Here is a 144179-nt window from a genome sequence, read left to right on the forward strand (position 1 = left end):
TCTCTCCCTCATGCATTATGGATTTCTTCTTCTTGCCCCCCCGGACCCCCTTCTCCTGGGGAATCTTCTATCCGGGTTTTTTTCTGTGGTGCATTTTTCCCGTCTGGTGGTTTTCCTAATCTCTGGGGAGATCCTAAAAAATCTTCTTCCTCACAAGACTCTTGTGAGGAAGAAGATAGAAGATTCCCCACTGGCATTCCCAACCTCGGTCCTCAAGGCACACTAACAGTGCAGGTTTTAGTGATATCCATGCTTGAGCACAGGTGACTCAATTAGTACCTCAGTTATTTGGATATAACCACCTGTGCTGACGTAACAGGTAAGTGGAATGTCTATGCAGATGCAGGTGTCGATAGACGTACCTGGATTCTTCACCCAGGATCACCTTTTGGAATGGATCTCACTGCTGGAACCTTAGGCAGAGGGACGAAGAAGCACAACCCCAGAGGACCCAACACACGAGTCACCACACGTTAGGACGGTGACATGAAGATTTATTATTCAGGAATAAACTGGTCACCGCTGTGGAATTAATGGGTTAAAAGGGAAATACAATTTCATGTAGGAGGAACAATCCGCACAAGGATATACAATAATGTGACAAGCATTAATATAAATACACAATGGACTAGGATAACACCTAATACCTGTTACACTGACTCTAATGTGCTTTTCAGTTACAGTACCATAATATGTCCACCTGGTGGCAGTGTAACTTTAACTGACCCTGCAAGCTATTGCTGACTAAAGCATATACTCAGTTCGTAGCTAACCTTAGGTAGCAAAAGGGTCCATTTAAGTTTTGGGCGTGTAAGCACCCTACAAGTTGCAGTCTCAAAGGTAGCAGGTGAAGCACCGTCAATAGCAGAAGTTAGCACAGCTCTGAAATGTTAAATAGCAGGCAGCAAATAAGCGGTATGGGCAAGTAGTTCAATGAAGAATAAAGGAGGGCATGCAGATTCCTAACATGGCTCGGTCAATATGAGGGCACGCAAAAGTTGGCAATCTAACAGAGAACCCTTGTATGCAAGACATCATTACCTGGCAATGGCTCTACCTTGAGTCTAACGTAGCGACGCTTTAGGGTGAAGCATTACAATGCACGTCAGGCACACTTCTGTAAACTGTCGTAGCAGATGTGAGTACTTGCAGACAGTATAACAGCCTATGCAATTGAAGTCTTGCAAATGCTTAATAGTAACAACATGCGAGTGACAGGTTTTAAGTATGGTGTTTTAAGTAGTCTTGGGTTCGACTGGCAACAAGTACAGGAAGTGAGTCCTGTATTACAGGACCTAATGCGCCTAATTCGTAGCAAGAGTCATCTTACCAAGTCCCAGAGAGCCGTTGCTGACCAGGAATTGATCAAACTGTTATGCCACCAAGACTGAATCCACCTACGACAGTGCCTTGTCGTCCGAACCAGCCTTAATCCCGGCAACCACCAGCCCACCATGTCGTACCTAGATAGCATGTTGCTTAACGCCTATCACAGTCATTGGGGCACTTCGGGACCCAGAAGACGAAGGCGGTACACCAACAGAGATTCTTTTGTGTCTGGATGAGATCTGATATCGACAAGTGGTGATTGCAGGATATGTAATCTGAAGAAATCGACTGACTTATCCCAAAAGGATTCTCTACATCCGATCCAGAGACCCGTTGGACATTTGAGTACCGTTCCCCGTGATCAGGTGAAGCTCTGCACTGTAGAAGTCCCGGCAGTAGAGAAAGAATCACCTTTGGCAGAAGGGCGGGGAACCCCAGGGGGCATTCCAATCCATGACCCCATAGAGCTCTTACTAATTATGGGTAGCACAACTCTGAGCTCAATGAAACCGGTAGCCCCAAGACCCAGGGAAGAGATATCTATTGAATGTGATGACACACTTTGCATTGTACCTGATATGGCCGAAGGAGTGCTAACCCCAGTTCCTAAGAGGCCATAACGCAGTACAAGAGGTACGCTACCTCTAAGGTACCGCAATTAAAATGTTATAATGCAGTATGCTTCTTTAACCACTGCTTCTGTATATACATATGTAACACTTCTCCCACTTCTTGAGTATCAGGGTCTATGCAATCTGGCGTGCCAGATGTTACGATATACCCTGGTTTGCTTGGGAGAACCTTACCCTGTAGGGGTTGGGGTATTGTATGTGTTGCAGGTTATAAATGCTGGAAATATCTCTAGGTAACTTTTAAAGATATGACCATATATATGTAGAAGATAAGGTAGTCAGCTCACCTTACTAATCCGGTAATGTTCTTTGGTTTCAGGTTTCGTATATATTACAATACTCTCTCAGATCAGGATTTCCCAGACACAGTGGACCCGCTAGATGAGGTAAGTAATTTTATTTTCTCCTTACACAGTTAAATATTCAGGTGGCCTTTTAAACTCGAATAAATATCAATTTAGCAAATATAACACTTGTACAATTCTATATTACAGACAGAATGCATGCAATATACAAAAAAAATATATATATCCCATAGTCTAACAGACTATGGACCCGGAATTTAAGCTTAAACTCTTAATCTTAACCCCTGCGCAGGTTGAACCTTTAAAAAATAATGTGATCACGGTGTCACTGACTGTAGTAGTTATATGATACTCTTATTCAGTTTTGGTATCCACCAATAATGAGTGGTATTCCTGCTAATTAACATATGTTATATCTATCAGTCACTTTTGTTAGTATCTGCTATTCTTAGATGTATCTTGTTTGCTATCACTCTTGCTAGAGACTGGATCCAGTATACATGGATGAGGACTAGTCTATAAAGGCTAAGCTGTTTATACTTTCAATACAGAACAACAGTTAGATGAATGCGAAGGATGCTTCTAGATAGTATTCATTAGTCTTGAATCCGGTAAGGGGGTCAACGCTATAATTCCTTTCGGCTATCCTTTACTGTTAAATTGTGGAATTAGAACAGAGTTCTCCGCTTTAGTGGACGAGAGTCTCTGAGGATCACAGCACTAAGGGTGTGTACACACGGTGAGATCTTTTCTTCCGATTCTGACTATATAGTCAGAATCGGAAGAAAAGATAGTGCAGATCGCAAGGTGACAGTCACCTTGCGATCCCGATCCGATGCCGATGCGCGGTCGGCATCGGCAGAAAAAATAGACTGTGCAGGCAAGTCAATCTTGACTATCTCTATAGAAGAGATAGTCAGGATTGACACTTAGCCAAAATCGCACAGAACCAGGATCGCAAGTACACTCATTATGTGCTTGCGATACCGGCTAAGTGCCGACCCGGCCCCCCGTCGCACAGTCAGAATCGGTTAAGTCCGAATCTCACCGTGTGTACACACCCTTACACTATGCTGGCACGGCAGGGCAAAGTCTGTATTTAATATCACTTTTCATTTACTGAACTGAATAGTTATATAGATACTTCTGATATAGCCAACAATATGATGGGTGACCATTACAAAGATGATATATAAACTATTTTAACATGCAGGCTGGTACATGAGAAACCATAATGCATTTCCGAGTATAACAGTCCATTTCTTTATAATGTGCCACTCTCACCACCGTACCCCTGAATATTCTAGTCTCCTCCACTTTATACGAAAGGGGTAGATAAAAAGCTCCTACGAGAGGATGCAGTAGAACTAAACCTTTAATAATATACAGTTAATTATAATGGTGTAGTAGTGAATAGAGAAATCTAATTTATTCTCGCTCGACTCCTCCTTCCCCAAAGTTACTGCGGAGTGTGGGCTTATTATAAACAGTACCAGTGTTGCTACCTGACTATGATAGCATTTTATCCAGGGATCTAACACTTTAGATTTTGACGCTTTAGGCTAGCAGTGTTTCTTTCCATAATACTACTAACGCTGATGACATTATGAAGCAGAAGTCCCCTTTACTATGACTTTCATTAATCTCCAGCTCCTGTGGTCAAGCTGTAAAATCTTATTCCCAGGATTATTACCCTGCAGCTAGCTGAATCCGGTTCAGTAAAAGTGATCCTCAGCCAATGATCAGTCTATGGAGCCTCCCCACAAGGTCCCTTCAGCACTGCACTCTGGGATTACGCTTCTCCCCTCTGTCACTTACAGTTAACATCAGTTGCCTCCACTATACTGGCAGCCTTGCAGGCTGGTGCATCATCCCCTCCTTGTCTACTATGGAGTAGGGAAAATGGGTGATTTAAGTGAGAGCCGTCTCTCTTTGGGCATCAGCGCTGTATTCTCCCGTACTTACAGGTTCGGCTCTCTTCAGGTGCTGGGGAGCTCCAGACAGCTATTTCAATCCATCTCTCCTCCCCCTGACTCACTAGCTGGAGCGGACCTTCTAGCGGCTATTCTCCGTCTCTCTCTATGAAATGCGCTAGCCGTAGCGGACCTTCCAGCGACGGTCTCCCCCGGCTATTTCACTTCCAGCTCCTCCGGTTACTGCGCACACCTCCGGCCACTTCTATCTCTCTCCGAACGGCTCCTCTCCTCTCTCGCTCCCGCTGCGTCACCCTCTCAACCGCTGCTTCACGAGCTCTCCATCTACTCGTGCTCTCACTCGTTCCAGACCTTTCTCCTTGCAGTCCCTCACCATGTCCACGAGAATACTCCCCTTGTAGTCAATTACAGCCATCATTCCTACCACCCACACAATATATATATATTACAATTGCACAGCTATTTTAGAACCTACCAAGCCTCTATATATTCCATTTTCACCAAAGGGGGTACACATACTTACCCGGCGTCATGAACAGGATGGGTAGTAATTGAAGCTCAGCAAGGGGAAAATTAGGGGACCTTACTCATGTCTTATCCAGTCCGACAGTTGCCTGCAATGCATATCCTTTGTAGTACAAATTAAGGGGGTCCAGTTCAGAGTGTCACACTGAGGCCTGGATATCACTAAAACCTGCACTGTTAGTGTGCCTTGAGGACCGAGATTGCCTGTTCTAGAAGAAAATAGCTACAATCTGATTCATTGCTATGGGCAACTTCTCCACTCCACTGTATAAACCTGTACTTTAGTAAATATTCCCCTTAAAGAAATAATGGTAAGAAAATCCCTACAAGCACCAGCAAGCTATAGCAGTCATAGGGAAGTATGATGCTGAAGACAGGCCAGAAGGCCTGATGGCCTGGTTGAGGAACTCTGCTCAGCCGCCAGGCACCAAGAATGATGAAGACGTGCTGCAAGGTTTGTGGCACGCCCATTTGAGACGCAACAATGCCCCCTTGTCACGAGTGTACAGTGCCAGGGCTGATTTAGAACCCCTCTACATCCCTGGTTGGCAGTGTGTACAAGAAATAGAGAAGTTAATTTGGTCAGCAGACAAGAGTGTGGTTTTGTGCTATGGGAGATGTACTGTATGGGGTTTAGATCAATGGACGTAGTAAGTGTACCATACTTGCCTATTCTCCTGGAAAGGCCGGGAGGCCCCCGAAAATCATGTGGTACTCCCGGCGCCCGGGGAAGTGGGCAAGTCTCCTGCATCCTGCTCGCCCCCCCCCGCTACACCCCCCACTGACTGCCACCCACACTACAGCGGCATCCTGTCACACAGGACAGGTGGGCGAGGCGACGACACGATTCACGCTAAATCATGTCATCGTAGCCCTGGCACCCGCTTTACAATGCCGGTAAAGTGGGCATTGTAAAGCAGGGAGCGGTACTACGATGAAGCAATCACATCACCACGCCCCCGACACGCCTCCTCCACGCCCCCTTGCTGGAGGGAGCAGCCAGAAAGAAGGCAACTATGATGTAAACAGGTATTTGACATTTAAATTAGATTTGCTGGACCCACATTTGTTTGATACCTTTGTGCAGAGTTTTGTGAGATTCACTTCAGCTTTTAATGCCAATTTTTAGCTTTAGTTTGTGCTTTATATCCCTTCTTCAGATACAGAAATCCATATGCAGGCTCATTTAAAGATATGGGGTGGGATGTACTGAGCGGAAAATGCGGTAAACCCCCTGTTTACCACATTTTCCTGATGTACCATCCCCCGGCCGGCAGGTCAGTGCCGCGGCGGGGTTCGCCAGCTTTAGCTGGAGATAGTCCATAGAAGCCTATGGGCTTCTCTCCGCGGCGCTGTGTGAGGGATCCGATCGGATCCCTCCCAGCATGCCTTGCGGCCACCCCCGTCACCCTGTGCATGCGCAGACTGACTCCTGGGGCCGAATCCCAGAAGTCAGGCTGCCGCTGTGCATCGCGGAGGACAGCTTTTATCGGAAGAGCTGTCCTCCGCAATGCTGATCGCATATGTAAGTACATATGCGATCAGCATCGTGGCGCAGGGCGGCGATGTACAGTAGTACATCCCGCCCATTGACTTGTAAAGCAGCAATAAAATCATAAGCCATATCAGCCATCCAGTTGTCTTCAACTTCAGCTACATTCTGCCAGGGGTGTAGCGAGGGTGGCTCCGGTGGAGCGCCAGCTCCGGGTGCCAGAAAAGTTAGTGGCCGCGCCACCATCTGCCCCCTTCCTCCACCCGCTATACTGCGACCCACTATACAGGCAGCCACAGGAGGAGGATAAGCAGAGGGACACACACTGACTCGAACTCAGAGACTACAGTAGGTAGGGAACAGGGCAGGCCAGAGACGACAGCAGGAGACACTGACAACCAGCAGATGCCAAAGCTCTGGTTGTCCTCTTTATATGTCTCACTGTCTGCTTATAGCTGTGCAGCAGGGTTACTTTTGTCCTGTTACACCACTCTCTGCCCCAGCTGCTGCAGTACCTCTTTCAGCCCCAGCTGCTGCAGCACCTCTCTCTGATCTGGCTGTTGCAGCACCCCTCTCTACATTGATGATGCAGCACATCTCTCTGCCCCAGCTGATGCTGCAGCACCTCTCTCTGCATATGAAGCTACAGAGTAACACGTATACGCGGCTCGACTGTGGTGTAATGTGTATAAGCGACTCTACTGTGTTGTGTAACGTGTACAAGGGGTTATACTGTGTGATGTAATGTGAATAACGGACACTACTGTGGTATAATGTGAATAACGGGCAATACTATGGTGTAATGTGAGTAACGGGCAATACTATGTGGTGTAATGTGAATAACGGACACTACTGTGGTGTAATGTGTATAAGCGATTCTACTGTGTTGTGTAACGTGTACAAGGGGTTCTACTGTGTGATGTAATGTGAATAACGGACACTACTGTGGTATAATGTGAATAACGGGCAATACTATGGTGTAATGTGAGTAACGGGCAATACTGTGTGGTGTAATGTGAATAACGGACACTACTGTGGTGTAATGTGAATAACGGGCAAAATACAGGAGAGGGGGCGCCGAAACATACCCTTGCTCCAGGCACCATGGCACCTTGCTACACCTCTGGCTGCATGAACCAGCGAGAGGTCTCACAGTCAGCAGAACTCTCCATTTCACTAACGGAATCTATGCAGCACTTGAAACGAGCACATGAACAATTCCCTTTGATAAATGCCAGTAAAGAGAAGGCATGCAAACAGATGAGCAAGGACACAAAGCTGTCTGACAAAGATGTATACACCAGTAAAGATGTACAGTATATATAATATATTATGGTATATATACTGTATATGATATAGAGAGTAATATCTACACACAACTCAGGACATGCATTAATCATACTTCCACTGGCTATGCATACAGAGAATGTGCTGGAGCAGTTTTTAAATACATATTCATTCCAGCTGTCTTGTCTGACAGATGAGGAAGCTCATGCGATTTGAGCAAACGTTGCTATAGAATCACATCTAATAAATCTGCATGTTATCAGTTAGTTAGATTATAGTTTTTCAGGCTATAGTTTGATAAAATACAGCATTTGTGGACTTTCCATGTGTAAAAGTCAATGGGGGTCATTCAGAGATGATCGTAGCTGTGCTAAATTTAGCACAGCTACGATCATTCACAGTGACACGCGGGGGGACGCCCAGCACAGGGCTAGTCCGCCCCGCTTGTCAGTGCCGGCCGCCCGCAGAAGTGCAAAGGCATCGCACAGCGGCGATGCCTTTGCACTTCAAGAGTAGCTTCTGAATAGCGCAGCTTTAGCGTGCTGGCCGGGAGCTACTCATCGCTCCCCGGGCCGTAGCGGCTGTGTGTGACGTCACTCAGGCGCTGCGGCACTCCCCCCGTTCGGTCCGGCCACGCCTGCATTGGCCGGACCGCACCCACGAAACGGCTGCAAAATGCCACCATTCCACTCCCCCCCCCCCCCCCTGCCCAGCGACTGCCTCTGCCTCAATCGGGCAGAGGCGATCGTAGCGGGCCGACGGCCTTGGCCATCTGGCATGCGCCGGCGCATGCGCAGTTCTGACCCGATCGCACCGCTGCGATAAACTACAGCGCGCGATCGGGTCAGAATGACCCCCAATGTGCGGTTTGGTTTTTACAAAATCGAACACAAAAACCTCTTAATCTTACCTGGTAAACCTGTGGGGACGGTACCGGGATCCCGACACCTGGATGATAAGTAGACTAACCCCCACCCACTTAGCCTTGCTTCCGGTAGCCTGACCCTAACCGCCCCCTGCCACCACCCCCACCCCGCAGCCTAACCCTAAACCTATACCATATAGGCTGGCTGATGTAATTAAAGTGCTGAATTTGAATCTGGCTGCATATTTAAACTCACTGCCAGCATAACACAGTGCCAGGTTCAGCGGCGAAACCTTTGAGTGGTGGGCCCAGGTGCAAAAATATACTCTGGGGCCCCCTCCTCTGACCCACCTCAAGTTCCTAATATGGCACACCAGTGGGTGACAGGTGACTGGTGTGTTCCTATATAACACTGCAATATCATACCTGTGCCCAAATCATTTCCAACAGTGGGAACACAGTGACCGCCGGCCTGCCTGTGCCAGGGGACCCCACCCCCTGTGCGCTCCTCAGTTCGGCACTTAGTCAAGCAGGCAATGACAGCTCCAATTACATTGGCTGTGAGCTGCCTTTAATTAACAGACAGCTGTGATTCAGGAAGAATTCCCATCTCTGTGAATTAGAGGCAATATGCGCCTGTGAACATCAGCGCTAACAGGCAGCAGTACTCCCCTATCAGTCTGGCACTGATGCGGCTGCACACAAGGTCAACCCTGCTGCCCTGAGGTAAGGGACAGTTTCCTCAAGCAGTGGGGACCATCCTGCTCCCTTCTATGAACCAGTTGTCTGACTTTGCTTAAAATGGTCCTGCGGTGACTCAGGGTAAAAATCATTGCTGGTCTGGGCAGCAGTGGGCCCCTTAGTCCCCAGAGGACCTGCTGCACCAATGGTATTTCCACCTCTGGCCAGATGATGAAGTCTACAGTTGCTACAGCTCCAGGTTTTTTTTTCAATAAACTTTAAAGTTCCAGTCCTTTGCCTGCCTTGCCATCTCTAGTCCTCACCTGTGCCCCTGACCTTTCAGTCTGTCCTTTGCCAAGGCCATCCTAACAGCATTGTAGGCCCGCAGGAAAACAAAGCACTGGGGCCCCTATCCATCCATTAACAGGAATAAAAGAAAAAAAGCATAACTTACCCTTCCTGAGGTCCTGTGCACCTATGCACGTGCTTCCATGCAGTGAATGGCTTGTAGCACTCTGGTTGAAAGCCATTAACTGTGTGGCTACAGACTGGGATGCAAGTGGAGAATGCTGCTAGGCTGCAATGAGGAATGCCCTTCTACTCTGTGGAATGTCCTACCATACACAATAAGACTCTCCCTTTGGGGGAGACGTACTAAGCCCTGAAAAGTGATACATTTCAAGGTGATAAAGTACCTGCCATTCAACACCTAACTGCCATGTCACAGGCTGGCTGGTACTTTATCACCGTGCAATCTATCACTTTTCAAGGCTTAGTGCAATTCGTCTCTAGTCTCCAAACCTTCAAGCGTTCACTGAAAACTCACCTCTTCAGGCAAGCTTATCACATTCCAGAATGGCTCACCCAACCTTCATAAGCATTCCTATCTAGTTACATCCCCTCTGTAAAGTCCACACATATGATACCCTCACATATTTCTCTTTCGTAACTTTCCCATCTTCCTGACCCCAGGCCAACATCACTGTGTGACCATATCATACAGCCCACCAAGAACCTTTGCAATCTGGTGGACAACAATGCAATAGATAGCACCTATTCTTGTGTATCAATGCCTATTTCCCCATAGATTGTAAGCTTGTGAGCAGGGCCTTCCGACCTCTGTTTTGTTTTATGATTGTTGTTTCCAATTGTAAAGCACAATGGAATATGGCTTTTTTTCTGGCAAGCTGATGTGCAATTAGGCAACTCTGTGCTTGATACATAGCACAAATTGTTTATTTACCTTGTGTCAAAATGGAATTGTAGATTCAGATTTTTGTAAGTAGTATCTCTTACAACCTGTACATAAATTCTGTTCTGTGGAAACCACGTTTTAGTTTGTATGTCCTCAAGTCTGCAGCATGTTCAGCCACCATATGTGGGGCAACAAAGGATAAGTTGATTTTTGAACAGTGTGGTATCCGTCTCTATCTTGGAATAAATGTAAATTATATTATAGTCCTCTTCCGGAAATAACATTTTTGGAGGTTTCACTGCTTTTCTCATATTCACCAAGCTCCAGAATGCAGTACATCCCGGAGCTTGGACACGGTGAGCAACACCATCTTTACATGGCGTTACCCTACAGAATCCTATGGGCTTCTTTCATGTTTTCCCTTGAGAGGTATCCAATCAGATCTCTCCTAGCACTCCCCATGTCATGTGCATCACTCGATGCATACACGAAAGGACTCCCGGGTCCTAAACCGGGAAGTCCTTCTATAGCAATGGACAGTTCTTACCGGGAGAGCTGTCCTTGTGATTTACTTCAAGCATACAGAATTAATAAACAACGTTATGCTTGCATGGCTGTGGGGGGGGGGGATCCATTGCCTGCAAAATATGATGCATCATGCATCCCACCTTTCTTTGTATGCTTTCTGGAATACCAGTAGCCAGGCTACAGATGTTTTTTATGTATAACAGATTATTTTCTCTTGGAAACAAATATTCACCAATAATCTGTTCCTCTAGAGTTAGTGGTGTTTTCAACTCAGGTTAAGAGTATTTCTAGATGCAGAAATAGGTAAAAAAATACCCAAGGGTATTCGGGCGCTGTGAGGCGAGCTGGTTGGCTAAGCAGCAGCCAATGATACCGGGAAGTCACTCCCTGGAAATGGATAACAAAAAAAGAGGAAGGCTGCGCTGGCAGAGGAAAGAACAATATAAACCACTAATGTGTAATTTAAAAAATTTATTATAAAACAGTATTCTTTAAAAAAACAGTACTTCTGTGCAAGATGATGTGCCAAATATATGCAGAAGAAATGGAATTCACCAATAATATGCAAAAATTGGAGTTTACCCAGAGATGGTTGTACAGGATTGGTGGATTGTATTCTCTAAAGTCCGTTCCGTATTTTGCCCATGAATATTATATCCAGTTATATTCCAATAAGGAAAGTCCCCTTTAGATGTTACTGAAGAGAGTCCATGGAAAGATTCCATATACCGCTAGAGGATTGATGCAATGTCCCATAAATAGTGAGTACCTCATGCAATGCGGAAGTAGGTTGGTGCCTCTCTCAGACTCCTCTGGATAACTGGTCAGCGGAATGGGCTGGTTCGGGTCCAATTCAGAGATATCCTGTTCCAACGGGTAAATACCTGACGCGTTTCGCTGCATAGACCTTGCAGCTTTTTCAAAGGTGTCTTTGAAAAAGCTGCCAGCCCATTCCGCTGACCAGTTATCCAGAGGAGTCTGAGAGAGGCACGAACCTACTTCCGCATTGCATGAGGTACTCACTATTTATGGGACATTGCATCAATCCTCTAGCGGTATATGGAATCTTTCCATGGACTCTCTTCAGTAACATCTAAAGGGGACTCTCCTTATTGGAATATAACTGGATATAATATTCATGGGAAAAATACGGAACGGACTTTAGAGAATACAATCCACCAATCCTGTACAACCATCTCTGGGTAAACTCCAATTTTTGCATATTATTGGTGAATTCCATTTCTTCTGCATATATTTGGCACATCATCTTGCACAGAACTACTGTTTTTTTAAAGAATACTGTTTTATAATAAAAAATGTTAAATTACACATTAGTGGTTTATATTGTTCTTTCCTCTGCCAGCGCAGCCTTCCTCTTTTTTTGTTAAGAGTATTTCTAAAAGGCATAGAAAAGCAAGGTAAAGCAATGCTAGAACAGAAATCTGATCAAGCTCCAAAGTAAAACACAGGCAGGAAAGATAAGATCTGGGCTGGTGCAGATCAACCAAACACAAAAAAAAAATGTCTATGCAGAGATGCGCACACCCAGGTAACAGCAATATAGCCAACAGTATAATGGACAATTAGTAAGTGTAGCAGCAAGAAAGGATATGTTAGAGAGCATCAACCCAACAACTTATGAAAATCAAATACAACATTCCAACCAAATTTCATACCAAACGAAGGAAAGGGTTCTTCACAGTAAGGGCAGTAAGGATTTGGAATTCCCTGCCTGAGAAGGTAGTAATAGTGGACTCAATCAATATATATGTTTAAAAATGGATTAAATTCCTAACTGAAAGAAAAATCCAAGGATATAGCATTTAAAGTGAGTGTATTTTAGAAAAAGCATGAATTATAGTTGTTAGTTAGACTTAATGACTTAACTTCACCTGGGTCACTATAGTTAAACTAGAGTTACATACAGATTAGTGTAAGAATTATAAAAATAAAAAAAAGGTTGAACTAGATAAACATTTTGTCTTTTTTCAACCTCAATAACTATGTTACTATGTTAACATTTTAATGTTCACCATTATATCCAGATTTTTTTCTTGTACAACTGCTGTTCTTCTTTACGCATGTAAAATGTGCTAAAAATTTACACCCAGTGTACTCTTTAAGTTAAGCAAGACATAAATGTACTCTGTTTTTATCTACCCACCTATATTTTTGTAAACACAATGAACTCTGCAAACGTTTTGTGACACCCTTCCATGTTCAGAATGTACCCCCTTCTTTAATATGGTGTAATGGACTTGTTTGTGGCCTTTATTAAACTTTTGTTGGGATTTTACATTTTTTTCATCTACTATCTGCACTGGACGGAGAAGAGTTTGTGAGTGGCGGAACAATGACATCACAAAGATACCATGATAGGATTGATGACACCCGTCATAGAGCGTGATTCAAATCTTAGTGACGCCGACAGCCACTAGATGGTGCCCAATGGAGCTAAAGCTCCATGGGGGCACAATCGGCTGCCGGCGGCTACATTTAAAATCGCACCCGCTGGGGGTGGCGAGCTGAAATGTATGAAAAGTGATCCATTTGGGCTCCCAAATGGCACTTTTGCCTATTGCAACTATTAGTTTAGTCAGGTATAGCCGTGATTAGCGCGATAGGGGGCATCAAATGAATATCGCCCCCGTGATCTCCTGTCACTTTAGACATCTTTCGGAGATCCGGGGCGATAACATTTGAATTCCCCCCATAGTGTTAGTTGGGGTACGCAGTTAGGTCCACATGCTGTAGTTATCTGGGAATACACATAATTACCATGTTGTGAGTTTTGGGATACACCCACGTCTGCATCTCATATAACACAGAGAAACCATTACGTGCCCATACTAATACCTCTGAGTGTAAGTTGGGTATGCCCACTGTCTTCCTTTTGACCCCTATTTTGGATTGAATCTTGATGATACCTTGATGTGTTTATTACTCTCACTAATTCTGTGAGTTGGGTACGCTGTTACAAACATCTAAGGATGTAATGCTTTCAGCTTGTGCATTGGATCTGGGGAAATGCACATACTACACATAGGGCCTAATTCAGACCTGATCGTAGCAGCAAATTTGTTAGCAGATGGGCATAACCATGTGCACTGCAGGGGGGGCAGATATAACATGTGCAGAGAGAGTTATATTTGGGTGGGGTGTGCTCAAACTGAAATCTAAATTGCAGTGAAAAAATAAAGCAGCCAGTATTTACCCTGCACAGAAACAAAATAACCCACCTAAATCTAACTCTCTTTGCAAATGTTATATCTGCCCTCCCTGCAGTGCACATGGTTTTGCCCATCTGCTAACAAATTTGCTGCTACGATCAGGTCTGAATTAGGCCCATTGTTTTTTTTATGCTTGTGTCTTTTATATCTATTGCGTGATTACCACGAACAAGATTCCAGCCAGAGGAGAACAACCAATTCATACGGCTTCTGGGTGATGAACGTTGGGCCTAATTCAAGGCTGATCGCAAAAGCAAAATCTTCCTCTAATGGGCAAAACCATGAGCACTGCAGCTGGAGCAGATATAACATGTGCAGAGAAAGTTAGATTTGGGTGGGGTGTGTTCAAACTGAAATCTAAATTGCAGTGTAAAAATAAAGCAGCCAGTATTTACCCTGCACAAAAACAATATAACCCACCCAAATTAGGCCCTTTGTCCACTAACCGGGATGTACTGTATAATTGCTGTAACTAACTTGTTCACTTTGGGGTCAGCACCATGGGTATTGCCTCTTTTCGCCTACCTGTTTTATATATATATATATATATATATATATATATATATATATATATATATATATATATATACTGTATATGGGCATATTTGCAGTTATAAAATGTGTGATACAGTTGCCAGGTTTTAATGTTTAAGACTCTGTGATAGTGTAGGACCTGCATGAAGGTGGTGTACCTTGGCGAGCGGTTAGCAGGCTTCCGTGCATTGGCCAATTCACTAACTAAACCCCCATCATTTATTTATTGATGTTGTGAGGATAAGTGATCTTGCTATCGTGAGTGCTGAATTTTCTGTTTGTATATATTTAAGTAGGTGGCTATGGGCTACATGCACCCCACCCTATGAGTGGTGAGTGCAGACATTGCACACCGCTTCTAGGGTGGCGAGTGCTGTGGTTTTATATTTGTTTATATATATATATATATATATATACATATATATATACATATATATATTTATATCAAACTAACTTCCAGTAGGGAAAGTTTAAATTCACAATATGCAATAGTAGTAAGACCCTTAGAGTGCCCTCAGAGTGGGGGTAGGTAACAATCTCGCTGACTCCGTGGCGCGCTATCAGCAATGTTTAGTCACTGCTGTGGCGGATATAGAGGAGTAAAAGTTGTCTACATTGACATGCCTATTCAACGCTTGGGGCTGATTTATAAAATGGAAGCCCCAATACTTAATTCCTTTTTTAGTTTTTATTTACAGCATGAAGCCAAATTAGGCAAAAAATCTGTTGAGTAAAATGACATTTTGAATACAGCTGCTTATATATATATATATATATATATATATATATCTCAGTACAGCTACCTCCCTGGGTGGGCACCATCACACTGCTCTAACATAATACTCCAGAGGTAAATATGTGTTCTTAAAACCTGTTTATTACACTTCCATAATGATATTTTGAAAAGTCTACCTGTGTGTACAGTTTGTAACATACTTGCCTACTCTCCAGGAAAGGCACTTCCGGCTACCCTGGGGAAGTGGGAAAGTGTCCTGTATTCCGCTGCCCCCGATTTGCGCTAAATTGCACCATCGTAGCCCCACTTCATCCAATGCTGGTAATGTGGCCATTCTAAAGCGGGGGGTGGGGTAACGATGACGTGATCATGTCACCATTCCCGCTCTGGAGGCGGAAGCAACTAGAAAGTAGGCAAGTATGGTTTGTGACAAGTTTGCTTTGCGTTGTGTCTGTTTAGGTGGATCATTCAGAAGGGTGAGCCCTCAATAAAATGGAATGGACTAACTGCATTGTATACCAGGGGTAGGCAACCTGTGGCACTCCAGCTGCTGTGGAACTACTAGAGCCGTAACTAGACTTTTGGTGCCCTGTGCCAGAAAGATAATTGGCAGCACCCTTCCCCTATTTTTCCAGTAGAGACATAAGTCGCATGCGCAGGCAATGGGTTCGAATCCCGGGTATGACAGCATCTTGAAATGCAATAAAGGATAGTGTGAATGAATAACAAAGAAATCTCAAGTTAAGTTTATGAATGTTGTATAGGTATAAGCAACAGAAGGGGTCAGGGTAGAGGAGGGGGGCAAGTTGTGAGTGAAAATAATTAAAACAAACAATTGGCAAGTGCCGCCAACAGCGCCCCCTATCCTGCAGCATTATGTGCAGTGCCCCCTCCACACACACCTAGTTACGGCCCTGGGAACTACATATCCCTGCATGCCCTGCCAGAGTTTTTAGCTAGCTTTAACAGCAAAACTGAGGCATGGCTTTCTGGGAAGTGTAGTTCCACAGCAGCAGGAGTGCCAAAAGGCATACTTGCCTACCATCATGCAAGTTTTGGGAGGAGAAGCCCGGAAATGAGACCATAGAAGTAAGTATGGCCCAAGCATACCTCTCTACTGGCCCATTTTTCTCAGGTCAGTTCTATTTTTCTGGAACTGTCCCGTTGTACCACCCTCGGGTTGCAGTGTGCCGTGCGGGGAATGATAAGTATTAGGTGGCAGAAAACAGCGAGATTTGGTGCAGTTGAAGACTATTAAAGTAAGAAAAAGATAAGCACATGAGGATAGAGGGCCCTACTCATGAGAGCTTACATTCCCGCAAAGACATGCCCCTTTTTGCTGATCTTAGAAGCCAAGCAGTGGAGGGCCGGGTTAGTACTTGGATGGGAGACCACCTTGGAACACCCTGGTACTGCAAGAAATTTGCTGCCTAATTGTGTATCACTTAAAAAATACATATTGACTCCTATAATCCAGTACCACCCTCGGGTTGCAGTGTCCCGTGCTGGGGAGGATAAGTATCAGGTGGCAGAAAACAGCGAGATTTGGTACAGTTGAAGACTATTAAAGTAAGAAAAAGATAAGCACATGAGGATAGAGGGCCCTGCTCATAAGAGCTTACATTCCCACAAAGACATGTCCCTTTTTGCTGAGGCCATGCCTCCTTTTTGGGAGGTATGGCCAAAGGTTGTCAACCTTTACTACACTGTGCTATAGGTAAGGTAAGATAATGTGCTCATAATACTCTGTTACAGTGAAGTACGAATAAGGTATAAGTTACACTTTTTACTAAGTTTGTTTTTCAGTACCTGTATGTACAAGACCTCAAGAAAACAAATTAACTTTTATGTTCTCTATTTTGAACAGTGGAAGAGTTCTGCTTGGAAAGACCTGCCAGGACTCCCACTTACATACTTTCAAGTGACCTGCCTTATTAAAGACATTCATTCTTTGATTGCATTATTAACAAGGAGATATAATCCTGGAGGAGGCTTCTTCAGAGGAAAGGGAAGTAGAGAGGAAATCTGGCAGCAGTGTATGATTTATAAAAGCCATTTACCTTGAGAAAGCATAATTATGTTCATCTTTATGGATTCACCAGGTGAGCGGAGAGATGGCTAATCAGTTGTATGACATTGAAAGGACAGAATAAAATCAGGGGCATCAGCCCACGCAGATGCAGTATAGAGACAAAGAAGAAAGAGAGGAAAAAAAGCTGTTTAAATAAAAAACAGAACTGTATAACTTTAGAGAAAAATAAAAGTATCAGGGAGAATACTGCTGGCAAATTGTCATTGTATATCCATTTTTATAGGCTGCTCAGTCTCAGATTTCCTTGAGTATTGGAAGTTGTGATAATGATAATAACTTTTAGAATTCGAGAATCAAAAATCATTGATGATTCAAAACAGAGACGTAGGGGTAAATTTACTAAGATGGGTGTTCTATTTAAGATGGGATGTTGCCCATAGCAACCAATCAGATTTCAGATTTCAAGTATTATCTTCTAGAAGGTGCCAGATAAATGAAAAGTAGAATCTGATTGGTTGCTATGGGCAACATCCCATCTTAAATAGAACTCCCATCTTAGTAAATTTACCCCGTGGTATTGTGTGTAAGATGCTTTCATCAAAGTTTTAAATGGACGGTTCCATTCTAAACTATAAATTTGAAAGGAATCAGGTGTGATCTCACTAATAACTGTTCTATAGCGCACCTCGGTCCTGGGATATTGCTGGGGCAACATGAGTCGTGTCAATGTAAAAGGGTCAACCGGAGTTGTGTGTCCCGGGTCCTTGATCCTGGCGGGCTGCAGTGTGAAAGATGCAACCAGGGTCACTCTACCAGTGTATTGTTAATGCTTGTGTAACTTTAACTCGGGTCAACCCTTTTCACACTGACACAAGGCCCAGGTTGCCCCAGCAATATCCTACCTGAATCCAGGCTCCTTGCCTCGGTGTGAAAGGCTTAGAAAGTAGAGATGTGCGGCGGGCACTTTTCGTGTTTTGTGTTTTGGTTTTGGTTCTGGATCCTTGCTCGTGTTTTGGATCTGGATAGGTTTTGCCAAAACCACCCTTTCGAGTTTTGGTTTTGGTTTTGGATCTAGATGATATTTGAAAAAAATAAATAAATAGCTAAATCACAGAATTTGGGGGTAATTTTGATCCTACGGTATTATTAACCTCAATAACATTCATTTCCACTCATTTCCAGTCTATTCTGAACACCTCACACCTCACAATATTGTTTTTAGGCCTAAATATTGCACCAAGGCAGAGGCGTCACTTAGGCCTTATACACCCGGTGCGGCACCGCCAGAAAAAAGGGGTGAAGCGTCGTGAGAGGGGCGGGGCTTAGCTTCCCAGCCCCCGTTTTTCGTCACTTGGGGGGTTCGGGAGGTGCGTGTTGCCTGCCACAGAGTGCTTTTTCTGCAGTGCCGGCTCCTACATAGTGACAGAAGCCTAGTGCTGCACATAATGTAACAGTGCAGCACTCGGCTCCTGTCACTGTGCAGGAGCCGGCATTTTGGTGTCACCCCTCGGCTGGTGACACCTGGTTGCGGGCCGCGCCTTCCTTGTAACGACACTGCACAAAGGTAGCTGTATGACTAAGCTAAGCGACACAGCACCACTGAACTTATATGGCAGCACCACTGGACTGGATGTATACGGCAGTACCACTGGACATATACAGCAGTACCACTGGACTGGATTTATATGGCAGTATCACTGGACTTATACAGCAGTACCACTGGACATATACGGCAGTATCATTGGACATATACAGCAGTACCACTGGACTGGATTTATACGGCAGTACCACTGGACATATACGGCAGTACCACTGGACTGGATTTATACGGCAGTACCACTGGACTTACTGTATACAGCAGTACCACTGGACTGGATTTATATGGCAGTATCGCTGGACTTATACGGCAGTACCACTGGACATATATGGCAGCATCACTAGATTTATACGGCAGTACCACTAGACTGGATTTATACTGCAGTATCACTGGACTTATACGGCAGTACCACTGGAATATACGGCAGTATCACTGGATTTATACGGCAGTACCACTGGACTGGATTTATACGGCAGTATCACTGGACTTATACAGCAGTACCACTGGACATATATGGCAGTATCAGTGGACTTATACAGCAGTACCACTGGACATATACGGCAGTACCACTGGACTGGATTTATACGGCAGTATCACTGGAATTATATGGCAGTACCACTGGACATATATGGCAGTATCACTGAACTTATACGGCAGTACCACTCGACATATACGGCAGTATCACTGGACATATACGGCAGTACCACTGGACTGGATTTATACGGCAGCACCACTGGACTGGATTTATATGGCAGTATCACTGGACTGCATTTATACGGCAGTACCACTGGACATATACGGCAGTATCACTGGACTTATACGGCAGTACCACTAGACATATATGGCAGTATCACTGGACATATACGGCAGTATCACTGGACTTATACGGCAATATCACTGGACTTATACGGCAATATCACTGGACTTATACGGCAGTACCACTGGACTGGATTTATACAGCAGTACCACTGGACTCATACGGTAGTACCAGTGGACATATATGGCAGTATCACTGGACTTATACAGCAGTACCACTGGACATATACGGCAGTATCACTGGACTTATATGGCAACACAGGGACACCAACACTGGACTGATGCAGCACAACCCAGCACCACTGGACTGGATTTATACAGCAGCACTAGACATATGGCAGCAGAAGACACCACCACTTTGACTGGACTGATGCAGCACAAGACACCACCACTGGACTGATGCAGCACAACACAGCACCACTGGACTGGACTTATACAGCAGCACTGGACAAATGGCAGCAGAGGACACCACCACTGTGACTGGACTGATGCAGCACAAGACACCACCACTGGTTTGACACTGGAATGACACATATAAGACAGAGCAGGTCGCCACCCCACTTTCCTACACAGACAGACACTGAGGAGAGAGACACGTCCTCTCGCTACACTCTCCAGGACTTGAGTTAAAATGGCGGCGATGCACTGCTCCTTATATGGAATCCAAAACCCGCGGGAATTCGACAACAGAATGATGATGTTTTGCCTCGTTCTGGTTTCCGAGTCTGACGGGAAGTTCCGAGCCGGGCTTGGATCCGGCCTCGTGACATGAAGTTCGGTGCGGGGAAGGGGGGGTCAGTTCTCAGGGAACCGAACCCGCTCATCTCTATCAGAAACTGGTATCAACATTGCTTAAAACTGTGTTGATGATCTTGGATGGAACCTTGGATGTAGATGTGAAAGTGGCATTACAGAGCTTTCCCAATCCTCTCAATCAGAGGGTCCTGTGATGACCCAAAACAGTTCTGAGCTGCAGACCCTCTGGGGTTGGCTTTTAATAAATTTCTAGGGGCAAGTCCTTAGCTAGAAATATCAAATGTCAAAGGCGCACTGCACCCCACACAATGGGTCTGAAGCTGGACGAGTTGGATGTTTTGATGAAAATAGACACATCTCCCCTTTTTCAAGTAGGTGAGCATGTGCCACATCTTGTGCGAATAGAAACCAGTGTAAAGCAGGTGTTACTGGGCTGCGTGTATGTAGATGCATGGAGTGTGATGAGAGTGTCATGAGAGTGTCATGGATGTGTATGTACATCTCTGTGCGAGTCGTGTGTATGGGCAAGGGATGCCTGCTTAAGACGGATGTATTGCACTTAGAATGGGGCTTGTACAAGTGCAGATACTAATAATGATGATTGCATCTGCAGATGCTACAGCAGTGGGCAGGACAGTCTAGCACTTTCAGATGCACAGATTTGCATCTTATGGGTCTGTTCATGAAGCAGTCAAAAGTGTGGAGAAGTGAGCCAGTGGACTCCTGCAGCTTGGTGCAGTCCCGATGTTCAGATGACACACTTAGTGGTGTCCTCCACTTTCATGCGCCTAGAGGGAGCGCAATACATGCCCCGGCACGGAAGCCACTTGGTATACAAGGGCTGATGGTCCCAATGTTCGTGGTGTTAGTAGCTTGTGGGCATACCTCCCAACACAAGCCGTTCTGGGAGGGACAAAATGCTCTGTTCCTGGACTTCATACTTAATATAAACTTGCAATCACCTGTGTTGAACTAGTTAAAGTATAAGAAAGGTGTTTCTACAGTACACAGGTGATGACAACAACAAAAGTGCTTCAACACAGGTGTTGGCAATCATACATTGAGAGAAGTCCAGAAACAAAGCATTTTGTCCCTCCTGGAATGGCTCATGTGTTAGTAGTGTACAAATAGACCATGCTTTCAGGGGAGATTATCAAATATGAAACAAACTTCCTTTAAGTGCAAGTGTAAGTCATCGAATGGGGCATATGTGTGTGTGTGGGGGGGGGGGGGGGGGATTTGTGTACAATAATGCAAGGGCTTTGTTTCATGCAGTGGCAAGACTCCTGATCTGGACATGCTAGAGTTTAGGACACCAGTGACTTCTAATTGATGGGGTTCTGACCAGTCCTCTAGGTGCATAACTGGAGACCTGGAGCATCATGTACTGTATCACCAGTAGGGGTATGCGCCGAAACATTTTTCCGGTTTTGTGTTTTGGTTTTGGATCTGTATCTCCTTCATGTTTTGGATCTATAATGGTTTTGCCAAAACCACCCTTGTGGGTTTTGGTTTTGGGTCTGTATATTTTTGGATAAAATCATAAAAACAGCTACAATATTATTAACCTCAATAACATTAATTTTCCCTCATTTCCAGATTATTCTGAACACCTCACAGCTCACAATATTGTTTGCATCCAGTTTAGTGCAAAAGGTTGCACCAAGGTAGCTGGATGGAGCAGTAGCAGCCCTTGGATGTATATACTGGGAGGACAAAATATTTTAAAAAATAGTGTATTTAAAAAAAAGTCGCATTAGGCAAGGCTCAATATTTCAGTTCACAAACAGATGATTAAGGCAAAGAAGAATAAAAAAATACAATATTTTAATTTTATTTGTTTAATTTCAATTATTTTAATTTCAATTTATTTTAATTTAATTTATTTAATTTCATTTATTTAGGGTCAAATTCTTCATTTCCTAAAAGATATCTTCGATATGCAGAAAGTTCAGTATATAAGTGTGGATAGTTTATTTATATTAATTTAATTTAAATTTTGCTCATTTATAAATATGGGCCCTCATTCCGAGTTGTTCGCTCGCAAGGCGAATGTAGCACAGTTACACACGCTAAGCCGCCGCCTACTGGGAGTGAATCTTAGCTTCTTAAAATTGCGACCGACGTACGCGCAATATTGCGATTACAAACGAGTTAGCAGTTTCAGAGTAGCTCCAGACTTACTCTGCCTGTGCGATCATTTCAGTGCTTGTCGTTCCTGGTTGACGTCACAAACACACCCAGCGTTCGCCCAGGCACTCCCACCGTTTCCCCGGCCACTCCTGCGTTTTTTCCGGAAACGGTAGCGTTTTCAGCCACACGCCCCTGAAACGCCGTGTATCCGCCCAGTAACACCCATTTCCTGTCAATCACATTACGATCGCCGGAGCGAAGAAAAAGCCGTGAGTAAAAATACTTTCTTCATAGTAAAGTTACTTGGCGCAGTCGCAGTGCGAACATTGCGCATGCGTACTAAGCGGATTTTCACTGCGATGCGATGAAAAATACCGAGCGAACAACTCGGAATGAGGGCCATTATTCATATTAATTTGAAGAATTTTGAAAATAGGACAATAAATGTATAAGAATATGAAAAGACAGAGCACGCCTAGATGTATTCTGGGAGGATACAGCACAAATTATAAAAAAAAGATGTCTTTTATTTTGGGTGGACTGACAGAACACTCCTAGATGGACGGAGCAGCTGCAGTCCCTGGATGTGTACTGGGATAACACAGAACAAAATATTAATTTAAATCAAAATATATATATATTATTTTTTAGATCACACACTGTGGTTACAGTGTCGCACAAATGAGTACAAAAATATATAGAAGTATTTTTTTACATCACACACCATCGGTTACAGTGTCGTACAAATGAATCAGAAATATATATCATAATTACACACTGCGGTTGACTACACTGACAGCATCGCACAATGCATTTATGAGCAGGAAATAATATACTGTGGTCTGTCCAGCAGTGTCACAGTACTTATTAAAATACAATTGTATAGTACACTGGGGTACAGCACAAACACTTGGTGAAACCGCTGCATTTTGCAGTACCTCATACAAAAGGACGAGGATAGCGATACTGAGCGTCAATTTGATTAAAGGTAATATCTGTTATCTCCTTCTTTAACCTTTTGATACTATATATAGCCCCATTATTTGGCTTGATTCTTTATAAGTAAATCAGATATACACTTGATAAATAGTACGCTCGGATGCAAGTCATAGAATACATAGAATCAGAAGCCAACACGTGTCATGCATGTTGCTGCAGTGGAAGATTATAAGATTTGCTCTATAATAAAAAAAAAACCTTTTATTTCAACACTTTGGAATTTCCCTGAATGCTACTGTATATGTACTTTTAAAAAAACAAATAGACAAAAAACTATAAAATCTTGCTAAATAATCCCATATCTCACTAGTAATTGGGAACGGTAAGTGGATTTTTTTGTGGTAATGGAATATCCAGGGGCCTTAGAAAGAGTGTTTAAAAGCTGCATGTACTAGCGTGAGGGAACTGGCTGCGATATCCTTTTACTTAGGAGAATACATCCATGTTTTCATCATATAATTGTTATTTTCCATGAATAAACAGTATGTATCCCGTGTATCCTCTAAGCACAAAATGGAATTAAGTACGTGCTATCTCACTAGAACAGTACATTAAATAATGTATGGAGTATAGGGCCTTCCAGCTTCACACACGGACTTACTCCCGAGTGAGATGGTGTGCAATGTGCTTTCATGTGAGAATTATGCTTAGAAATTACTTATTCTCTCTTATATCTGCTGCTAGAGCCTCGTCTCTCTTTCTGCACCGCTCGTCTTACAGCCCAATCCCTCATGTAATCCTCTCTCTTTCTCCCTGTGCTTGTGGAGTTCTTTTCTCAGCTGCCATTTTAATTACCCTCTATCAATATTTGGTTTTAATTTCATTTATTTCTTAACACCTTGCTGGTGCCACAAATACTCAGCCCTTTTGAATTCAACACAACATGCTGCATCCATGAAATTCTATCCAACATATGCGCACGTTGTGGCCACCTCGAGACATAAAATGGTTAATACGTATATTGGAAGATCCACAACTGAGACAAATGTAATTAACGGAGCACAGCAACAATATACATCTGTTTCTTTATGTTTACTATGGAGAGGTGGAAAACTACCTAGAAAATCCATTAAGACACAGAAAGACATAAGTAAGCTGTAAAGCAGTAAGGCTATCCTCAGGTGAGCTCTGTTACTGTCTGTTGAGTCACTCTATCTGAAGTGACAGGTGCAGGTGGTCCTACAGGAACAAACACAGGATTTACTAAGGGGCCTTCAATATATATATAGATAGATAGATAGATAGATAGATAGATAGATAGATAGATATACACACAGTATATATATATATATATATATATATATATATACACACAGTATATATATATACACACACAGTATATATATATATATATATATATATATATATATGTATATACATACACTGCTCAAAAAAATAAAGGGAACACTTAAACATCACAATGTAACTCCAAGTCAATCACACTTCTGTGAAATCAAACTGTCCACTTAGGAAGCAACACTGGTTGACAATCAATTTCACATGCTGTTGTGCAAATGGAATAGACAACAGGTTGAAATTATAGGCAATTAGCAAGACACCCCCAATAAAGAAGTTGTTCTGCAGGTGGTGACCACAGACCACTTCTCAGCTCCTATGCTTTCTGGCTGATGTTTTGGTCACTTTTGAAAGCTGGCGGTGCTTTCACTCTAGTGGTAGCATGAGACGGAGTCTACAAACCAAGTGGCTCGGGTAGTGCAGCTCATCCAGGATGGCACATCAATGCGAGCTGTGGCAAGAAGGTTTGCTGTGTCTGTCAGCGTAGTGTCCAGAGCATGGAGACGCTACCAGGGGACAGGCCAGTACATCAGGAAACGTGGAGGAGGCCGTAGGAAGGCAAAAACCCAGCAGCAGGACCGCTACCTCTGCCTTTGTGCGAGGAGGAACAGGAGGAGCACTGCCAGAGCCCTGCAAAATGACCTCCAGCAAGCCACAAATGTGCATGTGTCTACTCAAACGATCAGAAACAGACTCCATGAGGGTGGTATGAGGGCCCGACATCCACAGGTGGGGGTTGTGCTTATAGCCCAACACCGTGCAGGACGTTTGGAATTTGCCAGAGAACACCAAGATTGGCAAATTCGCCACTGATGCCCTGTGCTCTTCACAGAAGAAAGTAGGTTCTCACTGAGTACATGTAACAGACGTGACAGAGTCTGGAGACGCTATGGAGAACGTTCTGCTGCCTGCAACATCCTCCAGCATGACCGGTTTGGCAGTGGGTCAGTAATGGTGTGAGGTGGCATTTCTTTGGGGGGCCGCACAGCCCTCCATGTGCTCGCCAGAGGTAACCTGACTGCCATTGGGTACCGAGATGAGATCCTCAGACCCCTTGTGAGACCATATGCTGGTGCGGTTGGCCCTGGGTTCCTCCTAATGCAAGACAATGCTAGACCTCATGTGGCTGGAGTGTGTCAGCAGTTCCTGCAAGACGAAGGCATTGATGCTATGGACTGGCCCACCCGTTCCCCAGACCTGAATCCAATTGAGCACATCTGGCACATCATGTCTCGCTCCATCCACCAACGCCACGTTGCACCACAGACTGTCCAGGAGTTGGCGGATGCTTTAGTCCAGGTCTGGTAGGAGATCCCTCAGGAGACCATCCGCCACCTCATCAGGAGCATGCCCAGGCGTTGTAGGGAGGTCATACAGGCACGTGGAGGCCACACACACTACTGAGCCTCATTTTGACTTGTTTTAAGTACATCAAAGTTGGATCAGCCTGTAGTGTGTTGTTCCACTTTAATTTTGAGTGTGACTCCAAATCCAGACCTCCATGGGTTAATAAATTTGATTTCCATTGATAATTTTTGTGTGATTTTGTTGTCAGCACATTCAACTATGTAAAGAACAAAGTATTTAATAAGAATCTTTCATTAATTCAGACCTAGGATGTGTTATTTTAGTGTTCCCTTTATTTTTTTGAGTAATGTATATATATACATATATATACACAGTGTATATATATATATATATATATATATATATGTTTAAAAGCAAAGGAAATCAGCGGCACTCAGCAGACTTGTAGTAGAGTAAAAGAGTCTTTAATCCGGTCCTACGCCGTTTCGGGGACTGCGCCCCGTCTTCAGGGACAAATCATACACAAATACAATCCACTAGGAATACACTTATATACCCGCCCAAACAGGTACTCAGTATCAGGATTAAACTCACCTGTCCCACGCCGCCGCCGGCGTCCCGTCCGTCAGAGCGTGTACACTCGTCCCGGAGCGATGACGTTAGGAGACAGCGCCGGGCAAGGAGCCAATCCAGAGGCGTGAGGTCTGCGTTACTAGGTAACAACTGTAATCAAGCCGACCCGAGGGTTGGTCTTGCGCGCTGTCATAAAAACATAACAAAACATGAAAATGTAACACTGACATCACATAACAAAACAATAAACACGTACATCAGTTAAAAAACACGGGCAACCAGTAGAACAAAGCAATTCCCAGCATCACAGCTAATACCTAAGTCTAAGCTTTTGGGACTTAGTCACCTGATAATTACTTGATGTTAGAAATACATTTCACTATCCTGTTGTATATTTAAACACTTAAAGGTGATTTTGAGGAATTTAAAGTTATATTCAGGAATTAAGGGATAAACCATTCGAATGGAGTACTATACTGTATTTACTGTTTATAAGAAGCATTGTAGACCCAATGTCTCATTCAGCCCCCTCGGTGACAGGGTGTCAAGGACATAAATCCACCTGCTTTCGCGTTGCATGAGGATTTTGTTCCGATCCCCGCCCAGATGGGAGAGAGGAACATGATCAATAATGATAGCTCGCATGCTGGCTACCGTGTGCCTGGCCTGTAGGCAGTGCCGAGCAATCGGCTGTTCACTCGCACCCTTTTCTATTGCTTGCTTGATGGCACTGCGATGCAGTGCCATCCTTTCTCGGAATTGCCTCTGTGTCTTGCCAACATAGGCAAGCCCACAGGGACATTTTAACATATAAATTACATGTGTAGTGGTACAGGTGACTCGGTGACGGATCTTATATTGTTTCCCCGTTATGGGGTGACTGAAAGTGGACCCTGTCATAAGTGTGTTGCACGTAGAGCAACCAAGGCAGCGAAAACAGCCTACTTTAGGGCGCAAAAAGTGGGATGATATTTGTTTGGTCAGTGGAAAAACATCCAGTTTAACCACGTTATCTGCAATACTTTGTCCTTTAGTGTAACTGGGGAGTAGTCTAGTACCTTGTAGGGCTGGTAATGTGTGATCTGTATTGACTAGTGGCCACAATCTCTTAGCCTGACTGACTATAGAGGTGGTGGCTGTGGTGTACCTATTGACCCACGGAATCCTAGGAGCCTCGTGTGTCAAGGCTGCCGATGGAGTTACTACAGCGGTCAATAAGGACTCCCTGGTGTGTCGCATCACTTTGGTCTTGCTGGCTAATAGTTCCTCTCGTGGGTATCCTCTTGCCTGAAATTTATCCACCATCTGGTCTAGTGTCTCAACTAATTGCTGTGGGTCAGAGATGATGCGCCTGGCCCTCAGCATTTGGGAATATGGTAAACCCTTACGTGTAGAATACGGATGAAAACTGGCGTGATGTAATACCGAATTCCTGTCAGTTGGTTTAACATATAAATTGGTATGTATTACTCCTGATGTTACCTTAATGGCTACATCTAGAAAGCGAATCTCGGACTCAGACATCTGATAAGTAAGTTTAACTGCCCCATCTGTTGCGTTATGCTTATCTAATAATGTTGATAAGGACTCAGCACTGCCCCTCCAGAAGATCAGTAGGTCGTCTATGTACCTCTTGTAGAAGTACAGAGACGACTGATCGACAGGACCAAACAAAGTAATTTCTATAGAGTACATGTATGCATTAGCGTACGATGGGGCCACTGGGGACCCCATCGCACAACCAGCAAGTTGTAAATATATACGCCCATTGAATGTAAAATAATTACGGGTCAACACTAATGTTAACAACTGCAAAAAAACTTCTATTGCAGGACCTGTATATAGCGGATTGTCAGTAATGAGATCCCGTACAGCCTCCACACCCGCATCATGTGGGATGCAGGTGTAGAGGCTGGTGACATCTGCACTACATAACATCAATTGCTCAGTAGGTAACACCATATGTTGTAGATGAATCAACAAAGTTGTCGTGTCCTTCAAGTATGAAGGTACCGCTTGAATACAAGGGTTCAAATATGCGTCCAGAAAGATCGCCACTGGGTAATATAAGGAATTTCTGGCTGACACAATAGGTCGGCCGGGGGGTCGGTCAATGACTTTAGGAACAGTGTAAAATAAAGGCACAGTCGGATAATCAACTTTCATAGCTTGTGCTTGTTCTAGGCTCAATGAGCCAGTCAACGTTGCTTGCATCAGGAATGCATCTAGTTCCCTCTTGTACTGTGTTGTAGGGTCAAAGGCCAGTACTTTATATGTGGCGGCATCAGTTAGTTGTCGATTACTTTCTGTCAGGTAGTCAGTCAAATCCTGAATGACGACAGCTCCGCCTTTGTCGGCATCCCTTATTATGAGATCAGTCCTGGTTGACAAATCTTTCAAGGCGTTCCTCTCTTGTAGGCTAAGGTTTGGGTAACTAACTGTGCTGAACGCTTGTTGATAAGACTGTTCCATCATCCTGGAGAAAGTGCGTATCGATGGATTATTGGTGCTAGGATCAAATTTAGAGCGTGGTGCTACTCGCTTTAGCTTATCCGGGATGGTGGATGGCTGTCTAGGAGCCTCACTTATCCCAAAATGATCTTTCAGGCGCAATGTCCTGTTAAATTTATAATTTTCCACCTGTGCAGAAAAGGCATCCGGTTTGACCATTGGCACGAAGGACAAGCCTCTGGATAATACCATAAGTTCTGCCTGTGTAAGAGGGGTGGAAGACAGATTTATTACTAATTCAGTCAGCGGCGCGGAGGTCGCCTTGTGCTGTAACCTCTTGCTCTGCCCACGACCGCCTCGTCCTCGTCCGGGTGTGGGGCGATTGCCTGATCGAGTCACTACCCCTAAAGGGTAGGCCGCTTGATTGGAAGTAGACGGCGTGCTGACTTGTTCACTGTCAGTCACAGAGGTACTGGAGTCTGAGTAATCAAAACGTTGTCTCCGTTGACGGTAATTCCTATGTGGCTGTGAACGTTCATAGGAGGAAGTAGTGTTGCTGAGCCATGCATAGACTTTACGTTGTTGATAGTCCTGTTGTACTTTGTAAAGTTTTTCTTTTTTGTATTTTATCAAATTGCTCCTATACTCCTCCATTTGAACCTGTATCTTATCCACCCAATTAGTGGTCTTATCTGCTGCTAATGTGGCTTTATGTGCAGCCTCAAAGGCTGTTAGTTGCTCCTTGATGAGTGTCAATTCACGGCTAGATTCCTCTACTACCAGAAGCATCAGGTCTGTGGAGCACTTGTTTAAAATCGCCACCCAACGTCGGCAGAAGGGTATACTGTAGCGTCCAATAGTGGGGGTATTCTTGATCCTGAAGCCCCTTGGTATTTGGTTGTTCCTATAATAATCTGACAGGGTAATGTCATGGTAAGTAAAGTCACATTCGCGTTGTTTTAATTTCTGCCATTGGCGATAAAGCTCCTCTACTGTGGATGAGGGTAAGTCATCCTCCAATTTTTGCTTGATTAAAATGGCTTGAGCCTTCACGTCTGAATAGCTGTAACGTTCTTTAGCATCGAGCTGTGCTAATTCCCATGCAGCCTCGATGTCCGAGTCGGCTGCCGACATACTGTGCTAAGACAAAAGGTATCGTCTGTGGTGATATTGCAGTGGATTGCTGAATGCACCCGTGCTGGCTAAAAACAAAAGTGTTGTAACACTGAGTATCTGTCACAGGAGAATATGCTTGAAGCCAAAATATAACGTCCCATTGGTGCCTTAACCAGAAAACCCCATAATCAACACCAATCCCTTGGTGGTGAAATGGAACTTCCAATGCAGGTAGCGACTGTGGTTCGGCACTCAGAGATAGGGGTGTCGGTTTACTTGCTGCGGTGCCCTCCGAGGATCAAAGGCAAGATCCAATATAGAAGCAAAGGAAATCAGCGGCACTCAGCAGACTTGTAGTAGAGTAAAAGAGTCTTTAATCCGGTCCTACGCCGTTTCGGGGACTGCGCCCCGTCTTCAGGGACAAATCATACACAAATACAATCCACTAGGAATACACTTATATACCCGCCCAAACAGGTACTCAGCATCAGGATTAAACTCACCTGTCCCACGCCGCCGGCGGCGTCCCATCCGTCAGAGCGTGTACACTCGTCCCGGAGCGATGACGTCAGGAGACAGCGCCGGGCAAGGAGCCAATCCAGAGGCGTGAGGTCTGCGTTACTAGGTAACAACTGTAATCAAGCCGACCCGAGGTTTGGTCTTGCGCGCTGTCATAAAAACATAACAAAACATGAAAATGTAACAGTGACATCACATAACAAAACAATAAACACGTACATCAGTTAAAAAACATGGGCAACCAGCAGAACAAAGCAATTCCCAGCATCACAGCTAATACCTAAGTCTAAGCTTTTGTGACTTAGTCACCTGATAATTACTTGATGTTAGAAATACATTTCACTATCCTGTTGTATATTTAAACACTTAAAGGTGATTTTGAGGAATTTAAAGTTATATTCAGGAATTAAGGGATAAACCATTCGAATGGAGTACTATACTGTATTTACTGTTTATAAGAAGCATTGTAGACCTAATGTCTCATTCAGCTGATTCACTCATTCTGATGAAGCCGCTGAACCCGGAGGGAGGCGGGGAAACGCGTTATTTACTCATTTCATTGCCATTTGCACCACTGTATCCGGAGATCTCGCTAGCCAGCTATAACGCTCCATGGATTCTTCACCTCTATTTATGATCTCCCAGAGATGACTGCATGATAAAGGTTAAAGCACCAGCAGCCGGGGAGGACACTCTTGGTGAAAGAGTCCACAAACAGGAGTGGTGAGATCGTTATTGTTTAATTGTCTGGCCAGACACGCTTTTATAGGAAGCACAGTTTCACTTTATCAACGGATTTCTGGCTATCTAAATGGGACAGCTAAACAGCTCCTAAGCTCTCATTTATTGTGAAGAAAAAAGTTCTTCTTTTTCCTAAAAGTGACTGTTCTATAGTTATACAAGGGAGAACTCTGTGTGCTACTAAGCTTCAGTAAACATCAGAAAAGTTCCATTTTAACCATCACAGCATGTGTTGCTAAAAATTACAAGTGGATACAGAATATTATGTCACGTTACATGTTGTATCTAGTCTGTTTATAAATACAGTATTGAATCAGTACGTTGGCCGGCCGGTGGTACAAATTGTATATTATATACATGTTTTATGTTTTTTAATACATTTTTCTTTAGTTCTATTCTTTATGCGCTGTAACACCAGTTCCTTTGTTTCTTGATTGATTTTTTAATCTAATAGGGGTGAGTAGCCCTATGTTACTGGCAGCATATTGATTAGAGTGACAGAGCACTTGATTTCAGTTTTTTTGTTTTGCCTTGTTAGTTCCTTGGCCATGCTGGAGGTGTTTGGAATCTGAGCTGTGCAAGATCAGTGCAGTTCCCTGTATGGGCCCCCAAATTTCTAACAGGGTTGGGGAAGTAAGAACACAAGGCAGGCACATTACCATTGAAACAGCATCTTTTACTGGAAGCAGACACTGTACAGTAGCCTGGAAAACAGGAATAGCAATTAAATAAACAGGTGTACTCCAACAACCCAGCACCATAATGTGTAGTATCAAAGTCTCTAGAGTTTATTCTGCTGCCTTGGAGTGCAGCCATCTTCTGCCATGCTTCCTAGCACAGCTATTCAGTCAGTCCCTGGCACAAATCCCACTCTGGCCTACTCACTGGCCACTATCCAGCATCAGTGTTATGCTGCTAGGAAAAGACAAGATCCTTGGACTTGCTAGATGCTATGGAGTGCTCCAGTATTAAGATCCTTGGACTTGCAAGATGCCATGGAAAGTTCCAGTGTTAAGATCCTTGGACTTGCAAGATGCTGTGGTGTGCTCCAATGTTAAAATTATTAAACTTTTAAGATGCCGTGGATTGCACCAATATTAAGATCCTTTGACTAGCTAGAAGTTGTGGGGAGCTCTGGTACTATTTGAGTGAGACTCCCAGAGCCCTCAAGAGACTTTATATGTCCTGACGAAAATGCACTAACATTGAAATGTTGGCAGTTTATGGCTGGCGTATGTGGTCTTTTTTCCCAAGTGCCGCCGACTACATCTATATATATATATATATATATATATATATATATATATATATATACACGGTATATATTATACTATATATTACATACACACACACCTGTGGCAGAGTGTGAGGATGACATGGAGCAGCACTTTCCATGCTCTTCTGTGCTTCTATGAAGAGATTGAGCTCTGTGGACGAGAGAGCTCTGTGCAGCAGCAGCAGCTTCTGTGATCGCGGTAGTGGTCATAATCACGGTTTGTACTGAGACGGAGACATAGCTGTCTCTGTTTAAGAAAAAAATAATTCAGCTGGTCAGTGGGGTTTCTGGGTACTTAGAAACCCCCCCTGCATGCACCACTGTGCTGTTGCACTGTAGTGGCCACCTGCATCTCTCCTAGTGTGAGCGGGGAGGGTGCTGAAGCTTTGCCTTGTGTACAGAGAGACCTTGCACCGGCCCTGCACACACACACACACACACACACACACACACACACACACACACATATATATATATATATATATACACATACTTACATACATACTGTACATAAATACATACATACATACATACACAAACATACAGTATACATATACCCTGGACTGAGAGGAGACTGGCGGCCACTGTGTGAGGATGGAGGGAGCTGTTGTGGCTGGGCATGCGCAGCAGCTTCCTCCTGGACAGTGTATACAGGGAGCTCTGTAGATCAGAACTCCCTATAGTGGCACCCCCCCAATCACGTTTGTGGTTTGTTGTGAGTTAGAGACACAGCTGTCTACATCTCTAAAAAAAAAAAATTGTCCCATCAAGTGGGGGTTTCTAGGTACTCAGAAAATCCCCCCAGCGTGCGCCACTGACCTACTGACACATATTAGAATGCAAGCCTAAAGTTTTTTTAAAAGGGAAAGACACACAAAATAAAATGATTTAAGAACCTCAAACTAGGCACATTTCTCCTGTTAGCAACATTGATTTGTATGCTGAAGTTAACTTGGGACCATTGAAAACATTCTCTGTGCAGTGCCAATTGGGTTGTAATGATGATGTTGACAATCACGATGTCAATAGTCAAAACCATAACGTCATAATGTTGACATAGTAAAACTGTCAAAACCCAAAATATCAACAGAGTTAAAATGTCGAAACAGCAAATGTCGCCAGTTAAAATGTTGACATACTGTATGACATGTCAGCAATAGAAATTTTTGAGTTAGGTTGGGGTAAAGGTTAGAGCTAGGTTTGGGGTTAGGATAACAATAGTGTTTCAGCATTCGCTACGAGTAAACATTGTACATTTTGAACATGTTAACATTTTGTCTATCAACATATTGTTTGTGTTGACTGTGGTCACTGTCGACAAAACATATAGACGCTATGCCAATTACCCTCTGGTCTCTGCAGTGCCATGGCGGAGCAGTGCCTGGTTCCCAATGGTAATATCAGCATTGTAGCTACATATATAAATATTGTCATTCTGTAATAACATTCTGTACCCATAAAGAACAATTGAGCACCGGAAGATCTGGGGCTTTAGAATTTAACCAGTAATTATTCAACAAGATAAATCCCTCTCTATACTCTTACCTGAATATCGGCACCCAGCAATTACACAATGACTTCTGCATTGTGCATATTCTGAATAATCATTTTCAGCTAAACTCATGTCAGTAAAAGTTTTGCATAGCTCATGGTGACTCTGAGAACAGTTGTACATTTGATTTGCCTCTCTTTTCAGTATATGAATGCTTTGGCTGTTTCCAATTACATTTGACTTATAGTCTTTTTTTGGCTAATACGTTTTCTTAATCTTCCACACTTCAATGCTCTTAACAATAAATCTTTATCTACATTCTCTCTACATTCGCCATACTCCATGGATTGTTCACTCTGTCACTTCCAGAGAGCAGGACGTTGACCTCAGATCCCTTCTTAAGCACGGCAAACAATAAAAGCTGCATTACAGAGACAAGGTCTCTCTGAGTCCACAGCTCCACCTACAGTACCTGCATTACAGTAGACACTATTATATACATACTGTCAGGGCCGATGCAGGGTTTCTCGATGCCCTAGGCAAAACTTCAGCCTGCAGTGCCCCCCCCCCCCCCCTTCCCCAACCACACACCGAATTTTAGTACATACAGGAAATGTGGTAGAACACAGAAAACAGGTTTTTACTGCATTCTCCGTCCAGAATGCTGACTCTACACACTGGTCGCTACTTAAGAACAATATGAACGATATTGTTCAGAAAAGAACAATATATCATTCATATTGTTTAGTGTGGAGGCACCGATGAGATGAATGATGCGTGTCCTCGCGGTCGTTCATCGTTGGTTTTTAATCGTTTTTCGTTGCAAGACAATTTGAATGATATCGATCATCGTTCAAATCTCCCTAATCGTCCAGTGTATAGGGCTTATTAGTGGGAAGTTCAGGACAGGTTGCTGCTGTAATGCTGCAGGTGCTCTACACCGGGTGCGCAAGAACCGCTAGACAAGGGCTGGATTAAGCCTTTGGGGGGGCCCAGGGCATTTAAGACAGGGGCTGTGCCTGCGGGTTGGGTATGCGTGACCGGCGGTCAGCATACCTCCGCCGGTATACCGGCAGCGTTATGCCGGTGGGAGGGCGAGCGCAAGAAGACCCTTGTGGGCTAGTTGCACTTGCCACAGGTTCTATTGCAACTTTATGGGTGTCGTGGACACCCACGATTGGGAATAGTCCCTGCTAGTCGGCATGTCAACTGTTGGGATTCTCAAGGGGCAGGATGTAGGGGGAGGCGTTCTGACCGGTCACATAACTACATCCTGTGCCTTCTGTTTCTCTAATCCCTTGTATATATATATATATATTTATATATTATAATAAAAGGCTAACGCTGCTCCTCGCCTGTTTGGGGGGAATTCAAGGGTTTTGCGTGCTGGCAGACTATATATATGGAACCCGACCAAGCAGTTCAAGTGTTGCTCCGTCCAGCTGTGTACAGCCACTGGCTCTTACATTACTGTTATGATGTTCCGTCATTTTGACGGGCCGGTATCTAGTGTATGTATATATATATATATGTCATCTCTTTCCGCCTTCCAACACCTCCAGCCCTTATATATTTAGAGATGCACCCTCACCCCCGCCCTTTGCTGTATAGATTTAATAATCACCCCACCCCTTAAGTATTTCCCCCCTCTCACCCCCACCATTTATATATTAAATGAAGCTCTCATTTACCCAAAGAGCCCCCGGTCCTTAATCCTGCCATGTCTGGTGGAGCAGTAGGAGGGACCCGACCCCTTGATCGCTGTCTGTGTTGTGATCATGAAGGGTAGGGCAGGGGGGCGGCAGGGGCAAATGCAGGATTTTCCTTGAGGGCGTTCCCAGATACATGCTATATATTTAAAGAATATAATTATACTGTATATATATATATATATATATATATATATATATACACACACACACAAATATATATGCTCAAATGTGTAACACTGCACCCCCCCCCCTGAATGTAATTCAGGAACCAGATGACACTCCATGAGCTATTAACTCTGTATGTATATATATACATATATATATATATATATATATATACAATTATATATATATATATATAAATTCTCTGTGATGGCTGGCACTCCGTCAAACCGGTAAATAATTGCCTAGGTGCCCTCCTTACCACTGCAAGTGGAGTATGTAGACGGAGAGAAGCTGGCGGCACTCATAGGACTTAATGAAGCAATAATATCATGGCAACTAAGCCTTAAAGTGATCAACGTTTCAGTTTTAATCAAAAAACTTTCGTCAGGATTTTGTCTATAAAGGTATGTGTCTCTATATATATATATATATATATATAGAATTGGAGACCACGGCGCTCGGGTGCAATTTAAGTGGTGATTGTGCACAGGATATACAGTAGAAATATTATTTTTTTAAAAATATGATAAAACGTAATGATTATAGTAAAAAAGGTATGCAAGGTAAAAATCCCTATTTCATATAAAAAAACACTTCTCAATAAATTATCAGAGCGGCAGCTTGTAATACATATAGATATGCTTGGCATGCTTATAAAATTTGTTGCAAGAATTGGGAAAACAAGCGCCCAAGAGTGTGATTATTAAGATCAGGGATAATGAAGGTATAGAAAAAATGGATGATAAGGATCGATTTAAAACACTTATCTGGTAGGTAGAGACTTGACTCAAGTAGTAGTCTTTTTGTGGATTAAGAACATGCGGATAAAACAGAAGAAAACTAACATAGTGTGTACCGTTTATGTTACGTATTATGTTATTGTTAGGTTTAGCAGGCCTTATTAGGGAACTAGCTTATTCCCACAGAGTATCAATTTATAGCCTGAACAGTATTAAAAATACAAAAAATTTAATAACATATTCACATAAAAACACACATAAAAATAGCCATATAGCATGCGTACAAGATAAAAAATTATATCAGGCTTATCTGTCCATGAAAATGACTGAAATGCATGCGTACAGGATTAAAAATAGTTTTAGGCTTATCTGTCCATCAAGAGGAGGTGTCTGCAGGTACTCCCAACGCGTTTCGTCCGTCAGCAACAGGACTTCATCAAGGGGATAACCACACTGAGCAAGATTTGCTCTATTTATGCCCAGAAGGAGGAAATTGACAATGACATCACATCCTGTGAGTGTCATAAATTTTTGCAAAATAATATAACTATAATCTAATATGCACTCAAAACAGTAGAGCGTCATTAGAAATATAGTGAGATAAAGAAGAACCGAATTTTTTATAAAGATCATTGAAAGGAATGAAAGAGTATCTAATGCCGTCGGAAATGGTGGTGGAACGCATGCGTCATTTCCGGCCGGCGTGAAATGCTTTTTTAAAAACTAAATTTAATTTGTGTAAAGAATCGGGGATGAGCTGGTGAGGTGTTGAGGCAGGTGGAGAGGAAAAGGAGGAAATCTAGAATATCGGAGGCGTGCACCGCCACAGCGCTCACCTCACGTCCGTGAAGAAACACGGAAGTGAGCGCATTTGGGCGGTGGAACGCACCGCCATTAAGGTGGAGAGAATATAGCGGTGGAACGCACCGCTATGCTGGTGACATCACTTCCGTGAGAGATGCGGAAGTGGTGTGCAGTGGAACGCACCGTGAATCAATAGCGCTAAAAAGCGCATAACCAATTTAACATGTGATTTGACAGTGTGCAGGGTGTAATAGATCCCATGTATATATATATCACACATGTACATGCGGACCTTCTATTTACAAATATGTGGAACAGCCATGGGCACATCATTCGCTCCCAGTTTTGCTAATTTACTAATGGGCTCATGGGAAGATGAGTGCATATACAACAATAACCCATTCTTGAAAAATCTAATCATCTACAAACGTTATATAGATGATATCTTGATCATCTGGGAAGGAGACGAGGAAACATTCAAAAGCTTCTTTGAGATACTCACTGCAAACCAATATAACTTGAAGTTTACTTATGAGATCAGTAAAGACAGTGTGCACTACCTGGATCTTACCCTCTCGAGTGCCGATTCAAAAGTCATAACCAGCAATCATATAAAAGAAGTAGACACTAATAGCTACCTACATTTCAAAAGTTGTCATGCTCGGAATTGGAAAACAAACATTCCATACTCTCAGTTTCATCGCATTAAACGTATGGATATTCTAGATTTCCTCCTTTTCCTCTCCACCTGCCTCAACACCTCACCAGCTCATCCCCGATTCTTTACACAAATTAAATTTAGTTTTTAAAAAAGCATTTCACGCCGGCCGGAAATGACGCATGCGTTCCACATGCGTTCCACCACCATTTCCGACGGCATTAGATACTCTTTCATTCCTTTCAATGATCTTTATAAAAAATTCGGTTCTTCTTTATCTCACTATATTTCTAATGACGCTCTACTGTTTTGAGTGCATATTAGATTATAGTTATATTATTTTGCAAAAATTTATGACACTCACAGGATGTGATGTCATTGTCAATTTCCTCCTTCTGGGCATAAATAGAGCAAATCTTGCTCAGTGTGGTTATCCCCTTGATGAAGTCCTGTTGCTGACGGACGAAGCGCGTTGGGAGTACCTGCAGACACCTCCTCTTGATGGACAGATAAGCCTAAAACTATTTTTAATCCTGTACGCATGCATTTCAGTCATTTTCATGGACAGATAAGCCTGATATAATTTTTTATCTTGTACGCATGCTATATGGCTATTTTTATGTGTGTTTTTATGTGAATATGTTATTAAATTTTTTGTATTTTTAATACTGTTCAGGCTATAAATTGATACTCTGTGGGAATAAGCTAGTTCCCTAATAAGGCCTGCTAAACCTAACAATAACATAATACGTAACATAAACGGTACACACTATGTTAGTTTTCTTCTGTTTTATCCGCATGTTCTTAATCCACAAAAAGACTACTACTTGAGTCAAGTCTCTACCTACCAGATAAGTGTTTTAAATCGATCCTTATCATCCATTTTTTCTATACCTTTATTATCCCTGATCTTAATAATCACACTCTTGGGCGCTTGTTTTCCCAATTCTTGCAATATATATATATATACCTTTACAAACACATATAAAACCACAGCACTCGCCACCCCAGAAGCGGGGTGCAATGTCTGCACTCACCACCTCATGGCCACCTATTTAAATATATACAATAAATTCCGCACTCACCATAGCAAGTTCACTTATCCTCACAACATCAATAAATAAATGATGGGGGTTTATTTTCTGTATATATATATATATATATATATATATATATTACACACATACTTATATTTATATGCATAAACACACCACACACACACACACACACACACACACACACACACACACACACACACACATATAAATACATACATATAATGTAACTTAAACATCTGGAGGAGTTCTCCTGGCAAACTTATTCTGCATAACAGGGCAGCCGACTGGCTGCCTCTCCCCGGAGCTCAGTGCAGCCGTGTACCTGCCTATCATGTCGCTGCGGAGTTCCTGCTGCTGCCAACGTTTCCGGGTGTCCGCCGTTGCCGAAAAACCCGTCACTGCTGCGGGTGCCGACTGCCCGCTACTCCCGCCTCTGCCGAGTTCCTGCTGCAGCTCCCCTCCGCCCTCTGTACATTGCAAAGAAGCCACACGCGGCAACTTTGATCCTGGCAGCGGCAATCACTGTCAGTGTGACTGTGTAAAGCTGCCTTCGCCCACCAAAAAAAAAAAAAACTTGTCCCAGCGGGGGAGAACCCCCCCTGCATGCGCCGGGGGGAGGGCTGTAATATTAATGATGCAATCACGGAGGGGGGGGATTGTTATCGCGGAGGGGGGTGTAAAATGCAGGATGGGATCGCGGGAGTCTGTGCAATATGTGGAGCATTACCGTGGAGCAGAAGACAGTTGCTAGAACAACTGTAACAATAGCCAGCAGCACGCTGCTTACTCTACAGCAGTGGTTCTCAAACTCGGTCCTCAGGACCCCACACGGTTCACGTTTTCCATGTCACCCAGCAGCTGCACTGTGTATCACCAACTATCACAATTTGTAAATCTACAGGTGACCTTCAAAACATGGACCGTGTGGGGTCCTGAGGACCGAGTTTGAGAACCTGTGCTCTACAGTATGTGCATAGAGTATTGAAGCCGCTGCCGATGGGTTACATTCACACTGACAGTGCAGCACAGATGTCGCGGCCGCCCAACTGTTACGGCAGCGGCTTCAATACTCTATGCACACAGAGTAAGCAGCGTGCTGCCGGCTATTGTTACATTTGTTCTAGCAACTGTCTTCTGCTCGTCTCCACGGTAACGCTTCACATATTGCAAGGGACAAGAAGGGAAGCATTCATCGGTAGAGTGAGCTGCCACCCTCCAGTGGTCTGCGCCCAAAGGCAGCTGCCTAAAGCTGCCTAGTGGTGGCGCCGGCCCTGCATACTGTAAAAGGAGTAACTGAAATAACTAACATTTTTGAAGATGTTAGACCTTACAATTCTGTTACAAGTTCTATAATTTCATTGTTTCACCTTTTCATACCAAATACCGCATGTGTACATCAATGGCATAAAACCATTGATGGTTTGCACCCATTGATGGACATCCCTGCTATGGGGAACAGCAGGAGGCAGGCCAATCAGGGAAGGGGGTGGGTTCTTAGTGGGTCACCAGGGACAGCACTAAGCTCAATTCTTGCTGCATTACCCTGCACTTTGGGATAAATGGGCTGTTATCCATCGATGGTCAATGTCTGTAACCCACCCATGGTCAATAGCTGATACCCAAACATGGTCAATAGCTATTACCCATCGATGGTCATTGTCTGTTACCCACTCATGGTCAATAGCTGTTATCCAAACATGGTCAATAGCTGTTACCCATCAATGGTCATTGTCTGTTACCCACCCATGGTCAATAGCTGTTACCCATCGATGGTCATTGTCTGTTACCCACCCATGGTCAATAGCTGTTACCCAAACATGGTCAATAGCTGTTACCCATCGATGGTCATTGTCTGTTACCCACCCATGGTCAATAGCTGTTACCCATCGATGGTCATTGTCTGTTACCCATCCATGGTCAATGTCTGTTACCCATCCATGGTCAATGTCTGTTACACACCCATGATCAATAGCTGTTATCCATCGATGGTCAATGTTTGTTACCCACCCATGGTTAATGTCTGTTACCCACCCATGGTCAATAGCTGTTATCCATCGATGGTCATTGTCTGTTACCCACCCATGGTCAATAGCTGTTACCCATCGATGGTCATTGTCTGTTACCCACCCATGGTCAATGGCTGTTACCCTTTGATGGTCGATGGCCAACCCTATATGAAGCGGCACTGAAATTGGACACTATGCATGAGAACTAGAGCAGAACTTCTTTAAAGGCCCCAAATTTGGAGACTATTATTTAATTACTAATAGAAATTTTATAGAACTGAACAGTTGAACTGAATATTTTGTAACAAACATTGATCTGTATTTTACGCCCTAGGGTCCCCTTTGCTTGGCATTTATTGCTACAAAAGTCAAGACTATACTAAATTGATTCAGAACAACTATTATTAATATTGTTTGTAATATTGTTTTCTTTTTTTAAATGCTGCAACAAATATACTGTATTTAATGACTAAATTATTGTAGGATATCTGGGTATAGCTCAAGAAATGAATTCTGTTGTCACTAAATAAGGAATGTAATCTTTCTTGCTGAAATCCCATTTTTCAGTTGCTGCATGAGTGATGGGGGTAATTATTCCTGTGCACCTGGAATAGCCGGCTCTCTGTTTTCAAGGCTGTCAAACTGAAGCATTGCTTTCCCTCTTATCAGGCAGGAAGCATGGAGCCACTAATATGGGAAACAGGAAAGTCCCATTTAGGTCGTCCATGTTATGTGCGCCAGTGATTAGAATGTTTACGTGGAGCACGGGAGGGGGTGTTCTGAGGAAAGAGTCTTATTACTGACAAGGAAAGATATGTCTGGATGTGGTATATTAAAAATGTTACAAGAAGATGTTTTGTTAGTACTACTAGTAACAAGCTTAGCACAACATAGGAATATACTAATGCTTGTGTGTTCTAAAGAGACTGTTCTACTGTTTAGTTAAGCTGGCCCTACACCTAAAGGTTTTCTTTCCAACCAACCAAACAAACAAACAACCAACCAACCAACCAACCAACCAACTATTTTGCTTGTTGCAGTGAAAATCTGGTAACATATGGGAGCAAATTACAGTTGGCCGTTTGCTCCCAAGTGCCATAAAATGGAGAAAAGTGGCCACTCAATCAAAATAGTTGAACCAAATGGATTTAACCATCTTGTGTGAATGACAATTTTTTAATCACTTTTCCAGTGCTTGGGCACAAACGCACAATTGTCACTTGTTCCCACACATTAACAGATTTTTATTGCAACCAGCCAACTAGTTGGCTGGTTGGAAAGATCATCTTAAGGTGTATGGCCAGCGTTTGCACTAAATGACAAGATTTAATGATTTTTTGCAACTGGACCTCATGGCAATCATACTGGTCCATGATTGTGGTCAAGGGTCGTCCTCGGTCTCAAGTGGTATAGTGCGATAAGCAAGTGCAAACAGAGAAGCATACTTACAATGGGTTGGGTATGCATGACCGGCGGTCAGGAGACCGCCAGTCAGCATACCGATGGCGGGATCCTGGCAGCGGTATGCCGGCAGGGGGGGGGCAACAAGCCCCTTGTGGGAATAGACCCTGCTAGTTGGCATGCCGACTGTCGGGATTGTAAGTAGGCAGGATGTAGGGGGAGGTATTGTGACTGGCGGTCTCCTGACTGCCGGTCACAAAACTACATCCCTTTGCAATAGCTAGTCTTGTTGAGAAGACTGAACTGCTTAATCACCTGTCGGTGTGGTTTCATCGTATGCAACCATGACAAGCTGGGTTTAGTCACATCTGATGCAAACGTGTCAGAGGAGCCAATCGGAGGCTGCTGGAACCTAATCTTCCAGCAACTGCCGGGCTCAGCCCACCCAGCCGGCTCCTCATTTGCAAGGGCAACCTCTCCTCAGCCCCCTCTTGTTGGCCATTCTTCCTGCTGCCTGATCTCAGGGGGATCATGGAAGTATAATTATGATTCATACAGTTATAAAAAAGTTTTTGATGGACATTTTTGGAAAAATCTAAGCCAGTTAAGTGGTTGACAGGTATTGTCTGGAAAAGATTTACCTACTAGTCCCTTCCTTTGGTCTAATTCAAATAGGGGTTATCCCCAAAGAATTACACCTGTACAATCAGACGTCAACGAATATCCTTTTCCTAGAAAAAAAAAAAAAAAACACTAGTGCAACTTAATGTTAGCTAGGGTCCTTGTTTCTGGTAATTGAGGTTTCCACAAGGGGGGACCGGTCTATTTTTTATACATAGTTGGAATGCTTAATTAAGATTATGGGTTTGAGCTCACGTTATTTGTTATTTCTTCCATAATCCATTAAACAGATGATCACACATAGCTCATGTATCACTGTGAAGAAACAGGGAACTGTACACATCGTACCAAAGAAGATGATAGAGCAGGAATAGAGAAAACACCAAAATGTCATACTGTCTTTCCCCTGTCCCTGCTCCATCATCTGCTTTGGTGACATGTTTGTTTTCTCTGTATTGGTGTATGTCCCAATTCTCTGGGCTAGGTGTATCATCGCTTGGAGAGTGATAAAACGGAAAGTGATAAACTACCAGCCAACCAGCTGTCATTTTTCAAACACATCCTGTAACATGGCTTTTAGGAGCTGATTGGCTGGTATTTTCTCTCTCTCCACTTTATGACTCTCACACTCTGATGCATCTAGCCCTTTGTCTGATCATATTTCGCCCTCAAACTTTACTGTCAAAAGCATACTGTATAAAAATATTCAGGAGATACACAATTGGTTATCATTGGAAGGACTTTAAACCTATATAGGAACAAACAGCTTGGTGATCATTCTTACTCAGCCAGTGCTCAAATAATGCTTTTGTAATTATTATTTCATTGTTTAAAGTACAGTACATTTTTGGCTGACATTTTATTCCTCAGAAATTAACTTTACTGTTTGTAATATAATCTCAATGAAATCAGTATCTAAATCTGGATTCATCCATAGTGATTTGTATTCACATGATTCTACTGTCTAGCCATGATTCTACTGTCTAGGCTAGCACTAGCAGTACTGTATATAGGTGCAGAGTATGGTGTAGGCTTCAATGGCAGGAACCTTCCAGTCGCGGCCATCTAACTGCCCCCATAACATGACTGACTAGGATATGGAAGTGTAGATAATAGTGCAGTACAGAAATTATTCACAATAATAGCTAGATACAACCAAAAGTTGAGGTCACAGGTGGTGCTGGTTCAGAATCATAGACGTGGGCAACACATTTTATTAGGGGGTGCACTGTCGGAGGGGTGTGTCTAGCACCACCTACTGGGCATATCCAGCACCACTTATTGGCACTCACTACAATATAAATAACATACCACAAGGAGTGTGGCTACTGCAAACGGTGGCTTGTCAACATGACATGCCACCTGTTTCTCATAACTCTGGGAGCATTCCTCTCCATTCAATATGCACCTTACCTACAGTACTGTGCAAAAGTTTTTGGCAGGTGTGGAACAAAAAATGCTGCAAAGTAAGAATGCTATCAAAAATAGAAGTGTTAATAGTTTGCACACAGTTTTTAATGGAACTCCGCAGGGAGGTTGTTCCAAACATCTTGGGGAACTAACCATAGATCTTCTGTGGATGTAGGCTTGCTCAAATCCCTCTGCCTCTTCGTGTGATCCCAGACAGACTCGATGATGTTGAGATCAGGGCTTTGTGGGGTCAATATCATCCCGGACTCCTTGTTCTTCTTTATGCTAAAGATCGTTCTTAATGACATTGGCTGTGGGGTCATTGTCCTGTTGCAGAATAATTTTGGAGCCAATCAGATGCCTTCCTGATGGTATTGCATGCTGGCTAAGTACCTGCCTGTATTTTTCAGCATTGAAGCACAAAGAAACAAGCCATGTTGAGGACCGTAGACACCGTGGTTGACCAAGGAAATTTAGTGCATCAGATAAATGACACATCATGCTTAATTCCTTTCAAAATTGGAAGAAATCAAGCAGTGCCATCGACTCAGAACTAGCAGAAACCAGTGGGACCCAGGTACACCCATCTACTGTTCAGAGAAATCTGTCCAGAAATGGTCTTCATGGAAGAATTGTGGCCAAAAAGCCATACCGGTGATGTGGAAACAAGGCTAAGCAACTCAACTATGCACGAAACATAGGAACTGGGGTGCAGAAAATGGCTGCAGGTGCTCTGGACTGATGAGTCAAAATTTCAAAAATATTTTGCTGTAACAGAAGGCAATTATTTCCCCTGAAGGGCTGGAGAATGGTACAATGAGTCTCTGCAAACAGCAGTGAAGCATGGTGAACATTCCTTGCAAGTTTGGGGCTGCATACTAGCAAATGGAGTGGGGTATTTGGTCAGGGTTAAATGGTGTCCTCAGTGCTGGGAAATACAGGCAGGTACTTATCCATCATGCAATACCATCAATGTAGTATCTGATTCGCTCCTAATTTATTCTGCAGCAGGACAATGACCCCAAACATATAGCCAATGTCATTAAAATCTATCTTCAGCGTAAAGAAGAACTAGGAGTCCTGGAAGTGATGATATAGCCCACACAGAGCCCTGATTTTAATGTCATCAAGTCTGTCTGGGATTACATGAAGAGACAGAGGGATTTGAGCAAGCCTACATCCACAGAAGATCTGTGGTAAGTTTTCCAAGATGTCTGGAACAACCTCCCTGCCAAGTACCATGTACAAGTGTACCTAGAAGAATTGATGCTTTTTTGAAGGCAAAGGGTGGTCACACCAAATATTGATTTGATTTAGATTTCTATTTTGTTCATTCACTTTGCATTTTGTTAACTGATAAAAATAGACTATTAACACTTCTATTTTTAAAAGCATTCTTACCATACTTTGTAGCATTTTTTTAATTCATACAGTACTTGCCTAAAACTTTTGCACAGTATTGTATATGGTGATTTCTCAAAACGGGGAACCTCTGAAGAAATGTATCCTCCCTGGGCAGACAGCGTCTTCAGTTGGTAATCACTATTCATGTATGAAATTACCCTGGCCCTGAAGATGCCTGTTTGTGTAGGAATATAACAAAGATCATCATCATGCAACAGAGGTTTAACCAGATTCTTGTCTCCCCCTGGCCCCTCCATCTCTCAGCCACACCATCATCTCCTCAATGTGTCTCTTAACCACACCTTATCTCTTGCCTGTGTCTGCCACACCATCTCCCTCCTCTCTTTGCATCGTCTCTCAGCCACACCATCTTCCCATCCCTGCATGGTCTCTCATCCACACTATCATCTCCTGCCTGCGGCTCACTGCCATGCCATCTTCCCCACCTGCATCTCTCACCATCCACCTCACTTTGTGTTTCTCAGTCTCCCCCTTCTCTCTGTGCCTCTCAGCTCACCCTTTCCTCTGTGCCTCTCACCCTTCCATCTCTGCCTCTCAGCCCCTTTTCACTCTGTGCCTCTCAGCCTCCCACCCTTCACTGTGCGTCTTTCAGCCTGCCCCCTTCATTCTGTGTCTCTCAGCCTCCAACCTCTCACTCTGTGTATCTCAGCCTGCCCCCTTCATTCTGTGTCTCTCAGCCTACAACCTCTCACTCTGTGTATCTCAGCCTGCCCCCTTCATTCTGTCTCTCTCAGCCTCCAACCTCTCACTCTGTGTCTCTCAGCCTCCAACCTCTCACTCTGTGTATCTCAGCCTGCTCCCTTCACTTTGTGTCTTTCAACCTGCACCTCCCTTCATTCTGTGTCTAGTGCTGTTTATTGCCACTTACACAATGCCCACAGTAGTAGTTCCACTTACACAATGCCCACACCAGTTGTGCCCCTTACACAATGCCCATAGTAGTAGTGCCCCTTACACAATACCCATAGTAGTAGTGCTCCTTACACAATGCCCACAGCAGTTGTGCCCCTTACAAAATGCTCACGTAGTTGTGCCCTTTACACAATGCCCATAGTAGTAGTGACCCTTACACAATGCCCACAGTGGTAGTGACCCTTACACAATGCCCACAGTAGTGCCTTTAGAAAATGTCCACAGCAGTTGTGCCCCTTACACAATGCCCATAGTGTGCCACTTACACAATGCCAACAGCAGTTTTGCCCCTTACACAATACCCACAGCAGTAGTGCCTCTTACACAATGCCCATAGTAGTAGTGTACCTTACACAATGCCCACAGCAGTAGTGTACCTTACACAATGCCCATAGTAGTAGTGTACCTTACACAATGCCCACAGCAGTAGTGTACCATACACAATGCCCACAGTAGTAGTACCACTTACACAATGCCCACAGCAGTTGTGCCCCTTACACAATGCCCATAGTAGTAGTGTCCCTTACACAATGCCCACAGCAGTTGTGCCCCTTACACAATGCCCACATAGTTGTGCCCCTTACACATTGCCCATAGTAGTAGTGTCCCTTACACAATGCCCACAGCAGTTGTGTCCCTTACACAATGCCCATAGTAGTAGTGCTCCTTACACAATGCCCATAGTAGTAGTGCCCCTTACACAATGCCCACAGCAGTTGTGTCCCTTACACAATGCCCATAGTAGTAGTGCTCCTTACACAATGCCCATAGTAGTAGTGCCCCTTACACAATGCCCACAGCAGTTGTGTCCCTTACACAATGCCCACAGCAGTCGTGTCCCTTACACAATGCCCATAGTAGTAGTGCTCCTTACACAATGCCCATAGTAGTAGTGTACCTTACACAATGCCCACAGCAGTAGTGTACCTTACACAATGCCCACAGTAGTAGTACCACTTACACAATGCCCACAGCAGTTGTGCCCCTTACACAATGCCCATAGTAGTAGTGTCCCTTACACAATGCCCACAGCAGTTGTGCCCCTTACACAATGCCCACATAGTTGTGCCCCTTACACATTGCCCATAGTAGTAGTGTCCCTTACACAATGCCCACAGCAGTTGTGTCCCTTACACAATGCCCATAGTAGTAGTGCTCCTTACACAATGCCCATAGTAGTAGTGCCCCTTATACAATGCCCACAGCAGTTGTGTCCCTTACACAATGCCCACAGCAGTTGTGTCCCTTACACAATGCCCATAGTAGTAGTGCTCCTTACACAATGCCCATAGTAGTAGTGCTCCTTACACAATGCCCATAGTAGTAGTGCCCCTTACACAGTAGTTGTGCCCAGGAGCGGTTCTTGGTGCGGGCAAGCAGTGCCTGAGCCCGGGGTGCTGCGGCCTGGGGGCGTGGCCGCAGTCACCCCGCAGGTACCGCCATCTACCCGCACCCCGCTCCCCGGCTGCAGCAGATGCCGTGGGCTGTGTGGACATCCGCTGCAGCCGGCTCCAGTGATAGACACTAGAGGTCATTATTGACCTCTAGTGTCTGTGCGGCGCTGCTATGGGAGAGACGTCATGACGTCTCTCCCATAGAGAGGAGCCGCGGCGGGCAGACAGAGCAGGAGCAGCAGCAGCGGTCGGGACTCGGGAAGCAGGAGCGGGGCAGTGGTAAGTATTGAGTTTTTTTTGTGTGTGTTTGAAAGCGCAGGGGGCACAGCAGCAGAGGGCACAACTACTGAGGGCACAACTACTGGGGGCACAGCAGCAGAGGGCACAACTACTGGGGGCACAACTACTGGGGCAAATCTACTGGGGGCAAAGCAACAGGGGGCACAGCAACAGAGGGCACAACTACTGGGGAAAAAGCAACAGGGGGCACAACTACTGGGCACAGCAACAGGGGGCACAGCAACAGAGGGCACAACTACTGGGGAAAAAGCAACAGGGGGCACAACTACTGGGCACAGCAACAGGGGGCACAGCAACAGAGGGCACAACTACAGGGGGCACAGCAACAGGGGGCAAAGCTACTTGGCGCATAGCTACAGGGGGCACAGCTACAGGGGGCAAATCAACTGGGAGGCACAACTACTTGGGGCAAATCTGGGGGCATACCTGTGGCCAAGGCCCTCCCCTATGAAGCCACGCCCCTATTTTTTGATGCACGCCTCCGGCACGCACTAACTGTTTTACCGCACTGGGGGGGCGCCGCCAGTGTAAACGTTCGCACTGGGCACCACAAGGTGTAGAACCGGCCCTGGTTGTGCCCCTTACACAATGTCCACAGTAGTAGTATCCCTTACACAATGATAACCTTTTGGCTAGACCAAGACAAATCTTCTGCCTGGTCTCTCTCTGTTATTACCATGTAAAGACCTTTCCTGACTTCTGACCATGTTGTACATACTGTGGCCATGCAAAATTAAACCCAGCCTCCTTTTGAAATATGCTTACAGTAGCAGACAGGCTGATTGTGAAAATCAAGAAGCTGTGTGGGTACGCATTTCTTGCAGTACTTTAATGAGCATTACAGGACATGATGACAATCACTGCTTCACTGGTTCATCGTTTCAATAAATGTCAAGCTGGTGCATATCTCTCTCATCATATTTCTGTATTCTCTATAATAAATATCTACTTTCCACATCAGCAGTGGACTACTGCCTACTGAATGTCAAAGAGATGTCCTGCTCTGCTGTGCTATTCAAATCAAGCTGAGTCTCGTATTGACTAGTGTCATGTCATTGTGTGTTTATTGATTTGCCAGATCCTGAACTCAGCCTGCTTATCATTATTGATTCATTTCCAGTGAGCCATGACCCTTGGCTACATCTGACTGTTAGACTTGAAGGTGAAGATTTGTCATTGAGATTCTTCTTTAGGCCCAATACTAGAGTTAGCCTGCACCTCAGAGAGACTATGGTGGTCATTCCGAGTTGTTCGCTCGCTAGCAGTTTTAAGCATCCGTGCAAACGCTATGCCGCCGCCCACTGGGAGTGTATTTTAGCTTAGCAGAAGTGCGAACGAAAGGATCGCAGAGCGGCTACAAAATAATTTTGTGCAGTTTCTGAGTAGCTTCAGACCTACTCAGCGCTTGCGATCACTTCAGACTGTTCAGTTCCTGTTTTGATGTCACAAACACGCCCTGCGTTCGCCCAGCCACGCCTCAGTTTTTCCTGGCATGCCTGCGTTTTTACGAACACTCCCTAAAAACGGTCAGTTGCCACCCATAAACGCCCACTTCATGTCAATCACTCTGCGGCCAGCAGTGCAACTGAAAAGCATCGCTAGACCCTGTGTGAAACTACATCGGCCGTTGTAATAGTACGTCGCGCGTGCGCATTGCGCCGCATACGCATGTGCAGAAATGACGTTTTTTTGCCTCATCGCTGCACAGCGAACGAATGCAGCTAGCGATCAACTCGGAATGACCACCTATCTCGCTGCTGGCCAATCAGTGGTAATAGGTACAAACTTGCTGTTTTTGTTAATTGACAAGACCCTAAAAACATGTAAGGAAATTTAGAGTTAGCAGAATCTAGAAATCCAACTGTTGGTAAAACTGAATTACAGTATTTGACTATTCTAATCACCAACTGGCTCATTTTGAGTTAGACATATTTTTTTTTATTTTATTGCAACACAATTGCACATTTTTTTATTTATTAATTACTTAATAAAATACGCTCCCTTGTTTAAATGACTCTTCCTTACATTATTATATTGTGTGCAAATAGGGTAATGCAACTTTAGCATCTACTACTAACGCTATCAAGCCAAAGCACGATGCTATCTTTATGATATACCGGGTCTACATACTGTACTTATAGAACTGATGCAAGTCTGGCGCGAAGTTAATGTTTTTGATCTGGACTCACCTTCCAATGCGTGTGTAGCTCATATATGGAAATACACTTTTTTTATATGATTCTTTTCCCTGCATTCATTATCAGCACCTCTAAATAAGGCTCTAAATGTTACTGAACACAAATCAATTTCACAGAATGCAGTGTTGTGTGTTCCATTTGGGATGTATTATAGCCACGTGATCTAGGATCCGATGTCCTCAGTTGATAAATGAGGATGAAGGGGAAACTAGATGTGCAAAGACTTATATGGAAAGAATGTTGAATAAAAATGTTGTAAGCAGACCTGGGGGTAAATTTACTAAGGTGGGAGTTTTTTTAGAACTAGTGATGTTGCCCATAGCAACCAATCAGATTCTACTTAACATTTACCAAGCTGCTTCTAGAAGATAATATATAGAATGTGATTGGTTGCTATAAGCAACATCACCAGTTCTAAAAAAAAAACCTCCCACCTTAGTAAATTTACCCCCTGGTGAATTGTAATGGATTGCAATTTATTCAGAGACTCTGTTGATCGAATTACAAGATCCTGGATGTATTAAAGACAACTATCGTCAGAAATTCAGTTTAAAAGTGCAGTTTTCTAACACTACTCATCACAACTCGTCATCTTGATTTATTTCAGTGCTCTGAATATAAATCGTCTGATATAAGAGCATCGAAATTGCCCACAGTGGTGTCTCTGGCCAGCAAGATTGCCCAAATGACTTGCAGTTTGCATGAAAACATAATAAAGAGGTAAGACATAGTAAAGAGACACAATAAATATATGTAGTTAATTGTCACAAATTAACACTTAATTAAGAGGCCCAACCAATTGTTAAATATATTAATGGGGCACAATTATTTAATGAAACTTTTATTGGAGTACATTTAACAATAATAAAAAAGAACAATTGAATTATGCTGACATATTTAATAAATCTTAAGGGGCCAATATTATTTATAAAATTGTTTAAATGTTACGTTAATTGGGGCAATTTTAAATAATTATTGATAAAGGTACCACTTATATTATGAACTTCAATTATTGCTTAATTTAAAAAGTACTTATGTGTAACACTACCTCAGCACATATAGCGGCAATGTTTGATCTTGCAACACACTTTCTATTTGGCTATTGAGACTAAATTTCTGCCTCTCGCCTCTTTTTCCTCCATCTAGGATTATTACAATATGTACCAAAGCTTGAAGAGAGATGAAGTGGAAAGAGATAAAAGGTGGGATACATCAAGCATCACATTCAAACATTTCACCACTCATCGCATGCATCCAAGGTTGGACTGGCCCACAGAGGTACAGGGGAAACCACCGGTGGGCCCACCTCCTATTCTATGGATTAGGTCCCAACTGTGCACTTGAATTGTACATTATACATATTATCTACAGTGCAGTGCAGTTATTAATCTGGTACATTATCATGCATGCACTAGCAGTATTTACTATATATATTTTTCATGGGGCCCATACCTTGTTAGCCAAGCCTCTGTGGCAGCTGGCCACACCCCTAAGCATGGACCTTTACCGCTGCATTCCCCGGTGGGCCCTCCATGCCCCAGTCTGACACTGCATGCATCTCAGTGTTTATTAATGTTGTATGCATGAAGATTTCTGCAAAGGACACATCTCCCGGTAACAGAAGATAGGACTTCCAGGTTTATGACCTGGGAGTCCTAACTGCGCATGCCTTAGGAGCTGCACACGCTGTTGGAGGTGCTGAGAGGGATAAGGTGCTGGGAGGGATCTGGTTGGATCCCCTTAGGGGGAAATGAGAATTTAAGCCCATAAGCTGCTATTGGGTAACACCATCTAAAGAAGGCGTTGCCTGTCTGATCCAAGTTATATCGCATTCTGGAGCTTGGTGTATATGTGGTAAGCAGCCAAACCTCCAAAAATGATATTTTCAGACATTTGACTGCAGACTCAAATTTGATTTATCCCGACCAATCAGCTCCTAACTATCACTTTTCAAACATAGCCTGTAACATGATAGTTGGAAGCTGATTGGTTGGTACTTTGGGCGGGATAAATCAAATTTATGTATCCCTCCCATGTATCTCTCTCCATACTTTCATACATCTCTCCCTAAATCTCTCAGATTAAGTAACATTTTTCCTACATTTTAGATTGCACTAAATCTGTGGGACTGTCTAAAGTATAAACTCTCAGCCATTAATTCCTTCTTAGCATCAACTCCTAACAGTTTCAATAGAGCTATGATATAAAACTTGATATTAGCATTGATCTTCAAAGCAAGGATGAATGTGAGAAGGATTATTGGGAAGTAATAGGAGATTGACAGATGGGGTCTTAACAAAATCTTCTGCAACTCTGCCCCATTTTGCAGAAGGAATTGCATGCACCGTGGTACCCTATCCAATACGTGTAGGACTTGTCCAAAGGTAACTCTCTGAACAAGGGGGATGCGGTCAACATCCCGCTGGACGGGATCCCGGCGGTCGAAATACCAACGCCGGAATCCCGACCGCCACAATCCTGACATATTCTCCCTCCGTGGGTGTCCACGACACCCATAGAGGGAGAATATAATAGTGTGGCGAGCGTAGCGAGGCACCGTGCCCGCAGCGTGGCGAGCGTAACGAGCCCTCAAGGGGCTGCGTTCCGCTCGCCACCCCGGTCGGGATTGTGTGGTCGGGATTCCGGCGTCGGTATTTCGACCGCCGGGATCCCGTCCAGCGGGATTACGTACTGATCCCGAACAAGGTACATATCCTCCTTCTAAATTCAGTACTAGAAGCACCAGCCCATAAAAAAAACCTGACTCTTTATCTTAGGCTACCAAAAAGAAAAGAAATATGATAGCGCTAACAATTTTAACTGAACACAGGTGTTTTCTTAAAAATATATCACATTTATTTGTTAATATTCAATATATAGTCATAAATGACTTAGCACATATAAAACCATATGTTTAAAAAGCCTCTTATAGCCAGTCTCTAGCCCACGACAATTGATGTTAATCAAGCACACCTTTTTGTGTTATTAGAGTCCCTGTGACCGGTCACAATATCAACAGGATCCTTTACACTGGTTTGCAGACGTGTCCAATTTTATGGTATAGTTACCAATATTTTTGTGGATTAGCCGGGTATCCCACCTAGCGAAGGTCCAGAGGCTTATCTCCGTTCCGACACAGATGTATGATGGTTCTCCCTGTATTAATTTTCCACATCCATAGATGAAATGGGTCCAAAGGGACAACGTCTGACAAGGTGTCCTGATGGTGGCTTCGAATTGTCAAGGTGTAGACTGGTCTCCTAACGCGTTTCGCTGGCGTCTTGCCAAGACGCCAGCGAAACGCGTTAGGAGACCAGTCTACACCTTGACAATTCGAAGCCACCATCAGGACACCTTGTCAGACGTTGTCCCTTTGGACCCATTTCATCTATGGATGTGGAAAATTAATACAGGGAGAACCATCATACATCTGTGTCGGAACGGAGATAAGCCTCTGGACCTTCGCTAGGTGGGATACCCGGCTAATCCACAAAAATATTGGTAACTATACCATAAAATTGGACACGTCTGCAAACCAGTGTAAAGGATCCTGTTGATATTGTGACCGGTCACAGGGACTCTAATAACACAAAAAGGTGTGCTTGATTAACATCAATTGTCGTGGGCTAGAGACTGGCTATAAGAGGCTTTTTAAACATATGGTTTTATATGTGCTAAGTCATTTATGACTATATATTGAATATTAACAAATAAATGTGATATATTTTTAAGAAAACACCTGTGTTCAGTTAAAATTGTTAGCGCTATCATATTTCTTTTCTTTTTGGTATTTTCAGTATATGAGAGACTGACTATCTCTCACCCTGGTAGCAGCTTAGAGAACCAGCACAAGTCTTAGCGCCAGAACCTGTATTAAGTAATTAATACTAAATTTTCATCTTTATCTTAGGCTACCTCGCCCAAGACTTACTGTATCTACTCATTCTGTAAAATGTGCCTCTCACATTGAATCTGAAATTGTAGGTTGAAAGAGGTTGACAAATCTTTCATGGATGGAAAAAAAAATGACTCATAATAATAATAATAATAATAATAATAATAATAATATTATAATAATAATAAACTGTACCTACTGTAGTCCCCCAGGTTCGGACTCTCTGGATTTTGCAGGAAAAACAGATATAGCCTCCAACCTTACATTTACCATCTGCCCTCTCCTATATAAACTACTTTACCCAATGTCTACAGTATTGTATTTTTAAATATGTACCTACTAGAACTTTGTCTTATTCCTCTTCCTGTAGCCTCCCTCAATGTCTCATTGCCACATCCCCCACATCTAAACCTACTGTATTCATGATAGATGATTCCGACAATATTTATGTTTTATTTTTCTAAAGCAGAAATCAGACTTTGTGACCATGTTTTTCTCTCATGTTGAATGTTCTGATTTGTACTTTTTGTATTACAGTTGTTTGGGGATAATAAAATGTAAATAAAAAAAGAATAAGATTCGAGTGACACTCAAGATTGCGGAGCTTGCTTACAAAGTCATACAATGCTCTTTAAACAAACCATTGTTTTCTGTAAAGAATTGACCAAGACCTTAAATCCTCTGTCTGCTGCTGCCAGCAAGAAAACCTAATTTCACAGTTGCCATGGAAACATCTAGGAAATGGTACCCACCTGAAATCTGACAGAACTATACCACTGATTGAAAAAGCTGATGACACAGAAGTATTTATTTAATCCTTTCACTACCAGTGGGGCCAGCAATACAAGGATCTGTGATGTGAAGGCTCTTTGGGGAGAAAACATAGAGTTCTTGAGACAGTTGTATATTACTGTGAGTCTCAACTTCTATGCCAATTTAAGAAACTTTTGGCCCTTTGGGACAGGAACCTTTGATAAAAAATAAATCTATGGTAAAAAAAAAAAAAAGAACGAGACCTTATCATGTACTCAATGTTGACTACCCAGTGTAGAGGAGAGAGCCTATGCAGTAATTGGATAACAAATTAAGGTGAACATAGGCTGGAGAATGTTTGTTGATGCCATATGGTCATCTAAGTCATTAAACTTTTAGTATTGTTCTCCACCGTATTCACTTACTGCATATTTTATCCAGCTTTACCACCTCTATTATAGACACATTGTCTTGTATTGTAGGATAGGTCAACAGACCTTAATAAACCTATATACTGTACTTGTCTGTTGGTTGTGGTTGATTCCTATAATAATTTACAGCTGCAATAAGTGTTATTCATTTATAGTAAAACTTATCTATTGATAAATTAATATAAGATGTGGTACCCCATTTTCATAATTTACAATTGTATCTCAAAGTCACAGTACTCAAAAAACTACAACATAGCATATTATTTTTCAGTGGAAGTGAAAGAAACTGAAGCTGGGTACACATTACACAATTATCGAGTATATCAGCTGATAATTGTATGATTGGCCTAATAACAGTATATACTGTATAGTGTGTTTGGTTTTCAGGAACACCATGCAATGGTTAGCATTACTGCCTCATAGCACTAAGGTAATGAGACTAATTCCAGACCAGGGTTAATCTGTGTGGGTTTTATATGTTCTTTCCATATTTGCATGGGTTTCCTCCCACACTCCAATACATACCAGTAGGTTAATTTTGTATACACATGAGTGGTAACAGATATCAGAGATATTTGCTGTGGTTCCTCTACTTTCGATTTCAACAGCAATACCCATTGATGCAGGGCCGGACTGACCTACTGTATACTCAGAGTAGGTGCATAGGGTGTAAGCCAGTAGAAGGCTCCACAGGTGGCGGAAATGATGGAGTAAGGATAACATGAGACTTCCCCTCCATACTGCCTCGGACCAGCTCCCAGTGGTGACACACAGCTTTCCCCTTCCCTACATGAAGCCCATCAAACAATAAGTGAGTTGGATGGGGGGAGTGTGTGTGGAGGGGTGTTTGATATGCTGATGCTCACCTCCTGGGATGCGGTTGGTCCGCCTCTGCATAGAAGTCTAAGCGGAGGCAGGACTGCAATACGGCAATATGTGTCAAGCTCTGAAATGTATCAGTTAGCCACTTTAGCCTGTAGGCTACATTTCACAATGTTTTTCCAACAGGGATTATTTGGAAGCGCATTACCTTTGTCGGATCTGAAAAGAATGGGTGTGACACCTTACATAGTAAATAAAGGATACTAATAAACATAAAGGAGGAGTATCACTGTGCATACAGACAATATTATAGAAAAACATTTAACTACCCCGCACAACACTTTTTGGAACATTATGGTTCAAACAATGGGGGTCATTCCGAGTTGATCGTAGCTGTGCTAAATTTAGCACAGCTACGATCATCTTCCCTGACATGCGGGGGGACGCCCAGCACAGGGCTAGCCCGCCCCGCATGTCAGTCCGGTCCCCCCCGCAGCGGCGATGCCTTTGCACTTCAAGAGTAGCTCCTGGCCAGCGCAGCTTTAGCGTGCTGGCCGGGAGCTACTCATCGCTCCCCAACACGCAGCGGCTGTGTGTGATGTCACGCAGCCGCTGCGGCCCGCCCCACATTCGGTCTGGCCACGCCTACATTGGCCGGACCGCACCCACAAATCGGCGGCCAAACGCCGCAGTTCCGCCCCCTCCCGCCCAGTGATCACCTCTGCCTGTCAATCAGGCAGAGGCGATCGCATCCCTGCTACGGCCTACGGCCGTCTGGCATGCGCCGGTGCACTACGGCGCATGCGCAGTAGGGACCCGTTCGGTCTACTGCGTTAAAAAGCAGCGAGCGAACGGGTCAGAATGACCTGCAATGTGTAGCTATATTCCTGCAGCAATTGGAACCACCACAGCACATACTGCTGACAGATCCATTTTGCCATTAGAGATGAAATGCACTGTGGATCACACTTGCATGCCCTTAATATAATCTAGTCAGTACTCCAGAGCGCAATACCAAGGTGTTTAAGTGTGGAGGAGCAAAGGCAAAAGGACTGGGATAGGTGATAAGAATCACTCCATGCAGTGATGGTGGCAGGCACAACGTACATCTCTTGATGTGTGGCTTGGGATAAATGCTCCAATTCAAAGTCTGCAAGTTTGAAGCTACGTAAGTTAAAGGATTTCCATAAATCACAGTAAGCAGATGGGCTCACCAACCACTTTGTGGAGTTTAGAGAATTGCACAGACTGTAAATTAAATGTTTATTAGCTGAGATACCTGCCAAGAAGCCGTGCAAGCTGACATATGCACGGAAGAGCCACTTTTTGCTTTGTAACTTTGCTGTTCAAGGTTATTGACAAAATGACTGCGGAAAGCAAGGCTTTATGTCATTCAGATTTCTAGATTTCCAATGACTATTGATTGATAATAAATGTCTAGTATTAACGTTCTTCACACCAGAGAGATCTGAGTTATAGGCTTGTATTTAGACATTGTCTATAGCAATTTATTTGTTTTCTTAATATATAAAAGAGGAACATTCAGGTTGTTCTCCCTAATTCTAGTAAGTTCTGCATGATGTGTGCATTTAGGGCATTGTCTAGTTTAGGGATGTAGCTTGCACAAATCCATTTTCATGGGACTACAAAAATAACAGGATGCCTAGCCTACCAGTATCTAACTTCTCAACTGTTGCATTATCAGACATCATGGACATGGGAAAGTATTGTATCTGTAAAACTGTGGCATTAATGTAATTACATATAACACTCAGCCAATCAGAAGCTATTAAAGTCCATTTATGCAAATATAAAAAAAATGAAAGTATTGTTGCTGCTTTGTGATGTCACACACTTATGTAAGTGCACATTCACCTGTGTTGATAGTATGTGCAGGTTTGTACCCAGTTTTACCCGTATCTCAAAACGGCATCTTATTGGCTCTCAAATGTCATGTGTTTTGGATAGCCAATAGAAAAAATCCAGATAAATCCGAACTCGAGTGTATTTTTGCCTTGCAGAAGTGCGTACGCCTGTGCAGCAGAGAGCCTGCAAAAACATTTTGTGCAAAACAAGACCAGCACTGTACTTACTCTTTGTGTGCGTTGATTCTAACGTTGGAGGGTTGGCTTTTGACGTCACACACCCGCCCAGCGTTTGCCCAGCCACGCCTGCATTTTCCCTGGCACGCCTGCGTTTTTCCAAGCACTCCCTGAAAACGGTCAGTTGACACCCAGAAACGCCCCTTTCCTGTCAATCTTCTTGCAGCCGCCAGTGCAAATTAAGACATCGCTAGAACCTGTGCAAAACCACAAAGGCCTTTGTACCCATACATCGCGCGTGCGCTTTGCGGTGCATACGCATGCGCAGAAATTAAAATTTTTAGCCTGGTCGCTGCTCTGCGAACATCGGCAGCTAGCGATCAACTCGGAACGACCCCCATAGTCCGTTTGCAAATCTGGAAACTTAAGGCCTTATTCAGCTTCAGTTGCAAAATTGCAAAATCACAAATTAGGCAATTATTAGCAGATTGATCATGCGCTGCAAGTGCATTGCGTGTATGCGAAGGCTAAATTGCAATCGCAATTTAGTGAAATGCCATTGCAATTTGATTGACAAGTAGTGACTGTTTGTGGGTGCTAACATGGCGTTTGTGGCAAGTGGTTGGAAAAATTCAGGTGGATCATGGCCGTTTTTGGGGTGTGTATCTGATGTCAGTTGCAATGGTTTGCGGCTAAAAACATGGCTCAGGTGCAACTGCATTCTCATTATTCTGAGTAGCTCTGGGTCAACCACAGTTGTCGATGGTACTCAATTTCTGTGCATGCATCACAATTTTGTGAATGTATATGCAATATTGCGATTTAATCGGTGGGGTCTTTTACCTTCCTGGGTGTCTTTTCACATGCACTTTTTAGCAGAAGCAGGTGTGAGAAAATCGCAATTTATGTCTCAATAGCGATCCTGGCTAAATGAGGTCCTTAGTACTTACTGTCTGCCTTTCCAAGGAGTCTATTTACTAAGCCTTGGATTGGCTATAAAGTGGCTGGGGATAAAGTACCAGCCAATCAGCTCCTAACTTCCAGGTCTCAGGCTGGGTTTGAAAAATGACAGTAAGGAGGTGATTGGCTGATACTTTGGGGGACATTTACTAAGCAGTGATAAGAGCGGAGAAGTGAGCCAGTGGAGAAGTGCCCATGGCAACCAATCAGCACTGAAGTAACAGCTATAATTTGCATAGTATAAAATTATACAGAGCTGCTGATTGGTTGATGGGACAACGTCTCCACTGGCTCACTTCTCCGCTCTTATCACTGCTTAGTAAATGTCCCCCTTTATCTCCATCCACTTTATCTCCACCTGAGGCTTAATAAACAAACCCCCAAATGAGGCATTAGCCAGTAAATTAGCAATACAGATAGAATTTAATAAGGATATTTTTCATGATAACATTCATGGGATAACTAGCAAATGACCAAAATAAATAAATAAATAAAGTGAATCCTATCATTACATTTCTTTAGTCATACGTTATATTATCCAAAATCCTATCCTATAATGCAACATCTCAGAACAGCATAGATAAACAGTACATTAAAAAGTTATTGTTATTGAATTCATATAGTTTTATTTTTTTCATCTTGAAAAACCACATCCATAATAAGGCATGTACTGTAAACAAGAGGGAAAGATGGGTTGAGAAAGGAATAGAATAATATGGGATGGAGCCCAACTGAATTAAATGTACATAAAAGACTTTATCACATCAAAAAGCATCAAGAACGTCATAGTATAAATCAGAAGAATCCAAAAGTAGAGGATACGATTTGCTAAGAGTGACTCCTTTAGCACATAATCAATCCACAGCTGCCAGATTTTTTTGGCACCCTATGTGTCTTATCTGTGAGAGTTATAACCATTCCCTCATTGATCATAATTAATGAAATTTATTACTAACCAATAGAGAGTTTCCCAGACCCCCCGATTTTGGTTGTGGTTCTAATTCATTATCATGTTATGGTTTTGGCAAATCCACTCTCAAGTGTTTGGTTTGGATTCGGATTTTGGTTGATTTTAAAATTGATGTTCATTGATAAAAATCTATAAAAACAGCTAAAATCAAGTAATTTTTGCAATCCAAAATTGGTATTTAAAGTCTGAATTCGGGTGGATTTGGATTTCTGGAGAACTGAACTGCACATCCCTTCTAACAAATTGTGGTACCCCACCGGAGCCTATGGGGGCTTATTACTATATGTGATGGAACTGTAATAAAGGATGTAATCTCAAGTGGGTAACATGGAGCCTCCACCTAATAAGCCACACAGAATGTGGACCTACATAGAGACACACTCCTTCACCCCGGGTGTAGTACGGGTGACCGGCGGTCTCCTGACCGCCGGTCACCTTACCGACGCCGGGATCCCGGCAGCATACCGACGCCGGGATCCCGGCGGGGAGGGGCGAGTGCAGCGAGCCCCTTGCGGGCTCGCTGCGCTCGCCACGCTGCGGGCTCAATGGCGACCTGCGGTCGCCACAGGTTCTATTCCCGCTCTATGGGTGTTGTGGACACCCACGAGTGGAAATAGTCCCTGTTGGTCGGCATGCCGTCCATCGGGATAGTGAGCCGTCGGGCTCACGGTGGAGGTCATGTGACTGTCGGTCAGCCGACCGGCGGTCACATGACTACCACCCCTTCATCCCCCGACCCCTACATTGAAGGAACTGATGGGACCCTGTTTAAGCTTTGGTAGGCATGAGGACTCTCTTTGCAGGCAGTAAGGAGTACGTGGATCCGGCGGACAGCAGCCGTCATGCGCATGGAGAGAGGCAGAGGCTTTTGTCCAGAACAGTCAATAAGCAGACCGGGGCAGCAGCAGTCAACTGAGGGGAGGGGGGTGGGTGGGAGAGATGTAGCTGCGGCAGTTGTGTGGCTGCTGTGCGTGAGCCACATCTGGGAAGCAGGCAGCATGACTAGTGCCCAGCATCAACTCCAGACTGGCAGACAGAGCAACCCTAGAGTGGACTGGTGAGAAGAGACACTCTGAGGGAGAGATGTACTAAGCAGTGAAAACAGTGGAGAAGTGAGCCAGTGGAGAAGTTGCCCATGGCAACCAATCAGCATTGAGGTAACATTTATAATTTGCATGCTATAAAAGTATACAGAGCAGCTGATTAGTTGCTCTGGGCGACTTCTCCACTGTTTTCATTGCCTAGTACAAGTGGGACTGGAGTCGATCAGGCCAGAAGGTGGAGATGGACTCTCCTTCCCAGAGGCAAGCAGTGAGGCTGCACTCACATCACCAGAGGGGAGCAGCCAGCGTTGATAAGGACCAGCATTCCTGACAAGCTCCATCAGCTAGTGGACATTGCCTATATTCTTCTGTGTGAGTTCATCTTCCACACCTCTCTGCAATGAGATTCCTTATTAAAGGCAATAGAACACACAGTTTACCCTGCCACTTTGGAGGGTGTCCCAAGGGGATTCTTAAGGACATTAAAGTACAAGCCATCGAACAGATCCCCCCATCAGTGAGAGGGGGTGATAGATATATGAAGCTCTGTCGTAAGGAGGCCTTTTGGATCTATAAACTTGGAACCATGTTTCCTTTGGGCCTCAATGACACCAAAGAGCTTAATAATATTTAACTGTAGGTGTGGGATTTTGAGGGATTTCCCCTGTATGGCTTACCCCCTAGTTCAGCTATAGTCCCATATGTACCATATATCATTAGGTCCAGTTGCCCTTCTATCCCCCCCATTTAGTTTAAGATCATAGAGGAGTGGTGGTTCTGCTCCTAGCACCGTATCGATATTGCTATACAATATTTCATGTGTGATACTGAAGTCTGATCACATCGTGTTTAGTTAGATCATCAGCTAAATTAGTAGTGCTATTATTATTATTCTTTACTGCCAATTTTTGAGTTCTTTTGAGTATATCAAAATAAAATATATTTATGACATTCAATATATGTACGTTTATGTTTGGATTACTGTATATATATGTGTAATGGCCCTCATTCCGAGTTGTTCGCTCGCAAGCTGCTTTTAGCAGCTTTGCACACGCTAAGCCGCCGCCTACTGGGAGTGAATCTTAGCTTATCAAAATTGCAAACGAAAGATTCGCAATATTTCGAAAAGACTTCTCTGTGCAGTTTCTGAGTAGCTCGAGACTTACTCGGCATCTGCGATCAGTTCAGTGCTTGTCGTTCCTGGTTTGACGTCACAAACACACCCAGCGTTCGCCCAGACACTCCTCCGTTTCTCCAGCCACTCTCGCGTTTTTCCCAGAAACGGTAGCGTTTTTTCAAACACTCCCATAAAACGTCCAGTTTCCGCCCAGAAACACCCACTTCCTGTCAATCACACTCCGATCTCCAGAACGAAGAAAAAAACCTCGTAATGCCGTGAGTAAAATACCAATCTTCATAGCAAATTTACTTGGCGCAGTCGCAGTGCGAACATTGCAAAATCGCTGCGATGCGAAGAAAATTACTGAGCGAACAACTCGGAATGAGGGCCAATGTTTTTTAAAGGATCAGTGTAATGAAATGGTTTCCACTCTGCTGTCTCTCTATCTAAGATTTCAATATCATGGTAGATATATTGGTCCTTAGGATTTAGTGTTGTTTAGCCCTGGAATTCGATATTATTTTCAACTAAACTAATATATGGTAATTATTTAACTATGAGACATCTATTTTTATATACATTCATATATTTTTAATGAGTTTCATGTGTTCTCCCTTTTTGTTTAAATATATAATAAACAAAGGCTCTTTATTTTATTCCCCATACAGAGGTTGAATAATTAGGTTTTTTGTGGGGTTAAATCTTTCTTTCTATATATGTAAGTTATTTATTTTATATAAAAGTATTTTACCATATAAGAAGGAGCCTGTGGGTCTCTAGTATAATAAATTAAGTAGACACAGCCCTTAATTGTCTGATTGGTATCAGACAGCTGTATTAGCAATTAGGGAGCTTTGGAGTATAAAAATGCTCAAGACTATGGAGGCGGCACTTCTGATGAAACAGCCCCAAGTTTGAGGCTGAGAAACGCGTCAAGCATTCCGCCCGACATCCTGCCCGGTATCCTGTTCTCCGTCATTACCAGAGACTGATCACATTCAGCAGTACGTCACTGGCGGCTCCTGCTACGTAACCGCGAGTGAGCGACTAATGGTTTGGATCTTTGCTTCTTCAAGCACTACTTCGAAAGTGTTGTCCACTGTCATTCACTGCTCCTGACAGTCTCCTCTGTGCCGCTGCTAGCGGTGTGGGCAGCCGGCGCCCACTAACAGCAAGGAGATATCGACCAATTTCATTACAACAAAGGCCAGGGTAAGCACTGCACTAGACTGTCTAAATAGCGTCACAAGCTTAATTGTCATCGTGCTTATTAAGCTGCCTGTAAAAAGCCTTTTTGAATATCGGTTGACAACATTGGGAGCACCTAAGTTAATTATAAAGCAGTGGACATTTTAAATGTGAAGTGTTTATCATATTCCCATTATGGATGGACTCTCAAATTTTAAGAAACATCATATGAGCTCATATGTCTAATTAGCCCATGCGTGGAGCTTATTTTGAGGAGCATTTCCTAATGACAAGTGCTGTATTTCCATCTGACGCACAGGTGGCTACATTGTTTCAAGGGAGCTTTCTTAATGTGTCTTTTATTTGTTGCTATTTTAGATCTGAGCCACTAATGTTTGGTATATAAGGTATATTTTTAAATTACAGGATACTTGGTATATTCACTATATTGTGATAAACATTTTTTAATACATTTTATTAATACTTTCAATGACAGCGCTTCTTTATGTTTTTCACCATTTTTATGATTCTCTGAGGATCAGCACCTCAATTTGGGAAGCTGCAGTCACCGAAAAGTATTATTATAGTTGTCTCATAGCCATCATACTAGCGACTACTTATTTTTATTTGTTTGTGTATTTGTTACTCTCTGCAATGAACCTAATGATGATGGCGTGACCATGCATTTTGTATCATGCGCAGAGCATACTTTCTTCACAAGGCACACAATGGGGTATAGTCATGCCTGCACTGGACACATCACCACCCAACTCTCATCCCAAAAATGACAAATGGTTGGGCAAGTCCACTGAAAGTGCCAGCATCCCGGAACTTTTAGAACCAATAAATGAGTGCAATCACTGCAGTACCTGATAGACTCTATTGGCAGTATTCAATTGATATATCATGCCCAATCTCCCATGTAAAGTGATGGGAGATCCTGGGGTGATATTCAATTGATCCCCGTTATTGCGCATATTGCGCTCATAGTAATCAGGTTTAGCTACGTAAAGGGATGAGCGCCACGCTACCTTGGGGGTAGCAATCAGAAATGATGATACCACACCTGTCAGCAGAAACAGAACAGGCGCGGAAGGGGGTGAAAAGAATTGACTACCCCCCTATGTGTTTCAGGAAAGTACCAACCAATCTAAAATATTAGCTAAGGTGCAATAATTATCAATATCACAGAGTAACAGGAATGCTACGTATCTAGATCATTTATGGCCCACGTTGCTTTACTATCTAAGCATGAAAGCTAAGAGAAGAGGAGATCTTGCATCCAGGCAACACAAGCGGATTTTAGCCACTGCTGGTTAAAGAGTCATATAGGAGGTGGAAGAATCTGGGGCGCTTTATACCGCCAGACTAACAGTCATAGGCGCAGACTTATCAAGCCTTAAAGAGTGATAAATTGCTCTGTGATTAAGTACAAACCAACCAGCTAGTAACTGCCATGTCACAGACTGTGTTTGAAAAATTACAGGAGCTGATTGGTTGGTACTTTATCACCGTGCAATTTAGCACTCTACAAGGCTTGATAAATCTGGGCCTATGATCTGTACATACAGTAAGCAGGCCGGACATCAGGGGGGTGCTGCGGGCCCAGCAGTCCTGGGCCCGGCCTCTCTAACAGAGAGGGGAGGGCCCAGGCTGCTCATGCCGGAGCTAGCCCACCACCATCCGTCCTCCTGTCGCCGTCCGTCCTCCTGCCACCGCCGCCGCCACTGCCCGGCTCCTGCAGGCTATTGAAAAATCCCTCTCAAGATGGCCGCCGCCTCAGAGGAGACAGTTATTAAAGATACTAGAGGAGGCTCTTGTATCTTTAATAACTGTCTCCTTCGAGGCAGCGGCCATTTTGGAAGGGACATTTTCTATAGTTTTACTTGAAACAGGCTGCCGAACAGTCTGCAGCGGCTCCAGCGGCAGCAGCGGCTGCAGGGGGGGGGGGAGGACAAGCAGAACCCCCGGCAATAAGCAGTACCGCAATGAGCAGGTACTGGGGCATTACTGTGTGGGACATTACAGTGTGGTGCATAATATGGTGCTGGGGACAAAACTATGGGGACACAGAATTTTTTTTATATATATATATATATATATATATATATATATATATATATATAAGAACAAAATGGGCGGCACTCGGAGTCTTAGTCTCAGACTAAGACTCCGAGTGCCGCCCATTTTGTCCTTCTGTACTACTGGGCCGCAACCCTGAGGGAAGGCACTGTGAGCACTATACTTTTCAACAAGGGACTAAGAGTGCCGGGTCGTTTTGCACCATATATATATATATATATATATATATATAAAATATTTTATTTAATTAGCATTATTATTTATTTATTTATTTGGGGGGGGGGGGGCTGCCTATTTTGTCAGTCCCGGCAGTCCCGGGCCCCATAATTTCTGATGGCAGCCCTGACAGTAAGAATACACAAAAATAGATTACATCGCACACAAATATGAAGGAAGACCACCAAGGCTTCATTATGTGTGCATGGTAATTACATCATTTTCAAACCTTTGCTAAGAGAAGGAAACACGTAGATAAATTATATATTTGAATAAGAAAGACAAACCTATATATTTACCTTGCTTGTAATCTTACTAAGAATACTGTATATGAGAGGCCTATGAGGGTATTTGTCCAGTCATCCACAATGAGATAATGCCAGACGGCCAGTGACCGAACCAGAGAACAGAGGCGATAAAAGAAATTTGTCTGCATGTGGTGTTTTCTGGCCTTGTATAATTGAAGGAACATTTCAAAGTTACTTATTTACAAATACTGTATTTTTACTTTACGATATTTTATTACCCATCCATAGTCTTTCCCTGCAGTCTGAGTGTCCATAGAGGAAACTAAATTCAGTAGATAGGATAGTTTGAAAATAGGGAAGATTGCATCCTACAGGGAATGCCTATAAATCAAATCTGAATCATATGACAGATTGTATTGTGAACCAAAGCAAAAACCTACCATGCATGATACCCAGATACCATAGTCCCCAGTGTGGTACGTGAACATTAATTTAATAGCTGATGGTTAGTGTTTTGTTTAAAATAAAAACGTACTGTACCAACTTCCAAGCAGATATTAGACAACTGTTATGCTTTTATATATGACGTTATTCTCCAAACAAATATATTTAAACAATATTAGGCTTTGACCAAATACTCATGGGGCCACATTTACGAAATTATGGCTTTGCCTGTAAATTTAAAGCAACAATACTATTGTGTGCAAAACACAATCTGCACCTACATTTACAGGTCAAATCTGTCAAGAAGAGGTGATTTGCATAAACCACTGCTTCATAAACCAGAAATCTTCAAGAATTTAAGGGCCAAAATCCTGGGACCTTTAGCCATGCAGTGCTAATTCAAAGCTAAGGGGGAGATGTACCAAGCAGTCAAAATAGTGGAGAAGTGAGCCAGTGGAGAAGTTGCCCATGGCAATCAATAAGCTGCTCTCTGTAATTTTCTAGTATGCAAATTATAAATGTTACTTCAATGCTGATTGGTTGCCATGGGCAACTTCCCCACCGGCTCAGGTCTCCACTCTTTTCACTGCTTAGCAGGGCTTAAAGTGGTCCTGGAAAGGTGGTGGAAATCATTTACCATGCCACCCACATTAAGCCAATCCAGGACCAGTGCTAGTTTTTTCTGCACCCCACTGCAAACTATAAATTGGTGCTCTACTTCCCACAAAGAAGCAGCATGGTCACACAACAGTACTCCCAATTCAAATTACACCACACAGTACCACAATCTTATTCACATTACACTGCATGTAGTGCCCCTGATTTATATTACCACATAGTAATGCCCATTATTCAGGTTACGTCACTCAGTAGTGTCCTTTATTCACGGTCCGCTACACATGCTAAGAAATAAGCTAAATAACAGACACAAGGATTTATAAAAAGGTGTTTATTTCAGCAAAATAGACATAGAATATCCCAGATGAAATATAATCCTTGAAAAGTAACATACACAGTATACCTCATATAATGGTGGTGGTTCTGGTAACAGTATCAGTATAAAGAATACAAGAGCATAACTCCTGTATGTATATATTGTGTCGATTGCATGATTAAAGATATGTTACAAAATAGACACATATATTTGTAAACAAAGCAGTTTCTAAGGAGGAAAGATCACATCCAGACTATTCCAGATTTAAAGGGGAATTAGGATAAAGTGGAAGTGACATTATATATACCTCTTGCAATATTAGGGTGGGTTTACAGAATAACACTACAATAAAATATTTGAGAAAAAGCGGACACCTACCTTTAGGAGTTTTACATTGGCAGTGGGGGCTATTAGGCCCATATTTAACATAGCAACGGCAGGCTCTGATGAGTTACATTTATTTTAATATCACATTTTCTATACTTCTTCACGTATCTTATCTTTCACATATTGCATCTCGCAGGCCATTACATATTGCATCTTGCAGGCCATTACATATTGCATCTCCAAGGCCATTACATATTGCATATTGCAGGCTATTACATATTGCATATTGCAGGCCATTACATATTGCATCTCGCAGGTCATTACATATTGCATCTCGCAGCCAATTACATATTGCATCTCGCATGCCATTACATATTGCATCTTGCAAGCAGGGACGTTTCTAGCCAATTTGGCTCCCAGTGCGAGATTAAAAAATGCACCCCCACCCACCCCCCACATTCACATAAAAAAAAATGCGCCCCCCCCCCCCCCCCGGCAAGGGTGTGTGGTTTCATTAAAATGGGCGTGGCTTTGTTAAGGTGGGCGTGTCCTCATCTGATCTCATCATCACAGCCACCACAGGATAAAAAATAAAAGTCCTCATTTTACACATTACGGCAGGCACGCAACCTCATTTTACACAGCACGGCAGGCAAGTGTCCCCATTTTACACAGTACGGCAGGCACGTGCCCCCATTTCACACATTGCGGCAGGCACATGCCCCCATTTTACACATTGCGGCAGGCAAGTGTCCCCATTTTACACAGTACGGCAGTCAAGAGTCCCCATTTCACACATTGCGGCAGGCATGTGTCCCCATTTTACACATTGTGGCAGGCACGTGTCCCCGTTTTACACATTGCGGCAGGCACGTGTCCCCGTTTTACACATTGCGGCAGGCACGTGTCCCCGTTTTACACATTGCGGCAGGCAAGAGTCCCCATTTTACACATTGCGGCAGGCACGTGTCCCCATTTTACACATTGCGGCAGGCACGTGTCCCCATTTTACACATTGCGGCAAGAAAGTGTCCCTATTTTACACAGTACAGCAGGAAAGTGTCCCTATTTTACACAGTACAGCAGGAAAGTGTCCCTATTTTACACAGTACGGCAGGAAAGTGTCCCTATTTTACACAGTACGGCAGGAAAGTGTCCCTATTCTATGCAGTACGGCAGGCAAGTGTCAAGTGGGGGGGAGGGGAGGAAGGGAGAGGGAGGGGGGGAGAGAGATGAACTTACATGTCAAGAAGATCTTCCCGCTCCTCGCGCCGGCCGCCGGCACCTCCTTAACAGCTTGGCTCCCCCTCCTCCCTATTCCCGAGTACTCCCGCTCGGGGGGCGGAGTTTCGCGGATTGACGCTGTTGCGTCGTGACGTCACGACGCAACCGCGTCATACCGCGAAACTCCGCCCCCCGAGCAGGAGTACTCGGGAAAAGGGAGGAGGGGGGAATCTGGGCCCCCGTAAAGTGCCAAGGCGGGCGCCCCGTGCGGTTGCACGGCTCGCCCGCCGCAAGAAACGGCACTGCTTGCAAGCCATTACATATTGTATCTTGCAGGCCATTACATATTGCATCTTGCAGGCCATTACATATTGCCTATTGCAGGCCATTACATATTGCATTTTGCAGGCCATTACATATTGCATCTTGCAGACCATTACATATTGCATATTGCAGGCCATTACATATTGCATATTGCAGGCCATTACAGATAAATCTGTAAAATTACAGGAGCTGATTGGTTAATACTGTAGATCTTTACCCTGTATCTCTCTTCTAGCTTTGATAAATCTCTCCCCTTTTTGAAAATATTAGCTGTAGAGCTAATGTGTAATCAGTAACATTATTATTTGTTTTAAATATATATTAGTAAAAATAAGTACAAGGTGATTGAAAATATACTGCTGCATTAAATAGATATGTGCGGGCTTGGTTTTCAGAAAGCCGCCTGAACTTCCGTGATCCGAGCAAATCCTAGTGCTGGCTCAGGTTTTCCTGCCTTGCTCGGAATCCAAAATGAGGCAAAGTGTCATTTTCCCACTGTCGAATCGTGTGTTTTGGGTTCCATATAAGCACCTCCCCTGGTGATTCAGGCACAATTTCACACTGGACCTCTGGAGGTGTTTGTTGGATGTCAGTAATTCAATCCATATATACTGTACAGAGAGATGACACTGTTTGATGAGCAGTGACAACCACATGTCCCTTACTGTCTGTTTTCTTTAATACTGACCAAGATAGTTTTTGATCTGTCAGTAAAACATTGTTTTCTATTTTTATAGTGCAGGAAGTTACATCTATCTTCTAAGTGTGTATCGCACTGGTGCTGCCTGTAACCATAAGCGTGTCACTGCCCACAGTGAAGATGGAGCCCATAACTTCATAGAGGGCAGCATTAACCCTTGGGGCACAGCACACTGGTGTTTTTTGTCACTGCCTACATTGCAGCCCAGAGCTCCATATAGGGCAGCATTATCCCTTGGTGCATAGCACACTTGTGATTTTTGTCACTGCCTACATTGCAGCCCAGACCTCCTAATTCAGAGCAGCGTTACCCCTTTATTGGTGCACAGTGAATGCTGGTACCCACAAACATTTTCAGTAAAGTTGTTGTCATTTGTGATAAAACCCCCCCAGAAAAGGCAGTTTAAAAAAAAAAAAAAAAAAAGTGTTCTATAAAGCTCAGTAGGTGCCGTAGCCCACTGCATTAATAAATATAAGCACTGTGAGTTCGCAGAGTGAATTTGACATTTGTGAAAAAAAACAACAACTTGGGCATCCAATAAAACTCAGTAGGTGTCGTGCCCCAGTAGTGGAGGATTATTTAATGACAGTGGATTATTTAATGACAGTCCCTTTGACTACTGGAAGGAAAAAAAAAGGCAATTTTGGGCCCTTGTACAAACTCGCTTACTTAACTCGATTACTTAACTTGCCCACCCTCCAGTGTGTACTCAGAAAGAGTTTTCAGCACATCCGGGAACCTTGTCAGCAGGGGCGGAACTCTGGGAGGCAGTGGAGTCGGCTGCCGCCGGGCTCCTGGCCTCAAGGGGGCGCATCTCCTCCACACTGTCTCCCGCTGCCTGACTCCTGAAGAGGAGCTTTCGTGTCAGTGTCAGGGGGAGCCCGCAGATCAGGAGGACTGGAGGAGCTACTCGCAGCCTGGAACCTGTCACCGGAAGAGGAGGAGCTCGTAGCAGCATGAGCACCCTCAGCGTTCTGAGGGAAAATCCCACCGGCCAGCCGCTGTGTGCTCCGGCTCTGCGGGTAAGTGGAGGTCCAGGGCAGCCTCACTTACCCTTCCTTGTGATGGTCACATAATCGTGCGTGCCGAATGCCGGTGATTGGGGGGCGCGCGCGCGGGGTGGGGGGGGGGTCTTATTGTATACATTGCTGGGAGGTGCTGCACTTCGGATCCCTTCAATAATGACACACACAGCAGCACCATTATATAATCAATATTTCAATCTGGTACTATAGATTGTCACCAGGATACCATACCTGATGACAATCTATAGTACCAGATTGAAATATTGATTATATAAAGGTGCTGCTGTGTGTGTCATTACTGAAGGGATCCTAAGTGCAGCACCTCCCAGCAATATATTAAAACTTCTTGTGGGGGCACCAGAATAAGTAAATGTATAGAGAGAGAGAGAGAGAGAGATGTGGAATTCAGTGGCACTCCACAGACTTGAATATATTAATAATAAATAATTAATCCATGAATTAAATAAAGTATGGAGTATTAACTGTATAGAAGTCTGTGGAGTGCCACTGAATTCTACATCTATATGAGACCGTTGCTTTGACCTAAGGAGGGCACCACAGCAAGAATTAATTGTACCCTCAAAGGAGTGTCAGGCTCACAGTCCTATAAAAAAATAAAATATATAGATAAATAGATAGAGATAGATGATAGATAGATATAGATATAGGCAAAGTGTGACATCCCTAGATGCTCCCAACACCAGGTAAGAGATACTGCATGGCACTCCAGGACGTCTTTGAATCAATTACATTTTACTGCAATATATAACCCAGAATCGTTGATATATTGCGGTAAAAGTTTATTGATTTAAATAAGTCCTGGAGTGCCATGCAGTATCTCTCACCTGGTGTTGGGAGCATCTAAGGAAAGGACGCCACACTTATATACATCATTATCAGCAAGGGCACCCAGGCAACTGCATATACAATAGTGAGTACTGAACCACAAGATGAATATATATATATATATATATATAGTATTATCATTTACTGTATCAGTGCGCAGTATGTTAGTGTCCATGGAATACAGTGACTTGCATACTCCCTTTTGTGTGGACGGTGTAATGGTTATCATTATGCATCACAGCACTGAGGTCATGGGTTCTGTTCCCGCCATGGCCCTGACTGTGTAGAGTTTGTATAGTCTCCCATTGCTGGCGTGGTTACCACCAGGTACTCTGGATAGGTAGGTTATTTGGCTCCCAACAAATATTAACCCTAGTACATGAGTGTACAGGGGCAGACTACATTGGCCAAGTATTTCTTATCTGCCATCAAATTCTATGTGACAGGTCTCGCAATAGTACAGCTGTCTGGTTCTCGCCTCTGGCCGGGGAGAAGGAGTGCAGACTAGAGTCCTGGGAGCTGCTATCCACCTCCTCCTTCTCCAGTGTGACCTGCCACCTCCACACTTCCCTATGATTTGTCCCTGAACTGTGATCAGGACTAATGCTAGGAGAGAAAGCCTTGTGATGAACATCTGCTTAATTCTCCACGTCCGCCACCCTGCCTGCTGTATGTGAGAGTGTAGAGAGCAGTCACTGGACGTTGTGCCCCCTATACTGAGCGGGATATCAGAGTTATTTCTGCGTCTTCCGTCATTCTGCTGCGGAGCCCATCCACACACTGCTGATGCGGGGGTCACCCACTTTATAGGCTGCTACACAGGTACTTATGGTGTTAAAATAGGAAGAAGAGCTGTTGTGTAGCCTACACATGGAGCCCTTCTCATCAATCCCTATAATTATGGGGATTGTTATTAACTGCGCCAGGGCAGTCGGACTTAATCCCCTGCTGTATTGTTCTTGAAAGTGGCGTTTGTGTGTTGTTTATATATATACTGTATATCGGCACACCACTGCGCCAAAGCATCTACATTGTGACACGCTAGTGGGTGAGGGAGTACTGTAGATTTGCTATAATGGTATGCTGGTGTCTATTTTATTGTGATGACTGACTTGGAGTGCCGTCCACTTTGTATGTGTATACATATTACTATTGGGAAAGGCACCTGAGCACGCTACTACTGTTCAACATGAGTGCCGGATAGCTACATATGAAGGGCGTGTGTGTAGGAGGGGGGGGGGGGGGCACCAACACTTATCATGCCTCCGGGCGACTGGGGCGAACTTACGCCACTGCTTGTCAGCCATTGGCATAAGAGACTACTTCCTCAAAATGTGGAATTATGATATTCTGTAGAATGAACTACAAATTCTATGAGGAAGATCTCTACTGGCAAAGTACAGAGACTTCTGTAATGGCGGATTCTAACAGGGATGAATTAATATTGCGTGCAGATGCTGTAAACACTGATGAGGGTGAAAATAATAATGATGACAACATCTTGTCACCACTGTAGAGATCATTAACAGCACTGTTAGCGTAGCTGCCTTAAGCCCATTGAAAGCGTGTTTTGTGGGGGCAAAAGTGGCATTCCCTGTCACTGAAGTGCTTGGTTTGTGAAACTGTGCATATCCTTTTTAATATCCAACATAAGGGTGAGTGATAAGGCCCAAGGACAATTCCATCTTGCACCACTTTTTTTTGTGCCACTGCTGTGTGGAAATGTTTCCTACTATAGATGTGCTATCGCCTTGTAAACGTCTGTACGTTTGTGCTGCTTAGTAACCAACCAGCTCACTGCAGCCTTTTGCCTAAACTGGATGAAAACAATGGGGGTCATTCCGAGTTGTTCGCTCGCTAGCAGATTTTAGCAGCATTGCACACGCTATGCCGCCGCCCTCTGTGAGTGTATCTTAGCTTAGCAGAATAGCGAACGAAAGAGTAGCAGAATTGCGAATAGAAAATTCTTAGCAGTTTCTGAGTAGCTCCAGACCTACTCACAAATAGCGATCAGCTCAGGCCGTTTCGTTCCTGGTTTGACGTCACAAACACGCCCTGCGTTCGGCCAACCACTCCCCCGTTTCTCCAGACACTCCCGCGTTTTTTTCCTGGCACGCCTACGTTTTTCCGCACACTCCCAGAAAACGGTCAGTTTCCGCCCAGAAACACCCACTTCCTGTCAATCACACTCCGATCACTTCAACGATGGAAATTCTTCGTTCGGACGTGAGTAAATCTACTAAGTTTTGAGCTAAAATACTTAGCGCATGCGTACTGCGTACCATGCGCATTTTCGCCTTAATCGCTCCGTTGCGAAAATCGGCAACGAGTGAACAACTCGGAATGACCCCCAATATTGTGAGCTGAGAGATGGTCAAAATGTACTAGAATTTACTGGAAATTAATGTTATTGAGGTTAATAATACTGTACGAACAAAAAATGGGCCAAATTATGTGATTTTTAACGGTTTTTATCAATTTTAGAACCAAAACCAAAACACAGGGGTCGGCGCACATCTCTAGCATTAAATCATACCTGCTCTGTAACTGGAGAGATCTGTGAACAAATCTTAGTACTCTTACTTGTCAGGTGTCTTCTGAAACCTCCTGTTAGTCTTGTGCTCTAGCACCACATACGCTCTGCACGTAGAGGGAGGGAGGCTGTTTCTCTAAGAGATGGATGGCTGATACTGACTCACTAGCTCAAGGTGACTGTTTCCATTAATGTGCAGATAACAGATGAGGAGGAGGGAGACTGAGGTAGGAGAAAGACGTCACTGATCGTCGTGTTGCAGAGGTTCATACAAAGTAATGTGTGAATAAAAGACAGTAAATGAATGAATGGACAATTTGGGTTCATTTTGCAGTCATCATCTGTCTGTGACAGTGTCAGGCTTTGCACATGAGAGCAGTGGTTCTAGGTGTCTATGCTATGCTGTAAATTACAGTTAAACTACAGTATATGTCAAGGGAGATACATCACTTCTAGAGGTATACACATACATATTTACCATATATGTACATATTTATATATACAGTACTTATATATTTACAATGTTGGCACCACAATGTTGACAGTTATGATGTGATGTGTCATCAGGAAACATGTCAACATCTGCAGAATGTCCCATGTCAACATCCGTGTGCAGACTCTGGGTGGGCGTAGGCTCTGGCACTGGGCCGGAGTCTTCTGCGCATGTGCAGGTCTCGGGAAACATGGCGTCCGCTATGGTCTGGAGACTAATTATCTTCTTCGCATGCATGGTGGCCTTTTTTGGGATGATATTTTATCACGGATGCAGCGCCCGTTGCAGTACTCCAGAAAGGTGAGTATTAAAACAATATGGGAGCATGGGACCCAGGGACCCATGTGTACCACACAAATTGAACCCATGACAGAAATTCCTATGGATATGGGTAAGTGTTACTCACTGCCGGAACCACTGCACAACCAGCCGGCATTCGTCTGGCATCTGACCATTGGACTCGGATGACACAACTAGAGCCACCGAACAAGATAAGTCACCGCTGGATTATCAGGAGTGTTTTGTTGGCAGTTCATCATGTCGACATTTCACCAGTGTCAACATGTGGACATTTTACATGACAACATAATGACAATGTTAGCATTCTCATGTTGACAAAATACAGTATATCCAGGGCCGGATTAAGGGCCACATGGGCCTGGAGCTGAAAATATTCAAGGGCCTATTGTGAGAAATGGGGGAGGTGTGATCAGTGCTGTGTGGGTGTGGCTAGAGCCATATGGGTGTGTACACCCCCTACACTATCAGCTCCAATGTCTACCTAAATATGTAAAAATATAAAAAAATGCATAAATATGTGAGAAAAATAGAAATACAATCTTAATAGTTATGCTTCATGGCAGACCATGTGGCCAGCTGTTGGCTAATGATTGTCATGCTGCCATGATGATGGGCCTATTTTTATGTGGAGGCCTGGAGCTGGAGCTCCATCCACCCCATTGTTAATCTGGCCCTGAGTATAACGAACGTAGATATACTGTATATATTGTGGCAACGAAGAGCAAAAACAAATATCTCAGTCCAAATAATATTCATTTGTGAAATTAAATAATGTAAAAAAAAAAAGTTTAGTGAATCCACAAGCACGGGCATCATGCATCTCCAAATCTGAAAAATAAGCCAAAAAGGGCGCCTCCTAGTGCATTAACATATAAACACCAACGTGCACAATGGCCCTCATTCCGAGTTGTTCGCTCGCAAGCTGCTTTTAGCAGCATTGCACACGCTAAGCCGCCGCCTACTGGGAGTGAATCTTAGCTTAGCAAAATTGCGAACGAAAGATTCTCAAAATTGCGAATAAAAATTTCTAAGCAGTTTCTGAGTAGCTTGACACTTACTCTGCCACTGCGATCAGTTCAGTCAGTTTCGTTCCTGGTTTGACGTCACAAACACACCCAGCGTTCGCCCAGACACTCCCCCGTTTCTCCAGCCACTCCCGCGTTTTTCCCAGAAACGGCAGCGTTTTTTCACACACTCCCATAAAATGGCCAGTTTCCGCCCAGAAACACCCACTTCCTGTCAATCACACAACGATCACCAGAACGAAGAAAAAACCTTGTAATGCCGTGAGTAAAATACCAAACTTCTTAGCAAATTTACTTGGCGCAGTCGCAGTGCGAACATTGCGCATGCGCAGTTTGCGGAAAATCGCTGCGATGCGATGAAAAAAAACGAGCGAACAACTCGGAATGAGGGCCAATATCTCAAGCGGTCATATTTACCATAATTATTTTCACAACCATTTCACATTATTTTAGTAACTATCACCTGAATGTAGACAGTGAAGGCAGAGCTTGAATCCTGCCCCTGGTAACAACCATATGTGTCTAATAGACACACAAGCTAATACCTGTTTTAAAATAAAAAGTAACACTGACCTGCACCTGCATCAGTAAACCGACATTGGCATCCTGAGAGGTGGAATGCCGGCAAGGGGGCGAGTGCAATGAAGCTCCCTGTGGGCTCGGTGGTGAGCTATGCTTGCCACAGGTTCTATTCTCCCTCTGTGGGTGTCGTGGAGGGTTGGGTACGGGATCCCGGTGGTCAGAGTGCCAACAGCCGGGCCAGTGCAGTGAAGCCCCTTGCCGGCTCAGTGGCTCGCTGCTCTCGCCACAGGTTCTATTCCCACTCCATGCCTGTCGTGGACACCCTGTGGACCTACTGTGCAAATGAAACAAAAATTGCACTGATGACAAAGGTAATTCTGCGGCTTGTTGTTGCTAGGTAACCTGGTATACACATATCACAAAACTGTCTCAGACTGGCATGTTTGTTTTTCTATGCATAGGGTGAGAAGACTACAGTAGTTCAAAATTCCTTCCTATCTTAGGTGGTCATTCTGAGTTGATTGCAGCCAGCAACTTTTTGCTGCTGCTGCGATCAACTAGTCCACGCCTATGGGGGAGTGTATTTTAGCTTAGCAGGACTGCGATCACTTGTGCAGCACTGCTAAGCTAAAAAAATTTCAAGCAAAACTAGACTAGCCCTGGACATACTTACCCTGTGCGATGGATCCAGCGATGATGAGCTCGGCTTTGACGTCACACCTTCGCCCTCCGTTGTCCTGGACACACCTGCGTTTTACTCACCACTCCCCGAAAACGGCTCCAAATGGTCCGGATCCGCCAATCCACGCCTCCTTCCTGTCAATCTTCTTAGCGGTCGCCGCTGCGACCACTTCCGTCGGTAGCCGCGACGTAATCCGGCGACCCCTGTCGCCAGGCAATGTCACGCACTGCGCCCGCCGCACATGCGCATTCCGCACCCGTTCGCACCGCAGCGAAAAACCGCTGTGTATGAACGGGTCGGAATGACCCCCTTAATGTCATGTGGATGTGACACCTTACAGAATTACAGTTTATCTAAAGATATGTTTAATGTTTTCTGTACTTGTGGTACCCCAAGTAAATGTATTAATGATACAGTATTATCATGGATTGGATGCTACCTGTCAGCATGGATTGGCTTTTTGCTTCAACTTCCCTCTTCCACACCACAGAAGAAAGGAAAGGGTCCCCAACACCGGATATAATAGATGCACCATCAGTTTTTGCAAGACAATAATGTTTACTCAGATGTAAATAATCCCAAAATGTCCGACATGTACAGTAGGGGATTAGGGGGCAGATGTATTAAGCCTGGAGAAGGCATAAGGAAGTGATAAACCAGTGATATGTGCAAGGTGATAAAGGCACCAGCCAATCAGCTCCAATATGTAAATTAACAGTTAGGAGCTGATTAGCTGGTGCGTTTATCACCTTGCACATATCACTGGTTTATCACTTCCTTATGCCTTCTCCATGCTTAATACATCTGCCCTTAGGTTTGTAAAAGCAATAATTTGTAAACTATTTACACTCTATTTTATAAAATGACAATGTATCAGAAAATACCAGGGATTAGAAGGAGTGCATTTTTCTCTTTGTCTTGGGAGCCATATTAGATAGAAACTGCACTTGCAATCCTTAGTAAGGATGCAGTGGCGCCAAATGTCCCCTCTTGGTATTTCTGGAAACGCCGGCCGTCTCAGCCCCACCCCTCGAATGCCTGTGCCTGTCAATCAGCCAGAGGCTGTTGCAAAAATGCGAACCACACACAGGACCCCCTCTGCAAATGCACAGAACGGATCCTGCACCTGCGTAGTTTCCCGATAATCAGGAAATCTGACCAGGGGATTGCACAAGCGATCCATGCTGGATAAGGGCCTCAGTCTCTTGGTTCAATAATAGCACAATCAGCACATATCATACTGTCAGTAGAGAGGTGGATTTAGACCTCATGGTGCCTTAAGCAAGATACCAATTTAGGGCTCCTCCCTCAAACAATCCATAGCACTATGGGGGTCATTCCGAGTTGATCGCTCGCTAGCAGTTTTTAGCAGCTGTGCAAACGCTATGCCGCTGCCCTCTGGGAGTGTATTCTAGCTTAGCAGAAGTGTGAATGAAAGGATCACAGAGCGACTGCAATTTTTTTTTAGCAGTTTCAGAGTAGCTCCAGACCTACTCAGCGCTTGCGATCACTTCAGTTCAGTTCCAGATTTCATGTCACAAACACGCCCTGCGTTCGCACAGCCACACCTGCGTTTTTCCTGGCACGCCTGGATTTTTCCGAACACTCCCTGAAAACGGTCAGTTGCCACCCAGAAAAGTCCACTTCATGTCAATCACTCTGTGGCCAGCGACTGAAAAGTTTCGCTAGACCTTGTGTAAAATTACATTGTGAAAGTACGTCGCACGTGCGCATTGCGCCACATACGCATGTGCAGAAGTGCCTCTTTTTTTTTTTGCTTCATCGCTGCACTGCGAACATTTTCAGCTAGCGATCAACTCGGAATGACCCTCTATATTTTCATTTCTGATTTATGCCCCTTACATTATTTGTTGTTTTTCCTCCTTATATTCTATTACAGTATATTACTTTCCCCTTCACTGATTACACCATGTCCACTCACCTCTAACTTCCATTATTACACCACTCAGTTACTGCCGTTTAGATCAGTGCTCCCCCCGAATGTAGCAGGTCCCCATACCCCAATTACACCCTCACTCACTGACCACATTGTATATAAGTGACAATGGCTTACTGATTGTAGCAAGCCCCATCACCTAAAATACTGACCACACTTTCTAATAGCATTTTATAATTCCTATTACACCCCTTAGTGAGTGACTGAATTGATTATATGCCAGTGTGCCTGCTAGGTCCGCCATCAGGGGGATGCTACGGGCACAGATGTCCCACACCCTGCGTCTCTAACAGAGAGGAGAGGGCCCGGGTCGCTCATACTGCTGTCCGCCCGCCGCTATGCTCCGCCCACTTTTCATAACAGAGTTCTGGCACAGGAGGGGGAGAAGACGCTGTAAGCATCTATTGTAAACGTCCTTCCAAAAATGGCCGCCGCCTCAGAGGAGACAGTTATTAAAGATACTAGAGGAGGCTTCTCTAGTATCTTTAATAACTGTTTCCTCTGAGGCGGCAGCCATTTTGGCAGGGATTTTTCAATACAAGTTTGCAGTGTACTCTCCCCCTCCTGTGACAGTGCCAGATCTTGTAATGAAAAGGGGGTGGAGCTACATGAAATGGAGGGGGCGGAGCTACACAGGACTAGGCTGCTACCACATCTGCTACAGCTTCGGCAAGCCTGTGATAGGTAAGTTGTGATAGAGAGAATGTGTGTGTCTATATTTATTTATTATGGTATATATATATATATATATAAATAAAAGGATGGACTGTTAAAAAGATATGGGTTCCTGCGAGCCCCCACCTTACCTGCCCCCCCCCAGTGCCTGCTCATAGTGCTGGGGTCCCCAGAGTGAGCTGCGCTAGCCTGCCTTCCCCGTGCCCTATGGAAGTACTTGGCCTGCGGCTAGAGTTTCGGCTCTGGCGGCGGGTGATGGAGCAGCATCGCTGGCATTCATAGGACAGCCTAGCGCTGCTAGTAAAAATGTAGTAAAAAGAAATTAAATGAAACAAAAGAAAAGCTTGGAACTGCTTAGAAGCAGCCCCACTATTTAAATGGAGAATCAGTTCCTGCCAGCACCAGCTCTGCCGGAGCATGGAGGTGAGGTTAAGAGGGGAAGGACCAGAGCATCTTGGAATACCTAAATGCTTAACTGTTTGGTGACCGGTCCTTTTCCACCACCTACACCCATTGTCTCCCCTGTGGAGCCTATGGAACCCGAAGAAGTAACACAGGCACCTCTAATCTGAATATTTAATATGTATTTAAAGTCTAAACGATGTATTCCAGAGCAAGTAGGGAGTTGAAGAACCTCCCACCATATCCTATAAAGCATACATCTACAATGTAATAACTTTAGCACACAAGACCTAACAAATATCATAAAATGAGCAGATATCCTCTCACTCTCATCAGATTTTACTGGGCTCATATTATAGCTAGCTTGGATCCTGGCTCTGTATGACTCTTACAGTATAAACTGTTTGTAGCCATCAAAGTACCTGTCAGAATGATCTACAGCAATAATGCAGAGTTTTTTGCAGGTTGATTTGAGCCATTGCTACCTTTGTTGTATCAAATTTGTCTTACATTATTATTATTATTATGTATTATTTATGCCCATTACTCCCACTCTCTTTGACTGTTAAGTCAATAAACACAGCAGTTATTCATACCTGAAACTATGTATTTTACTGCATTGCTATGTATTGTAATGGGAAAGAAAGGGAGGCACCAGAGCATATAAGTGGCTCTACAGTTACCACTGCGACAAGGATAACATATATCGGTTAAAAGTTTCACACTGCAGGTTTATTTTCTACAGGGAAGCAATTCACAACTGAACATAGGGGGTCATTCCGAGTGGATCTCTAGCTGCATTTGTTCGCAGCACAGCGATCAGGCTAAAAAACGGCAGTTATGCTTATGCGGCGCAATGCGCACGCACGACGTATGGGCACAACGATCGATGCAGTTTTGCACAGGGTCTAGTGATGCATTTCAGTCGCACTGGTTGCTGCAGAGTGATTGACATGAAGAGGGTGTTTCTGGGTGGCAACTGACTGTTTTCAGGGTGTGTTAGGAAAAATGCAGGCGTGCCAGAGAAAACGCAGGCATGGCTGGGCGAACGCTGGGCGGGTGTGTGACGTCAAATCCGGAACTGAATAGTCTGAAGTGATCGCAAGCGCTGAGTAGGTTTTGAGCTACTCTGAAACTGCACAATTTTTTTTTGCAGGCGCTCTGCAATACAACCGTTTGCACTTCTGCTAAGCTAAAATACACTCCCAGTGGGAGACGGCATAGCGTTTGCACGGCTGCTAAAAACTGCTAGGGAGCGAACAACTCGGAATGACCCCCATAAGCACTTACCAGCAAGTCACAGGTTACAGAATAGGTCACAGCAATTCTAAGCATACAAAGTGTAAATTCTCTAGAGACCATTGATCCAGGACGCCCCACAACCCAGCACTTAGACGGACACGTCCGTTCAGTGCACTCTCCACAGCCGGAGTGAAAATGGCGCTGATCACCGGGACCTTTACAGAATCCAAAACCCTGTGAGAATCCAACAGCAGCAGACGTTTTGCCTCGTTTTGGCAGGAAACCCCCGAGCCAGACTCGTATCCGGACTCGGTTGCGAAGTTCAGGTGGGTCCAGTTCTCAAACCCATTTATTTATTTATTAAACTCCTCCAGCACACACATATTAGTTATATGGAAATTTGTAGCTGGGGTGACTTTGATACAGATGGGTCTGTATTTCATATTCTGATCAAAATATTAAGGGTCTATTTACTAAGCAGACAAACAATCTGTCGGGAAGTGTTTTAGTAATAGCCTTTATCATGAGGCCTACTGTGACAAATTACATGGCCCTATGTGGGCACTGCTATTATGTAGGTTAGGACTGCTGTATCGGAGAAGCCGTGACGTGGCTCAGCAGCTAAACATGTGTTTGCAAACATGTGTGACTAAGTCTCTGAATTTTATTACCAGATAGGTTCAGGGATGGTTACAGGTAATTTTCAGTGTGCGGAAGGGAATTTAGGGGTGGGGATTTGCACCCCCCTCCTCTCTGTCTGTTGGTTGTCTATTTACTAAGCCTCAGGTGGAGATAAAGTGGACGGAGATAAAGTATCAGCCAATCACTTACTAACTGTCATTTTTCAAACCCAGCCTGTGGCATGGCAGTTAGGAGCTGATAGGCTGGTACTTTATCTCCAGCCACTTTATACCCATCCAAGGCTTAGTAAATAGACCCCTTAGTTTTTCAGCTCATGTCTCGATTCCACAGATGTATGTAGGTCCTGCACTAATGTCATACTAAGCATAGTAATGAGTTGCAGTACAAAAAAATTGTACTCACATCCATCACCCAAGGGCATAGGTAAATGCAGGGAGGGTTTCTGGTTGCCTGGAAACCCCCTCCTCTTGGCAAGTGGCTCAAATTATAATAACAATAGCAATGGTATATAATATGAAGGTAGCTGCGAAGAAGAGACAGAAGCCTTTCCATGAGGTGGGAGAATGTGTGCGAAGAATGTGCACTTCTGTCTACTACTGGTTCTGTTGTGTTTGTGTATTTATTTATTATGGTATGTTTAAACTATTTATATTGTTTAAATATGTTTAATACTGCCTATACAATAGACAATCTACAGTGTTAAATATTAATACTGTATTCCATACAGTATCCAATGTATAAAAAAGTACCAATGCTCAGGGTCGTTACTAGGTTCTTCTACCTCTCCCCCAGACTCCTGCACTTGCTCCACAGAGTGGGAGATTATTGATTGCATTTTGGAAATCCCCCTCTAGAAATCCTGCGTTTGCCACTGAAGGGCCTTATATAGGCATGAATGACAGCAGTCTTGACAATATTGGGTAGCATTTTGAAACACACACATAAAAGAAAGAAATGCAAAAAAGCATTAGCCCTAATGTCTAGAGTGTGGCTCTCTCTAGTCACCTACTTGGAACCCAGTCATCATAAATCTGAATAAAGCTCCTGTGTCAGCAAAACTCTGACTGACCACTAGACAAGGTCAAGGCTATATCAAAGAGCTCAAACGTGGACTTTACAGAATAATTGCACAGTGTCACCAGAATTAGAAGCACAAACATGCACGAGTTAAAGTCAGCATTTTTCAATCCATCAATCCCACCAGCCTCAAGGATGGTACTCCTAACTCATATAAGGTGCACAGTCCACAAAATAGTGTTTATCCAACTTGCGGTTACAATTATCTAATTATATTTACTTATCTATGTTGGACTCTGTAGTAGGCACACTGACAATGACTTCTACTTAGTGGTTTCCCAAATATATCTAAGAAGCATTAGTCCTATAGCGTGTTTGGGGAGAGAGGAAGGGGGATTGGGTCATCACCTCTACATAGTGGTACTGTATACAAGCTTTTGCTGTCTTCTATTTGTCATATACCCTATAAAGAATATTGTGGATTTTAATTCCCCCCTTATCTAAATTATATGAGTAAAAATATTGCTTGGAATCTATACAAATGGTCAAGTGTGTTGTGCAAAGTGTGCATGCTGTCTCCTACTGACAGGAGCAGCCGTGATGTGTTCCTGACCTCTCTCACAGAAGCAGATAATCCCTTTGGACAAGACTGACAGTTATAGATATACAATTTGTCATGGGATTCTCTCCTACTACCTACTGCTTATCTATCATTAGAATGAACCATAAGGTAAATTATTTAACTCTAAACTCCCTAAGCCTATTCACTAGTTTTTATCTCTCATGATACTGCTAGCTTAGCTCTGCAGCACAGCATGAGACAAGGAAGCATGAATTAATAGAATATAGAGTTTCCTACTCAATATACTTAGTAGAACAGGACGGAGTATGTCAGTAAATGCTCTGTAGGAAGACTCCCAAATACGGTTCCACAGGCAAACGCAGGGGGAAAGGGGGGTTTTCCGGTTGCACGGAAACCCCCCTCCTCTTGGCAAGTGGCTCAAATTATGACAATAGTAACGGTATATAATACTATTACTGGAACTGCTGCCACATCATGCAGTTCTTTGGGACAGAGCAGAGCTGCTGCACATGCCGAGTGGTAGCAGCTTCTTCTACCAAGCTTGCTGTGTGTGTGGATCTTAGTCCTCAATCAGTGCACTGGACCAGAGAGTAGCTTCCAAGAAAAAGAGACAGGAGCCTTACCATAAGGTGGAAGAATGTGTGCTTAGAAAGTGCAGTAATGGTTCTATTATGTTTGTGTCATTATTTATTATGGTATGTTTAACCTTTTCATGACCACTTATTTATATTATTTAATAAAGCCTATACTAGTATAGACCACCTATAGTGTCAAATATAAATACTGTATTCCATACAATATTCAGTGTATAAAAAGACCAATGTTTACATTAATGTCCAGGGTCGTTACTAGGTTCTTCTACCTCTCCCCCAGACTCCTGCACTTGCTCCAATGGTCCAGCTGAGTGGTCGATGGTGGACTACATTTGGAAACCCCCCTCTAGAAATCTTGCGTTTGCCACTGGACCGATCCCCAAAAAGAGAAAGGACTTTTGAAAATCATATTGAAATGGATTTGTAGATGCCAACATCATTGCTTCAAAATAAAGTAAGCCTTTGGCACAAAAGGTTGCCATATACACTGGATTTTCCAAATATATATACATGTTTTATTTTTTAACAAGAGACCCAAAATGAATAACCAGGGTAAGATCCAGCATTGCTGACTTGTTCAATGCTGTATCAGAAATACTACAAATTATAGGACAAATATAATTGTAAAATACATTTTTTTGCCGGCGAGTTTAGGTAAGGTTACATGGTTTAAGCTTTAGACATTTTACTTGCCATTGATTGGGAACAAGTGCATAGCACTTTGGAGGGATATTCAGGTTTGTTCGCAAAACAAAAAAGCACACTAATGGGCAAAACCATGTGCACTGCAGGTGGGGCAGATATAACATGTGCAGAGAGATTTAGATTTGAGTGGGTTATATTGTTTCTGCGCAGGGTAAATACTGGCTGCTTTATTTTTACACTGCAATTTAGATTTCAGTTTGAACACACCACACCCAAATCTAACTCTCTCTGCACATGTTATATCTGCACATTTTGCCCATCAGTGTTTTTTTTTTGTTTTTTGTTTGCTTAACCCCCTGAATAAGGCCCTTTGTTCTATGTTGTTTTTTCCCCAATAAAACTCTGTTCCTACTTACCCTACAGTTGGAGCCATGCTAGACATTCACTTGAATGGAGACCGTCTACGTCCGTGGCTCTGAATGGGAGGGAAAAGCCAGCTGGAGGGAACAACAATACTCACCAAACTAGATCTCAGGGGTGCCTACAATCTGATCAAAATACATGAGGGTGACTAAAAGAAGAATGCATTCAATACAAAGACGGTCACTACGAATATCTTGCAATGCCATTCAGGTTGTGCAATGCCCCAGCTGTATTCCAACATTTTGTGAATTAAATATTTAGTTATATCCTCTACAAATATGTAGTAGTGTACTAAGATGGCATTCTGATATTTTCTAAAAAAAAAACTCCCATCTCTCTCAGGTTAATGAGGTTCTTCAACATAAACAAGCTAACCAACTCTATTGGAAACTGTAGAAATGTACCAAGAAAAGTCCCAAACATTCCATTTCTAGGCTACATTATCTCTGTTCTGGTCTACAAATGGAGCCTGAAATGCTCTAGGCTATTCTAGACTAGTACTTCTCTACGTCCCTCAAAGCTATTACCTGAAGATCATTAATGGATTCTCTACTCTGGTGACACCTATCACAGCCCTGCAATGTAAAGATGCAGACCCAACTCACTGGTCTGGAGAGGCTCACTCAGCGTTCTAACTCCTCAAACAAGCTTTTGTCACTGTACCATTCTTGAGTCAACCAGATATAATTTGTCCCTTTATCCTAGAGATAGATGCCTTTGCTATGTTTAGAGCCTTTTGTCCCAACGATCTGATGATGGTAAAGTTCATCCATGCAGCTTCTTTTCACGGAAATTCTGTTCAGTCAAAAGTAACAACACCATTGCGGATTAGGAGTTACTTGCCATCAACTTGGCTCTGGAAGAGTGAAGATATCTGTTAGAGGGCAGCAAATATCCAGTCTCTGTGATTACAGACTACAAAAATCTTTTGTGTTTAAATTCTGCTGAGTGCATGAATCCCAGACAAGCTCGATGGACACTTTCAAGGATTTCAAGGTAACCTTTCGAGCTGGGTATCAAAACTGCAAGGCTGATACTATTTCATGCTCAATGGCTCAGGATGATCCCACCTTCTCCCTGGAGAAGTATCCAATTATCTATCCTTTGGCCTTTGTAACCACTTCAACTTTTAGGAAGATCTTTGTAACTCCAACATTAAAAGTTACTTAAGTGGGCACAAACCTCTCATTTTGCTGGTCATCCAGGTATCTTGAAGATTTAAAAATTTCTTCAGAGGTCCTACTGGTGGCCTTCAATGCACTCTGATGTCTGGGACTTTGTGGCATCTTGCATCAAGTGTGTACAACATAAAGTCTCCTGTCAAGCTCCCCTTGGTCAGTTACAAACTCTATAAATTCCTCACCATCTTTGGACACATCTGTCTATCAACTTCATCACTGATCTGCCTACCTCTAAGGATTTTAACACTATCTGGGTTATCATCAACCAGTCTACAATCTGCCTTCAAGCAAGTGCAACTTTTCATCCATGAGATTTTCAGACTCCATGGCCAATATTTACAAAAAAATCGAGTTTGTCCGATTTGTGTGTTTTTTTCTAAGTCCCAACACGGGAATTCACTAAGCACAAATCTCGGCAGTGTTTGGACTATTCGTAATGGTTTGAATGACAAAGTTCAGAAATACGAATGAATAGACCATCGGTCAAACGCTGCTGTTATTTCATACAACACGGATATTCACTATTCATTCGTATTTGGGTGTTAGTCTCTGAGTGCTCAATTGCGGTCGTATTTTTTTGCGATTCGTTACAAAAATCGGCAAAAAAATAGACCTGCTTTTTTCAGATCACAAATCATTTTACAAATCATTCACACCTGACTTATCATGCCTATAAAAGGGACACAAACTTGTCTCATCCAAAATAATTTATTGCCTTATGTTTGCTGGAGTAAATTTGGAGTTTTAAAAGTCAATACATATTTTTCAACATATATCCATTATTACACACATTACTGTTAAAGGTTAAAATATTTTTTGTGGGTTGTGCCTCAGGTTTTTAAATATGATTACTCACTTTTTACACACACAAACATGCCACAACAATAATGTCATTTATTTTGGTTATTAAAATTAAAAAATTTACACAAACATATTAGGACACTTTTACACAACTCTATTGTGTTCAGGGCCGTCTTAACAGCAGTGTAGGCCCCTGGGCACAGCAATGCACTTGGCCCCCAAACCATCCTCCAGTGGGCTGAATCAAGGGGCCCTGGTACATGACTTCCCCAGGACTTATATAGAATCCAAAACCCGCGAGAATCCGACAGCTGGATGATGAAGCTTTGCCTCATTTTGGTATCCATGGAAGGCGGGGGGGGGGAGAGGAGGGGTGAGTAGGGGTTATGAGTACTCGCACCCCCGGCCCCTGCATGTGCCACTCCTGTGTACTTATCTGAATCAGGCCTTCTATCTGTGTGACCACACACATTTGCATTGCTATAAAATGGTGACATTTCAAAAAGTTACATACAGAGTGACATACATTAACATGCAGACATCTATGTTTTCCACATTTATTTTGCTTTCATTATTCTATCTAAAGTAAAAAAAGATATTTTACTATACAGAAAAATGACATATTTGTCCCCCACCCACCCACAAAACAAAAAACAACTTCAGGTCATGAGGCATTCAGATGTAATATAACCTTAGATTTAGCTAGGGCTTAGAGGATCAGTCATTTCCACAGACTGGATTTAGCACTGCTGACATAGGGGAGATCTGTTAAAGTACAGCTTGAGTGCCTTTCCAGGGTAACCCCTTAAAGTCTATGGATGTCACACTTCAGTGACCAGAGCAATTCTGCAGGTTTTTTTTTATACAAGTCAGTCATGCCAGGATTAACCTTTTACAGGTATTTTTAGTTATTTCAATGATGTTACCCTCAAGGTACATGGGGTAAAAAAATTATCTGTGGGATAGGACCAGACAGGCAAGCCATCGCTCACCTTGCGCATTAATGAGCCTTGGGTGCCATTGAACCTGTTGCTGGTTTACCAGTTGTCCTACCTTGGAACACTTTTGGTAAGTGCTAACCACTGCACACTGGGTGGGAACACCCTACGAGACCTGCTGGCTTTGTCAAAGTTACTCGCTTCCAACACGTCAACTTCAAGAAAGGACTGTTCATTTGCTTATTATATCCCACCCTGGGCTAGATACATCATTGCTTGGAAAGTGATAAAATGGGGAGAGAAAAAGTACCAGCCAATCAGCTCCTAACTGTCATGTCACAGGCCTTGTTTGAAAAATGACAGTTAGGAGCTGGTTGGCTGGTAGTTTCCATTTTCTCACTCCCCAACAATGATGCATCTAGCCCCCGGTCACAGATCATGCTGTTATGTTCTCTCGCCGGGTCACTTACTGCTAGGGTCTCCTGCCCTGTGCTGCCACGTCGTCATGGCAACCGGGAGACAAGTGCTAGCGGAGCAACCTGAGCGCAGCTGATACTCCGGTTCGGGTCTTTTGCTGTGCAGTGGTTATAGGCTCTGTGCACGGCAGGGGATCCGGTGCTGGTTTTTGTGCTCACAGTCTGTGAGGTCTGAGTGGGGCGTGGACAGCACCTGCTTTATAAGGCCTCTTCTCAGGGTAAGCAGATGCTGCTGAATCTTTGTTGGTTAGTCAGCTCCTGAAAGTTAACCAGTACTTTGTAGCTTTGTATTTGTTTGTTGCTTACTGCAAATAGGCCTGGGGATTTGGTATTACACTCTGCCAATCCAGACCTAGCAGTAAGACTGGAGTCAGTCGTTTAGCTTGCTGGGGTTCTGTTACTACTCTGTGAACTTAGCAAGTTTGCGGCTGTATTCTAAGACTTGCCTGTCTAATCCTGTCTCACTGTGCTAGGTGTCAGGGGTCAGTTTAGTGGCAGTAAACTGAACCTGTGCACTGCAAGTGAGAATTAGGATTGTGGAGACTCTCCTTGTGTCTATCATTCCATCTCTGACCAAGGAGTTTACTGCCACACCCGTTGGTAACCCTTTAGGGTTTTGCTGTTGCCCTTAGCAACAGCATTTCGGGTTCTCTACGTATTAAAACACAACATCTTGCTTTTCCCATCTGAGCAGTTCTAATACAAGGGAGATACCCAGTTCCTTAGCCTCTGGGCTTCTCTGTTCACCTTGTGTGTATTTTGTTACCCTATCACCTTCTGTGTACGTTATGTCATATTCCCCAGTCTGTCTGTGAGTCCATTTGTTTTGCATAACAGTTCAAACACCAGTACATTCCTGCAGGCACTGGAGTGCATAACAGTTCTGACACCAGTACTTTCCCGCAGGCACTGGTGTGCATAACATATTCAGCAGCCTAATACTCCTGTTGAAATTTTGTGGGAATATGGAGCATACCCCTCAAAATACGTTGCAACAGGTGGTCGATCAGGTGCAGGTCCTGACTCGACAATTTAATGATTTGTCCATTAAAATGCACACCTCCCAGGCAGCTGGCGGAGCTCCCGCAGCAGCAGCACCTGCAGGGGTTAAGGAGCCGAAAGTAAATCTCACGGATCGTTTTTCTGGAGGTCGCTCGCAGTTCTTTTGTTTCAAGGAGAGCTGCAAGCTATACTTCCGGTTTAGGCCTCAGTCTTCTGGGTCGGAGATTCAGCGGGTGGGCATAGTGATTTCCTTGCTACAAGGAGACCCACAGGTCTGGGCATATGGGTTGCAGCCTGACTGTCCGTCGCTTAAAAGTGTTGATGCTTTTTTTACGGCACTGGGCATGTTGTATGATGACCCTGACAAGACGGCCTCAGCCGAGGCTCAGATTTCGATCCTTAAGCAAGGGCGAAGGCCAGTTGAGGTTTACTGTACGGAGTTTCGGAGGTTGGCCCATGATACCCAGTGGAATGACCCAGCCCTGAGACACCAGTACCGAAGAGGTCTTTCTAACCAGATAAAGGACCAACTGGTACAATATCCCTTGCCTGATAGCTTGGATCAGCTCATGCAGTTATCCATCCGGGTGGATAGACGGCTGAGAGAGCGTAGGCTTGAAAGGGGGACTGAGATTTCCTTCCTTCCCAAGGGAACCTCAGACTCTGAGGAATTTTCTGAGGAGCCTATGCAAATTGGGGCTACCCGCCTCTCCTCGCGTGAGAAGACGCGGAGGAGACAGCAGGGGTTGTGTTTGTACTGTGGGAATAAAGGTCATGTGGTAGTATCATGCCCAGAAAAGCCGGAAAACTTCAGGGCCTGAGGGTGATGGGAAATATCCTGTCAGGCCAGAAGTCAGAATTTCCCAAGAAGACTTTTATCATTCCGGTGACCTTGAAGATCCTCGGTCAAACTGTCAAGACTGAGGCCTTTGTGGACAGTGGGGCCGACGGGGTTTTTATGGACCGCCAATTCGCCCTGAAACACTCTGTTCCCTTAGTACCCTTGGCATCGGAAATTGAGATTTGTGGGTTAAACGGGGAACCATTATCCCAAGGTAAAATTACCTCTTGCACTAGCCAGATTTCTTTGTTTATTGGAGCCACACACTCTGAAAAATTGTCCTTTTATGTGACTGTCTGTACTTTTGCCCCATTGGTGTTGGGGTTACCCTGGTTAAGGGCCCACAATCCTCAATTTGACTGGGTCTCTGGGGAGATTCTTAGTTGGGGTACTGATTGTTTCAGGAGTTGCTTGAGCCTTCCAGTCAGGCTCTCGCAGCTAAGTTTGCCAGGATTGCCAGGGTGTTATGCAGATTTTGCGGACGTGTTCTCCAAAAAAGTTGCAGAGGTACTACCTCCCCATCGCCCCTATGACTGTGCCATTGATTTGTTGCCAAATGCTAAGCTTCCCAAGAGCAGGTTGTACTCCCTGTCACGTCCTGAGACTCAGGCTATGGCAGAGTACATTCAGGAGAACTTGGCTAAGGGATTTATCAGACCTTCACAGTCTCCAGTTGGGTCGGGGTTCTTCTTCGTGGGTAAAAAGGACGGTTCGTTGCGACCCTGCATCGACTTCAGGGAATTGAACCGTATCACGATTAAAAACTCATACCCACTGCCTCTCATTTCGGTCTTGTTTGACCAGCTTCGTACTGCCACCATTTTTTCTAAGATTGACCTACGCGGTGCGTACAATCTAATCCGAATAAGAGAGGGGGATGAATGGAAGACTGCCTTTAATACCCACTCAGGGCATTATGAATATTTGGTGATGCCTTTTGGGCTCTGTAATGCCCCGGCAGTCTTCCAGGATTTCATGAATGATGTGCTCAGGGAATATTTGGATAGATTCTTAGTTGTATACTTAGATGACATCCTAATCTTCTCCCATTCCCTGGAGGAACATCGGAAGCATGTACGCTTAGTCCTCCAGAAACTCAGAGACCACCGGCTTGGGGCGAAGCTGGAGAAGTGCGAATTTGAAGTTCAGCAAATCGCATTTCTAGGATATATTATCTCCCCAGAAGGTTTCCAAATGGAGGGTTCCAAGGTACAGGCAGTCCTGGATTGGGTGCAGCCCACTAGTTTGAAGGCGCTTCAGCGTTTCCTGGGCTTTGCGAATTTTTATAGACGATTTATCGCTGGATTTTCGTCTATAGTGGCGCCCTTGGTGGCACTCACTAAGAAAGGGGCGGATGTTGCTCACTGGTCTTGTGAGGCTAAAGCGGCTTTTGCCCGTCTCAAAAGGGCATTTGTTTCGGCCAAGGTGCTGCGACACCCAGATCCAGAGCGTCCTTTTGTGGTGGAGGTGGATGCCTCTGAGATGGGTATTGGGGCAGTGCTTTCTCAGATGGGAGTGTCTGATAATCGCCTTCATCCCTGTGCTTACTTTTCCCGTAAATTTTCGCCTGCCGAGATGAATTATGACGTGGGTAACCGGGAATTGTTGGCTATTAAGGATGCACTCGAGGAGTGGAGACACTGGCTTGAGGGGGCTAAGTTTGTGGTCTCAATTCTCACTGACCATAAGAATCTGGCATATTTAGAGTCAGCAAAGCGTCTCAATGCCAGGCAGGCACGATGGGCTTTGTTTTTTGCTCGCTTTAATTTTTTGATAACATATCGCCCTGGGTCAAAAAACATCAAGGCTGATGCGCTCTCGCAGAGTTTTGCTCCAATCCAGGAGACCACCGAGGAGCCGTTGCCCATTGTTTCCCCATTATGTATTAAAGTGGGCATTACCCAGGACCTCTTATCATTAGTCCTTAGAGCACAGGAGCAGGCTCCTCCAGACCTTCCGGTAGGTCTTTTGTTTGTGCCTCCTAGGTTAAGACAGCGAGTGTTCCTGGAATTCCATGCCAAGAAGTCGGCAGGTCACCCGGGTATTGCCAGAACTCGGGAGTTGCTATCTAGGGCGGTGTGGTGGCCCTCGGTGGCTAAGGATGTGGATCAGTGGGTTCGGGCATGTGACATCTGTGCCCGAAATAAGACTCCTAGAGGGGTTCCTGTTGGCCCATTACATCCACTCTCTATCCCATCTAAGCCATGGACCCACATTTCAATGGATTTTGTGGTGGACTTGCCCAAATCCTCGGGGATGACAGCCATCTGGGTTGTCGTTGACAGGTTTTCGAAGATGGCGCACTTCGTTCCACTGGTTGGGCTGCCATCGGCCAGACGCCTGTCTGAATTATTTATGCTGCATGTTGTGCGTCTCCACGGGTTGCCACTTGATGTGGTCTCTGACCGCGGATCCCAGTTTGTGGCCAAATTCTGGAGGGCATTTTGTTCCGATCTCCAGATTTCTGTCAGCTTGTCGTCAGGCTACCATCCGCAGTCTAATGGGCAGACTGAAAGGGTGAACCAGTCCTTGGAGCAGTTCCTCAGGTGTTATGTCTCCAAGTGTCAGACTGACTGGGTTGCTCATCTGTCCATGGCGGAGTTTGCCTATAACAACGCGGCTCACTCTGCTACAGGGATCTCTCCCTTCCTTTGTGTGTATGGGCATCATCCTAAGGCCAATTCTTTTGACCCCCTGGACTCCACGCCTGGTGGTTCCTCTGTGGTTTCGGTCCTTAGAGGTATTTGGCGGAAAGTGAAGAAAGCCCTTGTGTCTGTGTCATTAGTGACCAAAAGGGTTTTTGATAAGCGGAAAAGACCCTGCAGCTTCAAATTAGGAGACTTCGTCTGGTTGTCTACCAAGAATTTGAAGTTGAGACAGCCATCTCATAAGTTAGGCCCCCGGTTCATCGGCCCTTATAAGATCACCAGGGTTATCAATCCGGTGGCATTTCAGTTAGATCTGCCCCGTTCTTTGGGTATCAATAAAACATTTCATTGTTCCCTTTTAAAACGGGCGATTAGTAATCCTTCTTCCAGTGGAAGACCTTCCCCTCTTCTGATACGTGGCCAGAGGGAGTTTGTTGTTGAAAGGATTCTTGACTCCAAGGTGGTTCGGGGTCGGCTGTCATTTTTGGTGCACTGGAAGGGGTATGGCCCGGAGGAGCGGTCGTGGGTGCGCAGTTGTGATCTTCATGCCCCCAGACTGATACGCTCTTTCTTCTCGCAGTTCCCCGATAAACCCGGTGGTAGGGGTTCTTTGACCCCTCGTCAGAGGGGGGGTACTGTTAGGGTCTCCTGCCCTGTGCTGCCACGTCGTCATGGCAACCGGGAGACAAGTGCTAGCGGAGCAACCTGAGCGCAGCTGATACTCCGGTTCGGGTCTTTTGCTGTGCAGTGGTTATAGGCTCTGTGCACGGCAGGGGATCCGGTGCTGGTTTTTGTGCTCACAGTCTGTGAGGTCTGAGTGGGGCGTGGACAGCACCTGCTTTATAAGGCCTCTTCTCAGGGTAAGCAGATGCTGCTGAATCTTTGTTGGTTAGTAAGTTCCTGAAAGTTAACCAGTACTTTGTAGCTTTGTATTTGTTTGTTGCTTACTGCAAATAGGCCTGGGGATTTGGTATTACACTCTGCCAATCCAGACCTAGCAGTAAGACTGGAGTCAGTCGTTTAGCTTGCTGGGGTTCTGTTACTACTCTGTGAACTTAGCAAGTTTGCGGCTGTATTCTAAGACTTGCCTGTCTAATCCTGTCTCACTGTGCTAGGTGTCAGGGGTCAGTTTAGTGGCAGTAAGCTGAACCTGTGCACTGCAAGTGAGAATTAGGATTGTGGAGACTCTCCTTGTGTCTATCATTCCATCTCTGACCAAGGAGTTTACTGCCACACCCGTTGGTAACCCTTTAGGGTTTTGCTGTTGCCCTTAGCAACAGCATTTCGGGTTCTCTACGTATTAAAACACAACATCTTGCTTTTCCCATCTGAGCAGTTCTAATACAAGGGAGATACCCAGTTCCTTAGCCTCTGGGCTTCTCTGTTCACCTTGTGTGTATTTTGTTACCCTATCACCTTCTGTGTACGTTATGTCATATTCCCCAGTCTGTCTGTGAGTCCATTTGTTTTGCATAACAGTTCAAACACCAGTACATTCCTGCAGGCACTGGAGTGCATAACAGTTCTGACACCAGTACTTTCCTGCAGGCACTGGTGTGCATAACACTTACTAGTGTCCCCACTTCGTGTCTCAGTTACCAGGCAAGTCACCTGAGTCCCACAGCAACACTACCTCTGTTGCAGTATCTGTGTCTCATTGCTGCCCCCCATGTTTCCCCCAGACTACCTGGTGCAGTTTCTCACTCATTGCTAGCTACTGGGCACAGCCATGACAGTCTGGATCTGGTGATTGATCAAACACCAACCAGGAACCAGCTTGCAATCACATAACACTTCCAGCCAAATCCATGGGTGCCCAGGGGTAAATAAGGACTTCCTTGTGGATTCCAGTGGAACAGTTCCACTATTCGGCCACTGTCCTGCTGTCCTACCAGCATGCAGCAGTGTCCTGTGGGCGGGGGGCAGTTGGGAGATCCTTTGATCACCCGCTGCTCTGCTCTGCAAAGCAGTGAGTGATCTTTGCATAGATGCCATCTGTTCAGATCTGGGACATGAGCAAGGGGCTGCTCAGCTGCTCGGAGAGCCATGGGCATGCCTCCAAAATGCCGAAAAAATGGGTCTGTGGCATTACGCCACACCCACTCGGCCAAGGTCACACCTGAAGCCATGCTCCTTTCTGGGTAATGCTCGGCTACACTGTGCGAGCATCCCAATTCTATTATCTGAAAAGTTGGGAGGTACGATTTAAGTGCCATACAGTCTTGCCTCATAACTGGCCTGCTGTAATCAAGTTCCATTCTGGAGTCTCCTGCATTCCAGTTCCATTCCGGTATCTCCTGCATTCTGGTTCCATTCTGATGTCTCCTGGATTCTGGTTCCATTGCGGTGTCTCCGGCATTCTGGTTCCATTCTGGTGACTCCTGCATTCCGGTTCCATTGTGGTGTTTCTTCTGCATTCCAGTGACTCCTGCATTCTGGTTCCACTCCGGATACTCCTACAGTCTGGATCTACAGTATTCCTTAGCTGTGTGTTCAATATCTAGTTCATTACAGATTCCAGGTGCAGCTCAGTGCATTTGATTGCTAGCAGCTATTCCTTATCTATCTACCTCACACAGGCCCTCATTCCGAGTTGTTTGCTCTGTAATTTTCTTTGCATCGCAGCAATTTTCTGCTAATTGCGCATGCGCACTGTTCGCACTGCGACTGCGCCAAGTAAATTTGCTACGCAGTTAGGTATTTTACTCACGGCATTATGAGGTTTTTTTCTTCGTTCTGGTGATCGTAATGTGATTGACAGGAAGTGGGTGTTTTTGGGCGGAAACTGGCTGTTTTATGGGTGTGTGTGAAAAAACGATGCCGTTTCTGGGAAAAACGCGGGAGTGTCTGAAGAAACGGGGGAGTGTCTGGGCGAATGCTGGGTGTATTTGTGACGTCAAACCAGGAAAGAAACTGACTGAACTGATCGCAGTTGCCGAGTAAGTGTGGAGCTACTCAGAAACTGCTAAGAAGTGTCTATTCGCAATTCTGCTAATCTTTCGTTCGCAATTTTACTATGCTAAGATTCACTCCCAGTAGGCGGTGGCTTAGCATGTGCAAAGCTGCTAAAAGCAGCTTGCGAGCGAACAACTCGGAATGACCACCACAGTTGTCACTATTTCCACTATGGTCCATGAATAGAAACTATCTAAGACATCCAGTTTCCCACAGCATTTCTCTAGCTCCAATCCAGCCCAAGTACTCAGCTCAAGTCCACAGACAAACACAAATGTGACAGTTGGCACTGGCCAAATGGACCCGATTGGCAGTGCGGTGCTTGATACAGACTTTGCACAAAATATGGTGAATTGTCTAGGGTTCAGAGTTGACAAATGGCAACTGGCACGGGGTCTCCAAGAACTTTCTTTACGCCAGGACATTCTTCAAACCCAGCATCTCGTTTACATCTTCCTAAGCCAAACAAGTTCGATGGCAACCCTAAACTATGCAGTAGATTCTTAAATCAGTGTGACGTGCACTTTTATTTTGCAACCCACTAACTTTCCTACTGACAAGACATGAGTAGCATTTGCAGTTTCTCTGCTAACTGGTCGAACCCTAGATTGGGTATAACTGCTGTGGGATCCGATTCACTGCTCTCCAATTACTCTGACTTTGCGACTGCCTTTCGCAGGATTTACAATGAACCTGGCAAGTCCATCCTCTACCTCTATAGACATCATGAGATTACGTCAAGAGAACAGGTCAGTAGTGCAGTATGTCATACAATTCCAAACTTTCTGATAAGTTAAAAGATGAGTTATCGTCCCATGATCATCCAGAGAAGTTAGAAGATTTAATATCAATTTGTAACAAAATTTATTTATGTCTCAGAGAGCAAACTTTGTAGAAAAGTACAGTTAAGAGATATCATCCCTCTCCTCCATGTCCAAGTTTGCCTCCTCCAGTAGATGAGCCTATGTAAAACTGTGTTTCTATGCCAATCATGTCATGGGGAAAAGACTGTGTTAATAAATGTATTCAAAAAGTTGTTCCTCATTATTCTTCTGAAGCTGCAATCCTAGAGAATTTACTTCCTCTGTATCATTCCTACGTGGATGTCTCCAGCAAACAGGGTGCGGATACCCATCCACTGGACAAAGAATGGGATTGTTCTATTGATTTAATACCAGGGAAGACACCTCCCCAGGGTCATACATACCCCTTATTTCTGAAACTGCTTCCATGTCAGCCTACATCAAGGAGAACTTGGAGAATAGGATTCATTTACCCTTCATCTTCACCTGCTGGAGTGAGATTCTTCTTTGTAAAAAAAATAAATGGTCGACTTCATCCTTATTTAAATTACAGAGGTCTCAATGATATCACAATAAATATTAGGTATCTGCTGCCTGTTATCACCGAACTCTTCAACCGAGTTAAAGGCTCTACTAGTTTTTACAAGCTGGCAATATTTTCTCATGATCTGCAGTGCCACTGGTCCAAGTCAAAGTAGTTCTCCAGAGGCTGCACAATGACCATTTGCCTTGCAATCTTAAGAAATGTATTTCTATTTCCTTTCTAGGATATATCATTTCCAGTTCAGGTCTTCATAAGGAGAAAGTTCAAGCCATATTATCTTGGACCAAACCAAATACGCTGAAAGCCATCCAGAGATGTTTAGGGTTTGCAAACTATTATCATCTCCGTGGGTCCTTTAAAAAAAAATTCTTACCAGCTGAAGAAACTATCCCACTGGTGAAAAGAAACTGGCTTTTGAAGAATGGCAGTATCTTGTGGAAGGCGCACAGTTTCCAATCACAGTGACTGTATATATGGATCATAAAAATCTCCTGTTCCTGAAAACTTTGCACTGTTTGTCTTCTGCACATCCAATGACGGAGTCGCACTTCTGCTGCTCTCTAACAAGTATGAACATCGAACACCTATGTCACGATCCGGGTAATTCATCTCCATTTCGTACCTTCCAAGTGTCTCCTGAGACTGGCCCAGCGCTCCAAGCCTGGATTCCACCTGCGCTGTCTGCGTGCAGCACGCTGTGTAACATGGCCTCAGTCTCTCACATGCTAAAGTTCAAACAGACTTTCCCTCCAGATTCAAACATGGGCGCAGCCATGTTTGGATTCATCACATGTTGCTTTACAGCCTATCAGCTGCACTCTGGACTCTGCCTTATTACCCAGCAGCTGCACTCTGGACTCTGCCTTATTATCCAGCCAATACTTGCTTCCCAGCTGGTATAAATATCCTGCATCAAGGCTGCTTAATCATCAGTGCTTTGGTTGTCAAGCCTTGTATACATGTCTCTCCTGTCTGTGGAATCTACAGTTCGAGTCTCCAGGTATTCCAGCTCCTGTGTTCAACTCCTCTGATTCAGCTCCACTTAGTGACCCGCACCGGTTACCAGCTTGCGGTGCAGCCTGACTTCTGCAGTGTTCCAGCTCTGCTTCTTGGTTATCTGCTGTGATACCTACATCGGCTTTCAGCTTCCAGCGTTGGACTCTGCTCCGCTTCCAGCAGTGTTCTGGTATCTCTCCACTCCCGTTGTTTGCAGCTCTGCCTAGCTCCATCGGTATTCCGCCATCGATATCCAGCTTCATCAGTGTTCCACCATCAATACTCATCACCATTGGTACTCACCATCGGACTCTAACATCATCGGTGAGTTCTGCTACACCTTCCCGTCTGGTCCAGTTCCATCCGGCATCCCCAGCAGTTCTTCTGTGTTCTTCTCAACCTCTGTGCATCTCTCTCAACTCCAGCTCTCAGAGTATAACCTGCTGGTCAGTACCTGCTTGTTTCCCTCTACAGTGGTTAGTTGTGGCCAACGGACATTACTTCTCTGGGTCTTGCAGTGACTTTATTACCAACTCATTCTATATTGCCACAGTATCTTTCTACCACTGTGCTAAAGGAACTGTACTGTTGTTTTCAATGCACAATCTACCGTTGAATTACCTGAACTGCCTAGGTGTATCAGAACTGTGTGTTTAATAAACAGACTTTATTTTACCACGTTGTCTACGTCACGCCTTCGGGTTTCAGTGCCTAATCCTCTGCATGTCTAAGAACCCTATCCAACCATCCCGGTTCACTTACACTCCAGCCCCTACAACTGAAGCCTCCCCAGGTCAGCCTCAGCCCTCAGTTGTGACAACATATTGGTCACACCATCAGACCTTTGAACAACCCCATGCAATCTTAGACAGAGTGGCTCTCCTAAGATGCCAGGGCCTCTCCAGCTCAGAGCAAATTTGTAGTAGCTGAACAGGCAACGCTGAGAAAACAGTTCCGACACACCTGCATGTTTCCCCCCAAAACATTGACTGCAGTACATGTGTAGTACAGCCTTGGCACATGTGCAGTGGCAAAAAATTGCTGCACTGCATCCGACATTGACCTGATTCATCATGAGTTGTAGTTATGCGACTATTTGCACAACTACAACTCACTTCACTATCATGTGGGGAGACACCCAGCACAGGGCAAATCCGTCACACATCCCAGGTCATAAATATCCCCCCCCCCCCCCCTCCGCAAACATGCAAACGCTTTGCTATGCAGCGGCTGCGTGTGATGTCATCCCTGCAGGGATTTAGGGGTTTATTTACTAAGCCTTTGATGCAGCTAAAGTGGCCAGAGATAAAGTACCAGCCAATCAGCTCTTAACTGTCATTTTTCAAAAACAGCCTGTGACAAGTTAGGAGCTGATTGACTGGTACTTTATCTCCATCCAAGGCTTAGTAAATAGACCCCTTAGAATGCGTTCATACATGAACGCAGTTTTAGACCTCGCACATCCACACTGCGGTGTGCGCGCATGTGTAGAAGTGCTGAAATAGGCAAATAGCGATTTCAGCACGTCTATGATCCCTGCTGAATCAGGCCCTTTGTGTGCAACTCTGTATCAGGCTCAGAGACAGATAAATACATAGGAAGCACTTCAGGAACAAATGACAACAGGTAAAATTGTAATTCCTAGTGGTAGATCCAGTGGCGTAAGTTCGTCACAGTTGCCCGGAGGCAAGTTCATACCATTTGATCCCCCCCTATATTTAGATAAATATATGTATGTATGTGTTCGTATATGTAAGTGTGTGTGTGTGTGTGTGTGTGTGTGTGTGTGTGTGTGTGTGTGTGTGTGTGTGTGTGTGTGTGTGTGTGTATGGAGCATTCAGATTTTTTTTTATATACTGTATATATACATTTCTTTGTCTTTTATTTTAAATCACACATTCTTAGTGGTCATACCCAGGATTAGAACCCATGACCTGTTACACTGACAGCAGACACTTTACTGATGGAGCTATTTGCTCCAGTCCAGGAAGCATGAGAATTGTAACTATATGAAGTTATGTGTAATTGTCAGAGAAGTAACTTCATATAGTGAAAAGATAGCGGCAGCCATCATTTATCTTACTTCAATGGTGTCACAGAATGGGGGGAGAAGAGCCCCCCTTCAGAGCAGGAGCCCGGCGGCAGATGACTCAATTGCCTCCCAGAGTTCTGCCTCTGCGTAGATCCAACTTAATATGTCTGCTGAATTACCAGCAGTACTTAAACAGTTAAGATGACTGCCCTTGTCGCCGACAAGAACTTTAGTTTGTTTTAATTCATTGTATCTTTGCGGTGAAATAGCAGCATTTGCTGGAGAGAGCGGAATCTCATTTTCATGTGTAATAAGGGGACATTTATCACCATGACAGGGGTAGCAGTAGAGCTGGACACAGTTCTTAATAGCAAGAAAACCGTATGAACTCTGTACATGAACTCATATTGTTGCTTACTGTAGCACTGTGACGCATTGTAAAAGGTTAATGCAAACCTGACAATTTTCACAGCCGTGTAATTGAAATGAAAGCAGTTTCCTACGGTATCAAGTAAAACATGAGTCACTCTGCGACCAAGAAATGAAAACCTGCCCACAATATGTTGCTGGAAATATTTAGGTGATTGAGATATAAAGCTGCTGCAAATGTGTGAGGAATGATTGAAATATTTCACTTGTTCGCAGGAAATGGAAGTCGTCATTGAACTGCAGCATTGATACAACCGTATAAATAATCAATGATGCTCTAGCGCCCTCTTGTGGATAATTTGTAAATTGCAGATTAGAAATACATTAAAAATGGAATAATCACAAAATGTAATGCAAGCACACAAATTTGTGTGAATGCAACTAATATTATAAAGTCTCACACTCTTAAGAGCATGCCTCTTTTTTGTAATAATGAGGAATTGTGTTGGTAGTCTTAACAAATGAAGGAAGAGATCTGTGCATGTGTAAATGCTCATGATTCTAACCAGGAAAAACAATCACGCAGAACTATGCCTGATCTTCTCCTTTAATTTAGCTTTCCATTTTTTTCACCTAAAATGTTGCTTATGACCATAGGCGCAACTCACGGAGGCAAGGGAGTCTGATGCCGCCGGGCTCCAGACTGTAGAGTGCACCTGAAACTTCACATCACGCACACCCCATGTAGAGAGTTGCGGCAGCTACTAGTGCAAGTGTGCGGGTACCGCCCGCCACACCCTGCACAATGTACCCACTTTGATCTGTGCCAAGTACCTTACTGCCACGGCACTGCCTCCCACTCTATAAGGGTTGCAGGGATGCAGGAGCACGGTGCCAACCTTGGTTACTGGCCACACACACTCCCTGCCCTGTGAGTTCCTTCCAAGTAGTGGCACCTTCCCCACTAGCTGACCGTCGGCTTACTGGCTTGCAGGTGGCTATCAGTGAAGAAAGGGGAGGGGGTGTCAAGGGGTGCTGAGAGAAAAGGGAGAAGCACAGAGTGAAGGGGAGAGGCTGAGAAGCACAAACTGAAGGAGGCTGAGACTCACAGAGTGAAGGGGGCAGGCTGAGAGGCACAGAGTGAAGGAGGCAGGCTGAGAGGCACAGAGTGAAGGAGACAGGCTGAGAGGCACAGAGTGAAGGGGGCAGGCTGAGAAGCACAGAGTGAAGGGGAGGGCAGGTTGAAAGGCACAGTGAAGGGGAGGGCAGGCTAAGAGGAACAGAGTGAAGGGGACAAGCTGAGAGACAGAGTGAAGGGGCTAGGCTGGGAGGCGCAGAGTGAAGGAGCTAGGCTGTGAGGCGCAGAGTGAAGGGTGGGAGGCTGAGAGGCACAGAGGCATACCTCCCAACTGTCCCGCTTTCAGCGGTACAGTCCCGATATTAGGACCCTGTCCCGCTGTCCCACCCATGGGCAGCAGTGTCCCACGGGTGGGGGGGCAGTTGGGGGGAGGCTTTGATCACCCGCTGCTCTGCCCTGCAAAGCAGCCGGTGATCACTGAATACATGCTGTGCGCACACGCACTGCATGTATTCAGAGCTAGGAGGGGAGCGGGGGCTGCCCAGCTGCTCGGGGAGCGCTGGGCACGCCCCCAAAAGGCAAAGAACTGGGCCGTTTGGCGAGGACACGCCCACATGAGTGAGGCCACGCCCATCAATAGCGAGGCCATGCCCCCCTTTTCGGATCGGCGCGCCAGCTCACACACAAAAGTTGGGAGGCATGCAGAGGTGGGAGACTGAGAGGCACAGAGGGAAGAGTGGGAGGCTGAGAGACACAAAGTGAAGGGAGGGTGGCTCAGAGACACAATGAAGGGGGCAGGCTGAGAGACACAGAGTGAAGAGGGTAGGCTAAGAGGCTAAGAGTGATGGGGGAGACTGAGAGATACAGAGTGAAGGGTGGGAGGCTTAGAGGCACATAGTGAGGGGGATTGTGAGAGATGCAGATGGGAAATGATGGCGTGGCAGAGAGACGCAGGGGGGAGATGGTCCTGTGGCTGAGACATGCAGGGAGAAGATTGGGTGGCTGAGAGATGAAGGGAGGAGATGATGGTGTGGCTGAGACATGAAGGGAGGAGATGATGGTGTGGCTGAGAGACGCTGAGGGCAAGAGGTGACATGAGTCTGTTTGAACCTCTGTTGTTATGACATTAGTCATATTCCTACACAAACAGGCATCTTCCGGACCATGTGATATCCTACGTGAATAGTAAATACCAACTGAAATCAGCACAGAAAGGATACATTTCTTCAGAGGTTCCCTGTTATGAGAAACCACTATATTGGTAAGGTGCATATGAAATGGAATGGAAAGGAATACCAATAGGCAGTGCTAGCCAATGACCAGTAGGTGGTGCTAGACACGCTCCTCTGTTGGTGCACCCCCTAATAAAATGTACTGGGCATGTCTGGTCCAGACGGCTTTAATAAAAGAACCACCAAGCAGAGGCGGAGTGCCGATCAGCATCAGCGCGGTGCTCCCCCTCTGTGACCGAGACTTGGCGTTCTGCTCAGTCGACTGTGCAGCTGTACCTGACTGAGAAGCTGGCTGTCACTGCCTGTGGAGGAGAGATTTGTGCCAATGTGTGTGTGTTTTTACCTAGAATGGGGTCAGTAATGTGGTGTAGGGTATAGAGGGGTCTGTAATGTAGTGTATGGTAGAATGGGGTCAGTTTTGTAGTGTAGGGTACTGAAGGGCCAGTAGTTTAGTATAGGATATAGATTGGTCAATAGTTTAGTGTAGGGTATAGACATGCCAGTAATTTAGTGTAGGGTACACAGGGGCAGATTGGGATGAAAAACCAACCCAGGAAATTCATAGAAGCAGCCTTAATGTAGGTGGGAAGAAGTTTGGTAACTGCTCTTATCCAATCAGTAATGTCATCCAGGTGCATGAAAGGGAGGGGTTATTCTGAAGAAGAAACATTGGTATCCCCCCGCACCCTGGATGACATCAGCACAAGGATTTGATAACTACAGTACATGTTGGTAGAAATTTCAGTTGTACACATTTGCAAAGGTATGGGAAGCCCCGAGGCCCCTTCAAGGCGTCTCTGAGGATTGGGGGTACCTACTATTAATTCTAAGTGTATGGCACAACGCCCCACAAACCGGCAAGGGCCAGACACCCCAGGGCAGCACACCAGTGTGAGGTTAAAGTGTAAGAAAATATAAAGAAGCAGAGGCTATATATAAAACACTGCCTGATTGATTTGACTGCATTGTGCAAATAAAAGCACTGAGCCAGGAAGGATTGTGGGTGTGTGTATGCGTGTGTGCATGTTTACGTGTGTGTGTGTCTTCGAGGCAACGTGTATGCATTGCAAATGATTGTGCATCATCCAGCCAACAAGAGAGAAACTCATGACGTAGGAGTGTGTGCGCCTGATTGTCAGTTAGTCGTCGTCGCCGCCGCCAAATCTAGATAGAACAGCTGGAAAGTCAGCCATGGAGATAGGAGTAGGTTTGCAAAATCCACATACAACAGCAGGAGGGTCTGGCAAGCAGTTAGGTATGGCGGTGCATTCTTTATGATTGTGTCTATCCACCGAAAATAGACTCAATTGCTTTTTTCCAATGTGTTTTGGAGGCACATTTGCAATGTTTTGCCTTGCTGAACGTATTTAGTGGGATTTTGCAAATAGCCTTACATCGTGGCAACATTGTATTCCTTAATTGCTTGGTCCTTTAAATGCTACAATTGATAAAGACATCCGAAAACTGTTCTGTGGAGTCTAATTTTGTGTCTACTTCTTTTCCCAATTTAATTTCCTACCTCTATCCAATGCAAATTTGAACGCTGGGGGGGCCGTCAGGATATGAGGACAATCTAGGCCTCAGCCCTGAATTTGAAGTACAAGCAAACTAACAAAATTTCCTTCATCTAATTTCATTCCTAAATTCATGACTCACTGTAATCCCGTAGTTTGACTTTTTGGACCTACATTTTTGGGCATTGTTTTGGGTTCGGATTGGCTGCAGATGGTGTGTGCTTTTTCTGGAAAGGCTGGAAAGATTCCGATATGCTGCATCTCCTGGTGTGTTTCTCCCTCAAGCCTGGAAAGACTCCGATACATGGCATTTCCTGCTGTGTGCCTCCCTTAAGTGGCTGTCAGCAAGCAAATGCATGGCTATACACCCCAGGCTAAGCAGATTGTGACATCACAGAACACGTATAATAGAACATGGTGTTACAAGGTGCTAGCAGCATGTCTGTGTTACTACACTCCAGCAGCTAGATTCTTGCATATATTCCTGTGTTCAGCATCAGCTGCTGTATAATTAATAGTTGCCTCTGTGTCTATCTGTCCAGCTGCATTGTATCTCCTCATCAGGAGGCTTGGTTTTTCTGCTGATCTGATTGGGAGTGTCTCCTTTTATATTTCCTTCCTGTTTCCTCTCCTGTGCTGGTTATAGTTCCTGCTATGTGTGATAACCTGTCAGCTCAGTGTGTTCCTGAAATTGTTTACCTAGTCTTGATCATGTTTCTGATCAGATCCAGTCCTCCTAGAAATCAGGTTTTTGTGTGGACCTTCCACACAGATTATTACCTTTTTAATATTTTTTTTATCATCTTGTGCATTGTTGCATTTATATACAGTTATACTCAGTCGCTTATTCTACCTTTTGCATTGTTGCATTTATATACAGTTATACTCAGTCGCTTATTCCACGTTGTGCATTGTTGCATTTATATACATTTATACTCAGTCGCTTATTCCACCCTGTGCATTGTTACATTCACATACAGTTAATGTTTAGTCGCTGATTCCATTCTGTGCATTGTTGCACTCACATACACTCTGTTATAAATATCAGTTTGAGAATTGGGCAGTCAGTCTTGGTTGCATCCGGTGAGCATCTCCCCACACTATACCTTGCTCTTGCACAGCCTCCATTAGCTGCCTTGTCCATCCATAGACCTGGGGTCATCTGAGTACGGGGTGGACCTAATTCACCCTGGAAAGGCGGCTGCTAGAGGTTAAGCCTAGCTAAGCAGGAGGATAACAGACTGCTGGGCAAGCGTAATTGTATGAGCACCACTGGGTGCCACCTGATAGCCCTAGTAACAGAGTAGTCCCCGTAACACATGGATCATAGAACAGGCCTCCAACCTAAAGCCCTGCTGATGCAGTGACAGGAGCTGTTTGCTGCCTTTTTAAATAATCCAGTTTGTGCAAGAATTCCCATGTGGAAGCTCATGATGCAGGAGTGTGTATGCCTGCTTGTCAGTTAGTCATCATCACTGCCGCCAATTTCAAATAGAACAGCTGGAGAGTTAGCCATGGAGATAGGAGTAGGTGGTATGATGGAGCATTCTCCATGATTGTGTCCTTCAACCGAAGATAGACTCAATTGCTTTTTCCAATGTGTTTTGTTGGCACATTTCCAAATGTCTTGGCTTGACATATGTATATAGTGGGATTTTGCAAATAGCTTTCATTGTCGCAACATTGTATTCCCTAGTTGCTTGGTCTTTTCAATGATACAATTGATAAAGACACCTGAAAACTACTCTGTGGAGTCTGATTTTGTGTCTACTTCTTTTCCCAATTTAATTTCCTACCGCTATCCAATGTAAATTTAAACACCTGGGGGGCCATGAAAATGTGAGGTCTGTCTAGGCCTCGGTCCTGAATTCGAAGTACAAGCAAACTAACTAAATTTCCTTCTGCTAAATTAATTTCTAAATTCATGACTCACTGTAATCCCGTAGTTTGTCTTTTTGGACCTTCGTTTTTGGGCATTGTTTTGGGTCCAGATCCACTGCAGAAGATGTTTGCGTTTTCTGGAAAGGCTGGAAAGATTCTGATATGCTGCATTTCCTGGTGTGTGTCTCCCTCAAGTGGCTGTCAGCAAACAAATGCATGGCTATACACCCCAGGCCAAGCAGATTGTGACGTCACAGAACTGGCATCATAGAACATGGATCATAGAACAGGCCTTTGACCTAAAGCCCTGTTGATGCAGTGACAGGAGCTGTTTGCTGCCTATTTAAATAATCCAGTTTGCGCAAGAATTCCCATGTGTAAGGTTTTGCACAAACAGAGAACCTTCCGACACAGAATGTCACACTGCCTGATTGATTTGACTGCATTGTTCAAACAAAAGCATGGAGCCAGGAAGGCCAGCAGTCATCTTGTGGGTGTCTGCATACGTGTGTGCATGTGTACACGTGCGTGCTTGAGTGCTTGCATGCCTGCGTTTGTGTAGGTCCCACCACTGGCGTAACTAAGGGGAGGAAGCCACCACGGTCGCTTGGAGGCGCAGGGCTGCGGGGGGCACCGCCCTGCACCTCCAAGCTACGGCAGTGACTGCGGCCCCCTAGTGCGGCTGTTTTGGGAAGGACACGGAGGGCACAGTGCGCGCCTCTCCTGTGTGTCCCTCCTGAGTCTCGGGCGGCAGTGGCATGTCTGTTAAATGAAGTGCATATTTGTGAGCTCTGATTGGCTCACGAACCAACACTTCATTTGACAGACACGCCACTGCCGCCGGAGACGCAGTAGGGACATTCAAGAGAGGCGCACACTGTGCCCTCCGTGTCCTTCCCAAAACAGCAGCGGGGAAGCCCGGGGGGGGGGGGGGGCACTGAGGGACATGTTTAGCACTGAGGGCTTGTACCTGGCACTGGGGGGAGGAATGTTTGGCACTGGGGATTTGTACCTGGCACTGGGGGGGCATGTTTGGCACTGGGGGTATATCTGTACCTGGCACTGGGGGGGGCATGTTTGGCACTGGGTGTATATGTGTACCTGGCACTGGGGGGGCGTGTTTGGCACTGGGGGTATATGTGTACCTAGCACTGGGTGGTCATATTTGGCACTGGGGGTATATGTGTACTAGGCACTGGGGGTATATGTGTACCAGGCACTGGGGGGCATATTTGGCACTTATATTTATTTAAGTTATTTATTTATATTTAGTGCACTAGTATAATTAATAGTTATGGCTAAATCATTATGAATCCTTTTCCTTCTTTTAGATTGCTAAATATGCACTTTAGGTATTAAAAAATGCATGTCCTTCTATTATTTATAATTATTTTCTGTTCATTTCCATGAAAACCGGCTGACAAAGAATGAAGACTGTCCTGTACCCGGGTCTCCACAAAAATGGCTGCCGCATTGAATTCAATACAAGAACTTTATGAAAATGGCCGCCGCAATGTCTGATACATCGCCACCAATGTCCAGGCTCTATGAAAGTCCACCTCCGGAGATGACAGTGGACGCACGCGCAGCAGGACCCTGGAAGTGGGGCGGAAGTACCAAGCATGCGCACAGATGGCGCGAGTACACCGGAAGTGTGGCGGAAATACCGCTCCTGTTAATTTTAAGATGTTTTCTTGTATTTTATAAACATTTAGAACATTTGTTTTTTATTGTATACACTAGTATTACTTGTCTATTATGGATATTGGTTATTCTAACTATAATACTAACTCCAGTAACAATGGCTCAATCTCTAGGCAGGATATGATGTCATAATTAAGTGGTGATCAGTACTAGCATAAATAGATGTCCACTCCCATTCTGCCTTTACCCCTTGATGAAGTCTGTGAGACAAAATGCATTGGAAAACCTGTACTGATATCTGATCCAGATAAGATACTTACCTCTTATTTCATAAATATGCTGCACTTTATTTAGATATTTATTTATATATTTTTTTCTTTTGTGTATGTGCTTGTTATCCCATTTTTTTTAAAGAGTATTGTATATCAATGTGATATTTTAATATATTGAGAATAAATTACTTGTTATATTTTTACACTGGTATATCATTTTATTAGAGACACCGCTGGTCGCTAACACCCCATCCCTTTTCGGTAGACCCATTTGTTTCAGGGATTTAACATCCCTGTATCTTTAGGGGCCAGCAGACGCCCTATATTTTGGGGAGTGTTGTTATACATTTATTTGCTAATTTTTACATTGCTAAAATCTTCTGAGGCTGGTGTCGGTTTCACATGTGACGCAGTTTTCTTCCTTTTTTCATATATATATATATACATACAGATGGGTCCTTGTTTATCTTGACCTTTAATAGGATTACCTGAGACTGGGCAGTCGGACTTAATCCACTGCTGTATTGTTCTCTGTATTGTATTGCAGCTGAGAACAATAGATGAAGGGTTTATGCTGTTAAATCATGTTGTGCCTAGGCGCAGAAAACTAGTCAAGATAACTGTGGACCCATCTGTATATGAACAAAAGAGATTCCATTTGATCCACGCTGACGTCTATTAATAGAGCTGCACCTTTAAGGTATCCCCCTGCTAGTAGAGGTTAAAATAACAAATGGATAGAGAATAGATACCTTAGATGCGCTAATATAATATACTGCCCGTGTATATGGTTACCGTTACACTTTTTGCAAATGGTCACTCAATGTTACAGTATGGTAAAGGAGAAGATTAGAAAACTAGCATCACATTGGAGACCTGAAAATCTATTTCTGGTATAAAACAGAGGTATTAAAATATATTTTCTTTAAAACATAATACAGTTAATACATATTAATCTGTATACATAATAACACTCATAACCTGTCTTGTTTCAAAAGGGTACGTTGATAGGCTATCACCTCACCCATACGGGTGTGAGCTCTTTTAGATGGAATCCTCTTATGACGATACAGGTAATTACACAATAGATCCAAGAACAACCCTACGCGTTTCGTCTCTTCAGGACTTCATCAGGGGTATGGTTCAAAATTGCTGTTATGGTGTGTACACACGGTGAGTTGTTTTCTTACGATTTTGACTATATAGTCAAAATCATAAGAAAAGTTAGTGCAGATCACAAGGTGAAAGTCACCTTGCGATCCCGATGCGATGCAAATGCGCGGTCCCGTGCGGTCGGCATCGTAAGCCTAGATAGACTGTGCAGGCAAGTCAAATATGACTATCTCATAGAAAAGATCGTCAAAATTGACACTTAGCCAAAATCGCACATAGTCAGTATATGCTTGCTTGCAATATCAATCTAGCCCCTATCGCATAGTGAGAATCGGGGTTAGCCCGAATCTCACCATCTATACACACCTTTAGATATACTCCCAATGAAGAGTAGTAATCTCAAAAAGCGGTTGAATCCACAAATGTGCTCTAATAGGCCTAGTAATGGAGAGCCAGTTCTGTCTTCCTGGAATAAACAACCGTAGGTATAACCAGTTCCAACTGGTGAAAAAAGACTAAAACACTGGTGCAGTGTATGTCTCCCTCTGTTCAGCAGTCATGTGTATGTCTCCTTCTGTTCAGCAGTCATGTGTATGTCTCCCTCTGTTCAGCAGTCATGTGTATGTCTCCCTCTGTTCAGCAGTCATGTGTATGTCTCCCTCTGTTCAGCAGTCAAGTGTATGTCTCCCTGTGTTCAGCAGTCATGTGTATGTCTCCCTGTGTTCAGCAGTCATGTGTATGTCTCCCTCTGTTCAGCAGTCATGTGTGTATGTCTCCCTCTGATCAGCAGTCATGTGTATGTCTCCCTGTGTTCAGCAGTCATGTGTATGTCTCCCTCTGTTCAGCAGTCATGTGTGTATGTCTCCCTCTGTTCAGCAGTCATGTGTATGTCTCCCTCTGTTCAGCAGTCATGTGTGTATGTCTCCCTCTGATCAGCAGTCATGTGTATGTCTCCCTCTGAACAGCAGTCATGTGTATGTCTCCCTCTGATCAGCAGTCATGTGTATGTCTCCCTCTGATGAGCAGTCATGTGTATGTCTCCCTCTGTTCAGCAGTCATGTGTATGTCTCCCTCTGTTCAGCAGTTATGTCTCCCTCTGTTCAGCAGTCACGTGTATGTCTCCCTCTGTTCAGCAGTCACGTGTATGTCTCCCTCTGTTCAGCAGTCACGTGTATGTCTCCCTCTGTTCAGCAGTCACGTGTATGTCTCCCTCTGATCAGCAGTCACGTGTATGTCTCCCTCTGTTCAGCAGTCACGTGTATGTCTCCCTTTGTTCAGCAGTCATGTGTATGTCTCCCTCTGATCAGCAGTCATGTGTATGTCTCCCTCTGTTCACCAGTCATGTGTATGTCTCCCTCTGTTCACCAGTCATGTGTATGTCTCCCACTGATCAGCAGTCAAGTGTATGTCTCCCACTGATCAGCAGTCACGTGTATGTCTCCCTCTGATCAGCAGTCACGTGTATGTCTCCCTCTGTTCAGCAGTCACGTGTATGTCTCCCACTGATCAGCAGTCAAGTGTATGTCTCCCACTGATCAGCAGTCATGTGTATGTCTCCCTCTGATCAGCAGTCACGTGTATGTCTCCCTCTGTTCAGCAGTCACGTGTATGTCTCCCTGTGTTCAGCAGTCACGGGTATGTCTCCCTGTGTTCAGCAGTCACGTGTATGTCTCCCTGTGTTCAGCAGTCATGTGTATGTCTCCCTCTGTTCAGCAGTCATGTGTATGTCTCCCTGTGTTCAGCAGTCATGTGTATGTCTCCCTCTGATCAGCAGTCATGTGTATGTCTCCCTCTGTTCACCAGTCATGTGTATGTCTCCCTGTGTTCAGCAGTCATGTGTATGTCTCCCTCTGATCAGCAGTCATGTGTATGTCTCCCTCTGTTCACCAGTCATGTGTATGTCTCCCTCTGTTCAGCAGTCATGTGTATGTCTCCCTCTGTTCAGCAGTCATGTGTATGTCTCCCTCTGTTCAGCAGTCATGTGTATGTCTCCCTCTGTTCAGCAGTCATTTGTATATGTCTCCCTCTGTTCAGCAGTCATGTGTATGTCTCCCTCTGATCAGCAGTCACGTGTATGTCTCTCTCTGTTCAGCAGTCATGTGTATGTCTCCCTCTGATCAGCAGTCACGTGTATGTCTCCCTCTGAACAGCAGTCACGTGTATGTCTCTCTCTGTTCAGCAGTCATGTGTATGTCTCCCTCTGATCAGCAGTCACGTGTATGTCTCCCTCTGTTCAGCAGTCATGTGTATGTCTCCCTCTGTTCAGCAGTCACGTGTATGTCTCCTTCTGATCAGCAGTCACGTGTATGTCTCCCTCTGTTCAGCAGTCACGTGTATGTCTCCTTCTGATCAGCAGTCACGTGTATGTCTCCCTCTGTTCAGCAGTCACGTGTATGTCTCCCTCTGATCAGCAGTCACGTGTATGTCTCCCTCTGTTCAGCAGTCATGTGTATGTCTCCCTCTGTTCAGCAGTCACGTGTATGTCTCCTTCTGATCAGCAGTCATGTGTATGTCTCCCTCTGTTCAGCAGTCATGTGTATGTCTCCCTCTGTTCAGCAGTCATGTGTATGTCTCCCTCTGTTCAGCAGTCATGGGTATGTCTCCCTCTGTTCAGCAGTCATGTGTATGTCTCCCTGTGTTCAGCAGTCATGTGTATGTCTCCCTCTGTTCAGCAGTCACGTGTATGTCTCCCTCTGTTCAGCAGTCACGTGTATGTCTCCCTCTGATCAGCAGTCACGTGTATGTCTCCCTCTGTTCAGCAGTCACGTGTATGTCTCCCTCTGTTCAGCAGTCACGTGTATGTCTCCCTCTGATCAGCAGTCACGTGTATGTCTCCCGCTGTTCAGCAGTCATGTGTATGTCTCCCTCTGTTCAGCAGTCACGTGTATGTCTCCCTCTGTTCAGCAGTCATGTGTATGTCTCCCTCTGATCAGCAGTCATGTGTATGTCTCCCTCTGATCAGCAGTCATGTGTATGTCTCCCTCTGTTCAGCAGTCACGTGTATGTCTCCCTGTTTTCAGCAGTCATGTGTATGTCTCTCTCTGTTCAGCAGTCATGTGTATGTCTCCCTCTGTTCAGCAGTCATGTGTATGTCTCCCTCTGTTCAGCAGTCACGTGTATGTCTCCCTGTTTTCAGCAGTCATGTGTATGTCTCCCTCTGTTCAGCAGTCATGTGTATGTCTCCCTCTGTTCAGCAGTCACGTGTATGTCTCCCTGTTTTCAGCAGTCACGTGTATGTCTCCCTCTGATCAGCAGTCACGTGTATGTCTCCCTCTGTTCAGCAGTCACGTGTATGTCTCCCGCTGTTCAGCAGTCATGTGTATGTCTCCCTCTGTTCAGCAGTCACGTGTATGTCTCCCTCTGTTCAGCAGTCATGTGTATGTCTCCCTGTGTTCAGCAGTCATGTGTATGTCTCCCTGTGTTCAGCAGTCACGTGTATGTCTCCCTCTGTTCAGCAGTCATGTGTATGTCTCCCTGTTTTCAGCAGTCATGTGTATGTCTCCCTCTGATCAGCAGTCATGTGTATGTCTCCCTGTGTTCAGCAGTCACGTGTATGTCTCCCGCTGTTCAGCAGTCATGTGTATGTCTCCCTGTTTTCAGCAGTCACGTGTATGTCTCCCGCTGTTCAGCAGTCATGTGTATGTCTCCCTCTGTTCAGCAGTCACGTGTATGTCTCCCTCTGTTCAGCAGTCATGTGTATGTCTCCCTGTGTTCAGCAGTCATGTGTATGTCTCCCTGTGTTCAGCAGTCACGTGTATGTCTCCCGCTGTTCAGCAGTCATGTGTATGTCTCCCTGTTTTCAGCAGTCATGTGTATGTCTCCCTCTGATCAGCAGTCATGTGTATGTCTCCCTGTGTTCAGCAGTCACGTGTATGTCTCCCGCTGTTCAGCAGTCATGTGTATGTCTCCCTGTTTTCAGCAGTCACGTGTATGTCTCCCGCTGTTCAGCAGTCATGTGTATGTCTCCCTGTTTTCAGCAGTCATGTGTATGTCTCCCTCTGTTCAGCAGTCATGTGTATGTCTCCCTGTGTTCAGCAGTCACGTGTATGTCTCCCGCTGTTCAGCAGTCATGTGTATGTCTCCCTGTTTTCAGCAGTCACGTGTATGTCTCCCGCTGTTCAGCAGTCATGTGTATGTCTCCCTGTTTTCAGCAGTCATGTGTATGTCTCCCTCTGTTCAGCAGTCACGTGTATGTCTCCCTCTGTTCAGCAGTCACGTGTATGTCTCCCTGTGTTCAGCAGTCATGTGTATGTCTCCCTCTGATCAGCAGTCATGTGTATGTCTCCCTGTGTTCAGCAGTCACGTGTATGTCTCCCTGTGTTCAGCAGTCACGTGCATGTCTCCCTGTGTTCAGCAGTCACTTGTATGTCTCCCTCTGTTCAGCAGTCACGTGTATGTCTCCCTCTGATCAGCAGTCATGTGTATGTCTCCCTCTGTTCAGCAGTCATGTGTATGTCTCCCTGTGTTCAGCAGTCATGTGTATGTCTCCCTCTGATCAGCAGTCATGTGTATGTCTCCCTCTGTTCAGCAGTCACGTGTATGTCTCCCTGTGTTCAGCAGTCACGTGTATGTCTCCCTCTAATCAGCAGTCACGTGTATGTCTCCCTCTAATCAGCAGTCACGTGTATGTCTCCCTGTGTTCAGCAGTCACGTGTATGTCTCCCTGTGTTCAGCAGTCATGTGTATGTCTCCCTCTAATCAGCAGTCACGTGTATGTCTCCCTCTGATCAGCAGTCATGTGTATGTCTCCCTCTAATCAGCAGTCACGTGTATGTCTCTCTCTGTTCAGCAGTCACGTGTATGTCTCTCTCTGTTCAGCAGTCACGTGTATGTCTCTCTCTGTTCAGCAGTCATGTGTATGTCTCCCTGTGTTCAGCAGTCATGTGTATGTCTCCCTGTGTTCAGCAGTCATGTGTATGTCTCCCTCTGTTCAGCAGTCATGTGTATGTCTCCCTGTGTTCAGCAGTCATGTGTATGTCTCTCTCTGTTCAGCAGTCACGTGTATGTCTCTCTCTGTTCAGCAGTCATGTGTATGTCTCCCTCTGTTCAGCAGTCATGTGTATGTCTCCCTGTGTTCAGCAGTCATGTGTATGTCTCCCTCTGTTCAGCAGTCACGTGTATGTCTCCCTCTGTTCAGCAGTCACGTGTATGTCTCCCTCTGATCAGCAGTCACGTGTATGTCTCTCTCTGTTCAGCAGTCACGTGTATGTCTCTCTCTGTTCAGCAGTCATGTGTATGTCTCCCTGTGTTCAGCAGTCATGTGTATGTCTCCCTGTGTTCAGCAGTCATGTGTATGTCTCCCTCTGTTCAGCAGTCATGTGTATGTCTCCCTGTGTTCAGCAGTCATGTGTATGTCTCTCTCTGTTCAGCAGTCACGTGTATGTCTCTCTCTGTTCAGCAGTCATGTGTATGTCTCCCTCTGTTCAGCAGTCATGTGTATGTCTCCCTCTGTTCAGCAGTCATGTGTATGTCTCCCTGTGTTCAGCAGTCATGTGTATGTCTCCCTCTGTTCAGCAGTCACGTGTATGTCTCCCTCTGTTCAGCAGTCACGTGTATGTCTCCCTCTGATCAGCAGTCACGTGTATGTCTCCCTGTGTTCAGCAGTCATGTGTATGTCTCCCTCTGTTCAGCAGTCATGTGTATGTCTCCCTCTGTTCAGCAGTCACGTGTATGTCTCCCTGTGTTCAGCAGTCATGTGTATGTCTCCCTCTGTTCAGCAGTCATGTGTATGTCTCCCTGTGTTCAGCAGTCATGTGTATGTCTCCCTCTGTTCAGCAGTCACGTGTATGTCTCCCTGTTTTCAGCAGTCACGTGTATGTCTCCCTGTGTTCAGCAGTCATGTGTATGTCTCCCTGTGTTCAGCAGTCATGTGTATGTCTCCCTCTGTTCAGCAGTCATGTGTATGTCTCCCTCTGTTCAGCAGTCACGTGTATGTCTCCCTGTGTTCAGCAGTCATGTGTATGTCTCCCTCTGTTCAGCAGTCATGTGTATGTCTCCCTGTGTTCAGCAGTCATGTGTATGTCTCCCTCTGTTCAGCAGTAATGTGTATGTTTCCCTCTGATCAGCAGTCATCTGTGTATGTCTCCCTCTGTTCACTAGTAATGTGTATGTCTCCCTCTGTTCAGCAGTCACGTGTATGTCTCCCTGTGTTCAGCAGTCACGTGTATGTCTCCCTCTGTTCAGCAGTCACGTGTATGTCTCCCTCTGATCAGCAGTCATGTGTATGTCTCCCTCTGTTCAGCAGTCATGTGTATGTCTCCCTCTGTTCAGCAGTCACGTGTATGTCTCCCTGTGTTCAGCAGTCATGTGTATGTCTCCCTCTGTTCAGCAGTCATGTGTATGTCTCCCTGTGTTCAGCAGTCATGTGTATGTCTCCCTCTGATCAGCAGTCATGTGTATGTCTCCCTCTGATCAGCAGTCACGTGTATGTCTCTCTCTGTTCAGCAGTCATGTGTATGTCTCCCTCTGTTCAGCAGTCATGTGTATGTCTCCCTCTGATCAGCAGTCACGTGTATGTCTCTCTCTGTTCAGCAGTCATGTGTATGTCTCCCTCTGATCAGCAGTCACGTGTATGTCTCCCTCTGATCAGCAGTCATGTGTATGTCTCCCTCTGTTCACTAGTAATGTGTATGTCTCCCTGTGTTCAGCAGTCACGTGTATGTCTCCCTCTGTTCAGCAGTCACGTGTATGTCTCCCTCTGTTCAGCAGTCACGTGTATGTCTCTCTCTGTTCAGCAGTCATGTGTATGTCTCCCTCTGATCAGCAGTCATGTGTATGTCTCCCTCTGTTCAGCAGTCACGTGTATGTCTCTCTCTGTTCAGCAGTCATGTGTATGTCTCCCTCTGATCAGCAGTCACGTGTATGTCTCTCTCTGTTCAGCAGTCATGTGTATGTCTCCCTCTGATCAGCAGTCACGTGTATGTCTCCCTCTGATCAGCAGTCACGTGTATGTCTCTCTCTGTTCAGCAGTCATGTGTATGTCTCCCTCTGATCAGCAGTCACGTGTATGTCTCCCTCTGATCAGCAGTCATGTGTATGTCTCCCTCTGTTCACTAGTAATGTGTATGTCTCCCTGTGTTCAGCAGTCACGTGTATGTCTCCCTCTGTTCAGCAGTCACGTGTATGTCTCTCTCTGTTCAGCAGTCACGTGTATGTCTCTCTCTGTTCAGCAGTCATGTGTATGTCTCCCTCTGATCAGCAGTCATGTGTATGTCTCCCTGTGTTCAGCAGTCACGTGTATGTCTCCCTCTGTTCAGCAGTCACGTGTATGTCTCCCTGTGTTCAGCAGTCACGTGTATGTCTCCCTGTGTTCAGCAGTCACGTGTATGTCTCCCTGTGTTCAGCAGTCACGTGTATGTCTCCCTCTGATCAGCAGTCATGTGTATGTCTCCCTCTGTTCAGCAGTCATGTGTATGTCTCCCTCTGATCAGCAGTCATGTGTATGTCTCCCTGTGTTCAGCAGTCACGTGTATGTCTCCCTCTGATCAGCAGTCATGTGTATGTCTCCCTCTGTTCAGCAGTCATGTGTATGTCTCCCTGTGTTCAGCAGTCACGTGTATGTCTCCCTGTGTTCAGCAGTCACGTGTATGTCTCCCTGTGTTCAGCAGTCACGTGTATGTCTCCCTGTGTTCAGCAGTCACGTGTATGTCTCCTTCTGTTCAGCAGTCATGTGTATGTCTCCCTCTGTTCACCAGTAATGTGTATGTCTCCCTCTGTTCACCAGTAATGTGTATGTCTCCCTCTGTTCAGCAGTCATGTGTATGTCTCCCTGTGTTCAGCAGTCACGTGTATGTCTCCCTGTGTTCAGCAGTCACGTGTATGTCTCCCTGTGTTCAGCAGTCACGTGTATGTCTCCCTGTGTTCAGCAGTCACGTGTATGTCTCCTTCTGTTCAGCAGTCATGTGTATGTCTCCCTCTGTTCACCAGTAATGTGTATGTCTCCCTCTGTTCACCAGTAATGTGTATGTCTCCCTGTGTTCAGCAGTCATCTGTGTATGTCTCCCTCTGTTCAGCAGTCATGTGTATGTCTCCCTCTGTTCACCAGTAATGTGTATGTCTCCCTCTGTTCAGCAGTCATGTGTATGTCTCCCTGTGTTCAGCAGTCACGTGTATGTCTCCCTGTGTTCAGCAGTCACGTGTATGTCTCCCTGTGTTCAGCAGTCACGTGTATGTCTCCCTGTGTTCAGCAGTCACGTGTATGTCTCCCTCTGTTCAGCAGTCATGTGTATGTCTCCCTGTGTTCAGCAGTCACGTGTATGTCTCCCTCTGTTCAGCAGTCACGTGTATGTCTCCCTCTGTTCACCAGTAATGTGTATGTCTCCCTCTGTTCACCAGTAATGTGTATGTCTCCCTGTGTTCAGCAGTCATCTGTGTATGTCTCCCTCTGTTCAGCAGTCATGTGTATGTCTCCCTGTGTTCAGCAGTCACGTGTATGTCTCCCTGTGTTCAGCAGTCATGTGTGTATGTCTCCCTCTGATCAGCAGTCATGTGTATGTCTCCCTCTGTTCAGCAGTCATGTGTATGTCTCCCTCTGATCAGCAGTCACGTGTATGTCTCCCTCTGATCAGCAGTCATGTGTATGTCTCCTTCTGTTCAGCAGTCATCTGTGTATGTCTCCCTGTGTTCAGCAGTCATGTGTATGTCTCCCTCTGTTCACTAGTAATGTGTATGTCTCCCTGTGTTCAGCAGTCATGTGTATGTCTCCCTCTGATCAGCAGTCATGTGTATGTCTCCCTCTGATCAGCAGTCATGTGTATGTCTCCCTGTGTTCAGCAGTCATGTGTATGTCCCCCTCTGTTCAGCAGTCATGTGTATGTCTCCCTCTGTTCACCAGTAATGTGTATGTCTCCCTGTGTTCAGCAGTCATGTGTATGTCTCCTTCTGTTCAGCAGTCATGTGTATGTCTCCTTCTGTTCAGCAGTCATGTGTATGTCTCCCTCTGTTCAGCAGTCATGTGTATGTCTCCCTGTGTTCAGCAGTCATGTGTATGTCCCCCTCTGTTCAGCAGTCATGTGTATGTCTCCCTCTGTTCAGCAGTCATGTGTATGTCTCCCTCTGTTCACCAGTAATGTGTATGTCTCCCTGTGTTCAGCAGTCATGTGTATGTCTCCTTCTGTTCAGCAGTCATGTGTATGTCTCCTTCTGTTCAGCAGTCATGTGTATGTCTCCCTCTGTTCACTAGTAATGTGTATGTCTCCCTGTGTTCAGCAGTCACGTGTATGTCTCCCTCTGATCAGCAGTCATGTGTATATGTCTCCCTCTGATCAGCAGTCATGTGTATGTCTCCCTCTGTTCACTAGTAATGTGTATGTCTCCCTGTGTTCAGCAGTCATGTGTATGTCTCCCTGTGTTCAGCAGTCATGTGTATATGTCTCCCTCTGATCAGCAGTCATGTGTATGTCTCCCTCTGTTCACTAGTAATGTGTATGTCTCCCTGTGTTCAGCAGTCACGTGTATGTCTCCCTCTGATCAGCAGTCATGTGTATGTCTCCCTCTGATCAGCAGTCATGTGTATGTCTCCCTCTGTTCAGCAGTCACGTGTATGTCTCCCTCTGATCAGCAGTCACGTGTATGTCTCCCTCTGATCAGCAGTCACGTGTATGTCTCCCTCTGTTCAGCAGTCATGTGTATGTCTCCTTCTGTTCAGCAGTCATGTGTATGTCTCCCTCTGATCAGCAGTCATGTGTATGTCTCCCTCTGTTCAGCAGTCACGTGTATGTCTCCCTCTGTTCAGCAGTCATGTGTATGTCTCCCTGTGTTCAGCAGTCATGTGTATGTCCCCCTCTGTTCAGCAGTCATGTGTATGTCTCCCTCTGTTCAGCAGTCATGTGTATGTCTCCCTCTGTTCACCAGTAATGTGTATGTCTCCCTGTGTTCAGCAGTCATGTGTATGTCTCCTTCTGTTCAGCAGTCATGTGTATGTCTCCCTCTGATCAGCAGTCATGTGTATGTCTCCCTCTGATCAGCAGTCATGTGTATGTCTCCCTCTGATCAGCAGTCATGTGTATGTCTCCCTTTGATCAGCAGTCATGTGTATGTCTCCCTCTGATCAGCAGTCATGTGTATGTCTCCCTCTGATCAGCAGTCATGTGTATGTCTCCCTCTGTTCAGCAGTCATGTGTATGTCTCCCTCTGATCAGCAGTCATGTGTATGTCTCCCTGTGTTCAGCAGTCATGTGTATGTCTGTCTCTGATCAGCAGTCATGTGTATGTCTCCCTCTGATCAGCAGTAATGTGTATGTCTCTCTCTGATCAGCAGTAATGTGTATGTCTCTCTCTGATCAGCAGTAATGTGTATGTCTCCCTCTGATCAGCAGTAATGTGTATGTCTCTCTCTGATCAGCAGTAATGTGTATGTCTCTCTCTGATCAGCAGTAATGTGTATGTCTCCCTCTGATTAGCAGTCATGTGTATGTCTCTCTCTGATCAGCAGTCATGTGTATGTCTCCCTCTGATCAGCAGTAATGTGTATGTCTCTCTTTGATCAGCAGTCATGTGTATGTCTCCCTCTGATCAGCAGTAATGTGTATGTCTCCCTCTGATCAGCAGTAATGTGTATGTCTCCCTCTGTTCAGCAGTCATGTGTGTGTATGTCTCCCTCTGATCAGCAGTCATGTGTATGTCTCCCTCTGATCAGCAGTCATGTGTATGTCTCCCTCTGATCAGCAGTCATGTGTATGTCTCCCTCTGATCAGCAGTCATGTGTATGTCTCCCTCTGATCAGCAGTCATGTGTATGTCTCCCTCTGATCAGCAGTCATGTGTATGTCTCTCTCTGATCAGCAGTCATGTGTATGTCTCTCTCTGATCAGCAGTCATGTGTATGTCTCCCTCTGTTCACCAGTCATGTGTATGTCTCCCTCTGTTCAGTGTATGTCTCCCTATGCTGAACAGAGGGAGACACACACTGTCCCATAACTACCTGCAGCAGAGCTGGACCCAGAAAAGCAGGCGCACACTCGCGCCGCACAATCACTGTGTGTGAGAGGCTCCTGTCACTCTGAGGCTGCACCCACACCACCTACAGCTCACTGCCCTATTTGTACAAGACGGCTCACACCCCTGCTGGGCACTGAGTGTAATATCCTTGGGGCCCCTCTGATCCTTTCGGGGCCCATTACAGGTGTCCCCTTTGACCAGAGCCAGATTAAGGGGGGACCCTGGGGGTAAGTAAGTCCAAAAGGCCCCCCCCCGCTATGCCGCAGATCGGATCTCTCTTTCGATCTGATTTGCGGTGCAGCGCTCCCGAGTCCCGTCCCCACTCACTGGCAAAGCCGGCACACAGATAAACGGCAGCAGCAAGCACAGACAGATGGAAGAGCTGGGCGATAGCTCAGCTATCCAATAATATATGAAGAAGCAGCCTGCCGCTCAGTCATTGGCTGGGCACGCAGGCTGCATGGAAGGAGCAGAGATCCCTTCCCTTGCAGCAGTGATGTGGAGCCAGCGTCCCCGGAGTTTGTGTGTCAGTGAGCAACTTGGAGGGTATTGTCAGCAGATCAAAAGTAAGGCTGGCTGTGTGTGTATACTGTTATATATAATAAGATTTTACTTACCGATAAATCTATTTCTCGTAGTCCGTAGTGGATGCTGGGACTCCGTAAGGACCATGGGGAATAGCGGCTCCGCAGGAGACTGGGCACATCTAAAGAAAGCTTTAGGACTAGCTGGTGTGCACTGGCTCCTCCCCCTATGACCCTCCTCCAAGCCTCAGTTAGGATACTGTGCCCGGACGAGCGTACATAATAAGGAAGGATATTGAATCCCGGGTAAGACTCATACCAGCCACACCAATCACACCGTACAACTTGTGATCTGAACCCAGTTAACAGTATGATAACAACGAAGGAGCCTCTGAAAAGATGGCTCACAACAACAATAACCCGATTTAGTTAACAATAACTATGTACAAGTAATGCAGACAATCCGCACTTGGGATGGGCGCCCAGCATCCACTACGGACTACGAGAAATAGATTTATCGGTAAGTAAAATCTTATTTTCTCTGACGTCCTAGTGGATGCTGGGACTCCGTAAGGACCATGGGGATTATACCAAAGCTCCCAAACGGGCGGGAGAGTGCGGATGACTCTGCAGCACCGAATGAGAGAACTCCAGGTCCTCCTCAGCCAGGGTATCAAATTTGTAGAATTTAGCAAACGTGTTTGCCCCTGACCAAGTAGCTGCTCGGCAAAGTTGTAAAGCCGAGACCCCTCAGGCAGCCGCCCAAGATGAGCCCACTTTCCTTGTGGAATGGGCTTTTACAGATTTTGGCTGTGGCAGGCCTGCCACAGAATGTGCAAGCTGAATTGTACTACAAATCCAACGAGCAATAGTCTGCTTAGAAGCAGGAGCACCCAGCTTGTTGGGTGCATACAGGATAAACAGCGAGTCAGACTTTCTGACTCCAGCCGTCCTGGAAACATATATTTTCAGGGCCCTGACAACGTCAAGTAACTTGGAGTCCTCCAAGTCCCTAGTAGCCGCAGGCACCACAATAGGTTGGTTCATGTGAAAAGCAGAAACCACCTTAGGGAGAAATTGAGGACGAGTCCTCAATTCTGCCCTGTCAGAATGAAAAATTAAGTAAGGGCTTTTATATGATAAAGCCGCCAATTCTGACACACGCCTGGCTGAAGCCAGGGCTAACAGCATCGTCACCTTCCATGTGAGATATTTTAAGTCCACAGTGGTGAGTGGTTCAAACCAATGTGACTTAAAGAACCTCAAAACAACATTGAGATCCCAAGGTGCCACTGGAGGCACAAAAGGAGGTTGTATATGCAGTACCCCTTTTACAAATGTCTGAACTTCAGGTACTGAAGCCAGTTCTTTCTGGAAGAAAATCGACAGGGCCGAAATTTGAACCTTAATGGACCCTAATTTTAGGCCCATAGACAGTCCTGTCTGCAGGAAATGGAGGAAACGACCTAGTTGAAATTCCTCTGTAGGGGCCTTCTTGGCCTCACACCACGCAACATATTTTCGCCAAATGCGGTGATAATGTTTTGCGGTTACATCCTTCCTGGCTTTAACCAGGGTAGGGATGACTTCATCTGGAATGCCTTTTTCCTTCAGGATCCGGCGTTCAACCGCCATGCCGTCAAACGCAGCCGCGGTAAGTCTTGGAACAGACAAGGCCCCTGCTGGAGCAGGTCCTTTCTTAGAGGTAGAGGCCACGGGTCTTCCGTGAGCATCTCTTGAAGTTCCGGGTACCAAGTCCTTCTTGGCCAATCCGGAACCACGAGTATCGTTCTTACTCCTCTCCTTCTTATGATTCTCAGTACTTTTGGTATGAGAGGCAGAGGAGGGAACACATACACTGACTGGTACACCCACGGTGTCACCAGAGCGTCCACCGCTATTGCCTGAGGGTCCCTTGACCTTGCGCAATATCTGTCCAGTTTCTTGTTAAGACGGGACGCCATCATGTCCACCTTTGGTTTTTCCCAACGGTTTACAATCAGTTGGAAGACTTCTGGGTGAAGTCCCCACTCCCCCGGGTGGAGGTCGTGTCTGCTGAGGAAGTCTGCTTCCCAGTTGTCCACTCCCGGAATGAACACTGCTGACAGTGCTATCACATGATTTTCCGCCCAGCGGAGAATCCTTGCAGCTTCTGCCATTGCCCTCCTGCTTCTTGTGCCGCCCTGTCTGTTTACGTGGGCGACAGCCGTGATGTTGTCCGACTGGATCAATACTGGTTGACCCTGAAGCAGAGGCTTTGCTTGACTTAGGGCATTGTAAATGGCCCTTAGTTCCAGGATATTTATGTGAAGTGATGTCTCCAGGCTTGACCCTAAGCCCTGGATATTCCTTCCCTGTGTGACTGCTCCCCAGCATCCGTGGTCACCAGGACCCAGTCCTGAATGCCGAATCTGCGGCCCTCTAGAAGATGAGCACTCTGCAACCACCACAGGAGGGACACCCTTGTCCTTGGTGACAGGGTTATCCGCTGATGCATCTGAAGATGCGACCCGGACCATTTGTCCAGTAGGTTCCACTGGAAAGTTCTTGTGTGGAATCTGCCGAATGGGATTGCTTCGTAGGAAGCCACCATTTTTACCCAGAACCCTTGTGCATTGATGCACTGAGACTTGGTTCGGTTTTAGGAGGTTCCTGACTAGCTCGGATAACTCCCTGGCTTTCTCCTCCGGGAGAAACACCTTCTTTCTGGACTGTGTCCAGGATCATCCCTAGGAACAGAAGACAAGTCGTCGGAACCAGCTGCGATTTTGGAATATTGAGAATCCACTCGTGCTGCCGCAACACTACCTGAGATAGTGCTACACCGACCTCCAACTGTTCTCTGGATCTTACCCTTATCAGGGAATCGTCCAAGTAAAGGATAACTAAAATTCCCTTCCTTCGAAGGAATATCATCATTTCGGTCATTACTTCAGTAAAGACCCGGGGTGCCGTGGACCATCCCTACGGCAGCGTCTGAACTGATAGTGACAGTTCTGTACCATAACCTGAGATACCCTTGGTGAGAAGGGTAAATTTTGACATGAAGGTAAGCATCCTTGATGTCCCGAGACATCATGTAGTCCCCTTCTTCCAGGTTTGCAATCACTGCTCTGAGTGACTCAATTTTGAATTTGAACCTCTGTATGTAAGTGTTCAAAGATTTTAGATTTTAAAATCGGTCTCACCGAGCCGTCTGGCTTCGGTACCACAATAGTGTGGAATAATACCCCGTTCCCTGTTGCAGGAGGGGTACCTTAATTATCACCTGCTGGGAATACAGCTTGTGAATGGCTTCCAAAACTGCCTCCCTGTCAGCGGGAGACGTCGGTAAAACAGACTTTTTGGAAACGGCGAGGGGAATACGTCTCGAATTCCAATTTGTACCCCTGAAATATTACCTGAAGGATCCAGGGGTCTACTTGCGAGTGAGCCCACTGCGCACTGAAATTCACTGAGAACGGGCCCCCACCGTGCCTGAACTTGTAAAGCCCTAGCGTCATACTGAGGGCTTGGCAGAGGCGGAAAAGGGTTTCTGTTCCTGGGAACTGGCTGATCTCTGCAGCCATTTTCCTCTCCCTCTGTCACGAGCAGAAAAGAGGAACCCTTTTGTCCGCTTGCCAACCAGGACTGCGCCTGATAATACGGCGTCTTATTTTGAGAGGCGACCTAGGGTACATCCCCTTTTTTAAGGCAATACTTCCAAATGCCGTTTGGAATCCCTGACCACTTTTCTGGTAGAATACAACGCACTTATACTTGATGCCAGTCGGCAAATATTCCGCTGTGCATCATGCATATATAGAAAAGCATCTTTTAATTGCTCTGTAGGCAATAATATACTGTCCTTATCTAGGATATCAATATTTCCAGTCAGGGAATCCGACCACGCCACCCAGCACTGCACATCCAGGCTGAGGCGATTGCTGGTCGCAGTATAACACCAGTATGTGTGTAAATACATTTTAGGATACCCTCCTGCTTTTTATCAGCAGGATCCTTAAGGGCGGCCATCTCAAGGGAGGGTAGAGCCCTTGTTCTTACAAGCGTGTGAGCGCCTTATCCCCTGTAGGGGGTGTTTCCCAACGCACCCTAACCTCTGGCGGGAAAAGGTATACTGCCAATAACTTTTTAGAATTATCAATTGTTATCGGAGGAAAATCCACGCATCATCACACACCTCATTTTATTTTTCAGATTCAGGAAAACTACAGGAAGTTTTTCCTCACCAAACATAATACCCCTTTTTTGGTGGTATTCATATTATCAGAAAAGTGTAAACATTTTCCATTGCCTCAATCATGCAATGTGTGGCCCTATTGGAAATCACGGTTGTCTCTTCACCGTCGACACAGGAGCCAGTATCCGTGTCGGCGTCTGTATCTGAGGTAACGGGCGCTTTAGAGCCCCTGTATGAGACGTCTGGACATGCACAAGCTGAGTAGCCGGCTGTCTCATGTCAACCACTGTCTTTTATACAAAGCTGACACTGTCACGCAATTTCAACAGTACATCCACTCAGGTGTCGACCCCCTAGGGGGTGACAACACTATTACAGACACTCTACTCCGTCTCCACATCATTTTTCTCCTCATACATGTCGACACAAACGTACCGACACACAGCACACACACAGGGAATGCTCTGATAGAGGACAGGACCCACTAGCCCTTTGGGGAGACAGAGGGAGAGTTTGCCAGCACACACCAGAGCGCTATATATATACAGGGATAACCTTATATAAGTGTTTTTCCCTTTATAGCTGCTGTATTGTTTATACTGCGCCTTATTTGTGCCCCCCTCTCTTTTTTAACCCCTTTCTGTAGTGTAGTGACTGCAGGGGAGAGCCAGGGAGCTTCCCTCCAACTGAGCTGTGAGGGAAAATGGCGCCAGTGTGCTGAGGAGATAGGCTCCGCCCCTTTCTCGGCGTCCTTATCATCCGTTTTTCTGTATGTTTTGGCAGGGGTTAAATGCATCCATATAGCCCAGGAGTTATATGTGATGCATTTATTTTAGCCATATAAGGTTTTTATCGATTTATTGCGTCTCAGGGCGCTGCCCCCCCAGCGCCCTGCACCCTCAGTGACCGGAGTGTGAAGTGTGCTGAGAGCAATGGCGCACAGCTGCGGTGCTGTGCGCTACCTTATCTGAAGACAGGATCGTCTTCTGCCGCCGATTTCACCGGACCTCTTCGCTCTTCTGGCTCTGTAAGGGGGCCGGCGGCGCGGCTCCGGGACCCATCCAGGCTGAACCTGTGATCGTCCCTCTGGAGCTAATGTCCAGTAGCCTAAGAAACCCGATCCACTCTGCACGCAGGTGAGTCCGTTTCTTCTCCCCTTAGTCCCACGATGCAGTGAGCCTGTTGCCAGCAGGTCTCACTGAAAATAATAAACCTAAACTAAAACTTTCACAAAGAGCTCAGGAGAGCCCCTAGTGTGCACCCTTCTCGTCGGGCACAGAAATCTAACTGAGGCTTGGAGGAGGGTCATAGGGGGAGGAGCCAGTGCACACCAGCTAGTCCTAAAGCTTTCTTTAGATGTGCCCAGTCTACTGCGGAGCCGCTATTCCCCATGGTCCTTACGGAGTCCCAGCATCCACTAGGACGTCAGAGAAATATATATATATATATGTGTGTATATATATATATATATATATATGTGTGTGTGTGTATATATACATGTGTATATATATATATATATATATATACATATATATATATATATATATATATATATATATATATATATAGAGAGAGAGAGAGATAGCTATATATACACCCACATATATATCTATATATATACACACACATACACGTGTGTGTGTGTGTGTGTGTGTGTGTGTGTGTATCTATCTATATATATATATATATATATATATATATATATATCTATATATCTCTATCTATCTATCTATATATATATATATATATATATATATATATAGTAGTATTCAGTATTCCGGCTGTTGGGATCCTGGCGCTCAGTATAACAGCGCAGGAATCCCGACAACCAGCATGCCAACACCTATTCTCCCTTTTGGGGGTCCACTACCCCCCTGGAGGGAGCATAAATAGCGTGAGGCTCATTTGCGCTAACCCCGCTGTCAGCATGCCGGCGGTCGGGATCCCAGCGCCGGTATGCTGGGCACCGGGAACCCGGCTGCCGATAAACCATACTACACCCATATATATATATATATATATATATATATATATATATATATAGTGACATTTGGCACGCTGGATAAATTACTAAATAGTGCCAGGGTGCCTTCTTTATAAAGAAATATAGCTGAATCTTCTTGGGAGGTATGGCAGCCTCCACTATAGAAAGAATGAGGCGGCATCCTCCAGTCTGGTTTCAAAATCTATATTGTGCACTTAGGGCATTGTTAACATACAAGCAAGAACAACGTTTCAAGGCACCATGGCCTTTCCATCAGGTTGTGCTGTGTAAAGACAAATATGAAAAGGCCATGGGGCCTTTAAATGGGTTTACTACGATGTCTCGGAGCTCGGGATCCCAGCGCCCAGCATACGGGCTGGGCGCCAGGATATTGAGTGCCACTCCCTTTAAACGAGTGTGATAGAAAATCCCAAAGGTCTGGATATGGGTGGTCACTTGGCCAACAGCAGCATCCCGACAATTAGAAGGCATACAGGGCCCCCCGTCTTAAGTACCCCAGGCCCCCCAAAGCCTTAATCCAGCTGTGCCTTTGACCCCCCCCCCCCCCCCCCCGTTGCCGGCACTGCATACACTCCAATAAGCTGCTTTCATTTGTTACACTGTACATGCATACTTGTCTTTGCATAATAAATATATTGTGTTATTACTGTATATACAACAGTATAGTACAGTATGAGCGCCACTGTTTTATGTGAGGACTGGAAATATCCTTATGCGGTGACATTATCCATGGAGGAATCAGATATTGGTTCAGATTTTATTTATTTAATAGCAGTAATTTATATAACACACATATTTAGACCCGGCCCTCTGGGAGCTTACAATAAATGTGAACACATACACTAGATTAATTACAATATGGAAGATGTAAGGAGTTAAATCTTGGCACACACTGTAACTTTCTACCCTCAGCTATCAAGAGTAATATATTTTCCCCATCTCCTGTAGGGGATGCAGTCAGTTTACCTCCAATCAAAATACCGACGTATTTTGATTGGAGGTATTTCATACCGATCCCTCCTGTAGAGGTTGCTGAGTCAGCAACATAACATGAGATGGGAGCAATGTGTCAGAGAGAATGACATCAGTCTTTAACGGCTATCTGTAATTACCGCCACAGCCTAAATGCAAATCTACAACCCTCACTGTGCTACTGATCTTTGTGGTCTGCAGAATAACACAGAGAGCCAGGTCCATTCATACCATTTATGAGTCACAGTAAGATCAGAAACGTTATTATTAAAAGTATACTTAATTGTCTGATCTAGCAGAGGATCAATATTATTACGTATCACAAGTTTTATTTAAAAAATATCCAGAATCAGCCTATTGCAGAATAATCAGCTATCATAGTTTCCATACAGAATGCTCTGCCCAAAAAATAAAGATATAAATATTAAGATATTATATGAGTGATTAGCAGTGTGACCCAAAATTACATGAATACAGTACATGAAACAGTGCAGACTCATCACAACACTGTATACAAAGTCTCATTCGGCACTCCCTAAAATTGACATTTTGAGACATTGGTCAATATTGTAAACAACTTCTTATGGATTGTCCATTGTGCTGAATATGGAATTCTTGTACTCCTGACATTTCATAGAAGATTGCAAGTCACTCTGACATGTAAAGCAGGGGCGTATGTTCATAAGAGGTTCTCAGCGAAAGACTGATTGGTGCCCTCCAGCCTACACACGCACACACGCACACACACACACACACACACACACACACACACACACACACACACACACACACACACACACACACACACATACTCATTACCAGTACCCTAATTCCCCAACAAATACCCTCCGTCCTTATTCTCCAATGTCACACCAGAAGCACCCAATCACTTCATTCACCACCAACACCCAGACCAGATACACCCCTCGTATTCACTAGTACCAACACCTCTGTAGCTCCCCCCAAAAAAAACTTGCCCTTCATACGCTACCAACACCCAAGCAGCACTCACTACTAGTAATACCTCTGCAGCAACCATACACCCCTCTCATACACCCAGATCCCCCCCACCCCCATGTACTACAATATCCAGACTCCCTCATGCACTACAACACCCAAACACCCCCTTACACTACAACACCCAGACACCCATCCCATACACTACAAAATCCAGACACACCCCCTCATACACTACAACACCCAGACACCCCCTTACACTACAACACCCAGACACCCATCCCATACACTACAAAATCCAGACACCCCCTCATACACTACAACTCCCAGACTCCCCCATGCACTACAATACCCAGACACCCACATGCACTACAACACCCAGACACCCATCCCATACACTACAAAAACCAGACACACCCCCTCATACACTACAACACCCAGACCCCCCCATATATTGCAACACTCAGACATCTCCCCTCATAAACTATAATATCCATACACGTATCCCAAACACTACAACACACAGACACACCCCCTCATACACTACAACACACAGACACACCCCCTCATACACTACAACACACAGACCCCCACATGCACTACAACACACAGACACCCCCCATACACTACAACACCCAGACACCCCCCCATACACTACAACACCCAGACACCCCCCCCATACACTACAACACACAGACCCCCACATGCACTACAACACCCAGACACCTCCCCATACACTACAACACCCAGACACCCCCCCATACACTACAACACCCAGACACCCCCCCATACACTACAACACACAGACCCCACATGCACTACAACACCCAGACACCCCCCATACACTACAACACCCAGACACCCCCCCATACACTACAACACCCAGACACCCCCCCATACACTACAACACACAGACACTCCCCCATACACTACAACACCCAAACACCCCCCCCATACACTACAACACCCAGACACTCCCCCATACACTACAACACCCAGACACCCCCCCATACACTACAATACCCAGACCCCCCCCCCATACACTACAACACACAGACACCCCCTCATACACTAGAACACCCAGACCCCACATGCACTACAACACCCAGACACCCCCCCATACACTACAACACCCAGACACCCCCCATACACTACAACACCCAGACACTCCCCCATACACTACAACACCCAGACACCCCCCCATACACTACAACACACAGACATCCACATGCACTACAACACACAGACACCCCCCCATACACTACAACACACAGACATCCACATACACTACAACACCCAGACACTCCCCCATACACTACAACACACAGACATCCACATACACTACAACACCCAGACACTCCCCCATACACTACAACACCCAGACACCCCCCCATACACTACAACACGCAGACATCCACATGCACTACAACACACAGACACACACCCTAATACACTACAACACACAGACACACCCCCTCATACACTACAACACACAGACCCCCACATGCACTACAACACACAGACACACACCCTCATACACTACAACACACAGACACACCCCCTCATACACTACAACACCCAGACCCCCACATGCACTACAACACACAGACGCACACCCTCATACACTACAACACACAGACACACACCCTCATACACTACAACACACAGACACACCCCCTTATACACTACAACACACAGACACACCCCCTCATACACTACAACACACAGACCCCCACATGCACTACACCACACAGACACCCCCCCTCATATACTACAACACCCAGACCCCCACATGCACTACAACACACAGACACACACCCTCATACACTACAACACACAGACCCCCACATGCACTACAACACACAGACACACACCCTCATACACTACAACACCCAGACACCCACATGCACTACAACACACAGACACACCCCCTCATACACTACAACACACAGACACACACCCTCATACACTACAACACACAGACACACCCCCTCATACACTACAACACCCAGACCCCCACATGCACTACAACACACAGACACCCCCCCCTCATACACTACAACACACAGACCCCCACATGCACTACAACACACAGACACCCCCCCCATACACTACAACACACAGACACACCCCCTCATACACTACAACACCCAGACCCCCACATGCACTACAACACACAGACACCCCCCATACACTACAACACACAGACACACACCCTCATACACTACAACACACAGACACACACCCTCATACACTACAACACACAGACACACACCCTCATACACTACAACACACAGACCCCCACATGCACTACAACACACAGACACCCCCCCCTCATACACTACAACACACAGACCCCCACATGCACTACAACACACAGACACACACCCTCATACACTACAACACACAGACCCCCACATGCACTACAACACACAGACACACACCCTCATACACTACAACACCCAGACCCCCACATGCACTACAACACACAGACACACACCCTCATACACTACAACACACAGACACACCCCCTCATACACTACAACACACAGACACACACCCTCATACACTACAACACACAGACACACCCCCTCATACACTACAACACCCAGACCCCCACATGCACTACAACACACAGACACCCCCCCCTCATACACTACAACACACAGACCCCCACATGCACTACAACACACAGACACCCCCCCCATACACTACAACACACAGACACACCCCCTCATACACTACAACACCCAGACCCCCACATGCACTACAACACAGACACCCCCCATACACTACAACACACAGACACACACCCTCATACACTACAACACACAGACACACCCCCTCATACACTACAACACACAGACACACACCCTCATACACTACAACACACAGACCCCCACCCTCATACACTACAACACACAGACCCCCACATGCACTACAACACACAGACACACACCCTCATACACTACAACACCCAGACCCCCACATGCACTACAACACACAGACACACCCCCTCATACACTACAACACACAGACCCCCACATGCACTACAACACACAGACACACACCCTCATACACTACAACACACAGACCCCCACATGCACTACAACACACAGACCCCCACATGCACTACAACACACAGACACACACCCTCATACACTACAACACCCAGACCCCCACATGCACTACAACACACAGACACACACCCTCATACACTACAACACACAGACCCCCACCCGAACCCGCTCATCACTAACTACAACACACAGACACCCCCCCTCATACACTATAACACCCAGACCCCCACATGCACTACAACACACAGACACACACCCTCATACACTACAACACACAGACACACACCCTCATACACTACAACACACAGACACACCCCCTCATACACTACAACACACAGACCCCCACATGCACTACAACACACAGACACCCCCCCTCCTACACTACAACACACAGACACACACCCTCATACACTACAACACCCAGACCCCCACATGCACTACAACACACAGACACACACCCTCATACACTAAAACACACAGACACACCCCCTCATACACTACAACACACAGACACCCCCTCATACACTACAACACACAGACACACCCCCTCATACACTACAACACACAGACACACACCCTCATACACTACAACACACAGACACACCCCCTCATACACCACAACACACAGACACACACCCTCATACACTACAACACACAGACACACCCCCTCATACACTACAACACCCAGACCCCCACATGCACTACAACACACAGACACCCCCCCATACACTACAACACACAGACACACACCCTCATACACTACAACACCCAGACCCCCACATGCACTACAACACACAGACACCCCCCATACACTACAACACACAGACACACACCCTCATACACTACAACACACAGACATCCACATGTTCTACAACACCCAGACATCCCTCCATACACTACAACACACAGATACTCCCCCCTTTCACTACAAAACCCAGACCCCACAATACACTACAACACTCAGACATCTCCCCATATAAACTATAATCCCATACACGTATCCCATACACTACAACACACAGACACACACCCTCATACACTATAAAACCCAAACCCCCACATGCACTACAACACCCAGGCACCCCTCCATACACTACAACACCCAGACACTCCCCCATACACTACAACACCCAGACACTCCCCCATACACTACAACACCCAGACACCACCCCATACACTACAATACACAGACACACACCCTCATACACTACAACACACAGACATCCACATGTACTACAACACCCAGACATCCCCCCATACACTACAACACACAGATACTCCCCCCTTTCACTACAAAACCCAGACCCCACAATACACTACAACACCCAGACATCCCCCCATACATTACAACACCCAGACACTAACATGCACGGGTGGTCTTCAGGTTGCGGACTGTCGGGATCCCAGCGCACCGGCGCCAGAATCCCGACAGCTGGCATACCGACAGATTTTCTCCCTTGTGGGGGTCCACGACCCCCTGGAGGGAGAATAAATAGCGTGGCGCGCTCATTAACTGGCCCCAGCAAACATATAGCTGCCCACTGCACTGCTGCTGAGGGGGAATATGTTTCTTTAAAGAAACAATCTATTAAGGTACAAGTGTTATTTGACTGCCCACGCACACTCTTACATGGCAAGATTTTATCTGAAACGTTTCCAATTTGGTCTCATGTTATGTATGGTGGTACTTCTCTAGTGGCATATAACACAGTACTGTCCACTTCTTTGTAAGAATGTATATATTAACAGCAGTCTATATTTTTATTTTTTCCTTAATGATTTAAATCTGTAGTGTGTGTGTGTGTGTGTGTGTGTGTGTGTGTGTGTGTTTGTATGTGTGTGTGTGCGTGTGTGTTTGTGCATGCCGTGCGTGTGTGTGTGTGTGTGGGAGGGGGGAACGTTGGTGGAGAAGGCTCAGGTCCCTGCCAGGAATAAAGCTCAGCCACCTTCCCCCTGTACTGACATGGTGCTGCTGCAAGACTCATACCACTTTCACATCACTAAAGCAGGTCACGTGACCCCTTTCAGACTGACGGCACCAACCCAGGTTGGTGACGTGTGCAGAGGCAGTGCTTGGAGATCAGATTATCTCCCAAGTGCCGCCTATCCCTATAGTGTGAACGGATCCCGGATCACATCGACCCGGCAACCCGTTCACACTGTGCACCCGACTCGGGAATAACCCGGGAATAACCCTGCTTTATTTCCGGGTTGAAATACCAGGCCATGCGACGTGGGAAATTGGAACATACCCCTTTAACACCGCACCTAAACCCATGTCACACCGGCAATATACTGGGTTATTTGTGCGGTGTGAAAGGCGTATTATAGAGGCGGAGCTTCTCTTTCCCTTTTTGCTGGGTTTTATTAATAACTAATATGGCAGCTATTAGCAAAATGTACAGAACCCCCCCAAAAAATAAAATACAAGTGTTCCATAAGAAACTGGACACAAAGCCTACTTATAGTGTATGGTACAATGACAAGGGGCCTAATGCAGACCTGATCGCAAAAGCAAACATTTTTCTCTAATGGGCAAAACCATGGGGGTCATTCCAACCCGATCGCACCGTGCAATCGGGTATCAACAGCGCATGGGTGCGGGCCGCAATGCGCAGGCGCTTCTCTCCGGGCAGCTACGACAAGAACGAAGAAAGCGTTAGCAGCGGCTAATGCAAGAAGATTGATAGGAAGAAGCCGACAAGGGGTGCCAACTCACCGTTTTCGGGGAGTGACGAAGAAAACGCAGGTGTGTCCGGCCGTTTGCAGGGAGGGATCCTGACGTCAGCTCCAAGAAGAGGGCCATTGTACAGTATGTTTTCTCATCTTTCTCCTCTTGCGCTACATTTCCACACTGGCCACTAAATTCACACAATGCTGCTAACTCACACGGTGATGACATTCAAGAATGCATGAAAACACATAAAAGTTTTAAGTCTAACAAATATAAAGAAAAAGAAAAAAAAATTAAACACCCTAATAGTTAATGTGTCTTCAAATAAACATGGTATATATTGTGTGAATGTGTGCGCAGTGCGTAAGATTAGGGGGGTCATTCAGACCTCATCGCTCGCTAGCGTTTTTTGCTGCGCTGCGATCAGGTCAGAGCTGCGCATGTGTATGCACCGCAATGCACAGGTGCGTCGCACGGGTACAAAGCGGATCATTGCTGTGCGATGGGTTTTACGAAGAATCCATTCGCACAGCCAATCGCAAGGAGATTGACAGGAAGACGACGTTTGTGGTTGGCAACTGACCGTTTTCAGGGAGTGGTTGGAAAAACGCAGGCGTGTCCAAGCGTGTGCAGGGCGTGTGCCTGACGTCAATTTCGGTCTCGGACAGGCTGCAGTGATCGCAGCGGCTGAGTAATTTCTGGGCAGCTCAGAAACTGCACAACGTTTTTTTTGGTACCGCTCGGCTGCACATGCGATCGCACACTTGCACAGCTACAATACACTCCCCGGTGGGCGGCGACTATGCGAATGCAGGACTGCTAAAACCAGCTAGCGAGCGATCCAGTCTGAATGACCCCCAATGTCATTAAAAATATGTTGTAAGATGATTATGTAAATAAGGTTCAATTTCATACATAATTTATATCAGTATTGTGATTATGGGTTATATATTGCTTTGATACAGTATTGCACAGAGCTCTGTATGAGTTTTATTTGGTTATTGGGCTGATGTAAGCATAGTTTACGAGAAAAACTAAACAGTATGGTGTTTAACAAGGTTCTGTAGGAGCAGTACACAAAGATATTGGCCCTCATTCCGAGTTGTTCGCTCGTTGCCGATTTTCTCTATATTGCGATTAGTCGCTTACTGCGCATGCGCATGGTTCGCAGAGCGCATGCGCTTACTTATTTTACTTAAAAGTTAGGTATTTTACTCACGGCATTACAAGGATTTTTCTTCGTTCTGATGATCGTAATGTGATTGACAGGAAGTGGGTGTTTCTGGGCGGAAACTGGCCGTTTTATGGGTGTGTGTGAAAAAACGCTGCCGTTTCTGGGAATAACGCGAGAGTGGCTGGAGAAATGGGGGAGTGCCTGGGTGAACGCTGGGTGTGTTTGTGACGTCAAACCAGGAACGAAACTGACTGAACTGATCGCAGTGGCAGAGTAAGTGTGGAGCTACTCAGAAACTGCTAAGAAATTTCTATTCGCAATTCTGCTAATCTTTCGTTCGCACTTCTGCTATGCTAAAATACACTCCCAGTAGGCAGCGGCTTAGCGTGTGCAATGCTGCTAAAAGCAGCTAGCGAGCGAACAACTCGGAGTGAGGGCCATTGTGCTTGGTTAAGGCACAATCCCCTATCCTTTACAGCTTGGCTGGCATGTTTATGGGACTAGAGCTCATACCTTAGCAATATATAACAAAACAAATACCTAACACAGCAAAATGTACCTATGATTTCTTGTTGACTACATATCATGTGTAAGAGCTGTTACAAATATTTCATACTCTCATGAAACTGAAATAACCTTATAGGAAAGGAATGTTTTCCATTGTTTCCTGCAGTGTCACAACCTTAACACAATTGTAGAACATTATGTAAAGTGAAAGCGTTTTGGAAAAAAAACTTTGTGGTGTGTGGCATAATATGTCAACAGGCATAATTTTGACATTAACAGACAGAATGTCGAAATGGCCCTTATGTCGACAAGATAAAACAAAAAAGTTATGTAACAAGGGGTAAATAGTAAATGAGTATATACCGTACTACAAATTCAGGACTCAGATACCAGGGTCTGGACAGTTGGCATAGGGGGTCATTCCGAATTTAGCACAGCTACGATCATCTTCCCTGACATGCTGGGGGACACCCAGCATAGGGCTGGTCCGCCCTGCATGTCAGTCTGCCCCCCCCCCCGCACAAATACACAGCGGTGATGCTATTGTATTTGTGAAGTAACTTCCGACCAGCGCAGCTCCTGCAGCTGACCGGGATTTGATTGTCGCTGCCACTGGCCGCAGCGGCTGCGTGAGACGTCACGCAGCCGCCACGGCCCGCCACCCCAATGGTCCGACCACGCCTGCATTGGCCAGATCATGCCCTCTAAACGGCGGCTTAACGCCGCCGTCCTGCCCCCTCCCGCCCAGCGACCGCCTCTGTCTAAGAGGCGATCGCTAGACAATGATGGCTGCCATGCGCCGGCGCACTGCAGCACCGGCGCGTGTGCAGTTCCGACTTGATCGCTGTAGCGAGCGATCGGGTCGGAATGACCCCCATAGTGCGCTGCTCTCTCCTACCTCTTTTTGCTGTGTTGACTACTAGCTGCTGGTGAGTTATATTCTGTTCCTGTTGGGTCAGATCCAAAGGCGGATTTAGGGCTCAAGCTATCCTTACGCACATTACTGATCACCCCCCCCCACCACACACACACACACACACACACACACACACACACACACACTTCACTGCCCCCTTAATTTCGGGGCCAGTCCGATTGCTTCAAGACCACCAAAGCAGCCTCAACCTCATCCCACTATCACCTCCCAGACAGTAGCGGATCTTGCCACGGGCAAGCAGTACTTTTGCCCGGGGCGCCGCCTTCCGAAGGGCGCAGGGCGCCCTCCAGAGGGCGCCGCACCAGGGCAAGATCCGCTGCTGGTGTGTGCTACCCGCTGCCCCCTGCCGCTGGGAAGGGAAACTAGACGCGCACGCGTCTAGTTTCCCTTCCTGGAGAGGTCCTTTACTGTGCGGTGCGCGATGACGTCATCGCGCACCGCACATCAATTCAGTCTGTACAGGCGGCGTAAATGACCATGCCCCCTGTACAAAGCCACGCCCCCTAATGCCGCCCGGGGCGCCAGAAGCCCCGGAGCCGGCCCTGCTCCCAGACCACAACCTGATGGCCATTGTCCCACTCTCCTCGGTCTTATTCAAAAAATAAGCCATAATGACAAAAATAGAGAAGCTGTGTCTAGTGGGAAATCCACCACTGGTCAGACCCTAGAATGACTTTATTTGTACATAGATAGTTACTAATCATTTACTCATTGGTGAATTTCCCATTAGGCACGTGTCCAGGAATGCCACTTGCTTTCTGGTGGCAACTGGACACGGGGTAATTCAGACTTGATCGCTAGGCTGTATTTTTTCGCACAGCGGGCGATCCGGTCCAAACTGCGCATGCACCGCAATGCGCAGGCGCGTCGCACGGGTACAAAGCAGAACGCAGTTCAGTGATGGGTTTGTGTGCCGGATCCGTTCGCACGGGCGATCGCAAGGGAGGGTTTCTGACGTCAATTCCTGTCCCGGGCAGACTGAAGGGATCGCAGCGGCTGAGTAAGTCCTGGGCTGCGCAGAGACTGCACAAAATCAGTTGGTGCAGCTCTGCTACACATGCGTTCACACACTTGCACAGCTAAAATACACTCCCCCTGTAGGCGGCGACTATCTGATTGCAGCAGTGCAAAAATCGCCTGCTAACGATGAGGTCTGAATTAGCCCCACAGTCTCAAATCTAAGAGTAACTACAAAATATCAATAGGGGTGGCCATTACTGTTGTGCCTAAGAGAGCCTTGACCCCTAAATCTGCCCCTGCAATCTAATAGAAATTCAACCAACCCAACCAGCCCTGATAATAAAATAATGCCCACATATAATAAAATTATCTCTGAAGATGCATCAAATATATATAGGGAAGCATGTCATCTAGCACCCACTGGAACATGACCCGAGGTAATGCTTCACCATACCTGACTTAAGAGAAACTAAGTTTAAAAGAATTAAGCAGGTAAGAGTGCCATACTTTCTGGCTAGAAAGACAAACTTATCAGGAGAGACATGTAGAGATGAACATGTGCATCTAGGATGAGTAAAAGAACAAATGTGTTATGATAGAAACATAAAAGAAAATATTTAGAACAGGTTATAAGTTAGAACTCGGAAATTAAATTGCTACACTGTGTACAAGGTAAGAGCAGATTTATTTCTCATCAGTTTAGCATTACCTTGACTATAGCCATAAATGACCAGTAGATGGCAGATGATCAAAGGAGGCCAGCAAGGAATACTGGTGGTCATTCCGAGTTGTTCGCTCGTTATTTTTTTTCCGCAACGGAGCGATTAGTCACTAATGCGCATGCGCAATGTCCGCAGTGCGACTGCGCCTAGTAAATTTGCTATGCAGTTAGGTATTTTACTCACGGCATTACGAGATTTTTTCTTCGTTCTGGTGATCGTAATGTGATTGACAGGAAGTGGGTGTTTCTGGGCGGAAACTGGACGTTTTATGGGTGTGTGCGAAAAAACGCTACCGTTTCTGGGAAAAACGCGGGAGTGGCTGGAGAAACGGAGGAGTGTCTGGGCGAACGCTGGGTGTGTTTGTGACGTCAAACCAGGAACGAAACTGACTGAACTGATCGCAGTGGCAGAGTAAGTGTCGAGCTACTCAGAAACTGCTAAGAAGTGTCTATTCGCAATTCTGCTAATCTTTCGTTCGCAATTTTACTATGCTAAGATTCACTCCCAGAAGGCGGCGGCTTAGCGTGTGCAAAGCTGCTAAAAGCAGCTTGCCAGCGAACAACTCGGAATGACCACCAAGGTAAGAACAGATTTATTTCTCATCAGTTTAGCATTACCTTGACTATAGCCATAAATGACCAGTAGATGGCAGACGATCAAAGGAGACCAGCAAGCAATACTGGTACACAGAATTCTCTTCTTTACAAAAATGTCATACTGAATCTTGTATTTGGCATAATTTATTTTACAAATAGGTAATTTGGCATGGAAGTGACAAAAAGTGAGTACGATGGGTCATTTGAGATGCTTTTTCCTGTAGTAGAAATCAGAAATCATATCCCAATAAGTTAGTTTCTTGCTTGGGCTCTCAGTTGAAATAGCTTCAGTTGTAATTAAGGGCCTAATTTAGACCTGATCGTAGCCCTGCAAAATTTTGCAGGGCTACGATCGTGCACACTGACATGCAAGGGAACGCCCAGCACAGGGCTAGTCCGCCCCGCATGTCAGGCCTGCTCCCGCCCTTGCAAAAGTGCAAAAGCATCGCACAGCGGAGATGTTTTGCACTTCAGGAGTAGCTCCCGGCCAGCGCAGCTTTTGCGCGCTGGCTGGGAGCTACTCGTCGCTGCCCAGGTCGCAGCAGCTGCGTGTGACGTCACGGGGAATGGAGACAAGGGATGAGTGTGTAATCCTGCCACTGTATAAATCATTGGTACAGTTCTGGGCACCGCACTATAAAAAAGATATCTTGGAACTCGAAAGGGTTCAGAGGCGAGCCACTAAACTGGTTAAGAGGTTAGAGGCACTGAATTATGAGGAAAGACTTACAAGGTTAGATATGTTTACACTGGAAAAGAGGTTGCTGAGAGGAGACATTATTAACATTTATAAATACATTAAGGGGCAATACAAGGACTTATCAGATGATCTGTTTATAAAAAAAAAAATGCTACACAGTCCGCGAGGTCACCATCTGAGGTTAGAAGAAAAAATATTTCATACACAACAGAGGAAAGGGTTCTTCACAGTAAGAGCAGTAAGGATTTGAAATTCTCTACCAGAGAAGGTAGTAATGGTGGAATCACTAAATAAGTTTAAAAATGGATTAGATAAATTCCTAACTGATAGAAATATCCAAGGCTACAGCAAGAACATTATATTTCATTTTATAATACAGTTTGAACTCGATGGACATTTTGTCTTTTTTCAACCTCACCAACTATGTAACTATGTAATTTCTGAAAAACATTGATGTTTTCCAATAGCCCAACATAGAATCCCCTCATTTACTAAAGTTCGATTTGAAATCATACTCTAAATTGAACCTCAAATCCCTAAATGTTTAGAATGATGTTAGACATTCGATTTTTGGCTTCTAAACCTATTCTAATGGTTGGAAATTGATAGTTATGACTTTTTAGGTACTCAGAAGCATGTAGGGCAGTGTAGAAGTAGTAATAATGGGCATCCATGGTTATGCCATTTTTTACGCAGTTGAGTGATTACCGACAGACTGCACATGTGCCAAGGTACCTTAGCGATGTTGCTTGCAGTGAGGATTTCTTTGCAAAGTGATTGACAATCAAGGACCATTTGGGGGAGGTAGCAGGGAGTAGAGTCAAAATGCAGAAATGTTGCGACCGTTTCTGTGGTGTGTTGCTGCATGTACCTGTGATCCAACACAAATTTAAGATGCCCCCTGCTTTTCAAAGCACACATCTTTGTACAGTATCAGTATAAGATCCCGGCAGTCAGGAGACCGATGCCGGAATCCAGAGAGCTGGTATGCCGGCAGTGAGTGTAGCGTGTCCCCTCGCAGGCTTGCTGTGCTCACCTAGCTTCGGGGGCCAAAGGTTGCCACAGGGTTCTATTCCCCTTTGGGTGGTTAGCATGGACCACCACCACCTATGTGGGGGAACCAGCCAGCGGTCGAGACTCCGACCACCAGTATCGCAGCTTGTTACGGGATTCCGGCCTTGGTATATTGGCTGGGATCCCATCCAGTGGTCTATTGACTGCCTCCCCTTTGTACGCAGTTGCCAAGACAAGCAATGCTTTGGCCAAAGGTCCTCTTTCTACTGCGTTCTGCAATTTGTACTTGTACTGGTTAAAAAAAAATATTTAGGCATTGCTTGCAATAAATTGGCATGATTGTGAGTATATTGTCTCCTTATTCTGAGTCCATAGATGCATGGGTTAAATTATAGTACAATGCTAGTGAATCTCAGCTGGCTGGGTGAAGTCCTCTTTCTGACGCTTATCAGAATATTTCTACAGGTTGGCAGAAGCTCAGGCACCAGATGTGACAATGCTGAATAGTATCACATGTGCACCTTCCTCTATCTCCCAGGCGAGACCAGGTTGTCAGCTGGTAAGCAATAACATGAGGAGAGACTCAATGTTCTAACAAATATAAATGGAAGAATCAAACAAGAAGTATTTTGCTTTAAATAAAAAACACTTCTAATACCTTATTCTAATAATACGTTACTTATCTGACACAAGTGACGTGAGCTTTCATCTGCTGCAATAGAAGCTTATCTCATTTCTCGAGTTATAGAATATTTTTGAAATTCCTTGCTGGATTCTTGTAGTCTGAAGTGTTGCACTTGAACTCCTATCTTATATATACATGCTGGTCATCTACTTTATTCCAGCATACAGGAATGTAGAGAATGCATCATGATGGAAAAATATGTGTTGCTAACAGGATAGGAAAATTGAAAATGATGTTGTATATATTATTGACTTATCAGTGACTTTGGGGCCTATTTATCATTATATATTTGCAAGATATTCTCTGGAAACAGTAGGTACCCACAACTATTAAGTATCCCCAAGATGACACCGTATGGAGGGATTGTGGCAGATATCTCTGATATCTGCCACGTTTGCCCCATTTTCAGGTCGCAAGTCCAGCCACCATGGCTTTATATGAGGGCTGCTGTGCTGGCAGTTTTACCAAGCGCAGGAATACGAAGCCTTTTCATGTGACTGCCACTTTTGAAGATCTCATCGTCTTGAGCCTTGTAGAGTAGTATCTGTTTTTACAAACCTATACTGGATTGTTATTGTCCCACAACTCTTATAGCACTGAGGGGCAGATGTAATAACCTGGAGAAGGCATAAGGAAGTGATAAACCAGTGATATGTGCAAGGTGATAAAGGCACCAGCCAATCAGCTCCAATATGTAAATGAACAGTTAGGATCTGATTGGCTGA

At 45.0% G+C, this 144179-nt stretch overlaps 1 long non-coding RNA gene across 1 annotated transcript; it reads left to right on the forward strand.

Annotated features, from left to right (window-relative positions):
- Nucleotides 1–2276: 2276 nt before the first annotated feature.
- On the forward strand, nt 2277–56286 carry LOC134981037 (uncharacterized). Its single transcript, XR_010190506.1, has 4 exons — nt 2277–2347; nt 51790–51902; nt 52329–52384; nt 55615–56286. It is a non-coding gene; the product is annotated as an uncharacterized LOC134981037 (long non-coding RNA).
- Nucleotides 56287–144179: the final 87893 nt, after the last annotated feature.

This window comes from Pseudophryne corroboree, chromosome 12, assembly GCF_028390025.1.
Source record: "Pseudophryne corroboree isolate aPseCor3 chromosome 12, aPseCor3.hap2, whole genome shotgun sequence".
In the NCBI taxonomy this organism is placed as follows: domain Eukaryota; kingdom Metazoa; phylum Chordata; class Amphibia; order Anura; family Myobatrachidae; genus Pseudophryne; species Pseudophryne corroboree.